Source organism: Spea bombifrons, chromosome 2, assembly GCF_027358695.1.
Source record: "Spea bombifrons isolate aSpeBom1 chromosome 2, aSpeBom1.2.pri, whole genome shotgun sequence".
Lineage (NCBI taxonomy): Eukaryota > Metazoa > Chordata > Amphibia > Anura > Pelobatidae > Spea > Spea bombifrons.
In genome coordinates, this window is record NC_071088.1 from 64,981,168 (window position 1) to 65,125,346 (window position 144,179).

General features: G+C 38.6%; 2 protein-coding genes across 5 annotated transcripts in view; both read right to left on the bottom strand.

Moving 5' to 3' along the window:
- Positions 1 to 1,466: 1,466 nt before the first annotated feature.
- USP32 (ubiquitin specific peptidase 32) lies at positions 1,467 to 111,948 on the bottom strand. Of its 4 annotated transcripts, none has more exons than XM_053454571.1 (34): positions 111,478 to 111,948; positions 58,484 to 58,614; positions 49,775 to 49,880; positions 48,361 to 48,479; positions 44,443 to 44,602; positions 36,955 to 37,086; positions 36,556 to 36,663; positions 35,031 to 35,146; positions 34,479 to 34,541; positions 33,887 to 33,970; positions 30,914 to 30,975; positions 30,719 to 30,821; positions 27,374 to 27,560; positions 26,158 to 26,330; positions 25,317 to 25,457; positions 24,145 to 24,262; positions 20,433 to 20,587; positions 18,516 to 18,597; positions 18,120 to 18,194; positions 17,565 to 17,703; positions 17,137 to 17,242; positions 16,466 to 16,639; positions 15,508 to 15,682; positions 12,348 to 12,499; positions 11,951 to 12,062; positions 10,893 to 11,104; positions 7,661 to 7,845; positions 7,096 to 7,182; positions 6,299 to 6,419; positions 5,757 to 5,948; positions 4,651 to 4,942; positions 3,679 to 4,097; positions 3,341 to 3,433; positions 1,467 to 2,323 (listed from the first exon to the last, which is right to left on the bottom strand). In XM_053454571.1, exons 1-34 carry the CDS (start codon positions 111,533 to 111,535, stop codon positions 2,150 to 2,152), a joined length of 4,806 nt encoding a protein of 1,601 aa, XP_053310546.1. In that variant the 5' UTR covers positions 111,536 to 111,948; the 3' UTR covers positions 1,467 to 2,149. The 4 variants fall into 4 exon arrangements, with proteins under 4 accessions (XP_053310546.1, XP_053310545.1, XP_053310544.1 ...); XM_053454570.1 differs by having other exon boundaries at positions 18,108 to 18,194; XM_053454569.1 differs by having other exon boundaries at positions 24,103 to 24,262.
- A 26,705-nt stretch (positions 111,949 to 138,653) lies between these two features.
- Positions 138,654 to 144,179, bottom strand: part of APPBP2 (amyloid beta precursor protein binding protein 2) — a 20,088-nt gene continuing 14,562 nt past the window's right edge. Inside the window, exons 8-13 of the mRNA XM_053454574.1 lie at positions 143,990 to 144,095; positions 143,609 to 143,733; positions 141,135 to 141,220; positions 140,653 to 140,843; positions 139,645 to 139,810; positions 138,654 to 139,194 (exon numbers count right to left, since the gene is read on the bottom strand). Coding sequence (XP_053310549.1) covers positions 138,941 to 139,194; positions 139,645 to 139,810; positions 140,653 to 140,843; positions 141,135 to 141,220; positions 143,609 to 143,733; positions 143,990 to 144,095 — 928 coding nt within the window. The 3' untranslated portion in view covers positions 138,654 to 138,940. The remainder of the gene's footprint in view (positions 139,195 to 139,644; positions 139,811 to 140,652; positions 140,844 to 141,134; positions 141,221 to 143,608; positions 143,734 to 143,989; positions 144,096 to 144,179) is intronic.

Consider the following 144,179-nt stretch of genomic DNA (forward strand, 5'->3'; position numbering starts at 1 on the left):
ATATAGGTATTACTTAGTTACTAATTGTGCTTATCACGTTACCATCATTCAAATACACAGACATAACCCCTCAAGCGATCTGATTCATATATATCAGACGAGAGAGACATAGATGATCAGTGAATTAGTACCATAAACAATTAAGACAGATGTTGGCTGCAAATCACCTGGATTCAGAAAAGGAAGCACAGCCTTTCACCCAATGGGAGATCCACGCAATGATATACCAACCCCATTTAAAACGTGTATTTTATCGTTCGACAATGATGCTCAATTAAATTTAAGAGAACAGGTCCTGTCGGAAAAAATGCAATTTGATCACCAACAAGGCAAATGAACCACAGTGTATGGACAGCGTTTTCTGTATAGTGGTATATATATAAAAAAAAATAAAAAAAAAATAAAAATGGAATCCCCAACTTGTATGGTGGCATTTTTTTTAAAGATATGCAATAAAACTGTGGTAAACATAGATAAGATTAACAAATTTACTTTATGAACAATTCCTGAGGAAATAATTGGAAATATACCACTAAAAGTACCATGAGTATACAGAATGCCTTGCCAAGGGGCTGAGATGGCCAATGGTGACTCCTATGGCAGTAAAAACTTAAGGGTTCTTTAGCATTTTCTAAGCACTGGGGCATGAAAGAAACTGAAGAGCCTGGACAGTTATTGAGAATCTCTCCTATAGATAAAATAGCTGGAACCATTGTAATCTGAGATCACATAACGGATAAAAACATCATTATTGGCCTTAATTTTGTAACACAACTTAAAGGCGGAGCCGATAATGATATTTCTAATAAGAACACTGTGGTTTCATTTGCCGTTTTAAATATATAAGTACAAATACCAACAACAAAAAAAAAACAATGGACATGCACAATGATGATAAATGAATTGTCCATCTTTAAATACGCATGCTCCTTTTTGCAGAAACCTTATCAACATGTTTACGCTGGCAGAAACAAAAGAAGTTAGTTCTCTGTGCCATCGAATCTCTTCTATTCCTGAATGTCTGAGGCTGATGTGTTTGAGATGTTAAAAAGAAACTCATTGCTTATTTGTGCTTGGAATAAGAAATCAATATGCTCAGTACTAAAGGTGACACCTACCTTTAACGTCTATAGGAAGAGAACCCTGACTTAGGCTTTTTAAATGACCTGATCTGCCTTCTCACCTACCCCAGGCCCAGCACTCACGGCTGAATATATTTTAATCTGCTTAGCCCCCTCGGTTTCAGCAGTTCTTAGCAACTGAAAATCCATGTACATTTAGGATGACCCCTAATGTTCTGTTAAAGGTGGTGTACTAGCAACGTCATTCCTAGGAATTCTATAATAAGGTAAAGGTTTGCTTTATTTCTTTTATCTCAGGGAATGCCCATTTGTTATGTGATCCCAAAGCAGGCGCCGATGGGCCGTTGCCATAAAAACATGAAAACCATCTTAAAAGTTTCTATGTTTTTGTTTTTTTAATGAATGGGTTGAAGATGCAAGCAACCAACAAATAAACCCATGTTATTAAAGTGCTTTGTCTATGCCACTGACGTCCCAGCCTACTAGAAAAGGGTAGTACGTCGTCGTATGTAAAGGAGAGGGGCTTGAACATCAACTATGATATCTTTAATAAAACACTATGATTTTGCGGTAGGAAATATTAGGTTGGGCTTTAATATTTTAATAAGAAATAATATTGCATATACAAGCTTCACTGCCTTTGCAAGATATGGTTTTGGAGAACGCTAATGATCTTTCCTGGTAATATAAATTATAATAAATATAATTCAGCCCCAAATGCTGTTTACTGTTGGATTTCTTCGATTACAGCTCTTTGTTAGAGCGTTATGAAGAATCTAGTGTTGTATTTCTGATGTAAACAACCGCTGATTGCTTGGGAGGGAAAAACTACGAAAAACGTATTTAAAATAAATTAAAATATATATTAAAAGATTATTTAAATATCTTGATCTTTCGTCATGTTAGTGAAGAAGTCTACATGCATGGGGGACCTCTCCACAAATATAGCTAGATCAATTACTATCGGTTTCAACATTTCGTTGTCTCTTCTTTCCGACGCGTTTCGGTTTCAATCCAGCTTTTCCACCTTTGCCATGCATTCTCACTGCACTGGAAGCACAAACATTTTACTGCAGTACACAATATTTCTTATAGTCCGATTCAAAGTCTTCATCCATACTGGTAGTATCTGCCATTTTCTTCCCATCTATCTTTGGCAGAAATTGTGCATAGTCCACTCCTTGCTGCTCATAAAAAAGGATGTAGGCAGAATCTGTGTCGATTTCATCAGGGTGCAGCTCCTAATGGGAAGAAAACACGCAAAGATCTGAATGTAAATGGGTTGAAGACTTAGAAAATTGTTTCTGCTTAGTGCTTGATAAAATTTAAAATCATAAATATAAAAAGCATAAAAAATGTTTCTGCTTCCTACTTTGGTTGCTGATAAAATCGTTACACGAATGGAACATAGGCGCTAATATTTCTCCCATAACTCTATAACTGGTGCTGCACCATACTGGGAAACTGGAAGTTACCATAGGAATAAGGAACACTGTTATAAAGCACAAACCTCTATAATTACATATGGGAAAAGAAATATTCAATATATATATTAATTGGTATTCAGAATACAAGACATGTTTTTGAGTGCATTATTTTCCTCAAAAAAGTAGATATTTAACACACATTTCATAAAATAAGATTTACTATACAGGACTACCTAGTCTGGCTAGAATAAGGAGCCATGAAATAAAAAAAACAAACAAAAAAAAAACACTTTAGAATTCCCTTTAGAAAAGGGAAAATTGTTTCATCTCTACACATGAAAAGTTTGATTACAAAAACTGTTACAGACCTACCTTGAAGACAAAAATAACTATAATTCTATTTATTAATGTCTACATTACTAATTTAAAGTAAAAAAAAAAACTAGCCACGTTCTCAAATAAAAAAAATAATGATTTTAATACCAGTTGTTTCCCCATTTAATCCTAGCAGTGTATTATGTTCCTGATCTAACTGCGTTGTTTAACCTGTAGTACAGGTTGAACATCTGAGTACGTAATACAGCTTTGTGACCGATAAAATCAAGCTTCCTTATGCTACGGAGAGTCTGTATAATAGAGAAATCCTCAAATTGGTGGAAAATCAAACACAAATATCCCTCAACTTAATGCAAAGGGTGGAAAACTCCAAGCCAAGCCTTGGCAAAATTGTCCCTGTTGACCCCAAGACCCCGTGGTGAGTTGGATTCCCACAATGTACAGGTGGCATTAGAATTTTTCTAACAATTTTTCTCATAAGATATCACTGCTTACCTTACAACTGCTGTCATTGTAGCAGTACCATTTGTTATTAGGATTTTTGGCATAAGTGACATAATGACCTCCACCCAGAATTCCCGAATGGCACTAGGAAGAGAAAAAACAAATGTCAAATGTATGTGTGCAAACCTAACAAGATGGCACAATGGCTAGACCAATGCATAGGGGGATTTACTATTCAACCATTTGCTATCAAAGCAGCCTGAATTATAATCACAGCTTGGATGTGGGGATAGTGGAAAAACAAGAATTCTTGAAACCAGATGTGCAGCCCATTGGTAAGCCATCGCACTACGCACTATGCCATTAACTCCTAAAAGAACGTTGCTTACCGAAATTGCATAAAGATTGTAAATAGGGCGACAGCAGATGTCATCTCTTTGGTCATCAACACTGTCCTCATCTTCACCAGTATGGTTTTCTAGCTGCCCATTACTACATGTGTTCTTCTCAAAATTCAGTCCATTGGTTAAGACCACATCAGAATCCTGAATGTTGAGTAATTCTGATTGACTTCCACCCAAAAGGTGTCCTTTGTTTGAGTCCACCTGATCAGAACTGTCTCTAGCTTCTTCAGCTCCATTATCTTTGCTTTGATCTAGATTTTCTTTGCTGCTCGAAAGTTTTTTCCCCCCAAGCTGAGGCAGCCGTAGCCGTCCTTTACCTCTTCCTAATGTTCTGGGACTGTGGTTTGGACTGTTATTCTTACTTGAACAGTTTGTCATTGCTTTTCTTCCTTGTAACGGAGATGCTAAAATAACAAACAATGTCATGTGAGTGATAATTTGCTAAATATTTATCAGGAGAACATAATTAAACAAAAGCCATTTAATAAAAATAAATCAAAAGATCACCAAGCTGTGAAACATTTGACCATTGAAGCTCAAATTATTCTAGTTGTTAGGATAATAGTTAAAGCTTTCTATCCTGCATTTGTCCAGATGTCTCAACTGCAATAGCACAATAACATTAAATGTTGATGGCAAAGGCCAGGCATAGAAATGGATGCCAGATAAAGAATTGGTGGGCAAACATCCAATTAAACAGCTCAAAGTTAAATATTAAAGCCCGTATATTGAGCAACATTAACATAAATGTCCCCCTTTAAGAGAACACAAATCTTCTCAGTTGGGGCTATCAATAATGCAAGAGCTATGTTTGTGTTGGACATTTACGTCAACCAAACTATTGATCCCAAGTATGGAATTATTGCAAATCAACAACAGTGTCAGACAACAGGATGATATGTAAGCTACCATGCCGAGTCTGATATTGATTTGTAGTTGTAGTTTACATAAACTGACCTTTATTAATATTTCCAGTGGAAGAACTGAGGATTGGTTGAGATTTGCTGACTGAATCGCCATCTCCAGAAGAGCAGACGTTTGTAGGCTCTGCTTTCTTCAGCTCGACCTGGGTCGCCCGTGGCTCACCCTGGTCTTCAGAGTAGAACTTTATTTGCTTCTTCATATTTTGAAGTGGCCCTCGAGGCACCAAAAACGCACTTGGATCAAATTTTTCCCTGGGAAACTTGACTATTTTTTGAGACTTTATCCAGCGACCATTTACAAACTGAAATCGTTTCAAGTGGATAATCTAATGAAGAAAAAGGGATAGCGGAAACGTTATATCTTTATTTAAAAACACAATTCATATTTATTCTTAAATGGCATTGCCCTGTTAAAAATACTGCTGATAAACGTAATTACATATGTCAGTCATATTATTATAATAGCAAATTGCTACCAGCTGGCCACATCCTTACTGCTGTGCAGGCATATGATGTAATATCGCAGCGCTCCATATTTTAAGGACGCGTGGCATCGGGTGGCAATGAACTATGGAGGCTGATTCAACACAGAACAGTGCTGCATAACGATAATGTGCTGGTTGGGTGGATAAGTGATCTCCATTTTAACCAGCCATGGGAACAATGGCGCTACAGGGAGCCTGATCATCCAAAAAAGCAGATTTTATGATATATTTTAATATTAACTTTTATTTATATAGCGCCAAAAGTTTACCCAGCGCTTAATACAATACATATATTCAAGGGGTATGACAAGACTAGAAATGACAGACCAAGACAAACCAATACATTAGGTGGAGAGAGATATATTTTAATTTACATGGAAACGATTTCTTAGTTTGCATCCAGTTGACTTTTTTTATTCAACTGATTTGTGAGTGATCCAAGACTACAATCAGAAAGCAAAGCACCCCCAGAATGCTAGAAATAACATGCAGTGATTTACAAATGATTTGGGATGAACATATTTTCCACTGATAACAGATAGTGTTATGGGCTGTATGACCCCTTCATACACATTATACAAATATTGTATTATAATAGGATCACCAATCCAAGAAATAAAAAAAAACACATTAAAAAAACAAATAAGATAAATACCAGAATTGGCGGTAATCTCCAAAGATCAAGCTTTTTGGTGGCTAAACAATGAGTTTTACACTTGGAACAGTAATACATTTCATCTTCTCCCAGTTCCTCCTCACTAGTGAAGGCCCGCAGACAACTATCAAGGTTAATAGGCTCTGCTTGTGCTCGACGGCTTTGTTCGACACTTTCATGTTCCTCTACAATCTGCCCAGGGGAAACACACGGTGATTTTAAGGTTATGTGGGTTATGTCTATTGGGAAAGACAAAACACCTGGACTCTGTACATCAAACCCATTGTATCCTTCAACTAACACATGAAAAAGGTCATTTTGGTCCTTATAAAGGTTACTTTACAAAATGAAGATTTGTATTTAGGTCAGCATGTGATATTCCACATATTTTCAATAATCTTTTTGATTAGAAAGACTTGGCTCTTCAACAGTAACGGGCACGATGTTTTAATTCTATAACTATAAACATACTCTATTAGTAACAGTAGGTAGAACAGTCTTTTTAACACAATCTCAATCCTTATAATTACGTGTTTCCTTACCCTTTCTTGTGACGTCTGGTAACGGAGATGCAGGGCTGTGGGATCCCAATCCACAGCAATGTATGCATTACCGATATACGCACGGTCTACTGTGCAATCAATTTTGCATCCCCTGCAGAATCTAAATAAAAAACCAATGGAAAGAGCAACATCTAAGAATGGCTAAATACTGGAACTTATTCTGTGTTCAGTCTTAGACATCAAAACAGGTAGAAGAGTCCTATGGCACGGGAAAATCAATTTCTACTGTGCAGGCTAAGAAAGAAATCTACAAGCCGAGATGAATCAGAGGAATTGGACTGGTAAACAGTTTGAGCCCAGACCGCTCTTATGGTAAAGATGCCCCCAGCATTAAATCATGTAACTAAACTTTTTGAGATAGTTTGTTTCTGAATGCAGGGGAAATGCCACAAATATGATATTCTAAACATGTAGAACAGATTTATTTACAGTGCAGTTTACAAAGGAGTTTTTGCCTGAGTGTATATATATCTATATATATCTATATCTATATATTTATATGAAAAAAAATTTAAAAAATTAAAGCAAAAAAAGAAGCAGAGCATACTTAGTTGTCATTGTCTTTTTTGAATCAAGTGGAGCTTGGTAATACCCCGACTATATCACAAAACATTCTAAACGGTATATTATTTTGACAGATGCAGCTGGGATAATTTGACATGATCATAAAAATTGGACCCAAATTGTTGCAAGATATAGCAACAGAACTCTGCAATTCAGAGAATCCTGTCCGATAATCAAAGGATCTATGGAAATCAGCTACTCCCAATATTTACCTGTACCATGGGCAAGAGGCACAAGAATTACCGTCTTTCTGGACCACTCTCAAGGTGAAGGGATATTGGTATCCCATACTGTCATCACTGGAAATAAGACAAAAGGGAGTAAATAATTAAATCCTAAAACCCTAAAATATATTTATCACAGTATTGCTCAACTATCATGAATTTTCAGTAAAATTATATATTATAGATCAGTGACCTTTCGTTCCTGGTGACTCACTGTGTCTGCCAAAAGTACCATTTTACTGCTGCACCTTCTTCTTCACCTGGGGTGATTCTCTATTTTTTTCTTCCTGTGGGACTGCGGTAAGGACACTACGGAAGGTCATATTTTCTACGTGCTGTGCTTAGCTTTTGCCGATTGCTGCACATAGAAAGTATGAACCACTCGCCTTTTTGTGGGATTTGCCAAAGGAAGCCTTCTCCTTTCCGTAGTGTTGCCAACAATCCCCAAAAAGAAGAAAGACTAACAATAAAATTGTCCAAGTGAAGAAGAGCACCAGAGTGTTGAAGCAGTGACACACCTGGAAGGAAAGGTGTATGTATATAGATAACTTACCAGTCTTGTGCATGGTTACTGGCCTCTTGTGGAGGAAGAGGACTTGCCAATCTGGATACCTGAATCCATACAGCGTCATACAAGTCTTTTTTTCTGGTGTGGACAGTGCAAGGTACAATCAAAGGCATCCCAAAAAGGCTTGGTCGATTCTTTTGGGAGGACAAGAAATACAGCTCCGTCCTCATCTATCAGAGGGAGGGAAATGCACAAACTGTAGCTGAGTAAACCAATTTCAAATACAAATATTTGCTATACTATATAAGCGGCAACTCTTAGCACTGAATTTTGCATGATCCATAAAAATGTTTTTGTGCAGGAATCCTTTTTCCTGTGGAGTAAAAATTATACCGGATGCGATGGCATTAAATGCTAAATGCAAACTTTTAAGACACCGATAAGTCTGTAGTGTCATGAAGGAAAGATATTCTCTACCAAGAGATATTCTGAAGGCCGCAAATATAAAATCCTGACTCTCAACAGATGTTTTTTTTGCATTTTAATTCTCTGGTGAATGTCCATGTGGGATTCCCCTTTAGTATGCAATAGTAATGTAGAGAGTCCATTGTCTCATTGCTTCCCTATGTTATGTTATGTTCCTGATCACTATTGTCTGCAGGCTTATACCTAAATAAGGGACCCCAGTGTCCTAAAAGCGTGCATTTATTATATTTTACATCCAATTTTCTGACTTCATCATTACAAATATACCCTGACTCTGGTCCTTTGTCTTATTTCCCAGCCTTCAACTCCTCACTTAGCCAAAACTGCTTAACATCTAAATCCCAAAAGGTTTTGATTAAAACAAGCAAAAAACTGATGAAGAACTTCAAGAAGCAAGAGAACTTACACATGCCCCAGATAAACCAGAAGCTATCCAGAAGATCAGACAAGGTCAAAGCGAAGGTAATGTTTACACACTCGTATAACAGGTAGACTGTAAGCTCATTTGAGCAGGGCCCTCCTCACCTGTTGTCTCTGTTAGTCAATTTGTTATGTTACATACTACTTGTTATGCCCTGTCTACCCATTGTACAGCGCTATGGAATTTGATGGCGCTATATAAAACAAAAAATAAGATCTTTTTGTATGTTCTTTTTGTCTTGACAGAGAACATTCACAGCCAAGTCCCAAGCTATGAACGATTGTAACAATAACAGCCTTATGTCTTGAGTGACCGCACTGGTATTTTTTGCCAACAGGCTCACAGTGTTAGCAGCGTAAACACATCCCAGCTGGCCACTTTGTGCTAGGGTATTGAGCCATTTCATGGTTGATAAGACACCTGAAGTGAGTCTGACCATTGATAGCATAAGATACACGTGGAATATCTTTTGCAACAGAGCAGACTCTCCATTGACCCACCGAACCCACAGAAAATCGCAAAATACCACCTCAATAAAATGTACTTATTACATAATACAGTCTCATAATATGTGAACGTACTGCACTCATTGGCTTATGCCTAATCACATTCATTGCAGGTTTCAAAAGATGGGTCTCTTGTCTCCGTTGCCTGCAGCCCTTTAAAACCTATAGCTCCATAAATAGAATCTACTGTCAGTACTCTACTTTTCACCTAATGCATCTATATGGAACTACGGTCTTTTAAGCCTGAATCCATTTAGCAGGTAAAAGGATATTTCAAATTTAGTACTGTACTAAAAAGTATGCGAGGACGGAAATGTCAAGCCTATGTGTGCTCTTAATGCCAAGCGTGTTATATTGCCCAGAGGGTGGATGTAGCATGCAGACAGCTGTCAGCTAGAACGAGCACTAATCATGACTTCACATTTGCAGATGCACTGACACCTTATCTTTATGTCTTACAAATAACAGTCTTTCAAATAAGTCTCCATTTGTGACAGAGTATGAAAAGGGCTTTTATCAGTATGTCAAGTACATAAAAAAAAAAACTATTGAAATGTGCCTGGATAGAGAAATGTTCACGAGTGCAACATTGGTACTTAAGACACGTTATTATTAACTGCCCAAATAGACAAACCACCAAAGTATTAAAGGTATATTCGCTAAAAGAAATTTTCTATTCCAGTTATCTGATAAGCTTCTGAGAGGATGCAGATTTTTTTTTTAGGAATAAATGTCAATAAGAAATTGTCACCTAACAGTGATTGACAATTGATTTCCATTTTTCAAAATAATGAGTAGACAAGTACCACGCATTACTCGCTACTACATAACCTTATAACTGGATGACGGTATTCACAGTTTTCTGTGTATGTCTGCAACACTCTAGACATGTTCTGTAAGCAAAGGCAACTATGCCAATTAAATTAAATTCAAATTGCGATGTTCAATTGTATGGGCAATTTCGTGTGTGTACTCCCCTTGTACATAAGCCATATGACTGATTATATTAAGGGGAAGTAGATGAGGCTCACTAATGTTCACTACGTGAACAGTCTGTGATATATTTGTGATATACCATGGTCTGCTTCACTAGTACATTAAGCAAGTAGATGATAGCATTTAATGATTCACATAAAAACTGTTCAGAAGCTTTTTCGGTTTCCATGACAACATCCTACCAGTGCTAGATTGTGTGTCACAAAAAAAAACAGGAGCTGAGCAAAATTTGACTAAGAAGGTCAAATTGCAGTCCTCCACAGCCAGAACCAAGCCAAGAATGTATACTTATTGTGGACATTGCCTTAGGCCTGACCCATGGTCGCTGCAAAGCGGGAGGATATGACATTATATCCTTGCACTCTGTGTCTTAAGAAGCACAGTCTATGTAAGGGCCATACAATCTCAGCACAGTATTTAACAATGTAAATGGGCTGATTGGGCAGAACAGAGATCTCCCTTGTACCCGGGCCATACAGCAAATTGGTGGACTTGAGCTGCCCCTGGCTTTGCGGTAGAGGGACTGCCACCCTAGGGTTAGGCTAGTATATTTTCCTGGTTCAATAGTACTAGGACGGCATGGAGTGCAAGGAGCTGAGCAGTTGGAACAGCACCATAGAGACTAACTATCCTTTTCAGCAGTACAGAGACCCTAATGCAATTCCATCGCAAGTCTTCTGACCAATCCACTTGACTAGGCAGAGGTAAAAATAAGCAAGGATATTAGGAAAGACTAAGCTCCCAAGAAGGCCTGTTTTGTGAAACCAAATGCATTTTGCCCGGAACTTGAACTAAATTGTTAGTTCTTTGGTGAGTTTCTAACAGACTAAATGTCACCTTAACGTTCCAAAAGAAACATGTTTCTTACCATTTTTCTATGGATTGCAATGATATAGCCTATAAATGGACCATCTGGATGAACAGAAGCATGACCATTAAGCATTCCATTCCCTGGACTCTTCTCTGTTCCACATGGCACTACAGTATTTGGCATCCCATTGGGGATTATTGTTGGTCGACTCAGTCCTCCATTTGAGATGACACTGTGTGGTCCATTTGATGATGGCACTGTGTTGGAATCTGAAAATTGAACAACAAGCTCAAAGTAATCTACTTAGAACTGCTTCTCTATTAATATGGATTATGGTTTAAACCTCTTTGGCTGCGTGTTTCATAGACTCAGCAGAGCTAATTAAAAAGCATACAGCAGATGGACCCACATCAACCAGTCTGCAAATACAAGCACAAAATTAACATTATATGACTCGCTAAAATAGATTCAGTCCGGTTCAGCGACCCCTATAATACTTTCTAGCCATCCTGAAATGTCACAGAGTAGATAATCTGGGAAATTCAACCAATAATATTTAACAGGTTAACAACAGAAAACATACAGTATTTGCAATAATGCAACAATTAAATAATCAGAAAATACACAATGGTAATAAAGCACCCATAAACTAGCTCTGTTATGTTAAAATGAAACATTCAGTACAGCCTACAGACTGCGTTCATGGAAATCTATCATATGGCAATGTTTAATATCAGCCCTATAGACAACTAGCTACCCATGCATGAAGTCCAATGATTTGCATCAGCCATAAGGGCTCTACCACACAAACGTCCACTGATCTGATGCTGATCTGGTAGGGGTGCGACCACCAGGTTCTGTAGTATTCAAGCCAAAGGCATGGTTCAACTAAAACACTACTATAAACAATGTAACACCAAAAGGGTATAAAGTGTGGCATGGATAAATATGTTTAATTTTTTTTTTTTATTCTTTCTACAAAAAGAGGTCACAAATGCCCATTGATGGCATGATTATGTTCATTTTAGTAATTAAAGAGGAAGGAGCAAACAATTAACTCATGTAATGGCTGTTCAAAAAGCTTATAAAGGAGACACACGAAGAACATGTTTTACCTGTCTGCGTGGGGCTTGTTGCTGATGTGGGTGATCCAGGAATGGGTATCTCAAACGCACAGAGAAAGCCGCTTACGGATAGCCGTACTTTTTGGTTATCTTGGGGAAAGTTCTATAAACAAACAAGAATAGTTTTAATGAAGTCACAACACATATAGCAATGGTAACACTGACACAGAGCTCTGTTCAATAGGAAGAACTAAAAACTAGAATAGAAGTTACGTCACCAAGGTACAGCAATGAAAAACATAAAATAAAGCAAACTTCCTTTTGCAAGGTTTTATTTTTAACAAGCATATAGAATTTCTTTTTTATTTATTACAGCATATTTATTGTAGTTACATGTGTAAAGGTTTACTTAAACAAGCTACACCATTTCAAGTCAAATAGAATTTACCTTTATGTTAGATCCATGCACTTCAGCCAGAAGGATCTGTTCAGGTTTCAAACCGCAGAGGTCACTTAGCTGTTTCTTTAGTCCTGTGTATTTTTCATCCATGTTTAGCCTCAGCCCGTATCGTACAGGTGTTGTACCATCTAATTTAATCACTAAAAAAAGAAAAAAGGCACATTATTCCACTGACTACTTTCAAATGTTAAAATGATTATTGGGGAATGGTTGTGTAACATAAAAACAAAAGTATTTAACTATACTATGAGAGGCACCAGCTGGTTTTTATGGATTCTGTCTTTCCTGTTCTACTTAGTGACCCTAGAAGAAAGTTTCAGAGAGTTGACCTTTTCCTGTGTAAGAAAAATAGCATTTATCACTAAACCATTGCCCAGCTAACCTCTACCACTTCTGAGAGACTGCTCCATCTATATTGACACTTTAATACTACTTTAATTGACACTTTAATAATGAACCTGAACTGAAACAGAAATACACCCATGTTCTAAGTGGTCACTGGGTTCTATGACAGCTGGATTGAAAGCTATTGGGTTAGAATGATAATAGTAAGGTGCAGTTGTAAAAGGAAGATCTAAAATACTGTCACTTAATAAACATATGAAAAAAAATATAAAGCAGTTTTATCAATCATTTGTTACTAAATCTCACCATGTGACACGACAGTGAGAAAAAGTATTGTGTTGTGGATATGATGTGTTTTCTATTTTCACTAGCACCTCTCAACAGGTTAAGAAACATGGCAAGCAGCATCAGGAATCCATTAGCACACATGCCGTAATATCATATTCGTCTGCAAACTCTTGAGCAACAAGTACATGTACTTGCAGAAATGTTTAATATATGTGTAAAATGATGAATTAGAAGCGCTCAATGGATCATTATAATGTTGCAAACAGTTTAGGATCTTTTAAGAAACTTCTTCTGTTTCAATGTCAACACATGCGTTCAATCTATTAGTGGCCTTTCTTATGTGTCAAAAAAGGTTCAATTAAAAACATTCACAGAGAAAATATAAATAAAGCAAAAATTAAATTAAGCATTTTGGGAATTCAACCGTATTAAGAAGGTTGTTTCTAATGCAATATGTAATTATAAAACTGTTATTTTCAACAAAACAGATGTAATACCATATTTAAATACAACGTACAACTGTAAATAATATGCATATGGGGTCCATTCCAGGACCCAAATGAAAGCCTATTTTGCATATGGTTTGTTTTCTACAAGAAGCGTACTGAATGCATATTAAAATATGAATTCCTAATTACCGTATTTGCTCGATTATAAGACGACCCCCCCAAAATCTGAATATTAACTTAGGAAAAAAAGAAAAAGCCTGAATATAAGACGACCCCAAAGGAAAAAAGTTTTACCAGTAAATGTTAATTCATGTAAACTATTTTTTTTAATAAAAGCTATGATTGAGAAAAATATTTTTTTTGTTTTATTTCTTGTATTTTCCAACCTGTCCCCCAGTTACGCACATCTGCCCCCAGGCTTGCCACTCCAATATGGCACTGTGGCCCATGATATGCCTTTTAACTCTCTATATGCCACTGTGCCCCATGGTATGCCTTTTGACCCCCTATGTGCCACTCTGCCTCCAGAAATGCCTTATACCCCTATATCCCATTCTGGCATTTAGGGGGTTAAAATGCATATTATGGGGCAGAGTGGCATATAGGGAGGTATAAGGCATTTCAGGAGGCAGAGTGGCATTAAGGGAGTTAAAAGGCATTGTATAGAGCACTCTGCCTCCAGAAATGCCTTATACCCCTATATGCCACTCTGGCATTTAGGGCGTTAAAAGGCATATTATGGGGCAGAGTGGCATATAGGGAGGTATAAGGCATTTCAGGAGGCAGAGTGCTCTATTAAATGCTCCCTTAACGTCACTCCAGAAATGCCCTATGCCCCCATTTAACACACACACCCTATACCCCCATTTAACTAACACACACACTCCCCCCCCCTCTCTCTCACCGGTGCTTCCAGCCGGGGCAGCGGGTTGACGTTGCCTTCCACTGCAGCCGGAAGGAGGTGTGGCTAGCAGCGGGGGTTTGTATGCGTCCGTCGCGTATACTTTCCCCGGCTGTCAAAGATCAGAGTGTGCGGAACTCTGATCTCTGACAGTCGGGGAAGGTCTACGCGACGGACGCAGACAACCCCCGCTGCTAGCCACACCTCCTTCCGGCTGCAGCGGACGTTTTCTACGCGGATTACTGCCCCGGCAATACAGCAGGAAGCAACGGTAAGTGTGTGTATGATGGAGGGTGGTGAGACAGGAGGATCCAGGTCCCCTGCAGCGGTGCGGGGGATCTGGATCTTAGTCTCCTAATCAGACCTCTATTTGAGGTCTGATTAGAAGACGGCCCCGATTAGAAGACGAAGGGTATTTTTCAGAGCATTTGCTCTGAAAAAAACCTCGTCTTATAATCGAGCAAATACGGTATATATATATATATATATATATACACATATGTGTGTGTGTGTGTTCCATTTTCCAAAAGTATGACACAAAACTACCTATGGTAACCAACAAAATAACACTCCACTGCTTTAAAAAAAATAGTATTTTTAGTATTGCTGTTATGTGACTCCTACTTGGAGCTCTGTGATGGCATGTGCTGAAAAAATATTTGAAAAGGTCAGAAGCTAAACTTTATAGTTTAATAGTATAGCGGGACAGTGAAAATTAACATGAAAATTGACAAGATACAATCCGACAGTAAGATGAATGCATGTTAATGCATACCTTTACAAAACGAGACCCTTGGCCTTGTGAGCTTAAAATATACTAGTACAGTAATGACTCACTTACGATTCATGTTGGTTTTCTTTAATTACTATGGTTCATTTACCTGGCAAAGAGGCCGTTTTGATTTTCTATGCAGTTTTTGGAAGTAGAACAGTTTGTGATAATAAATGAACAATAAATGATCCGTAAACTAAGGGCTCATAATATATATATATATATATATATATATATATATATATATATATATATATATATATATATATTATATTATATTATATTATATATATAATACATAATATCTTATTTATCATAATTCATGATATATGCCAAACACTGAATTAATCAACTTAAAATTAAAAACAAAACAAAATATTTTCAAATACCTACCTGTGATTTCTAAATGCATGTAGCTGTCCATGGGGAGAGGCAGGGACAGGAAGTTGAAAGGATCAAACCGAACGCTTACATGGCCACAAGTTTTACATTTCACTTGGGATCTTAGTTGTCCATGAAACAAATCCACAACAATCGACTTGTTTCTTCTCAAATGGTTATCCCATGCCTATAACAGATAAATAAGAGCACATCACATTTTGTTTTTGATGCAATACATATAGAGTGCTAATCATTAAATACGATTATAACCTACTGTTTTCAAAATACGCCACAACATAATTATGGACAGTGGAGCACTCTTAGAACTAAATGTCTGTTCTTATCCGCTTGATCATTTTTGTTCTGGGAAATGATTACTTCAGTCATGCCGTTACAGTAAAAAAAAAAATATTAGCAAGCTCCAGATACACTCTGTCTCCAAGGCTGTTACGCAGGAGATGGGTTCATTAATGCCTATTCTACCAATTCAATAGGAATATGGTGTCCTAGTGTTTGTAGCAGAATAATTTGGCTATCTACAAGTCACATTAAAGGTCAACCTACAAATACCGAATAAAGGTGTTTACAGCTATAGAAGCATAGGCTCCTGCCTTCCTGTTTGCTCTGGTTAAAGAGGATTTAGTGGGCAATGATGTCCCTCCAAGCAATGAAAACTCTCTCTACAGGTGGACATCTAGGGGGTTGCTAAAGCCAATCCAAAATAAAAGATTAAGCACTTAATGGATTAAACAGTACTTATTTTCTACAATTCTGAAAGTAAATCAAGATTTGGCCCTATATTATATGTTACACTCCACAATACATAACACTGAATATATATTGATTTAATGACATTGATATTTGGTGAATGCAGCAGGTTTACATGTTTTAACCATGATTTTCTGTACAAATCTATTTGGACGGGAATACACTAATCTGCTTGGCGTACTATATAAGACCGACTGCCTACCTCAGCTGCAACTTCCCAGTCTGGTCGACCATCACTGTCTTTGAGCTCAACATATGGTTTCTCGTGAACTCTGTTCAAGTCTTCATGAAGACCATCAAGAAGAAATGCCAGCAACTCTTGAGAATCCTGCTGCTGGAAGCCATTAAACCTGGGAGCATATTTTGCTATTGTCCACTGCAAAGAAAATACAGGAAAATAAACACAACTATCCCTAACCATACATGACAAAAACTTTTTATTGACTCTAAAGCAACGTTTTTCCCAAGCTTCAATGTCACAAAAAAGGATACTTCTTGAAGTGAGCTAAGTTACCTCTTTCTACCTAGAAAACCCCCAAAACATGATTCTGTTTTTTTATCAAATGTTTACAGATTAATGAATGTGTGTATATCATCTATATACATGGAATATGAATATATTTAATAATACTATAATTCAATCTGACAGAAAATTAGTCACATCTTGTTTAAAACTAAAATAAAGGTCTCTAGATACCACCTTACACGGTAGGTTGGTATCTACAGCAGCATCCTTAGAAGAGATGCCATATAGGGAATGCTACACTACACATTCTTAGTCTTTATAGTTTTCATGTTTAACATGTACAGTACATTTACATATATAGGGACGAAAAAGTTTATTTAACGTACATCTGAACCTAAACCTCTTACCCTTAATTTAAGGGGTGCCACATTCTTCTGAGTTCCACTCCAAAGCTCTTGGACCAAATCACCATAGCACTTTGCCATGTGCCCTTTCATTCCTATAGGATTTGTTCTAAATCATCAGAGAAATAAAGCACTTGAAGACGGTTGGCAATAACAAGCTATTTTTCTGTATTAACTACCAGGTGAGTATTTCGTAGATACTCATTTCTAAGATTTATTTTTGAAATATTAGCAGTTGGATGATCAGATCCACGAAGTGAGTAAACCGATATAAATCAGCCGCTACTAAATTCTCACTCTTCATGAGATTTTGATAATTCAGTTACGGTAAAAGGCTACACAATTATGGATCATAAAAAAAATGCAGTTTAACATTTTGTGTACTAATTACCGGTACTAATTTACAATGTGGCCCTTTTTAGATTAATCACCTGTTCAGTTCATACAGATGCCTTCCTGAGATGAAATACTTTGTAAGTGGTTGAGTGTTACTGACACACTGGATACTTGAGTTCATGAAGCAAGTGTTCCCCAAATTACTGAGTCCAGTGGCACCTTTTTCAGTGGGAACTGGAAAACATAAACCATTATAGAGTCTTAATTCCAATGAATATCAATAAGGGTACTGCGTGTGATGTATGGACCTGCCTTATATTCCATGATAAAATGGTACACTAAGGTGCATTGTTAGATGGATCATATCCAGTGAGTGGATGCAAATGCATCTGTTAATGCCTATATGCGTTTCACTAATAGTGATAATGGATTTGACAAATTTTAAGGGTCAGTTATGCTTTATTATATTTTTTTGACAAAACTGCCTTCGAGGAGATGCTTGGAAAGTTACGTAACTATAATTCTAAAGAACTCCGCAAAGAGCTCTTTGAGTGTTTTAAGAAACTACTTTTAAATATGATATGACGATCTTAAAGTGTGCAATTCTTTTCAAAGTAAAAAAAAAAAAATGGACTTACCTAAAAACTTACCTTTATGCCTATCTATTTTACTGCTGTTTGCAATAAATGACATCTCTTCTGGCCAGCTCATATCTTTGTTACGGACTGTTAAAAAAGTGTATATTGTAATTATTTTATCAGAATACACGGTGACAATATCCATCAATACAGAACATTGTGTTTTGGTATCACCTACACTGGTATAAACAGATTCACTTGCTCAAAACCAAATCATTGATGTGGAAAAATAACCTACAGAGGTGTTACATGGATTTATTATAATATTGGTGAGAAGCGAGAAAAAAAAACATTAAGTGTGTTCATTGTGGGCAAAATCAAATCTATCACTGGGACACTCTTTTTTTTTTTTTTTGAAAAAGAAAAGAAAGAAGAAAAATATGTATACATAATAACTCCTTCACATACCTTCTATTACCAAGTGCTGATCATCTTGAATTTTAAGATATTCTAATTTATGGTCTTCATCGTCAAGAAGCGTGAGATAATTCTATTAAAGGGAAAACAATAGTCAACCCAATATTTTCTGGAACTAATCGCAGGTCAAACCCATGCGCACCCTGCATTCTTACGCAAAGAAGCATTACCGTGCAATTACAGGGATGCTCCAGCCATCATATGCACATGATAGCTGTGTCCCCTTTAAATTATCATTTTCTCCTCCTTGAAAATGCATGGAGGGATTCAGCGGAATTCCCACCTATGCATGTGCTAGCAGGGCACGTGTTTGTGACAATAATTCATCAAGATAAAATAATGCTTTTGGTATTAACATACACAAAGAAAAAAATCTTAGAATTTCAAATGAAGAATTGTTATTATAATGTTATAATCTCAATGTTTGAGCATGCGAAGAAAAGACACAGGCAGATCTGTCATTTTATTATTTCCTTAAAAGAACTAATTAAACAAAAACAACACAGAAGCAATTCAAATGTTTTTCCAATCATGCTGTAAGGAACCTTAATTGCCTAATTATCTCAATAGCACATGTAACAAATCCTGAAAAACCAGGTGTGGGAAAATCTACCAACACTCTAGCAGACACTCCGAGCTGATACACTTCAGGAGTGCCTGTTGTCCCCATTGTTCAATACCAAATGCTAGGCACTTATATTACAACTTTCTGACATCTGATTACATGTTTCAGAGCTGGGCACACTCAAACTACAATGCCCAGCTGCTAAAATCCTATTCCTGGTGGGTCCATATTGGTGGAGTCTGATAATGGCAGATACTGTATCTCAAGCTAAGCTACGATGCTTACACCTGAAGACTGTCATTGGTTGCTGCTCTTTGCTTCAGCTCTGTTTCCTTTATAAGGTGTGCCCCACCCGTTATGTTTGTCGCAGCCTGCAGTCTACAGGTATGTCTCTCTGATATGTGTTTAGATTTCATGTTTAGTATGTTCAGTACCTCTGTAGGCAGGGTTTAGTGCTAGGACCCACCGTATATTGGAGTACTTTGGCGTAGTGGTGGGCTAAGCATACTATGGCCATATGATGTGACGGAATCTCCAATTATTATCACATAGTCCTAGGCTAGTCCTGTATTTATGTATGCCTTGTCTGTTATGCTCCTTACTCTGCCCCCCTTGCTTGCTATGTTTCCTCTGTACTCTGCTTAGCTTCCCTACTCCCAGCCTGCAGCATCCTGCACATGATTCTAGTACTATGTCTCATGTCTGCTCCAGGGTGCCTGCAGGGTATCTCCAAGTTCTGCTCTGTTCTGGACAACATTCGCTGCTATGTCAGGGCGCTGGTATGTGGCTGCACAACCCTAGGTGCTCAATACCCAGGTGAGTGCAGTCGCCCTGCACAACTCCGGCAATGCTCAATAGCTCCTGAACTCCATCTTTCGGCACTCTGGGTCATCACAGTCGTCTGTATGGACCCAGTTCCTGACAGTGTAGCTGAGTTGGATTTATCTCCCTTTCTCCTTCCCTGTCCTTACAAAGGCTGCCAGAATCAGCTTCCACCAAAGAGGTATAATACCTCTAGCAAATGGAGGAGGATTACTTTATTGGGAAGAACAATACTGCAGATCCTGAGAATAGGAAGTTAAGATAGCAGGACCAATTTTAAAGACTGGACTGGTCTTCTAATACATATATAATGCTTGGTCTGTAAACATAATTATAACAGAGGTCTACTTAATGTTTACTGAGTTGTCAAGTGAAGTATTTGGGAAAAGTGACAGATTTGCCTTAAGTGTCCTCGGCATTACTGTCACTTGAATGTACATAACTAATGTACATGAATTTACTTAATGCCTTTGTGCTTTCTTACATAGCCCAGCCTCCTGGACATCATGCATCTTATTTACCTCACTATTGTACAACCACAACCGCATATCTTCTTCCTTTATACGCAACCTCTGGGAAAGATACTCATGGATTTCCTTTATTGTCTGCATGCGGCCGAAGCAACCGGTATAAGCCAGCACCCGTTTCAGCGGGGCATTTGGGGAGGGAACATTTCCTGTTAAGTAATGGATTAGAGAAATAAGAAATGACAAAAATAATCAATATTTATCAATATCAATTAATTTACGGTAAATAATGCTAAAGTTAAAGGACCATTTCATCCCTATTTCCATGTAAAGTGCACACAAAAGTTGCTGTATGCAAACTGGTGTAATCATTATTAAATCCGTTAGAAAAGTAGTCTCTACTGAAAGCCATAAGTACTTCCGTTTGCATACCTAAGTATGCTTCCTGTACAGGTTCAGTAGCACACTCATTAAAGTTAATTTGAGTGGAGCTTCCTATAAACTCAATGGGAGTGGTGGCAGCCAATTGCATGTGTGCTAGCTGAAGTGCAATGTTCAGCAAGGATCCATGTGATTGGCTGCTTATACTCACATGAATAGCACAGTGTTTCCTTGTTGCGCTTTCTGGTTTCAGTAGAGGCCGTTAGAACAGAAGGAAAATGAGATAGAAGAGCCAAACTAAAATAACTAATGAAGGCAAGCACCAATTTCTATGCAGTAACACGTATTGGGAGTCCATGATCCTTGAGAGTAATAGTTCTCCTCACAAGGTCATATGTTGCCCCATGACATTCCTAAATTATGTTGGGTGTATGAGTTGTTTTCTGCCAACAGAATAATACCTTCCTTATAAAGGAAATAACATCCCTTTTATGTAAATATGTTAAAAGAATGTTAGCATTTATTATATCCATCCATGAAGAAAATAGGAGCACTCGCAGGACTTCATATTGTGATGTTCATGGATATCTAATTGTGATGGAGGATCAGCACCGGAGCAAGTAAATGTATGGATTAGAGTGTGCCTTCCATTCTTGGACAATGGATGTCTCAAACCGGTTAATAATTGGCACAAAAAAAAAATCAGATCAACATCTATGTTCAATGTAAAAAATGGATGTTGGGGGGTTATGTGTACAAAATCAGATATAAAATTCTAAACAATGAGTTATCGTCCTGGAAACAATTAAGAATGTTCCCGATTTGGCGCTCTGCCACAGAAAAGCTGATGTATTACTTCAATGATTTAGAAACATCACCCCTGAGCATCTGCTCTAGACTAGCAATGAAATGCTGAGTGAAAGATTTTTTTTTCCACAACCATAATACACTGTAATCTGAAGCTAAATCACACGATGCATTGGCTTGCAAGAAGACGATGGGCTAAGAAATAGTGATATCCCAAAAGAGCATCAATCTTTATATATAGTGAGAGGCTACCGAGGAGATTATGGTTTCATTCACAAGTCACTTCGATTGCTGCTAGGTACACAGAAAGCATTACAATCCTACGCTTTACGGGTCCCGGTGGACAGTAAAGAGTTAAAGATTTTACAAGCTTTCAGAGCCAAAGCTAAGCTGATTAATCACTGGTAGCAGGGTTTTTTCTCTGCTGCCAGCAGCTGTCTCCTCTTATTGACAAGAAAGGAAATTAAGGACAAACACAACTCCTAAAAAAAAAAGGAAAAATAATGCCGCCATAAAAATGATGGTTCATTTGGTTTTCAAATTAGCGGTATAGAGAATCACACTTGTTTTCAAGTAGAACCATATTTAATGCCTGCAATGAATATAAATGTAATGGATTTACCGCCATGGCTCTATGGCCACTATAGGGTGACCGCCATGTTTTTCAGGACACACACATATAATTAGTACATGTTGCTGACCAGCCCAGATAAAGTGCTGCCCTGTAGTTGACCGATTGGTTCCATAAGTCTATACATCCCACATACTACAGGGCAGCATTTCATCGGGGCTGGTCAGCAATATGTAAAAATTACGTGTGTCCCGGAAAACATGGCCGACATGGTCACCCTAGGCCACAAGCTTCTGTAAAAGGGTTGGTTACTATGGCCACGCCTTCCGTACTCTGGATTACAAGCTTCACTGCTTACATTTCTGGTCTCTGTATGAGCCATGACTATTTTTAATGTGTAAGTGCAATATGTATATCCCCACTGCATTTCGCTCATTGAGGCTAACCTAGCAGCACTTAAACGGTATAAGAAAAAGAAGAGCTAAGCACGGTTTTTAATAGCACTGTCCCTGTAAGATTGTATGTTACACTTTAAGAATCATTACAGCCCGATAACAAAACTAATACATCTATTGTGGATATATATATATATATATATATATATATATATATATTCACATATATTGATTTTTAGTGTTGGTTTGTAAGTGAATTAAGACCCCTCTTTGCTCCGGCATTTATGTGCCCCCCTAGATTACCAGGCAAGCCCTCACTCTAGACCACGACCTAGATGGCATAGCTAACAAATCCAGCCTAACCAATTTAATTACAGAATATATGCCACCTCTGCCCAGAAGTAAATCTCAGGTCTAGACCCTGCATAATGTTTGAGATTGAAAAGTGATGTTGTTACCATAGCAACCAAACCAGAACCACTTTTATACATAATGCCCAACTCACACTGGTAAATGAAACCTACCAATGTGGTGGTTGCCTGGCATTCTTTCTAGGAAATGAGAATACATTCTAAAGTTACATTGTTATGCAAACAACAGACCGCTTATATATCATATACAAACATGCATTACTGTTACTCCAAATTAATGATTAAATTACAATTAAAAGCACAAGCCACCTTGAGTAGCAAAGCAACAGTGTTACCTTAGTTGTATCACACACTGTAACCAAATCACCCCTTCAAAACAAAAAGCAAATTTTCAGCAATTACAGGTAAGAGGATTAGTTGTAAGATTACAGCAAGAAAGCATATACCATCAAAATAGATTAATGATTGATTTAACATTAATTAGTGCACAGCAGAAAAAAAAGTGGGACAAATCCTCAAGCTCCCAATTCTTTTGATTGCATGATATCTACCAAAAAAGATGATTTGAGGCCAGCAGGTATACTACTATAAGTTTGCTAGGAATATACCTATAAAAATAATGAGTTGAAAGAAGCAAAACCCATGGCCTGCACAAGAACTGCGTTTTATAGGAATCAATACAAAAGGCACAGAGTGCACTTTCCATGCAATAACGTCGGCCATATAATGGGATGTGGTTAAATCATGTTTTATGACACGAGTTCGTAAAGAGGCCATCTTGGGCCTTGTAATACTTTTTAACTAGGTACTATTCCATTCCAACAGCCATCATAATAACTCGTCCAGTCGGGAAAAAATTCTGCTAACAGAACATTTAAATCATAGTAATGGCCATTGCTTATTGCGTTTGGGCCGTTCTAAATAATTTATAGATCAGAAGGGGAAAAAAAAAAAAAACACAGGACGTATTTTGTCCGCACAGGACCGTAGTCCGCAAGAAGAAATATTTAATTTCAATATGTAAATTGTCGGCATGCTGGAATTTGGAAAGCGTTAATTGAATCGTTTATTCTGTTCAGCCCCTCCCCCGAAGATTCTTGTGCATGACCTTAGATAAAAGCCCCCATTGTTTTTCTGAAATGCAATTGAAGAGCTGCAGATTTTTTTCTGTCCGGATTCTTGCTGCATTCTTACGTTACCTCTGGGTAAATGCTGAGGAAACATTCTGAGGCTCATCATACCCATATTCACCCAGATGTTAGACTGCTGTTGGCGAGTCACGGGCTGCTGCCGCAAGAAAAGCAAATAGCGCGGGAAAAGCTCCAATTCTGGAAGATCTGTTTTGCTGTTTTTAATTACCTAAAAAAAAAAAATCAAGACAATAAAAATAATCAGTTATGTTTTGACCTCATTAATGCACATATTCCCTAAAATATAATAACTAATATTCTATTATAGCTATTTAATACATAATTAAACTGTAATGCACAATTAAAGTGTTACAAAACTAATGACCGATCTAGAGTGTACTAGCCAAAAATTGATGAGTAGTGACCTCACAACTGGCATTCCTATATCAGTTTCTCTTTGAGTAGAATCCAAATGAGGCAAAGCACAAAGTAATCTGATTGGCTGCACAAATTTCCAATGATTTGTAGGTTGTCTAAACTGTCACATAAGTTAGACTAAAACAAGCTGTTCTGCAATGCAAAATATTACTTTTCCATTTAAGAGAGTTACACAGGTCATCAGTGACAAAAAACCCTGACATTTCTGTATCTATATCTATAGACCTACAGCGCTTATTTTACTTAAGTATTATAACAGGGCTTATCCACCAAAGAGAGAGTTGGCAGAAGACTTAGCAGGAGGGCCATCTCTCTTGCACAAGCCCCGATCTGATCCTGCACACCGATTGACTGAACTATACATTATAATGGGTCATCTCTGACCTTCTTTCAGAAGAAGCTCCGTGGGCCTAGCCCTTTATCATGAAGTCAGGGAGGTTCAATGTCCAACTCCCGCTTTAGCAAATGCGCCCTAATGTAGTTATTTTATACATTAATACAGACTTAGTCATGCTTTGGGAGCTTCATGTAGAGAGTGCAGCACAAGAGTAAGCAAAACTAGTAAACTGAGCTCACAGGGTGAGACTCATGTGAATAATGAGGCTAAGGAACTGATGTAGAATTCATATAGACATTATATTGTCAGGGAGCTGAATTGTTCAGTTCTACATGACTTAGTGAATACTCCACTTTGTGTGTCTAGTTCACAACTATAAAGCCACCTTACATCTTGCTGCTGGCCCAGGCAATGGATGGCTTCTGTCAAGTCATTTTAACATATCTGCACAGTTATTCACACTTGGATCTATGATATAACCGCTAGTAAGAAAAGTCATGTCACTTACGGGTCGAGGTAAAGACAGATTAGCCCCATACCAGTGGTAAAGGGCTCTCCATACTGGCTCTGGTGCTATTTCATAATCTTTGCCACGGACGAGAGCGGGACTTTGTTTTAGACGCCCCCCTTCCAATGTCAAGGAAGGAACCTACAAACAAATACATGGAGGTACACAAAAATATAAGATATGATATTAACTCATCGATACAAAGGTGTTTATTTACTAAAGTGACAATTGGCATGGGAGTCTGCATGGGAGTCTACAGGAGAGCTGCAACTCCCTGCCTGCTATGTGGTCTAAGGTCTCCTGCCACTGGTGGTAAGTATATCATGTGTCTCCTGCATGGCAACTAGTGTGGGGTGTGACAGTCAAATGCATATGGTGGATTGTGTAGAATCCCCCCATTGTGTAATAAAATACAGCATTAGAAACATAATCCCTAACATAAAATAATGCACAGGCCCTTCCCAGAAATAAAGTGTGCCTCAATTACTATTTTTAGAGAATGTTTAATCATGTATCACAAAAGGATGTCAATTAGGAAAGGGTTCTTACACGTATATGTCTTGTTTTTATGTTAAATGGCAGATAAAACTGTTAAAATTTGCTTATCTGTCATTAGATAGACAAAACATGAAATGTGCTCCAAGTGGAACATCATCTTTCAACCCTATTTTAATACAACACATTATGCTACCATACCTACGTAAGCCTATTTAAATAAAAAATATACATTTAAAACCGAGTTTCATAATTTTTTATATATTTTTTTTTTTATCCAAAAGGGCAGTGACAACAGAAAAGCACTGTCAATGTAAAGTAATGTCCCAGCAGGTGCATGGCTTACCTTTACAGTTTCTTGTATAACTAGCGGCTGATTGTCAATAGCTCCAGGTTTCTGAGGATTAAGCAGAAACGAGCTCCCATTGGCACCGAGCATACACTGGTTATTGTTATCTGAAGAGTTATGCTGACGTGCAAAGCACAGGTCTGCACCTGTCGCGGTTGAATAAAGAAAGTCTAGAAAATAAGGAGAACATGCTTTTATTAATTAAGGACATCTTCATCAATGTATTATCAGTTTGACTTTTCCAAGTAGCTACTTTGACTGCAACTTTTTAAAACACCCTTGCCTTTCATCCCTGAGAAAGCAATACGAACTAGCCCAGCACAATGTACAGGACAACCAAAACAAATGGAAGGTCCAGACACTCAACCTGTTTCTCCTATAATAGGTGGTGACATACCCAATATTACCAAGTGACATAAATCAATTACTTAAAATTGATATCACCTAAAACTTGCATATATGCCCACCATTAAGACTTTTTTCTCTCTTTCTGATCTTGCGCTCTTTTTTCCTCACTATTTTCCTTCTTCTTTGATTCTTCACTTCTCACACACACACACACAACCACCATCTGGCAGCACCTCTCCTCCCTGCACTCAAAATAATGTGGTAGCCACTTCCCCTGCAAACATTATTATCCAGGAGCCCTACTCCATACATACAACACGATCTGGGAGTCCTTCCTTTTGGCACATAATACCATCCAGCAGCCCTCTCTATGACCTACACACAACATGGGCTGACAGCCCCACCCTACCATTGCACACAAAGAAATCTGGCAGCCTCTCTCTTTCCACATTACTTTAAGCCCCTCTCAGTGTGATCAACAACTCCCATGACGAAGGAATAATCTTTACATCTGTGTTACAATAAAAATATTTTTTTTCTTTGAAAGAAAAAGTTTTTTCAGGCCCTTTTTTACACACCGACATTGCTATACAAGGTGATTCCAATATTGCAGACAAGCCAGTGGAATCCTACCTGTGCTCAAGGGCAAATCTATAATGCACTATTCGTCTGTGAGTAAATGGATGAAGGCTTTAGGGACCCAGCCACTTACTCATGAAACAAAAATCTATAGCCATCTTATTTGATTTTCGACCATCTTTTTCTACTGCGTTCTGTAATGGAAAATACATTCCTTTCCCCATGGGCTTCACCTCAGATTAAACAAAGCATAAGAGCTCTGCTTGAAAACAGCCCTTGTTCTTACTGCTGGTAGTTGACTCTGAAGCTTCCGATGCAGAAGATATGTTATCTGAAGATCTGTCTTCTATAGTAGTATGCATGCCACCTCCTGTCCTGTCATCTTCCCTTTGATCCAATGAAGATGCTCCCAGAGAGTTTCGACTACCGTTTAACAATGGGCAAGGCTCAATGACAACGGGTTTAGATGATTCCTAAAAAAAAAATAAAAAAAGAAATGTAAATCAAAAAATGTAGGCAATGAGATGTTGTAACCTACACAAAAATACCGAAAATGGGTTCAGTGCATTATTTTTTTTGCTAGTCCGAAAAAATTCAAATTAAAGAGACCGTGTGTGAATCAATGACTTATTATTCAAAACACACTAAAGGCTCTCCTGAGTATTTTTCTGCTAGCATAACGGTAACAAATATTTCATTGCAATACCCAAGTGTCTCTCTACTGGTCAGTGCCTGCATAAGGTTTGTATTCCTGTTCGCAATTACGTAGATATGTTGTGTTTGCTGGTGTTTTCTAAATATGAATAACTAAGCACAGTAAGGACTCATTAAATCCAAACACATCCTTATAGGAAATTAAAATGGGAGATAGTGTGCACAGCTACAACTCACATCCAACACGGCCAGGTTAATCACAACCAATTTTTTCCACCACCAGCCACTGAAGCCACCAACGATAATGGAAATCTTTTCATAGCGTGGGTATATTTGTCCATTTGTACAGACTGGGGAACTACACTGTGATCAGTCAGCACAGTACACAAAGCATAATAACATATCATGCACTCTTTAGAATGCGGCAGACATATTTTGTTAAGGTTAATAATAAGACTGTGGTAAACTATACAATGGCTCATTGTTAATCACCCACGCTTGACTAGTGCAAGTATATGTAGGAAGGGACTACGTAGCATAGCCGTAAAGTGTGGTGATTATAGAAAGAAAGCTACCCAAAATCCCACATGACGAACAATGGCAGCCACCTGGTGTGTAGATACAGCTAGGTTCCTGTCAGTATTAACCTACGTTATCGTATACGGAAATATATTTTGTGCAAAGGGACTTCCCTTCAATCATGCTGAGTGCACTGTGACAGGGGCTATGCCATGCCGCCAAACGATATCCAAACTAATTCAGATTTCTTGCATACATCCTTTATTACAATATGCCCATCACAATCAATAAGGTCACTATGGAGTAACATTTAAAAGAGCAGTCTTTTTGGAGAAGCTGCTACTGTTCCAAACATGAGCTGGTTACTTTAAGGTTTAGTTTCATTTTAATGCTTAATGTCGCTTGTAATTAATGAATACCATCTCAGTCAGTCCCAGTAAGTTAGGACTGTCATTCAAAGCTCCGCCATCTCTGGCAGCCTCTTCAGTGCCTTAAAAGAAACTGGCCGTGAAATTGTCTCATCTGGGATCTATAGTTCAATTAAACATACCGCATGCACAGAATACTTTGCCTACATAATAAATTGGTTAAAAGTTGTCCCAGTTCCAGGGTACACATCATAGCTTATCTCAATACTCGCAGATGACAATTTCTTTTTAAAGAAAACAAACACAAATTGTACAAAATATCTCTGTAGGAAGCACATTAGCATTTCAAACAAGTATTGGCTAAGCTTTGTAACTGAAAGAGTAAGTAGGATAGCATTTTGCATCCAAGAATATCCTTCTACAATTAATTTATAATCATCCTAAAAAGGCCAGTATCACTTAAAAAAAAAACCCTTTTTATATGTATCAAATATTTATTAAGTGGTAAGGATAATGCATACCTGGAATTGACAAATTCTATACTATTCCCTGTTGTACATATAAACTAGTGTGTTGCAGTGGTTAAACATTAACAAAAATATATGAATACATCTGGTGAGCAGATTTCATGGCTTCTGTTAGGCTAAAGTGTATGCATAATTATATTGACATTTTCGATCATTATTTTGTTTTATATTTTCCAACCTTGGAACATTTTTTTGAACTACTTCTGGAATCCAATATTCAATCTCATTAAGTAACACAGACAAAGTTGTCCATGTTTCCATGTATGCAGGAGAGAACTCTTAAAATGGGCAGCCTGATCAGCTGCTTAATGTCCAATCTCTATGGGGCTCCATCAAAGGCTGAATGCAAGAGATAGATGGAAATGTAACAAATGTAATATAGTGTTGCATCACTATAATGCAGGATCAAAATAAATAGTCTTGTCTTCCCTGGGCGTTTTGGGTATAGTCGCTAATGTGGAAATCTGCAGGAAAGTTGACCATTTGAACTTCCCACCATTGTACGGTATATTGTAAACATCCAACCTCAGTGAGCTTCTCCTGCAAGAAACCAACGAGCTGACATTCAGAGAATCTACCCACTTTAACCTTGCGAGAAGTCTCGAGCTGGACCAGTATAATGTAGAGGATCTTTACTGATGTTATCCCTTTATCGTGCAGTGATATCAGGGAGAAGAGATTGTCACCTCTCCTGGCAAATGGCCATTGGTTAGTGACTATAACTTTTGTATAATCCATTCTGTGTGAATGGACATAAGCCCTACTAAATCTCTTTTTGCTTATGGCCTTTGGCACTTTGGGCTTCCCCAGCTAAAAATGACCTTTTTGTGGTTCTTAGGTTCTTCAAACAGGTTCCTTGTCTGAAATTTCATATTTTTATATTTTTGTTGACTGGAAGATTGACCAAAGGGGGGACTCAGATGTTTCTGTAGCATTTAAAGACTCAAGTGAAACAATGCCTTCAATAAAGCAATACACAAACACTTTTATTAAAGTAGAAAATAGATACAGCAAGGTATGAATGGCATCAGTCAACATAGTCAAAAGCTTGCCTCAAGAAAAAGGCCAGGACATAAAGCCTTTTAAAATAAAATTGATGTCTAATTGTCGGTGATGGCAACAGTACATATATCAAGAAAATGCATCGTGAGAGCCTAATTACGTTAATATATCACAACACATTTTGACTCATTCAACTGACAAGCCGTTCAACTTGGCTAATTATGCCACAATTAGGTTTTTGTTTTAATTGGAGAGCACTAGATGTTGCTCAATTCGTTAGTAACTGTATTGATGTCAACGTCACTGGGAAACAAAGCAGTAAATGTACAGACATGTCAGTGTTTTCAAATCACTCGTCAACGGTCGCTGAATTGCCAGAATACAAGAGTATTCCAGTTCCAGAAAAGGCGGGAAACAAGAGAGAAACACCTGACATTCACAAGCAAACTATGTTACTAGTAGATGAGGGATGGGAATACCTGAAATTCTCTGTTGACAGAAGGACATCATTCACTGATACATTAATTGCAACATTTCAAACAAGGATCTAGCTGTACTCACATATTTGACATAGTCTTTCCACTGCTGCCACCACTGCATGGAGATGAGGAACCAGTTGTGACCGAGCTGAAGGCCATGTCGACTTTCCCTTTCCAGCCATCCTCTGCAGGTTCAATAGCAATATTTAAATTCATGGAAAACGCTTAGTTGAAATGGATTTGCATTGGACACGGACATCAACGGGGATAATACTACCTGATGATCTGTCCTTCTTCCTCTGGCGTCGCAGGTCGTAAACCCAAGACGATGTGGCACACCTGAGAAATTAGCAGCATAATTTGATTACTAGTAATCGGTGACAGAAATATGAAAATATGAAACAACTGAATACAAGCTGAGGAAAATCAAAAACAGTGGAATTATTACTAGTTTTTTTTATTATTGTTTAATTTTATTATATGCAGAAAAGGTTAGATGTACTCAAGATGAAACATTTCTCAGGAGAACACAGGCATGTCATGCAGGTCTTTTATATTACTTATTGAAATCTGTACGGTGAAAACCCTCCCCAGCTCTTGAGACAATGAAACAAGAGGCCACAATCAGATTTCACTGCAACTTGCAGGGTGCGCTAAAATAAAATGTAATAAATTAAACTAACATTGGCCACTTCTACAAGAACCAATCTGCCATAGCACACCTAGATCCTCTAATTACCATTGTTTTAAGTGAATAGTTTGTAACTCCCAAGTTTTCTTTTTAGGACTCAAATGTCTCTATCCCACGCTCCTTTGCTAATTTCCATTTTTTCCAGGAGCACAAAACGTTTGTGAACATGAGTCCACTATAATAATCTATAACTCTAAAAAAGTATAAGCACCTTATAAAAAAAAAAAAACATCAATAGGTTCATAACATCATGTTAAAAAAGGGTCGGACAAATTTTCACGTTTAATAATGAGCATTTAGTGGCACTGCAGTATCAGTACTCAGTTTTCTTATTTTGTTGTCTGTATTTTCCTAGTGTCAGGTCAGGCCTGTTAGCGTGTATGTATGTGTGATAAATATATATATATATATATATATTTACACTCACTGGCCATTTTATTAGGTACACCTCGCTACTACCGGGTTAGACCGGTGGCCATACAAGGATGGACATGGTCAGCAACAATACTCAGGTAGGCTGCGGCGTTTTAACAATGCTCAATTGGTACTAAGGGATAGGAGTGGCACCCGGTGTGGTCTTCTTCTGCTGTAGCCCATCTCCTATGTGTTGTGCATTCAGAGATGGTATTCTGCATACTTTGGTTGTAATGAGTGGTTACTTGAGTTACTGTTGCCTGTCATCTCAAACGAGTCTGACCATTCTCCTCTGACCTCAACAAGGCATTTTTGTCCACACAACTGCCGATTGCTGGATATTTTCTCTTTGTCAGACCATTCTCTGTAAACCCTTGAGACGGTTGTTTATGAAATCCCAGTAGATCAGCAGTTTCTGAAATACTCAGACCAGCCTTTCTGGCACCAACAACCATGCCACGCTCCAAGTCACTTAAATCCCCTTTCTTCCCCATTCGGATGCTCAGTTTGAACTTCAGCAAGTTGTTTTGACCATGTCTTCATGCCTAAGTGCATTGAGCTGCTGCCATGTGATTGGCTGATTAGCTATTTGTGTTAACAAGCAATTGAACAGGTGTACCTAATAAAGTGGCGCGTGAGTGAGTGTGCGTGTGTGTATTTATATAGAGACACAAAAGAAATGCTGTGAAATAAGAAAAATGAGTACTGATATTGCAATACCACTAGATGCTAATTCTACTGTATATAAATGCTATCTATTGTTGGGCTAAACAATACATCCAATTGTGAATTATAAGATAAGGAGCGTTTGTACTATGGCGTGTGCTCTCCTTTTGTGCATTATTTTGCAAACTCCCACAAATGCGGTTTATTGCCCACTTAGTCACTGGCTGTACACTTCTAAACATATGCATTCTGTTGTTTGGTCTGGGATTCCATACTGATCCTTAGGTAGCTGGAATACTGTATCTTCCAATACACATTCATCAATAAGCAAGAAGACACACAGAGGCAGGTATGCTGACGTGTATGTTCGGTATTTGTTACAAGGAATTTGGAGGAAAAAGACCATCCTTCCATAATGACATGTGAAGGCTAAAAAGGGATGATTTTCGTCACTTGGCACTCTAAATATATATTTTTTTTCTAATTTTTCCCTGGTATCTGTTTGCTCCAGCTGACTCTGGGTAATAGCTCGTGAGTGATTGATTTGGGCTTCTACTGGACAGTTATCCAGACAAGAGAACATTTTCAACAAGACTTAATGAGCTGACCGAGTAATCAATGATGAAAACACAGCTGTTGTTGCATGCAGTGGCCTTTTACTCCTAGGACTTGGTATTAACTTGCATAACAAGAGAAGAATGATGAAGCCAGTAGTTCGCTAAATGCCATTCAAAATTCACCTAATTATAGATTTTGTTTAGCTTGCGTGCCCTTTTCCATTCTACTTTTCATTACTTCTTTTGATTTTTAGAGGCGGCAGTTTTTTTGGGGTGAAATGAGCCGAATCAAACTTGCGTTCAGCTGAATGAGCATCTTTTTACTTATTTGCTGCTTGTCCGCTTTCCTGGTGGCTGCTTCTGGACTGTGGTCAGGTTTTCTGCTAAGGAAACATTAAAAGCAGCCATTCACACACTCCCAGCGCCACTTCTTTTAGTGCCATGGTGAACGCATCCATGCCACTGACGCACGAATGTGATGCGGAGGGTAGTATTATTGAAAGAGGTGGACCAAGCAGGCCAATAAAAAAATCCCCAATAAAAACCAATTGTCACCTAAGAAGCAGACCGATGTGTCCTGAATAAAGTTTGCGCCAGAAGGGGTTTCATAGAGACCTTGAACTGGAAGCTCACAATACAAAATGTGCTGGTATAACTGACACTGTCAATATAATACAGGTCAAGACGAAAGAAGCTACTGTGTTAAGCCAAAAGACAAAACTTAAAGCCAAGTGAAAGAAAGAAAAAAATATATATATATGAGGCCTCAAGATAAACACATATTAGAATAAAGGCACAGAAATGCTACTTCCTTCTTTTTTGTGAATATAAAAGACTTTATTTTGTAGTTGTTCACCTCTATGCTTGAAGCAATACTTGTATTACAATGGATGTAAGCATCTTTCAAGTAGAAACACTTTACCTGAAAAAGCAGGTTCAAGAACTCATTGGCAAGAGCACTTTTGACGCTCCATATCTGGTAGTCCTCCAGCGTAAGCTGTCCGGCCTATGACACACAAGGTAGATATCAGCATTGACTTTAATGTATTACAGGATCTCAGGATTATTATTATTTTGTATTCATTAAGCACCCCCGTGAGCTTACAATCTAAGGGAGAAGAATGGGTAATTGAAAGAAAAGGGTTGAAAAGAGGGAGTAGTAGGCTAAGGATAAACTTTTCAAATCACAGAGCTGCCATATGCTAAATACACACATAAGATGCCTAGTTACTCATAATAATTGTTCATTAACATTAAAGGCTGTAGCCCACCAATGTTGTTTCTATTGCTAGTATTGCCATCTTAAACGGTTTTAATAACAGAATATTTTGTATTATCTTTTTGTTCATTACACATCATTAAATATCACTATATGTTCTTTCCGCACAATTAATTCATCAAAGCAATAGAGAACTCTCTGGGATTGACAGATCTGTACAACGGCAGTGCTTCATGCTCACGCGTTTAACACACACCACACACATAAAATGATCTTTACTTCTCTGCCTCCTTACCTTTGTTGTATCATGGGATTTCAAAATATTATCTACGATATCGCAAAGATTCATCTGCAATTCCTGTCAAAAGAAAACAAAGAGCTTTCAGCTTTAGTTGGAAATGTTCAAAGAGAGAACGGTTGTGCCTTTTAGGAAAGTCAAAATATTACACGACTGAACACAATGGCTGCAAATTAAGGAAGTTTATTGAAAAGAAAATGAAACAAAATGTTCTTCAATGCTAAACATCATTACTGTAAACAACACCGCATTTAATGCTATTTACGATTCCTCTTTGGAGTTTCCAAAACTGTTACAACATTTTGGTCACCACACCTGGTAAATCAGTATATAGAAACACTCAGCTTATTAAATGTAAGATGGGATTTCCATCTCCAGTCATTCAACAATCTACTTATTAAAGCTGCAGTACATTATTGGATATTTACCAGTAGGACCTTGAAGCAAATCTTAAAAATGCACTTAAATATGCTTTGAAGAATGTTCCTAGCAAAAGCGAACGTTTGATTCATATCTCAGACAGAAGTCTGTAGAAGATATAGGCCTTACTGGTATGGCATCGGTGCGGTTGTCCTTCCAGACCTCCAGAAGTGCAAGAACCATGTCTTCCAACTCAATCCGTGACAAAACACCATCCCGATCTATGTCAAATACCTTGAAACAAACTGATGACATGTATAAAATGATTATTAACATAAAGAGGGAGAATAAGAAAATACAGAAAGATTTCTCCCAGCTGCATAGTACCAGTGATATCATACATAAAGAGTTTATCATTCAGATTGAAACACACCTTGTGTCGTACTTTCCCAAAAAAAAGTTATATGAAGAACAATCACCATGGAAACCAAGAGATAGTCCAGCCAATTGCCCATCATTGATCATGTCCCCTAAACTGCTCCTTATAAGTATGATATAAATATGTTTAGTCTGCTTGAACAATTGTCGTAAAAGTAAAGGGACATGAAAATTGTTGATAAAGAACAAAAGCACCATGTATTTCCCCAGTATCATGAAAGAAAAGGCCATTAAGTTATGAAAGGAGAAATATGCCATTAGAAAAAAAGAAAACTATGAAATGCATGCATTTTTCAAAAACATTCAAACAAAATTGTATCGGCTAAAGAAAGCAACAGTGCTTAAATACCAAAAGACATTGATTATCAGAGTACGGAATGTTTTCTGAGATGTTCCTCCATTAGAAAAGAACAAATGTACACTTGAGTGAGTGGCATGGATTGTTGTATGCGGTAGAAAACCTTACGGACTATAAATGGCAGCATGTCTGGTTTAATGGGTCACCGCAGACATCCTGCGCCTACAAAATAACAAGTGCAGCTGAACACACAAGACTAAGACCATCAACTAACTACAAGTCTGTACACTTCACCTGCACGAGTGGTGTTCCAGGCAGCTGTTAGGTAGTTTCAGTCGTAAGGCATGGATGTCTGGGGTAAAAGTGCTTTATTTAATAACTTAAGTATTTATATTTGATTTGGGGAACATATGAAGGAAGCTGTCCACTACCACTACCTCCTTCCTGGAGCTTAGTACTTTAGGAAGGAGACCAGTGGCCCTCAGTACCTATGCATTGCCAAACACTGCCAAACACAAAAGACAAGAGGAGAGAGAGAAAGGAGAAACTAAGGGGTTTCCAAGAGAGCTAAAGTGTTCAGATAGCCATGAATGATGCATTGCTAAATCTATAGTGAATAGACAGAGATATAAGTACCAATATGATAATGTGGGCAATGCAGAACTGGGGAGATGATGAAGTAGGCATGGCATGTGTCACTAGAGACATAGAAATATTAGATGTGTAACTTTTTCTGATTTGTTTGTCCCATCTTTAAAGTAAATATTATTGCCCCCAAACATACTACTAGCACATATTTCACATGTTACCCCCACCCCTGGTAAGTCAATCATTTTTACTGATCTGATTTGTCCAACAATTAGTCCTTGATTATTTTGTAGTTTGGTAAACCGATTATGAACAAACCATTTACAAGCCAGTCAAATATCTTTATCTAAACGATATGTGGCTCAAATATGAGGAAAAATGCATAGTTACATTTCTGTCTCTCAGCCAAAGGTCCCCTACAACATGCAGACAGCCCACACGAAATTTCTTTGAAGTCTATATGATTGTCACGGTTTTCGTCAAAGGCATTAAATAACCCTGAAATACAAAGATTAAAACAGACATTATTTCGCAATCTTCCACCCACTTGCCGAGTTTCCCAATCACCTTGTGAAATTGACATTTCTTTCGGCAGGTTTAGAGACAATTTCATTTGAAGGTTAAAAATGTCAGTGTTTATAATTACGGATGACCCTTGACCCTTTTTTTCTTAATACATTGAGTAATTTATTTTAAACACCAGTATTACATTCAGTGTCTCCCTTTAAACTACATCTCAGGGCTTGAAACTGATCACTAATGACTGTATTTTTGTCTTATATTAGATACCTTCACTCAAAGACTGATGGATAGGGGGTGAAATCAAAGGGACAAATGTTTCCAAATCAAATCGTCCTGTCCGAGACTGTGCCTTCAAGAGCCAGTACCGTTTCTCAAGATCAATGATGTCAGATTCCTCCACTGCAAAAGAACAAAAAACAGATTTTTTTTTTTTTACTTTTAGAATGTTTTTATTATTTTTGAAAATGTCTATGTTACTTAAAATTAGTCTCAAGGCTTGGCACTGGGGGAAAGAATGCAGATGAAAGCTCATAAGGCATCCCCCACAAAAAACATCAACATGTAAAGTATGTTATTTAAAAAAGAACTGTGCCACAACTAATAAAATATACCTACCATATTTCTGAAACACGTTTTACAAACCAATTGATTTTTGTTTTTCCACAAAATTGAAATTATGTTTTCTGTTTTACATACAATGTTGTGATCCTGGTGAACTTTTTTTTGTATTTTTATATTAAAATACATATAAACAATACAAATAAAAATAAATATTACCATCAGCATTCTTACCATTTAAATACTAATTAACCATGCAATGCACAGGGCCACACATTCTAAAATTGTAGGAAACTATTTTAAATATTTGCATATTGATATATTATAAATAGATTCAACACATCAAACGTGGATTTTCACAGACATATAGTTAATCAAATTCACTGATCTTAGCATTTTACCATCCAGAACAGAAAGAGATGTTTATTCCACTACTTTTACCATTACTATTCAATAAGAGCGGTCTTTACTCAAAAAAACCATATCATGCAATTCTGTTACAAAGTTTATTCACAATTATTGTTATAAAATGTATTTAGTTTCCAATGCATTGTCAAGGCCAAGCTAGGCTCGGTCTAGTTCCCCAAGAAACCAAATGCCGAAAGAAGAAAAAAAGAAAACAAAGGAAGGGGTGAGATAGAGAGAGTGTGAGAGAGAGTGAATGATAGTGAGCGTGTGAGAGTGAATGAGAGAGTGGATAAATGAGAGTGTGAAAGAGTAAGAGAGACTCAGTGAGAGAGAGCGCTATAGTGGTAGCTCCCGTAGTCTTTCCAAAGAACAGTCTTCTTTGATAATATGAGACAGAAAAGCTAATAAGTGCAGTACATCGAGTGGCTAATATCACTTCATTTTCACATAAGAAAGTGATTCTGGTGCAAAGTTTGGAAACTGGTCTCGTCATCATAGCAGCCAATGGAATGGGTCTGCTGGCAGGACCATTTTTGCAAGTCAATTAAGACATCTACTCTGTTCACTTCAGACATAATTTTCAAACAATCGATTACAGACATAATTCTTTCAGCTTTAACCCACACAGTCTCCAAATGTGCTCCAGCTTCCACTGGGATATGGTCAAGCATAAACAGAATAATCCACTTGGGAAACAAGCGTAAACCAGGAGCTGTATTTTTATATTTGGATACTAAGTATCTCTAAATCATGTTTCGTGTTACAATGCTATATATATATATATATATATATATATATCTCAGAATGCCAAAAAGACAGACTTTGCAGGACCAAAGTAAACAGGTTAATACAGGTATATACAGTCTCTTGGCAGGTTTACCTTGCGTAGAGGAGTCTCTCCTACTCAGAACAAGCTTGTTTAAAAACTAACCATATGGAGTACATAAATCAGCAACAGCCTCAATGTAACTGTCAAGCGGCAGAAGCGTCTCAGTGCATAAACAAAACAGGCAACAGATTTATTGAATATCATCTCAAAGGCTAATAAACTTGTAAAGTCCCTAAAAACTCACAGTTTAGTGAATAAACTCCTGTTAGTTGAACTGTATTAAAATACCCACTTTTGCATTCCTAAACTAACTCCTTAAAAATTGTAACCTAGATTTTTTTCCCAAATTGAATAATATCTGATGAGCCCTGGTTAAATTATACAAATAAAAAGCATGAATATTGAACTCTCTGGCTATGGTGATGTTAGTTAACTTTAGTGCTATTGGATCCGAAGGAACATTCCATTGGTTTCTATGCAATAAGCCAATTTTCAAATTTGCAACAGAATCACTTTTTTTTTTATACATAATCTTACTTTATTTAATGGTCAAAGAAATATATTCATCTTAAATCATTAAATATTCCAAAATATTTCTAAATAATTTTGCACTAATAAAAGATTGTTTAATATTGTTTAACGAAGAAAAAAAAAATGTAATTGGCTTTCTTTAAACAAAAACAAGAAAAGTAAAAAGTGAATGAGTTTGCGATGCTTTGAAATATATGAATGCTAGCTAAATGACTACCCATTAATTGACAGGTATTTAAGTAGCCTCTCTGCAACAATAGATGCAATTGTCAATGTTCTAAATTGCTGTGTTAGCTGCTTATTGGCCCATGAAATGAAAAGAGTAAAGAATAAAGATTTAGCCTTAGTAAACGCAGATAAAATTCTCTATTAACAAAATGAAGATCAAGACACACACCATTCCCTTGAATGATTTTCAGTGTTAATTTGCTGGAAGAATAAAAAAAAAATCTATGTAAGTCACTGCGGCTTTTGGCTGCATTTTACAAGCAAAGCCCTTGTGTAATCTGCAAAGAACTATACATTGTAAGAAAATGCATATGCAAAATTCTCCTATGGGTCTAGTAAAGCAGGGTAGCCTTCTAGCTGTTGGGGAACTACAGCTCATATAGTATATTGACCATATAGAAAGGAACACTCCAGCCATCATATGCACTTTAATGCACATGAATGCTGCGTGGCCAGTGTGTTTGTAATGACCATTTTGCAAATGCATGAGATTTCGTTTTGGAAGACCGTGTATTAAAGTACTAGCAGATTACCTCAATATACATTCTTCTATAGTGATGGTGTCAGGGACATTATATTATCCCTTTAACGAAACTTTTTTTTCTTTTTAATTTAAATGATTACAATCAGCTCAACACAAAGGAGAAGAAGGTATACGCCACGTGTTGCAGAATAAAAAAAGCAATGTATCCAACACCAAAAGGGTAAAAAAATAAAAAAAATAAAAAACTTGTTTCAGTGTGAGCTATGTAACGAATTTAAGGGCAATATTCAATGCAACAAATTGGCTGGTGGGGATTTTTAGAATCCCAATGACTATGGTAAATCTTGGTTAATGGTATTTAACATCAAGATACAATTTATCTTCACACTTGAGATGGGTTTCTGAAAATGGGCACACCAAGCCAGCCTACGGAAATCAATAAATGCCGATTTCATAACATTGGAATTTTAAAACTGTTTCAGCTTTCATTTGAAAGGAAAGTAAGAGAACATTTTTACCAATCCGATGAGATACCAGCTAAGTATTTCATTAGGTATAAATCTATGAAGAGTTGTTTACAATGCATATGAGAGTACTTAAAAAGTACTGGAGCGTCTCTTAACCGACTCGAGAACCATATGGAGCTTAGAAGGCTGCCACAGTGAACTCTAACACAGCAAAGTTTAAGTCTTCTTCAGTGTTGGCTGTCATTCACCTTCAGCTGCAGAGGGTCACGAGAAGGCCACGTGAGAGCTGCTTTGAAGGTCTATACCGCAACACCAATTGCATTGGGCTGGTCAGGGGAGAGAGACAGCGCCCGTAAATTGGGACTAGGGAGGTATGCTGTACCAGACGGTCTAGCTTCAAGCTGTCCACCTGACATGGATTTGGTTTCTTTTGTGATTCATTAAAATTCTCTAATATGCAAATTGTAACATTATTTGCACGTTGGGGAACATTTCCAAACTTACTATTGGTACAGTCAAATTATAGCTTATAAAATTATTGTTAGCTTTACAATCCAGACATATGGGATATAAAAAAAAAAGATCCTTGGTATAAACAATTCTTGTAGTGCTAGTCATAATCCATAGCAAAAAAAATATTCATGAGAAGACTTCCTGTTGGTCTGCAGAATAATTAAACTTCCAAATATGCCAACTGAAGTTGAATAATTAACACAACGGCTGGGTATTAGGCTACATGAATCGAACCAAGATGCTATGTAATGCCAGCAATTTAAAGAAAGGGTTGGAATCTCGTAAGCTCTATGGAGCAAAGAGGATTAGCCTTTTATGAATACCAACCAAAATGTTCTATTTTTTGTTATATTAATGAATGTTTGGTACAACTGGAGCAGAATAGAGCCAGAAACAGAAAATAAGGAATATAAATGCTTGCTAGAAGTAATGCTACAGGGATTATGGAAGTGGAAACTGAATAAGAAGGAAAACACTTACTGGGAAGAGGAAGTAGGAAGACTTTTGGAAATATAAAACTTGACTATATCTAGTCTGCCTAGGCCAAGATACAGCCCTGTGTACAAATCTCAATACCACAAAAGCAACATATTATCTTAAGTACGGCTTAATAATTTGAGGGCCCAAGAAATTGCTTTTAGACTATAGGGCAGCGACGGCGAACAATTTTGGGTCCGAGTGCCCAACTCTCTGCATAAAAAGACCTCAAAGTGCCAACCCCTGGTATAGTGCAGTGCTCTTTTCACCTTTAGAAAAAAAGAACACACAAACATATACACACACACACACACTTTGAAATATATGAATGCTAGCTAAATGACTCCCCATCTCTCCTCTTTCTCACTATCCCTCCTTCTCTCTTCTCATATCTCACCTATATCTTTATCTCTCCATTTTTCTTACTATCTTCCTTTTCTCCCCATCTTTTACCTATCTTAACTCCTGTGATGGAGCATTGTTTCAGTGCTCCATCACGGTGCGTGAGGCTTCAGTGCCGAGTGCCGGCATATGACATCATATCCTGGGGCTTTGCATCAAAAGCCGGCATGCTTTGCGAGGGAGCAGTGAAACAGGCCTATATCAACTGACGTCGCGCTCTCTTTATTTTGGGCTGATTTAAAAAAAAACAACAAAAAAAAAACCTGTTGTGCCATAGGTTCGCCATCACTGCTTTTCAGTGTGACCACAAAACAAGGAAAAAGGTGATCATTCATGTGAACAGAAGAGTACAAGAAAAAACATTGCTTGTGCAAAATGAACCATCAGGATGCAGGGAAAGTCCAGTGAGTGAGTAATCAAATTAAGGCAATGACATTTGTAAAAGCCCACAACTTCCTTGTTTTCTGACAAATTTCCCTTTGGTAACAAAAACAAAAAAACCCATTAACCAATATACCTCATTTTGCTTATCCCATCAGATTTGCAACCAGCAAAATTTATCCTATTTCCATCTAAAAGAATATTAAATAATAGTATTGATAATTTTGCAAATGTAGCTTAATTTTCCATCTGAAGTGTTAATATGGCAAACTAATAGTGTACAACATGAAAGCAACACCCCAAACTGTTACGGGAATTCTACTCTATTTTACAGAGCTAATCTAGTTAAGCTAACAAAAATACCAATAACACAAACCGAAGAAACAAAGAATTACACTTAAATGCATGCACTTATTACATATACATTTCTTTATAATGCCTTTCTTTTAACTTTTTACTTTAAGCAGATGCATCTCAGTCCTATATAAGCAATTTCTATGTACATACTATTTCATATCTTTATGGCTGCATTAATCCATGCAGTAGTGGCAATATTTACAAGGCCTAGGGCTGCCAACTACACGACGACAAATTGTGGGTATTTGGAAAAATCAAGCCGAGCAGATTTTATTTTTGGTTTAAACTTTTGATACGTTTTGTGGCCACTAATTGTGCCGTTGCGGTTTCTGGAGGTCCTAGTCTCTGCGGTATGGCATCAATGGGCAATAATAAGCCTAGTGGTACTTACTGGAGATGCCAAAACCTGCAGTAGGAAACCAACTTTCCTGAGGTGTGCTATTTGTGAAGACACAAGCACACATTGTTGGCAACCAGGCCATTCATAGTGATTGGATAATACAGGTGAACATGAAGAGTCACGAGAGTCAGGAAAGAGAAACCAATACCTGGAAGAGGCCATTTCTGGACCATTTAAAGAACACTATACTTCAGAATAAAAACCAATGTAAAGGTCGATAATAAAAAAGACTTTCAACCTTATCAACACTTGATATTCTCAAACACATAGGAGTATGAGTGTGTGCATATATATATATATATTTACACACAAACACACGCACATGTACGCACAGTATATATATTTACCTATAAATACATAGGTAAAAAGCTGACAAACCCAAAGCTGAAAATCCTTTAAGTACAAATCATTTATCCTCCTAACTGTAATAATATTTACAAAAAAAACCCTAAAACCATATAATATGGCAAACATACTCCTAATCACATGCTATACACAAAGAGCCTTTCAGAATGTTTGGGTTGATGTCAGTATCAATGCCATCAAAATAAAACAATTTTCAAACATATCCCTTTTAAGTCCTCTTTTCTTTAGGACTCAAACATTTACTCTGCAGATTGATAAACTGGTTCACCTACCTATAGGAACGATTCTCGTTGGTTCACAACAGTAGAGACATACCATATTTCACACATTTTATTACACTGTTGTAATGGGTACGTGCCATGATTGGATCTACAACCAAATGATCCTAAAAGTAGTGCATTCCGGCAAATTCCAATGCATCTGCTGTCACCAAAACAGACCCAAGCATTCTCTTGTCACTTTCACGCTAAGAAGACGGAGTGCTGAAGCATGCATCGTCAAAGAGTATTACAGATCTGCTTAAAGTGACGTAGAGGCACAGAGAACATAAGAAGATAATATGGTGGGGATAGATGCAGACTAAGCCACACTAGAAGGTTTACTGATTAGCTGATTGACTTCCAAAATAATTCCACCCCCTTACTACTTGTATAGACACCAGACAGCAACACGAAGCTTACAGAATATAAATACCTTACAAGTAACCAAAATTATATATTCTAGACACAAAAGGTTTGACTCATGTTTGACTAAAATCATTTCCTATGGATTTACATTATGCCGAGTGACGCCACAAACAATATTTATATGACGTGTAACGATCTGGAATAGATTTTGCCACCAGCTGTACTGCCCTTGATTTTTAATCAGCCCAAGAAATGCATTCCTTAAAGAGATGCTATCAGAATACCAAACTACAGCAAGATTGAAAAATGTTATTCCATAGTTCATCCACGTAAACAAAAAATAAAAAAAAAAGGTTTCTCAACAACCTCCAAAAATAAAAATAAAGCCCATGTCAATTTCTTGCACAGATTATTATAAATCAAAACTAATCAATGAGAAATAAAAAAATACATAACAAATCAGCCATATATATATATATATATATATATATATATATACTATACTATATATATATATATATATATATATATAGCAATTCATGTTTTTGTTAATATATATATATATATATATATATATATATTAACAAAAACATGAATTGCTATATATTATATAGTTATATATAGTATAGTATATATATATATATATATATATATATATAGTTAAACAATTAAATTATTGCATTTAAATAAGAACGTATATCATAATTCTTGGTTATCAAAATACTTACAGTGTGTGACACCGGCCAGAGTTTGATAGAACGTGGGTGTATCGCTGTCATCAGTTAGTGTAACGAAGACTCCTCCAGAAAGCAACCAACGAGAAAACGTGAAAGCATCTTTATTTTGGAGTAGCCAATTTCGAAATTTCTCATAATTCACCTTCTCACCCTAAAAAGAAGAATTGATTTGATTAATCAAAAATAATTATTAGAAAATATTAAACACCAAAGGTGACCCCTTCTATACAAAGTTGAGTCCACAACATCCTTGCGGTTTTGACAATGTCAATATGTTACACTGGAAATATAATGTGATTATAAAAGCACGGTTTTCATTTTAAAAATAACACATTAAAGCATTTATTTTTGTGTCTTTGTAATTTTTTATTTTAATTTCACATTTACCATAAATTTACACCATGCTTCTCCTGCTTTACCGCCCAACAGTTGGTACTGCCATAGAGGGACACTTCGATGTCAGGGGTTTGGTTACGGATGTGACCTGGAGGAAGGGTTTGGTTACGGATGTGACCAGGAGGAAGGGGTTTGGTTACGGATGTGGCCAGGAGGAAGGGGTTTGGTTACGGATGTGGCCAGGAGGAAGGGGTTTGGTTACGGATGTGGCCAGGAGGAAGGGGTTTGGTTACGGATGTGGCCAGGAGGAAGGGGTTTGGTTACGGATGTGGCCAGGAGGAAGGGGTTTGGTTACGGATGTGGCCAGGAGGAAGGGGTTTGGTTACGGATGTGGCCAGGAGGAAGGGGTTAGGTTACAGATGTGGCCAGGAGGAAGGGCTTTGGTTACGGATGTGACCAGGAGGAAGGGCTTTGGTTACGGATGTGGCCAGGAGGAAGGGGTTTGGTTACGGATGTAGCCAGGAGGAAGGGGTTTGGTTACGGATGTGACCAGGAGGAAGGGCTTTGGTTACGGATGTGGCCAGGAGGAAGGGGTTTGGTTACGGATGTGGCCAGGAGGAAGGCGTTTAGCAAGACCATTTATTCAACTTGCACAATTTAATATCTGAACAGATTTTCTGTTTGTAATCATATTTTGGCAAGTTCCAGGACTTTAGAAACTATGATAAACTCGTGTCCACCAAATATTCTGTCCCCCTTTTCTTACAGCTAAGAAGGATTTAGGTCCAAAAGAGGAACTATGCACCAAAAGTGGTACTTGGGTGTACAGACCAGCTGATGAGCTTTATTGATGCTGCCTGCTGATAAAACAGGACACATCATATAAGACATCTAATCTTACCAATCCGTCAGTAAGAAACTCTACCTTCTATATCATAGTGGTGGAGGAGCTCTTGTAGAATGTATCACCAATAGGGTTACTGTTTGTCCTGCTGTCTTAACTGTCTTCTCCAAAGAAAGCCATTTAGTTACACCAAAAAAGCAATATTTGGTAGATTTATATATGGTATATTGAACATATACTGTGTCATTTAATTAATAACAGAACAATGGACTATAACACATACTGTATTTGTATTTGTTATATTACGGTTGCATACATTTCTATTACTCCAACACAGAATGTAAATATTGAGATGTAAACTGAATATGAACTTTTTGCCTAAAGAAGCCATTTGTGAAAGGTTTTTTTTCCCCCCCATTTGAGCCAACATTATTATGCTACAGTTAGATATAAAATGTCTTAATAAGCATTATTTGTCAGGCAGGTTTTAGAAGTTGTTAAAATAAAATATTTCAAGTTCTATGGCCAACCTTTAATAAAACACATATGAAAGCACTTAAACAGTGAATTGTATTCACATTATATTGCTAAAATACAGCAGCTCTGGTTGATATTCAGGAATGATTTGCCTATGCCATGACATCCCCCAACAGAAACAGCTTTTTAGTTTAGGGAGATGCTTTTTAATTTATTATGTTCCTAATGTGTAGCTAAACACTCTGCCCTAATTTTGTCTATACATAACATTTTTCATCGTATACAGATGGAAAAGGATAAGCGGTATATTGTGGATGAGGAGGGAACTGTCCAGATCATGAACACAAATGAGGGAAGCGTGGTCCAACATGGCTGATCCTACAATTACATCGCCAAGAATGCATGCTTCAATTTGCAATGAATCCACTGAAAATTAAAACAATTTTGGGAAATAGACTGTTCTTTTAAATTACTCCAGCATTATAGCTTGTATTATTTTTGCAAATGAGTAGAATAATGCTCCTTGCATTCCCTACGCATCTATACCTTCCTTCCCGACACCTCCTTGTCTTTCAGGAGCCTTTGTTCGACCAAACGTTGTTTTCCAGTTCTAGAACTGGCTTGCGTGAGAATGTCAGGAGCTCTCTAAAAATCTCTCTGCGCACAAGCACAGAAAGCACTCCTGTTGATTTCAAAGTTACTGCTTTATAATTTGAGAAAAGAAAAAAAAATCAAAAAATGGTTGAAAAGGCCCCTAAATATAGATATTTGAAAAAAATGGGATAGAACGGTACTTCCATTATCAAGCAAATAAAAAGAGGTTCGTATACATATTACAGTACATTGTGAATTCAGTTCTTAACTCTCTAATAGTCTCTAGTTATTTTACTAATATTCTATACCCATGTATCTTTCTGATGAATAGGTTTCCTAGAGATAAGTGAAAATAGCAGTCACCATGGCACTCAATGGTCCATTATTTCTTTTTGCGTGCCTTTATAAATAGCAATACCTCCGAGACACTTCTTTTCAGCATAAAAAAGGGGGGAAAGCGAAAATATAAAAAGATACAGCAAATAACACATGCATTCTTGCCTTAACATAGATTCTTTGGTTAAAGCTTAGTTTAATAAAAGCTTTTACATTTCTCAAACTGAAAACAAGGTGTTACAGGCTTTAAAGTGCCAGTAAACTTTTAAAATAACTTGGGCTTTTTTGGCCACTTCCTAAATGTGCATGTGTATAGGGGGTGTCGTAAAACCCCATGGAAACGTTAAACAAGCTAGCGAGTACCTTGAATGTGCATGCGGAGATGTGATTAGCCAAATGTATCTCCTGCAAGGCAAAAAAGCTGGGGGGCTGGAAATCATCCAAAATGCATTGAAATGCTTTTAATGTATAGGAACGCTGGAGTGCCTGTTTAACTCACTATAATAAACTGGAAAAAAATGGCAATTACGGAAAAAAAAACATTTACAGCGAACCATTTATTTAAAACAATCTAATTGGGGATTTTGTTAAAAAGAAAATATTCATCACAAATTGTTTTATTACAGATTTATAAGATATAATTCGTGATAATCTGAAGCTCTCCTTCTAGGGGGATGGCTTCACGCGGTGCTAGCCCCAGTGAGCCATTAATGGCACGGGCTGGATATGAAAAATAGGCAGAACATGGCCACACCAGGAGACTCTAGGTCAAACTAGGTCAGTTTCCAGGAAAGATAGTCGCCAGAGAATTCTATCCCTTTTAAGACCGTATTATCATAAACATTTCTGTACACATTTTTTTTTTTACATAATTTTGACTTAAATTCCTTGTTTGTGAACAATTAAATAAGCAATTAAAAATGTGTATCACCATAATTGTATTGCTTGTAATTGGTTGCTGAGCATTTGTAAAGCACAAAATCTATTATCATTTACGATAATAAAATATAGAAATATAACCAAGCTGAAGTTACTAACAAAACACCGATGTTTGCATATGATATTTTGGGTAATATTCAACACTATCATGGAGAATATATTAAAAAGCAGACAGGCTTTTAACATACAGTAAGAACATTTAGCGACAGCAAGGCTAACATTTTAGCCCCATCAAATTGAAAAGTATTACGTATGGAATTTATTTTTTGTTGAATTATGATGTCAATTTTTCATGTTTAGTGAATCAATACTGACACGGGTGGACTTATTCCCAACATAGTCCTATAGTAAAACAAGTGTACTGTCAAATTTTAGAAACCTACCTCAGCAAAACATTTTTTAAGAGAAAGTGGAACTTCCCCGTCCACCACGCTAAGCATGCTCTCCATCTCCTCTCGTACAACACAGCTGCCGGACTCATTTGAAAAGAGGCTAAAAATATCTGAAAAGGAAGATAAAAAAAAAAAAACTAAGCCAAAGACAAATTGCTCAGCCACCAAATACACTCATAAAGAAAAAAAAAATGCCTGCCACCATACAGCAGATCATGAGTATAAAATCCAATAGAGACGTAAACAAGATTATAAACATTTTTATCAAGAACATGTATCTTTTTTTGTTTTGCTTTTTTTAAAAACAAAAAAAAGTTTATAAAAAACTTTCCATTGTATACTTATTTATCACTTCTCTCTTCTCTTAGCAAATATATAAACATTCATCAATATTAAACACTCCACATAACCATAAATAATATAAAAAATGAATTAGGACAGGTCTTAGGACTGCTTAACAACAGTACTTTGTTAGACGGTGCGTCTCTTTTTTTAAACCTACTCCCTTCATTCTGATCTATTAATCTTTTTTTAGAGTCACAGGTTTATATGGTTCCCATTTTCTCTAGGAGATGAACAAAAATTGCGTCTTAAGATGTTTTTTCTTCTGCATATACATTTTTCTTAGTTTCTGGTCTATTAGTGTAGTGCAAATTCAATCTGTTGTACTGCAGACAAACCTCACTTAATGATCTTAATATGATCTATTCGGATATGGATACCTCACTCTGTACATTATATTAGCGGCCAGCCCAATGAACCCTAATCAAATTTATTTTCGGACTTTTACATTGTGTGGAACTGTGTCTTCTGTCATTGTGTCTGCTGTCCATGTTCCCCTAATCCTTGCCTACGAAAAATACTCTGAAGCTAACATTGCCTCTACAACTGGCTAGCCCCATGCAACACACGCAAAAAACAAAAATAAAACACAAAGGGTATATTAAAAATACAATTAGTTTAGAACAATAGGCAAAAGAGCATTAAGCCAATGGTTTGCATTATGTATATTATCATATATAAGCCCCATTAAGCGAGGAACTGCCCAAAGGAAAGTCTCATCTATAGACAAATCACTTCAGGAGAAACTACAGACCCAAACTTTATTTTCTGTATAAATATATATATGCCTTTTAAATTGGCTCTTCTTAACTGGTTGGAGCAACCTCCTGGTTAATCACCATTTGTAACAAAATAGTTTGGTTGATTTTTTTTTTTTTATTAACTTTATCTTTGCTCAAGCATCGCAATGTAATTTGAAATCCCTTTTACAAAACCAGATGTGATTATCTATGGTTCTAAAACAAGTGTTAAATAAGCAGAACTACAACTATAACACTATGACAGGTTAATGCTTGGCAAAAACATCAGAAAATAATAATAGTGGAATTAATAATGTACTTACATTTAGCCTTCTCTTCATCTCGACCTCTTGTTAAAAGAACAAGTCCCACTATTAAATTGTTAAAATGCAGACCTTTAGATGTTCCACCAAATGAGCAGTAGATGACCTGTGGGAGGATAAAAAGGACTGGTGACTCATTAGGCAGGAATTGTACAATTATTAAAATGCCAATACCTGTAAATCACAGAAATTTGATGTTAAGCTATGAAAAAACAATGTTAAACAGAAGATCCAATTGTGAGCATTGGCACCTTTTCCCCCTCTCACCTCAATACCTCCTTACCTGATCCCCATTGCCTACCTTTGTTGGCTCAGGAGAGGGGTTTCCTGATGGGAGGTAAATGATAGTTACCCATTCATAGTGAAAATTACATGACCATGACAGTAGTAGCCAACAGTCCAGAATGTACCTGCTCAACAGTAGAACTTTAGTTTACAATAGCTGGGGTGGGTAAAGATTACAATTCCCATATTGTTGGTAAAACTAGAACCTTACAGGCTCACAAGCCATAAAAAAAACCTTACATAAACATAGGTGTAACCAAATTTATTGTTATTATTCAAATAGGAAACCCTTTTCAGGAAGTGGCTAGAGGTGGGGGGGGTGCAGGTGAGAATAGAAAGAACCGTAGGCAGGACCACTGCCCATCTTACTTAATATGCCACCTCGTAGTGCTCAGCATTACAAGTTGGCCATGTGGGAGCTGCAATGGTGGTCTATTCTGTTATCGCTTATATATCCTATATGCATGTATAGCTCCCTGGGTTGGTCAGGGATGACAAGTGGATCTCCGCAACCATCTTTTATCTGAACATATTAATCCAACAGAATTATTCCAATTATCTTGAACAACAGAAAACACATAGCTACCATATACTGGTAAATATTCACATACAGTATCTCACAAAAGTGAGTACACCCCTCACATTTTTGTAAATATTTGATTATATCTTTTCATGTGACAACACTGAAGAAATGACACTCGGGGACAATCCTAAACAGCTGCCTTGGTTGCCTATATGGCATGGCCACTCTGCGCCCCAAGGAGTAAACGTATTGTGTTTCCTTTTGTGTTTACAAGGAAGGACTGCTTCTGAGACCCAAATCCTTCTGTGCCTCTTTTTAAGGAACTCAAAACATTTGGCACATGTATGCAAAAACCGACTGTTCCAAAGGCATACGATATATTCCCATTATTCCCATAGTATACTTCCTGGCTCAGCTACAGAGAATTCCTGAATACTTGCAACCTACTTTATGATAAACACTAGCTAGAGCAAACTTCCCTTCCGGAAATCTGAAAAAGATTAACAGTGGTAATGGATTTCCTGGCAAGTTTTAATTTCTTTTATCAGGAACTAATGATATAATAGAGCACTGCCCCGGAGACACTGAAAATATTTATAGATTATTAGCTGTATGTTAGTATTACCTGCTTGTCTCGTCTGCCACTGACATGAATACAGTCAATGCAACTACGACTTCTTAAAGGGCCAGTGTTACGAGAGCACGCCTCTAGTGGAGTATGTTGTCATTCGCTTTGTTAAGGATCAAAGATTGATTAACGATCAAAGATAGGCACAGGATGTATATAAGGAACGTGATTGTGAACACTGTTAAAATAAGTTACATCTGCTAATACTTTATTACACATATTCATTTCTTCCTATCAGGTTGCCTTTTGTAATCTGAAAAATTTATTTGGAACCAGCGATTTCTGCTGGCCAGTGGGCAAAACGTACATTGATTACATGTTAGAATGCAGTACTGAGATGTAAAATTCTCTTATGTAGGAGATGAATTTTTCCAGAATTTTCATGTCGGTACATCCCTGATACATATAACCTTTAAGTTACAGCTCCTTGACCCAGTGAGAAATTGTGAGGCACAGTTGGAATTTGCGTCAATGTCTGGTTTCTGCCTTTTTTATTTATTTATTTTTTTGGATTAACGCTGAGGTTGCACTTGGTGGACTTGTGTCTTTTATCAACTTAATTTACTATGTTACTTTGTGGAAGGAGAGGTTTGTCTTTTGGAGATCAGAGGTTTAACCTCTAGTGTCTTACTCATGTACAAACGCCCCAAGTCCTCTACTAAGCGATCACAATAAACAACCACTTGGATCACTTTTCTATAGTGTAGTGGGGAAGCTGCTTAGCTGATGGGCAGGCTTCTCCTACCTGCAAATGTGTTATACGGATGCCTTGCTCATAATATTTAAAACAAGGTTCAGTTTAGGTAGAAGAGAAGCTGTTGGTTGGTCTGTGACCAATTGGTAGCTTCTCTGAGAAAAGAAAAAAAAATCTGATCACTACTCTGGTCCATACATGAAATCTTGAAAACCTGGCATGTTGCCAAGTGATCTAATCAGCTGGCTGTTATGCAGGTAAAATGAACCCTGATCCCTATAAACCATAAAACACCAACTGGACCACTAAAAGCAAAGGGAAATATAAAATTTTACCTATAATAGTTAACACAGGCCCAGTAGCATTATTAGGTGGCATGTTTCATGTTGTGACAAGCATTGTACACATATTTTTAAAGATTTTAAATGTAAACTTTATATAACTTTAATAACACCAAATTCAATGGCAAGTTGTCAGCTGTGAATCTGTCACCGTGACATCATATGACAACATAATGCATGAAGCTGATGAGTGTTCCGAGTGCTACAGCAGACAATCCCACATTGTTGGCACAGCCATGCAGAGCAATGCCCACTGAGATATCGTTTCTGTTTATGCTGATTGTGAGCGCATCTGTGATCTATGCCAGGCCAGTGAACGAGGGCAAGGGCATCGAAAACATTTCCCTTGAAGACGATGCTGTCTTGCCCCAGGGCCATAGATATCAGACTCTCGAGGAAGGAATATCCTCCACATTGCAGTATTTTCTGATTGCACTGGGAGCATTTATAGTATGCATGTTCATATTGTGGCAATACAGGATAAACCTGATCAATGAATACATTGATTTGTCGCAGAGAACGCCAGATTTGGAAACTGGTGAGGACATTTAACACCTGCTGTTCTGTTGTCATTCACCAAATTATCCGGAGCCGTTACCATCATACAAGTGTCAGCACAATGATACACGTGAACTTTCATCTTCTATCGGTGCTCCGGCACTGAAGTATTTATCTGTATATCATTGTTATAAGCCTGTGCTTTATGGAAGTGGAAAACATCTGAGAAGTGATTAAATTAAGATGCTATAAATCATACAGGAGTCAGATTCTTAAAGGTCACTGCAATCATTGGGCTTTGTTTTGTTGCTGTCTGTGAAAAATAGTATTAAAAGGGACAGTCTAGTGTCCCATACAACCCTATACTTTTATATTACATTCAGGAGAAGTTACAGCCCACCCTTGTAGGGTTGCTGTTTCCATGCCACTTATGGCTACTATATGCAGCCAATCAATTGCAGGAGAGCCAATGCAGGGTGGGGTGTGCAGGGTCAAAATGGCTGCCGTTTCCCTTTGAAGATTAGGAAAACCTTTTCTTTTCCTGAAGCTTTTTTTTTGTCCCTCAAACAAATGAACCGTGTGATCTTTCACAAGGCAAATAAGTGAATCCCAAAGGCCCTTAGCTGGGTGCCAATTACAACCAATGAACCATAAATAATTGTGTGTACATCTATACTGTATGAACAAAAGTATGTCTACTAATTATTGAATTTAGGGGTTTCAGTCACATTCATTGGGAACAGGTATATAAATTAAAGCACATACCATGTCCATAGACACACATTGGCAGTATAATAGGCTACAATGAAGAGTATATTGAGTGCCACAGAATGCCACCTTTGCCACAAGTTACTTCATGAAATGCCAGCCCTGAGCCACTGTAAGTGCAATTATTGTGAAGTTGAAGCATGTAGGTATAAACAGCTCAGCCACAAGCTTCTTTCGTCCTGCTGCCTGAGCTGACATGGCAATAAGATCCACATTCAGTATTTACTGGAGGATCATGGGAAATACTAGTCAAAATTAAATAATACTTTATCTCTAATGTATTAAAGCTACCAAATCGGGTTGTATGGAGCAGGTACATCTCATCAAGTAGTATATTTTAGGCTACAGCAAGAATGATTTAATCTTGGCTCCCCTCTGTTTTTGCATTATAGCTCCGAGACACAACCGCACATGCACTGCAGGAATCTCCATACAGCGGCAGCTAACCATACACATCAAAAGAACGTCTGACCCAAAGCGGACCCGGAAAGATAAATTTGAATTTGTACACGTAAAACTTGTACAAGCCTGCTGCGTGATTCTTTTACTGATAGACCATTACAATTAATATTGAAAATTAATTGTGCGTTATATACTGTCTCATACAGCCGAGTGATCATAGGAAAGGATATGCAACTGAGCATTAAATCTTGGCATCTGCACAAATAATATGTTATATTTTAACCTAACCGCAGAGCTAATTAGTTCTCATTCATCCAACCTGTGTTTTTTTTTTTCTTTGGATCAAAATGAAAGATCTAAAGCTTTTGAAGACCTCAAAGGTCTGGTCCTCATTCCATCCAAAGAAAGAGAGCTCAGATTTTTTTGATTTTGGCCAAATAAAAAAGGTACTAACTAAATAATCAAGTTTCTTTTGGCCTAATATATATATATATATATATATATATTCAATTTCCTTATGTGAATCTGCAACACTTCAAAATCTCACATGATGTAAGATTTTTTGTTTTCAACCTCATTTTGCTCATGATAGCTTTCACGTATGAGCTGTTAATATGCAAAATACACAAAGCTTACTTTTGTAACATGAGGCACGTGACGGAAGGAAGACTAAAAGAGAAAATTGCATTAGCAGCAGATATACTGACGGTTACAGGTACGGTCAAATGATTCCAGTAATTCTAGACGTTTGGTGAGATCAGCTTCTTACTCTTGATACAATTAATCTCAACTTGTTATTGGCACCGGAGCAGCAGAAATAACCCAGGTCTTGAGTTACATGTCTGACATGGACAATTATTGGGTTTTATGATACATTTCTTCTTATTGTATCAACTTGCAAATGCAGATAAAATTAGCAATGTATTTCAATACTTTTTTATTGCCGCACATAAACACATGCTTGATATTCTCATAATTATTTTACAATCTACAGGGCTATTAAAACTTGAAATCAAATTTCGCTTATTTCCCCAGTAGGATTTATGGAAGGAAAATAAGTACGATTTATTATACCATAAAATCCTACACTTGTAAGTCCTGTTAATTGTAATTTTATTTTTTTTTGTGTTAAAATCGACTACAATCGTATGCTAAAACATTCACACTGATTTTACCCAAGTACGGAGATTCACGTGGATTATTTATTACTAAATCAATTTATTTCTCCCAGTGCCAGTTCTTTGTAAAACAAACAAAAAAAGGATCTATGCGCACTCCCATATTCTTAAAACTAAGCTGCTTTTAATAAATATAGTTCAACTATTTTGTATGCAAAAAGTTAAATACCAAACCAACCATAGTTTGGTTCTAAAACCACCAAAATCCCACTGATCTTCTAGCTTATCAAACCCCAATACAAAGCGAAGTGCCCAGCGTTCAAAAGGGAAGATCAGTAAATTGCATCACTGAAGAATGAAGTCATGATTAGACCGAGATACGCAGGATAATGTGAAATGCGCTCTCATGGCTTTTCCCACAATCTTTAAATTGGCAGGAGAAAGAGACAGAGGCCAGCTTTGGGTGGAGGTGTGAGTAGTGGTGAGGAGGGGGACAGGAAAAGAAACTAAGGCTGACCTGGACTACAGGCCCCCACCAGCCCGGCAATGAGACTCTTTTCTTTATCAAACTAACGCACAAACTATTCTCAAATAAACAACAATATCCAATCTTGAACATATGCATCTCAATTAAAAACTGATTGCATTACACGGATTAAAAGGCAAGCATACAGAGAAGTTCTGGTCCTTTTGTAGTTGAGCACCACTGGTCTAGCCGTAAAGATTTTTTGCTGCTCGTACTACTTTGGAGTATAACGGAAGGAATGTTTTGAAAACAGAGAATAGAGAACTGAGAAGACAACAGACATTATGAGCCTATTGATTTTAGTGGATAGTCCTTTTCTTTTACAATGTGTGTCCAAAGTCTATTGACTGTGTGCTTACTAATTAGTTTCTTGCATACTTATTATATAGTATAACTATACATTGCCCTTTGAGATAAAGTTGAGGTACAGTATTTATTTTTCCATGAATTCACTGCAGTCATTGACCACCTGTAGCACATCACAACCATTTAATAACCAGGCGCTAGCAGTCATCAGTGTTGACAAATGGATTTATAATTTACTAATTTATTTTGTGTGATGTGGTATTTCTAGCTGCCGGATTATCCATTTGAGTTCTGAACTTTGGCATTAAATTACAAACTAAACAGCTCAGGACTAGGAATGATTTCACAGAAGTACAACATCCTGCATGGACTACTCCCAGCGAAACCCTCGTCTGTGCTGTAAAGTCAGACACTGGGTTGCCATTTTGGCAGTTTTTATACAACATGCATATTAGAATACTGTACATACCTGGGAACTTTTTGGGTTTCTAACCATTTCTCCGGGGCTCCAGGTGAAGGGGAAAACACACACCACTGCCGATGACTTGTGAGGAGGGCTGAACTGGACACATACATACACAGACCCACTCTAACACCTTAAACATACTTGTACATCCAGCCTAACACACACTGTATTACACACATTAAGGGGCTGAGGGGATATCAGTGACTTTTCTGGGGTGGGGTTAGCCATTTCTAAAAAAAATTCCCATGTATGTGTGTATATATTTTGCATGTTTCTGTAGTAGATGGCAATAAAAATGCTAATGGTAACTGATGATGAATTGAGTAGGTTTTAGAGGCACTGCATTGATAAATCTAAATTATCTTTGTATCTGACCAATGAGATGCAAAGCGCAGTTTACAGAGCATGTTTAGTTTTTAACTTCTCATACTGTATCTATGTTCCTTCAGAGAGTACATGTATGTTAACAGCAATTCAAACTATAGGCATAATGAATAAGACATCAGATCTCCTGTAGGTCATTTATATATATAAAAAAAAATAATAATAATAAAAATGAGTATATTACTTATAAGTTTAGGGGCACATTTCCAATCATTACATACAACAAAGAATGCGCATTAAAGTACTTTAATAGGCATTCTAAAATGTATGTAGGGAGAAACATACTTACCCGCAGACACAGGAGTTAATCAGTGGAAGGAAAGTGCTTCCATGAAAATCAATAGGAGCGATTTCTGGATTCTGGGGTCTTGTTATGCCCTTTACCAGTCAGTAAGGATGTCAAATGTCAGGAGATATGTTCAGCTAAACTTTTTCCCAGGCGGCAGAACAAGTTTTCATTTATCGGGTATACAAATGTATCCTTTAACTTTTATAATGCTTTCATGTTTGTGATGTCACAACTGCTTAATACAGCATTTTCAGATTACGCCCTAAAGATCTGACAGCAAAATAACAGCCAAATACATATTTTCTACTATTGCTTTTCTTGACAAAAAATAATACTATATGTTATTTCATATATTCTATTTTTCAAAATACTAAAACAAGTGGACAACAGATATTAAAAGATTGTAGCATCATGAACTGCGCTACCTCCCTTTTCAACTACGACTTCACAGAGAACGTGTAAGATGAAAGTATTCAATTAAAATAATGGATCATTAAAGGAGAAGATTAACACTGCTCAATAGGGATGGTAGCCAAGAAAAAGGAAGAATAAAACTAGCAACTTGTAAAAAAAAAAGGTTGCGGCAATGGAAGCCATGCTGATAAATTGTAGCTATCATGACACTTACCATAAATATACACACTAAAACTACCCGGCTTGCATTGTTTTTTGGGGGATTGTTTTGTGTGTACTTGCATTGAAATTTTGTTTTAAGTTTCAGGGTAGCTGATAAAGATATTTATGCTGCCTAAAGATATCTCCCTTCTCTTCACCTCAATGCTATAAAATAAATAAAGCAGCTCCAACCAGTAAGCAACTATCAGCAACTAGGAAAAAAATAAATGAATAGGTAGTAATAATCATGTGGATACTGAGCGTTCCATTAAGTGGGGTTATAAGTTCCCACCCCAGGGCAAGCCAAGAACAAAGACCAGTAATACAGAGGCCTGATAAATTTAAGTAAACAGGCCCCCCAAAAAGAATATAATAATAGGTACACATACATGATGTCTTCTACATAGCCATGCCAAGCATTAGCATAATTAATAATTTGAGATATTTCACATAACCGACTGCTGTAACCAAATATAAATCGTACATAAAAAAAAGAATATGGAAAATGCAAAGAATTCCACTAAGTCTTCTCACAGCCTAACTCTTTTAAGAGTCTGACGTCGGTACCATACTGAAGATTGTTGTTGTTCAACTGGCATTCATATAAACATTATAGCACATAAACATTATTTAATGAAAGCAATCTAATATCATAGTCACAGTGATAGCCACAACATTTTCTAAAATAATAAATAATTCAGTACATTCAGTATTGCTATAATATTAGACACTGAGAAGCTCTTCCATCATTATCATTACATAAACACCATTTTTTTAATTTTATTTTTTTAACAATGCAGTCATAATAAGGATACCACAACTAACTTATGTCAATTACTAGCTGGAAAGCAAAAAATACTTCTTACCTCTGCAACTTTTGGAGGGACTCCATCACCTAGTACTTCTCTGATGAAACACTGCTGATTCATGTAATATGAAGGCCCACCACATGTTCTCTTGAAGGCATCTTTGAGTCGTTTGAGCTCCACATCGGTAACTAAATTTAAAGTAAAGAAATAAAGGTTACTAATGAAAATCTTTAAAGTTTTTTCCTTAAAAAATAATAACTGTAAATAAGTCTCAGGACAAAAGAATACTGCCTGTAGGTAATGCCAGCACAAGACACCCGTTACATATCGTTCTTTAGGAAAACTGCTCATCCACAGATTATTAACATATAACACCAGAGCTAAAGCCCAGGATTGTACTTACAGCTATTTTATAGGAGGAAGAGGCTCACCCATAGAGGTCAATATAAACAGAGCAAAAGAGCCAACTCTAATGACCTAGAACACGTTGCAACTCTTGGGATTTGTGAAGCCTTCAATGACATCTGATAAAGCTCCTAAGATCTTAGATGCTTACGAGACTTTACATTTTACTGTATGGACATTTTGCTATGAGTTGCCATCTATTAGCCACATGTTACTAAGGTCACACAGCAGCACAAACCACAACAACCCTTTTCCTGGACCATCCAAACACTACGGAATCTCAAGATTTATTCACCGTCTGTGTTCACTGTGTAATATCTGACTTTTCTAGATGCCATGTTTCTGTACCAATAACAATTCATTCAGTACAAACCAATGCATTACATTTGTGACCAGGCAATTGTATGAACTGCGAGAATCTGCCCACAGTACGTAAACACAATACAGTACTTATATTGGTTCGAGTATGACAAAAATGTACAACACAGTGTGAACATAAAATGAAGCAGTGTTCGCATCTTCACTAGAACAATAAACATTGCACTGAAACATTACTGTTCTACATTTGTGTTGAGGTTAGGAGCTGGAGAGACAAATCTGGGAGCCAGCTTCATTTTTGTAGAAGCCAGAAAGAGGTCCGCTCATAAAAAGCAATGTAACATCACACAAACATTTAGGAGCCAACTCTAAAACTAGAAGCTTTGGCTTCCTCACTCCAGGGGTTTGTCAAGTTCTGCAGTAATGATATTGAATGAGGTGGGCTAGACTAAGCACATGGGGTAAACAATTAGGAGAAGGCAATATATCATTTTGTTAACATGATGAATTAAGTGCAGATTGTAAACGCGTTTGAGTCAATCCCTCATCGTTATACTATGTCCACCCGTTGTAAAGCACTATGGAATATGATGACGCTATATAAAATTAATAATAAAACAACGTCCCTACAAGAGTCAATGGATTGACTAATTGATTAATTCCATTAGCTTAATAAAAACAAAATTCAATTAGTGACTATTTTCTTGCCAAGCAGCAAGATTCAAATGTAAGGTCATGTTTTATTTTTTTTCAGTAGTTCTGTAGTTTTATAATTATAACAGCATGATGCATAGAGTTGGGAGAACCGAAGTTATTCTCTTACATAAAGCCAAATGTTTTTACACCAGTGATCAGTATCAACCATCATTGACCTGTGGTGGGCACTGGTGACCTACTACAAAGTTGCCATCACTATTTGAAAGCGGTACACACCGGCTTTCAGATGAGGGATATGACAAAGCCCAGGGAGAGTGCTAACGAACTAACGAGGGGCAGTCAGATCTCTCGCTTTTTTGCCTGAATCCTACATTTTATGGTTCCATACTCTAAGTCAACGTAATGTAATAAAATAACCGATAGATATTAAAAACCCCACCCAATGTGTACAGCATTCACTGAATCTCTAGAATTATTCCTCCCTTACTGTTAGGCCTCTAATTGTTGTTGACTGGTTCATGCAACCTTTGTAAGGGCGGGTGAGGAAAAAGGAGAGAACCTCAAGTCATTAAATCAATCAGAAAATGCTTGTTCTGCCACAAGCTACAACTAATCAAAATAGGTAAACACACAAGGGACAAACACACATTTTCATATTAGAAACTGTAAGTAAAACCTAAGAATATTAGGTGCTCTTTAGACATAGAACAGAAAGTTTCTAGGGCTTTTTTGCCTTTCTTCTAAACGAGGTTTCATTTTCTTGTTATACGTCTTATGTATCACATAATTATGATATAATATACACAAAATGTGTATAATCTGTATGACATCTGTGTGTTGTTATCTGTTCCAAATGTGCCATCCCATTCCAAATAACCACAGTTATCGAATGGATAATAAATATGAACGTGCATTATATTTATAACGAATGTTGTGTTGCTGCCTGTAAGAATGACATCAGCAAAACACCGGCAAGACAGATGTAACAAATCATCAATTAGAAATCACGAGGGTCATAAAGAGACGTTAATTTATTCACAGTCAGCTCAATAAAGCCATGCACAATCAAGTCTATAAATAAAACTGCTATTTCATGGTGCAGCATCCTCAGGCATTACAAATTACTTTTACAGACAGATCAGGTTCAAGAAACAGGAGAAATGTGAGCAAATAAAGTCTTATTGGTGGTCTGTATTTATTTTTCCAGCCAAAGTCTTTGTATTTTCGATTCAATTTCTAATTCTTCTATGAAGTGAAACTGGTTTACGGTGGTTAAAGTATCAGGTGCTTACAACATAGGAATAGACTGCTGGACTCCAGGTGGGGTGAAACTGGGATTACAATAGTAATAATAAAAAAAAAAGATAAAAAAAAAAGTTGAGACATTCCCACAGTGTAGGATTGTGCAATTTATCCTGTAAACACAGAGACATAAATGTCCTTTCAAAAGAATGACAGATTGGAAGACTGCCCTCTTCCTCTGTACCAGTATGTCTTAAGCAGATGCTGACGAATTTGGTTTGGCTCTAGGAGCTAGTTTTCCTCTCAATCATATAGTTTCAGTACCTCTATACCTTCGCTCTTCTAAGATGATGCTCCACCATCACATGTTCCCTTAATATAAATATGTATTAGCATACCTTAGAACTCTCCAGGTTTGACCTGGAGATTGCCGGGTGAAGCTCCGGTTCTCCAGGTCAAGACCCGAACCCTCCGGGTTCGCAGGAGCAGGGTCTTGACACGCCTTGCTCCACGCCCATTTTCCCTTTAAATTGGGGTGTTTCCCGCTGCCGTCTGCAGGAAAGCCCCAACGCCAGCGGGAATGCCCCCAACGCCAGCGGGACCTCCCACTGATGACAGTGGGCAATCCTGGGCGCGTCCAGCAAGGGAAGGATCCGGGTAGCCGGAGCCCAGAAGTTCCCTGGTATGTGTATTAGGGAAAGTTAAAAATGAATCAATTTAATAAAGAATTCATAAATAAAATATTAAGCTATTTCATAAACTGATAAATCAATACATTAAACTATACATACACTGATACTATACTACATTACAAACACACTGACCAGAACTATATATATATACACACATATATACATATACATACACACACTAACACTACAACACACACAAACACATACATACACTAACCCCCTCTCACTCTTACCGTCTCATACCTCTCAGGGCCATGTAACGTGGGCACCTGGGTGCCATGCGCCTGCGGCACTTGCCTCAGCTCCCCTACAGACAAGCAGGGGACCCCAGCCAGGCCTGACCCACCATTACAAGACATAGCCCCCATGAGCCTGAGGGTTTGTCAAGCCCTGTCTTAAATGGGCACTACAGCCATTCGATGCACTTTAATGTTCCCTCCAATTTCTTATTTAGCCTGTTCCCCAGATGCATGGGGTTCTGCGGAATCCCCTTATATGTATTTGCCCCTTTCACCATCCCCAGCTAAATGCTTGCTCACCCCATCAGCACGATGAAGAATGCAAGATGAACAATAACGGATCAGCAGCTTCTCCTAAAACATACTGAATTTTAAAAATCCGATCTTCTGTAAGCCGGGACTAGTACTTGGAACCAGTGTAGCTGCCAGTTGTCATGGCGATGTGTAAAAAAATAAATAAAGGTCCTTGCATGCTGACAGCTAGTTAGGATAGCTTTTCAGCATGGCAGGAACATTCATCATATTCCTCCTGTCATGCACAGACAGAACATTGTCATAGGCACCCCTCCACCAAAATGTAAATTAAGACACAACGTTATACCCATATGTTTGTAAATGAGCTCTTTTGGACCTCAATGACTCCCCTAGCCCTCAGTCATAAACATAAGGGTCAACAGAGTTATAACCCGCTAACCCAAGGTTCAAAAAGAGTGACAATTAGAGAAATATGTATTTTATGTCTACACTCCGTATTAATATGGCCTGCTATTTTTGTGTCTGGCCTATACCTATAGTTTTCACAACTCCACACATTTCACGTTTTCGTACATTTATTTTGCTAGTCAACTAAGGCATCTACTCTGTTCACATCAGAAGTAACAATCGATTACAGACAGAATTCCTTCAGTTTTAATTCACTATATCAGAATCCCAGCGTGAAAGGTTTAAATACACTTTGTTAGTATTTGGTGGCATTGATTTTTAATTGCTTATCTTGAGTCCAACGCTTGGGGTAGCCAGCTGCCGAGATGGGAATTTTTGCCCACTCCTCCTGGCAGAACTGGTAAATTTTCCGCCTCGACTATATGTTGTCACCTACATTGGGCTTAAGTGATAGATACATTTATTATTAAGGATGTATAGAGTTGGCATAGAAAAAGCAATGTTTTAAAAAATGTATGAACCAAGGCACAGTATGCCTTAAACTAGGCATCTAAAAATACCTTAACCTTGAAAATAATAAAAAAAATAAAAATAATAATAATCAAAACACATAACATTTTGTAAGGATTGAAGAGAGAGAGGAGTCCAGTATGCAGGTAGAATACGCCAGGTGAAAAATCCACAGGTACTGAAAATAGCAGTGTCTGTATACAAAGCCGGGGTCAGGTTCACAGGAGATCAGGAGAGCCGTTAAGTAGACCAGGGTCGGTACACAGGAGATCAGGAGAGCCGTTAAGTAGACCAGGGTCGGTACACAGGAGATCAGGAGAGCCGTTAAGTAGATCAGGGTCGGTACACAGGAGATCAGGAGAGCCGTTAAGTAGACCAGGGTCGGGATAATAGAAAGCAGACACGTCAAAGGAATAGCCAGGATCATACACGGGAATCATCAAAAAGAAGCTAGCAACGCAATACACGGCACAATAACTGAGCACTGAGCTTTGCTCAGTGCTGGGTTTTAAACTTCCCGCTCTGGGCATACTCCGCCCCCGAGCGTGACGTCATTGAGGCGCGTTCCCCGGCGTCTCCACTCGGGGACGCCTAAAGCTTGTTGGAGGCGCGCGCGCGCGCCTCTAGAGACAGACACACCGGCTGCCGAGAAGGGAAGAGAAGCGTCGCGGGATCCAATACCCGCGGCTAACGGGTATTCGGGTGAGTGGCTACGTTGGGGTCCGGGACCCGGACCCTGACAGTTCCCCCTCCTAAGGAGAGACCTCCGGCCTCTCTCTGGACCTGGTCGTTCTGGATGGCGACGATGAAACAAAGAAAGTAGATCTGGGGCGTGTACAGTGTGAACAGGTTCCCAGGAATCCTCATCTGGGGCATATCCCTTCCATCGGATTAAATATTGTAGTTTGTTACGGTGATACCTGGAATCCAAAATCTCCTCCACCTCATATTCAGTGGCGTCATTGACTAGTACAGGAGGAGGTGGAGTAGGGTGTCGTCCTGGAAACGGATTGGACCTCCAAGGTTTGATCAGGGAGACATGAAATACCGGATGAACGGACATAGATTCAGGTAATTTTAACTTCACCGCTGAAGAGGAGACAAGACGTAGAATGGTAAAAGGCCCGATATACCGGGGACCCAACTTCTTCGTAGGACATGTGAGTTTGAGGTTCCTTGTGGAGAGCCAGACTTTGTCACCCGGATGGTACAATGGAGCAGTACTACGATGGCGATCTGCGAAATGCTTGTAGCGATACTGTGCCTTGGTCAGGGTGTCGTGCAAGAGCAGATAATTCGTGGTAAGCTTATGTACATGTTCAGAAACGGAAGGAACCTGGCTAGATATAGGTCCTCCGGGTAGCATGGAAGGATGATATCCAAAGCTGGCAAAAAACGGTGACATGTTGATGGATCGATGTATATGATTATTGTATGCAAATTCAGCCAGGGGCAAATACTGGGACCAGTCGTCCTGCAGGTAAGTAGTGTAACACCGAAGATACTGTTCAAGTGTCTGGTTAGTTCGTTCGGTCTGGCCATTAGTTTGGGGGTGAAAGGCCGAGGACAGGAAACGTTGGATGTGAAGTTGCTCACAGAATGCCTTCCAAAAATGAGAAGTAAATTGTGAACCGCGATCTGACACAATGTCATCAGGTAATCCATGCAGGCGAAAAATCTCTTTAATGAACAGGGTAGCTGTCTCCGTGGCTGAAGGAAGGTGTTCGTATGGAATGAAATGAGCCATTTTTGTAAAACGGTCCACTACCACCAGTAATGTAGTCAGACGTTTGGACGGAGGGAGATCAGTGATAAAGTCCATAGATATGTTAGTCCATGGCTTTAGGGGTACTGGAAGGGGTTGCAGAAGACCTGCGGGTCGTATGGCTAGCTCTTTAGCGCGAGCGCATGTAGGGCAGGAAGAAACAAATGCTTTTACATCCTCTCTTAATGTTGGCCACCAGAAGGTACGTTGAATGAGATCCTGAGTCTGTGTGATTCCTCCATGTCCCGCTATAGGTGTGTCGTGAAAGGCTTGCATGATCTGAAGACGAACCTCCTTTGGAACATAGATGAGGTCTTGATGGTAGTAGAGACCTTGACGATGTTGTAATCCTGGGATATTAACAGGGTGATTTCTTGCAGAGAAATGTCGGACTGAGTCCCAAATTGTGCGTGTGACTGCAATAAAATGTGTGGGGGATAACACTGTGTCAGAATCCGGAGGATGAGGAACTGGAGCTTCATACATACGGGAAAGGGAATCAGCTTTAGTGTTTTGAGACCCAGGACGGTAAGTAATATGGAGTTGGAAACGAGTGAAAAACAAGGACCACCTTGCCAATCGAGGTTGAAGGCGTCTAGCGGAGCGCAGGTATTCCAAATTCTTATGATCAGAGAATACCGTGACGGGGTACAGTGCACCCTCCAGGAGATGGCGCCATTCCTCCAGGGCTAGTTTGATGGCTAATAACTCCCGTTCTCCTACACAATAATTTCGTTCGGCTGGAGAGAGAGACCTGGAGAAATAAGCGACTGGGTGCAGTTGTCCGTCTGCTTCTTGTCGTTGGGATAATATGGCACCAACAGCAGTGTCGGAGGCGTCCACCTCCAGAGTATAAGGGCATTGAGGGTCTGGCATCTGGAGGATAGGCGCTGAAATAAATTTACTTTTAAGACCGTCGAACGCTTTCTGTGCGGCATCTGTCCATAGGAATCTTGCATTCTTGGAGGTGAGGGCAGTGATGGGTTGAACCACTTTAGAGAAGCCTCGGATAAACTTCCGGTAGTAGTTGGCAAACCCGACAAATCTTTGAACCCCCTTCCGATCGATAGGAGGCGGCCAATGCAAAATAGCTTGAACCTTCTTAGGATCCATTTGGATATTGGTGGGTGAAAGGATGTAGCCCAAAAATTCAATTGTTTGGACCTCGAACGTGCATTTCTCAAACTTAGCGTATAATCCGTTTTGTCTCAGCCTTGTAAGTACTTGAAATACGTGTCTCCGGTGGGTCTCTAGGGATGGGGAAAAAACTAAAATGTCATCTAAATATACTATCACAAATTGATCCAGGATGTCATGAAAAATATCATTGATGAAATGTTGGAATGTAGCAGGAGCGTTACACAATCCAAATGGCATCACAAGGTATTCGAAGTGTCCATAACGACATCTGAAAGCAGTTTTCCATTCATCCCCCTTGCGGATTCTCACCAAATTGTAGGCCCCCCGTAAGTCTATTTTGGTGAATATTGTGGCTCCTCTCACGTGCTCAAGTAGTTCTGGGATGAGGGGTAGAGGGTATCTATTTTTCACTGTGATATTATTTAGCTCTCGGTAGTCAATACAAGGCCGAAGTCCTCCATCTTTTTTGTGGACGAAGAATATTCCTGCTCCTGCAGGGGAAGTAGAAGGTCGAATAAATCCTTTGGTTAGATTGTCATCAATGTATTCTTTTAACACCTTGAGCTCGGGTTCCGACAAGGGATATATACGACCAAACGGAATGGCTGCTCCCGGGTAAATCTCTATGGGACAATCGTAGGGTCGCGACGGAGGAAGTTTATCTGCCCCTTTTTTTTCAAAAACATCCTGGAAGCATTTATAAGGCAGTGGTATCTCTTGCGGAGAAGAAGAAGGGTGCGTGAGACATACTGCTGTGTTCCTCAAACAAGTTTTATTACAGTGAGTAGATGAAAAACGAAAAACCCCTGACTCCCAATCAATCAAGGGGTTGTGGGTTCTTAGCCATGGAAGACCAAGAATAACAGGTGATATGGGTGAAGGGACAACATCAAAACAAATAGTCTCAAAATGTCTCTCTCCAATTCGAAGTAGCAAGGTAATGGTCTCCCGAACAATAGGACCGGTCTTCAGTGGGCTGCCATCGACCAGTTGAATGGAGATGGGATGTTTCTTTTGGCGAGTCGGTATGGAGAGTGACTGTACAACTTTGTAATCCATAAAGTTGCCACTAGCTCCGGAATCCACCATCGCCGGAAGGTTCACGGACCTCTTATTCCACTGAAGAGATACAGGGAGAGAGAGATGAGACGAGCAGCTAGATAGTTTCGTAGTAGTGACATGCATGAAAGTGGTAGGTTTCTTACCCTTGGAGGAACGAGCACGAGATCTGCAATCCTTGTATACGTGGCCTGCTCTACCACAATAAAGACAAAGTCCCAACGATCTACGTCGCTCAATCTCGGCAGGAGGCAAAGGTCCTCGGACAATGCCTATCTGCATAGGCTCTTCTGGAGGGAGTGGAGGACCTGCTGTAGAGGTCTGAGCCGGAGGCCAGGTGGTGGTAGAAGATCCACGCTCCAGCCTTCTCTCTCTGAGACGGCGATCGATCATGGTGACGAGTTTAATGAAATCCTCCAATCCAGGAGGAATAGAGGTACGAGCAAGTTCGTCCTTGACCATCTCAGATAGACCCCAACGGAATTGATCGTGCAGAGCCGGTTCATTCCACGTGGACTCAAGGGCTAGACGTCTAAACTCTGTAATATAGTCCTCTACAGGTCTTCTTCCTTGCTTGAGGGCCCTTAATGTAGTAGTTGCTGAGGTTATCCTGTATGGATCATCATAAAGGGTATCAAGAGCCTGCCGGAAGGAAGCCCAGGAGTCGAGAAGTGGACTGCTGCTATGGAGAAGATGGTGAGCCCATAACTGAGGCTCATCGGACAAAAGAGAGATTACCGTATGAATCTTCACATAGTCCGTGGTATATGTTCTTGGCTTTAAATTGAATAGAATCTGGCATGACGTAATGAAGGGACGATATTTATTTCGGTCCCCTGAGAATCTTTCCGGAAGGGGAACCTGAGGTTCGAGGGCCGAGGCTCCCTCCAGGGTAGGTGCCTGGGGAGCCATGGCTGGTTCGGCGGGAGCATTAAGCTGTGCTTGGAGCGTATGCACCTGCTGATGTAATTGGTTATGACTTGCCTGGAGTTCTTGAAACGACTGATTCATAGTAGCCAATTGTTGGGACAGAGTAGAGATGGCATCAGGAAAACCTGCGGGCTCCATAGTAGGCTCAGTTATTATGTAAGGATTGAAGAGAGAGAGGAGTCCAGTATGCAGGTAGAATACGCCAGGTGAAAAATCCACAGGTACTGAAAATAGCAGTGTCTGTATACAAAGCCGGGGTCAGGTTCACAGGAGATCAGGAGAGCCGTTAAGTAGACCAGGGTCGGTACACAGGAGATCAGGAGAGCCGTTAAGTAGACCAGGGTCGGTACACAGGAGATCAGGAGAGCCGTTAAGTAGATCAGGGTCGGTACACAGGAGATCAGGAGAGCCGTTAAGTAGACCAGGGTCGGGATAATAGAAAGCAGACACGTCAAAGGAATAGCCAGGATCATACACGGGAATCATCAAAAAGAAGCTAGCAACGCAATACACGGCACAATAACTGAGCACTGAGCTTTGCTCAGTGCTGGGTTTTAAACTTCCCGCTCTGGGCATACTCCGCCCCCGAGCGTGACGTCATTGAGGCGCGTTCCCCGGCGTCTCCACTCGGGGACGCCTAAAGCTTGTTGGAGGCGCGCGCGCGCGCCTCTAGAGACAGACACACCGGCTGCCGAGAAGGGAAGAGAAGCGTCGCGGGATCCAATACCCGCGGCTAACGGGTATTCGGGTGAGTGGCTACGTTGGGGTCCGGGACCCGGACCCTGACACATTTATACCAACAAAATTGGTTTTATTTTTTATTTTGAGTTACATCATTTGACGCCGTTGCTCCAGCCATTCTCAACAACTAGTGCCAGTGTGGTCCTCTACCATGCTAGATAGATGGGGCCATCCAGCTGTAATTGATGGAGCAGCATTTTTGTTTGTTTGTTTGTTTTTTTTTAACCAAAACCATATGTTTGCTCCAAGAAAACAGAGCAACTCTTTAAGAAAGTGGATTAAAACACTGTATTACATTACACAAACCTACTAAACGGTGATATCCATTGCATTCAGTTTAGAAATATTTTTTTTTTTTTTTATTCTAAGCAATTTATAAATTGGGTCACGTTGTTAAAGCATAGTTTAAAGGTACTGCCCAAGATTCCACAGGGGATTTCTGCAGCGAGTTTAGCTGGACAAGTTCCAGATAAGACATTAGCAGCTCCAAGAAATCCTTTACAAGTTTAATTATTGCCCTTCTACTGGCACTTCTACGGCAGCATATAATCAGGATAACATCGGGGTCTTGTCTGAGAAAAGTTTAAAAATGACATACAGTACTTTGCAAAAGTTTTAGGAAGGTGTGAAAAGATGCTGTAAAGTAAGAATGCTTTCAAAAAATAGACTAGTTAAATAGCATTTTGTTAAATGATAAAAATATACTAAGTGAGTAAACAAAAAAAAATCTAAACCAAATTAATGTTTGGTGTGACAACCCTTTGTCTTGAACACAGCACCTTTGGGAAATTGTGCTTATGTCCTTCCTGGGAGGCTACTGGGGTTGAAGCCCCAAGTCTCAACTTCATAGCCCTGTAAAAAGACTCTGGGGCTAAAGCATACGTTACCCCAGAGTCTCCATTTGGGCCTATGGGCCAGCTAGGAAGATCATAGATCTCCCTGTAACTGGCACCAAACAAATGCCAGAGTATAACGCCATAACCAGGTGGTTCATCCAGGTTGCAGGGACAGAGCATAGTCATGTAATGCGAAGTCATGCGACCCCACGTGTGAAGCGAGGCTGCTTGCACAGTAAGAAAATCTACAGTTGTGGAGGAAAGGAGGAGAAGTATATGTATATAAGTGTTTGTGAGCATGCATGTATGTATGTATGTATATATGTGTGAGCAGGGATAAGTAAGGGGGTGAGCATTAGGGCTGCAACATCTAATCGATAAAATAGATAATAGATAATGAAAATCGTTGCCAACGAATTGCATCAATTAGTTGAATGGATTTTATCGAATATAAGATGATATTTTTTCCCCAGAGCAAATGCTCTGAAAAATACCCCTCGTCTTATAATCCAACCTCAAATAGAGGTCGGAAAATAACACTTAAGATCCAGATCTCCCGCAGCGCTTCAGGGGACCCAGATCCTCGTCTCAGACAGCCAGTGGGCCTCTGTGCGATGCGGCCAGACATCATCTGACATCCGATGTAGTACCAGCCAGCAGCAGCGGACGTTCGCCAGCTACCAGAGAGGTGAATCAGCCTCTCTGGCAGCCGTAGACAACCTCCGCTACTGCTGGCACTTCCTCTGGGGCCTTCTATGATGGAGCACCAGCGTCGCATGACCTTCTGGTGCTCAGTCATAGAAGCTCCAGCCAAACAGCCGGCAGCAGAGGTTTATCTACGTGCATCGAGCAGACTTTTACTGGCTGCCTCTACTAGACACCAAGGAGTCTGGAGCATGGGGGTATGTCTGGGGGAAATGCAGAGTGGCATATCCTGGGGTGTAAGGCCTATTTGGGGGTGGGCAGAGTGGCATATCGGGGGTTGTAAGGCATATCGAGGGGGGCAGAGAGGCATAAAGGAGGTTATAAGGCATTTCAGGGGTATAAGGCATATTTGGGGGGCAGAGTGACATATCTGGGGTATAAGGCATATCAGAGGGAACTATGACATATAGGGGGGTATAAGGCTTATTAGGGGGCACAGTGGCATATCTGGGGTATAAGGCATATAGGGGATATAGGGCATATCTGGGGAGGGCAGAATGGCATACCTGGGGGGTATAAGGCATATCCAGGTAGTGTTGCAAGCCTGGGCTCAAATGTGCATAGCTGGGAGGGGCAGGTTGGGAAATAAACACAAGAATGTTTTTCTCAGTTTTTTTTATTCTGCCGTTTGTTTTTGCCATCCAGTTTGTTCATTAAATTATTTTAAATAAATGAAAAAAGTAAAAAAAATGTATCCTATTTATCGAAAAAATAATCAGCCAACTAATGGATTATGAAAATAATCGTTAGTTGCAGACCTAGTGAGCATAGATGTACATGTGAGAGGTAAAGAGCAACTGGGGAGCTGAGATAAAGATAACTAGAAGTGATAATGAGAAAGGGGAGTATCAAGAGAAGACCTAAGACTCTAAGAGGAGACCACTGTGGGTGCAATCTGGGTGCAGTGTAAGTCCTGTGGATGCAGGCTGGGCAAACCCTGTAGGTGCAAATCTTGTGGGTGCAATCCGGATGCTGGAGCAAGTGCTTATGTACATATTATATATCGTAGTTAAATTGGATGTCTAAAGCAGATAGACCTGGTTGCATATATGTGCAGTGTGTGCAGTGACCATTCCCAAAGCAGATCCACTTATCAAATCTGCTGTAGGTTCAAGCCCCAGATCATTTGGAGACCAAGCAACATCCGTGGTCCTTCCCCTCCTGACTAGGCAGTCAGGGCAGTTCCATTGCTGATCGGTTCAGTAATAAACATAGAAGCATCCCATCAGTACTAGTCTTATAGTTCACAAAAGAGAAGTGCTTAGAAGATTAGGGCATGAGGAGGAAATATATAAAAAAATATTACATTAATTAAAAAACTTAAATGCAGCATTTTTCATATCTTAAAATTGCAGTGAACCTTGTAAATAATTACCAATGATTGTGCAATAAATCAGACTACTTTAAATAGCTACTTCAACCTTAATTTGTTCCTTACTGCAACAAAAAACATTATTTTCTAATTTATAACCTGCATAATATCCAAGACACACCTTCCTGGTGTTGAGCAAACATTACAGAACTGTCTAAAGTCAATAGATTGAACGGTCTAAAGTTAATAGATTATTCATACAAAATGGTTGATAATAACGAAATAAATCCCTACCTCTGGGAACATACGCTTAATATCCCAAGGGCTGAGCTTCCATTATAAACTTTAATGTTATTAATAATGCAGCACAAATACCAAGGCACTCCGTGGAGTAGATGAATCCACCACCCCACCGGAAAAAAAAAAACCATCAAAAGCAGTTATGAATACGTTCTTGCCATAGTTCTCATGATTTGCATTATTACTTCCCTGTCAACTTATCCCTGCACTAATATTAAATTGCCAATGACTGTTTGTTGTTGGTTTGTTAAGGCAGCCTTTGGAATGGTAGAGTGAGGAAAAGTACACGAGATAACATCAAGACAAGAAATTGATTAGATAATGTTGGCTCTGCACTGATTACAAGATAAAAAAAAATAATATTCAAGCTAGTTTTTATAAAAATATGTACCAATTCTTAACACTGCGGCAGTCCCAGGATTATGACTCCTTTCTGAAAGTTCTGGGGGCCCTGTGGTGAATCACATTGCTGCTAGCAATGTGATTTCTTACGAAGCCCTAAAACCGTAGCGTATCTATACGGGAGGGGGCGAGCAGAGAGGACCCCTCCCCTGGGCCAAGGCAGCTGAAGATTGTGATCTCCTCAACGGGCGCCCACTGAGCAGGGCTGGTTAGGGAGATCACAATCCCCCTCTAACCGGCCCAACATTAGGGAGTGCGCGGTCTGTCACTTCAGAGCTCGGCTTCCATGCTCCCTAATCACTATGCACCAGCAATTGATGCTGAGTGATACGTCATGTCCCGGTGCTTTGCATCAATAGCTGGCAAATAGTGATTAGGGAGCATCAAAGCAGAGGTCTGAAATGACGGTGTGGCAGGGTAGGTATTTGTGTGTTTGTAAGCTGGTGTGTGTGTGTGTGTGTGTGTATATATATGTGTAAAGGCAGGGGTGTGTGAGGGCAGTGTATATGTACACATGTGTGTGTGTGTGTCTGTGTATGGACAGGCTTGTGTAAGGGCAGTGTATGTGTATATGGGTAGGTGTGTGTAAGGGCAGTGTATGTGTATGTGGCTAAAGGAGCCAGCTATAGCTCTGCTCACAACAACCAGGCGGCGCGAGAGCCTGTCACTCCGTCTCTGCACGTATTTGTAAACTATAAAGAAAAGCTTTCAAGAGTTTTCCCCCTCTTTCTCAGGTCTAAAGCAACTCTCGAGAAAGAGAGGAAATCTTTCAAAAGCTTGTCTTTTAAGTATTATGTTAATCCAATAAAAAGGTATCATTGCATACTGCAATACTCTGGTATTTTGGCATCTTATTTATATATATATTTTTTTTTTCAGTGGCATGCTTTAGTGGAGGAACTTAATTAATGCCCCCCAAGTTTTGACTGTGGTACCTTATGTGCCCCCCTATATGTTGTTCCTAGAGTCGCTACTGCGCTTAAGCACAGGTAAATCAAATTAAAAAAAAAAAACACTCATTTTGCATTGGGAGCATTAAAAAAGGAATTTATTAGCATGCAAATCAAGTGCCTTTCTATATTTCTAGAATGAGAACTGTCTGTTGCTGTACAAGGAATTTTAAATTCATAAGTTACTTATTTATAATTAAAACTACAAAAAGGAGACGCACACAACTAGAAAGAACAAGAAGGTGGAGGAGTCAATGAGTAAAAATGTAAAAACTGCCAGAAGTATAGAAAAATAAACGAGGAAGAATAGTTATGTAACCATATCAAAGTACAGAATAAACAAGATTGCAAATTCTAAAGTTCAAACTGTACAAGACACAGCGTTCAAAGGAGATCTAGGAATATTAAAATGTATGTAATGTGTACACTTTTACATGAACACATTAAATATGAACTAAATGAGTAAGACCCAGTTATGTTTGTGAAACGGAGTATGTATCCTGCTGCCAGAGTTTTTGGTCAGTAACGTCTTTAGCCTCTCATAAATAAAAGGAATTGTAACCGCCTGTCCAGCATTTAGGGGACGTGATATTTACACTGTGCTGGCACACACAGTGCTCACTTGTGACACTTGGTAGAATGTTGCGTAGCATGTCAGATATTGTCAGATTATATCATCCTTATATGCAAAAGAGGTTCAAAAAATCAAAGATTACTGCAAACACTGTCCTCATGATTACCCAAATCTAAACACAGAGGACTTGGACTTTGCCCTTATATATTAGTCATCTGACAACCTAGCAGTTCACAGCAAGTCTGTGGACATAGTCGTGCCAATTTGCAAAGTAGATTTTAGAAGTGTCATTCTTCGTTTCTTACAAAATCAGGGTTCTTTTGGATTTATTTTTTTTTGGCTAATATACAGGGACTGGACAAACCAGGAGCCAGGTTTCGGACATCACATAGCGGTTCTGCACTTAGGTACCCACATTGTGTGTTAAAACTCTCACACCTTCTTCATTTTCCTCACACTCATACGGTGCTAGTACACGTGCATTATCACCTTGACATCTTCACTCTGGCCAGTTTTCTTAGAAATTTGTAATATCTCCCAATCTGAGCATAAGAGTGGGTATTTAAAGATATTTAAAGCACAACAGCCTACATGTTAAGTGAATATATGAGTTTTATGGTCTAGGCTTGCTTTCAACCACCTACCTTACAGTCACGCTAACATTGGAGTGTTAATGGGCCATGTTAAAGGGATACTGTGGCCATCATATCTACCTTAATGCATATGATAGCTGAGAAATCCCTTTAAATTTCTGTGCATCCCCCTTGCAAATGCATGAGGGGTTTCTGCATAATCCCCCCACATGCATGTCCCCCAGCTATTTTCCATTCAGAAAACATCCCCATGCAAGTGATATGCTTACCACCAGTCAGCTGCAGCACTGGCTTGGTTCTGTTTGAAGGCAGTGCTTTCCTGCCAGTGACTGACTGGTTCAAGCAGCCAATCAGTGGAGAGAATTGTTGGACTACAGAAGAATCTGGTGGCTGTAGCTTCGATTTGTTTTCTTTCTTTTGACGAATGCGTAATATCACTTTAAGGGAATAAAATTCGAACTAAGCGGAATCATGCACCAGGTAAAAAAAAAATAAAAAATAAGTTCTTTCCATAGCTTATATATATATATATATATATATATATATATATATATATATATATATATATACACACATATATTATATATATATACACACAGACACACACACACACACACACACACACACACACACATCATTCATGCATAGCCAATTGTCCAGATTTTAGCAACCATGGCTCGCTGGTCAGCTGTCCTAATGGCAAAATGTGGCACGATCATGTAGTCACACCTGGGAACTTTCTAAATTAACTGTCACTGAAATTCTGTAAATACTAGCCCATTAATGGAGCCCCTTGCCTGCAGACTGTACATAGTGACTTATCAAATGTGTTAAACAAATGACTAATACCTGTCCTCGCGGAAACCTTGACTAATCATTATTAAATGATACCTTTAATTAAATAACATGGGTTCAAATAGGCAGATCAATCATGTCATACTTGGAACAAAAACACTAATTAGGACTCTCTGATTTCATGAGGTCAATTAAGAGTGAGTCAACTCTGGACTGTGTGACTTTTTCCACTTCACCCTGACATTGGAGCAAAAACCCTGAGACTCCAGCTCAAACTCTGATCCAGTTCCCAGGTTTGCATGTAGTGTGGGTGGAATTTGACCCGATGTTGCAGCTCAGGCCCCCACTCAATGATTGCCACATTCTGTCCTGACACCACCAGACAGGATGTTGGAAACCATTGTATTGCTTTTATACATTTTCAGTACAAACCCCCTTTAAGAGGTTCTACCATAAAAAAAAAAAAAAAAAAAAAAAAAAAAAAAAAAAAGTTTCCCTCAATTGTTTAAACATGTCAAAAATCCAATGTAGGAAAACATATACTGCTGGAAAGATGCAATGTGCCACAAAGCCATCATATATCAACCTTACTACCAAGGTTTCACACGCATTAGAAGACCAGGCATAGCCGGTCTTAACTTAGTATCTGTTTAGACATTTTATCGTCTTCATTAGCATTAAAAGCATCTGGTTGCAAATTATTCTGCAGGTCAATTAAAAGTGTTATTGTACCGCAGTGTGAGCCTTTGTAGACATTAAGACTTTAGAGGGGGGGAGGAAAGCCTCTGAAATCAAGAGCCATTTACAGTTCTGGCTAACATAGCTTATAAAATCAGGAGCACTAAAGCGAATAACTAAGTCCACAAAATGAAGACGTTGATGATGGCTTTGTGATATTCGTACCTGGGGACATTGTAAGCGAGCACACCCAGAGAGCTATCATAATGTTAAGCAAGTCAGAGCTCAAGACGATGATGGAATTCCCTATAGTAACTCATAGCTGATTAGTCGAATACATGCGGTTGCCTGCTTTCATTGCCCGGTGTCCTCGAAAACCAGTTTAGGCCTCTGGCACGTTAAGACAGATAAGGAAAGAGAAACCTTGGGTACTTGGAGGCAATTCCTAGTCGTTTGTTGAACCCCATGTGCATGCACATGCATAAACACGTGTGTGCTGTTATTTCTGTAAACTGTTGACACTGCTGATTTTGGAGACTATTCAAAATCTCACTCTCTACGTAATGTGATCACAATGAAGAATGGGTTCACTGAAGCTATACTAGCTACATTTAGCGACTCCAGTTAATATTCATCTGCTCTGCTTCACAGTGTCATTTTTAGGCTTGTCGGCAGCATATCAATAATAGAAAATGTAATTCTGTTGATATCCATAATAACTTTAATAGCACAATTATCTAGTGAAGCTACAGCCAACATAAAGACACAATAGCTCTGCGTTGTGCTTTAATGACAGTGACCAGGCCATTACCATCTAACTGTACAACGATAAAAATTAGATTCAGGCTCAGCTCCTCTATTTTACTCTATATTGATGGGTCGTCAAAGCAAATCAGATTACAGCACAATTATTAGAGCTTTCTGTTTACAAAGATTTGCAGAAAAACGCACAAAGAAGATTCATTTATTTATTGATATTAACACAATAACACAGAAAAAAAATACCTCACACTGAAATTCACACGTGCCAAAATGCATCCTATGATGAGTGGCAGTTTCCACAAAAAAAAAGAAAAATTAGTAATTTATGTAATCATATACATAGTGTTTTTAGATAAATGGTTAAAGTCCATAAATATTACATAGATTGCCGTGTGTCCAAATTTTTTGTAGAATGTAGGAGTCATGCAGTACTTTTCAGTAGTAGGTCAGGAATTGAACCTTCTGCGCTGGTAACTAGAAGCTTCAGGGATATGAGATAAGAGCATTTCTGGCCAAAGTACCAATGAAATGTGTCAGCCAGCCTTGGGACAATCCCAGGCTTGTTTATCTGGTTCCCTTTTCATGCCACATATGAGAGCTATGGGGAGTAATGCGCTTGATTTAAATCATACATGGGGCATGGCTAAAAGCCCCCACTACCCGGATGCTAGTTATTACCTCAACTCGGCATCAATGTATATAATCCCCACAGAATGTAACAAAAGGATCACCAAGGAGATCTAGAAACTTCCAACCTTGGTCTAACACAGCCAAGCGGTCTAGAAATACAGTGGACCCAAAACATATATGACAAACAAGAAGTTTGATACATTCCACTAGGACCAGCACTACACCCACCCCAGGGGTGAGTGGGGCATGGGGCCATTCCAAAATTCTTCAAGAAGAACCTCACTTGCAGAGACAGGAGCACGGTAGGGTTAAGTAACGCAATATTGCGTGACCCATCGTAAATGCAAGAAAAAAGGCTCTGGGTAAGGTGAGGGAGTTAGGGACTGAGTATGTATGTACCTAACCTATGTATGTTATAGTGAGTGCGTACATGTGTGTGTGTGTTCGGATAGGCGTGTATGTGTGTTAACATTGGTGTGTACGTTTGCGTGTGTGTAAACGTGTGTCAGTAGGCATGATAGTTAGCAGGGAGTACAAGGAGCTGTTTTTTTCTCCTTGCTGTAAGACTTCAGAAATCTTACTAGGTCTGCAAACTTTCTCACATGCAAAACAGCCTTATATCTATGCAACACATACTTAAATTCCTCCTTGTGTTAACCTCTGCTACTTCTCCTGAAAGGCTAGTCCATGGATTCATCATCTACTCAGTAAATAAATACATTTATATCTAGGATTTTCAGAGCTGGATAATGTAAAAAAAAAAAAAAAAAAAAAAAAAAAAACAGCACAAATTCAAGACTACGCATGTAAAATTGCTAATGCAAGTCCCACTGGAGAAAGTAAATGTTATCAGACCACAATTATCCACAGGGTTATCATGGAGAGGAGTTTTAAAGCATTCTTAAAGCTGTAAACATGTGTGCTTAGTCGAATTGTATATGCACATGTTGTCTAGCAAGTCATGATTAGTGATTTAACAGGGGCCAATTTGAGATATTGATCTCTAAGCTGTTTCAATTTACAACACTGCAGGAGGTGGAAAGAATTAGAAAAACAGGTCAACATCTTTCAGGATGTTCAAAAGCTTTTGAGATTATTATGATTGCAAAACCGTAGAAAACATGTTACATTAATACAAACAAAAACAAAGCGGAGTGGCTCCTTCAAAAATATTTCTGGGTAGTGTGTGTGTGCGTGTAACCCAAGTCAGCGTGGGAATTGCAATTCACACTGGGCAGGACAAATATTTGAGCCCGTCCTTCTGTATGCAACGTTAAATTTTGTACGTTGCAAGCGAGGGCATGTGATTTGAAAACACTTGGCTGGATCTGTGGGGTGGTGGGAGTAGTCTGTTAGTATGGTGTCCACATACTGAATCCAGTCACTTGGAGATGCCAGCGCACAGGAGTGATGATCTACTGTTATCAGAAAGTTGTATTCTTTTTTCCACTGGGTTTGAGCAGTGGATTATGGCTGGTGGGGTATAGGTGGGACCTATACTCCCAAGGCTTATATTATTTCTCCCCACATACTGCAAGAGAAGTGTTGACCAGTTGGTTATTAAAGCATTCTAGGGAACCCCATTTATTTTCAATAAGAGAGCTCTCCTATCACTGATTGGCTGCTTCAAACCATGGAGAAGTAGGGGAACCATAACTTCTCCCTAAGGTATTTTAATTTTAGGTTTTATACATTATACAAAGTCCTTTAATATGTGTTTTTCTTAGGTGATGTTGTCAGGGGAATTGGTATTTTTTAATGAATGTTTTTCCAATAAAAACAATCAACTCACAGTTGATTGAGGAAATGTAAATATGATGAATTTTTAGTTTAGTAGTATTAGATAAATAGAAAGGGGTAGTTTTGGAAGTAAGGTAGTGAAATGTAAAAATTAATTTATCACTAATAGAAGACCAAGCAAAAGCAAGTTTCACTGGAAAGTAATACAGATATGTTTCCTTCTCCTCAGCTTTGTATTCTAAAGGCATATTGTTTTACTATGCATGTTCTCAGTAACAATAATTCTGATAAAGGCCACTAAAGAACAATCAATATAACCGGACAGAGAATGTCCTACCTAACTTTAGTACAGAAATACAACAAGATAACAGGGTAAGTATAAAGGTTTAGTTCTCCAACCAGGCACAATATCTGCCTGCTTTAGTGGTTTGACAAACTGCATTAAGCATAACAATTTTAGCATACAAGACACAGCGACGGGTACATTGAAAGAGCCTCTGGTTTGTGCGTGCTCCTAAATTAATATAAGCTATGCAGAGCCATTTGGATGGTCATACTGTATATGGGCCACATGACAAGTCAAACAAATACTTATTTTATAAACAATATGACAAACCCCAAACTCTATAGGAATTATATATATAAAAGATGATTATGCACAAGGAAAAAGTAGTGTTTTTACCACATGAACCAGAGAGGTCCAATCAGTAGAAACAGTTATTGGCTGCAATAAGACCACTTTTGCACTTGAAACTAATTGTATAAAGTCCAGATAATTATTACATCTTATACAACCTACTATGCCTCCCAATTCCATTAGGCGTGCTGGCATCTTCTCATCGTCTCCTATACAACCTGTCCACCCCATTAAATTTATGGATTAGGTCAGATCAACCAGGATGGCTGTGCAGGACCAGAGTCAGCCTGGTCAACATTCATAACACAGATGCATCAATTGGTAGTTATTTTAGAACTAGGACTGCATATATGCAAATGACAATGAAGGCCATGGGAAAACAATGCAATACAACCGGTGGCCCTGCCTGCTTGCCTGCTTTGAGAGCCATTAAGAACTAGGAAATATACTAGCAAGATTTATAGGTAAAACAGCATTTCTTTACCTAAAACAGGCACAGGTGTCACTTATAGTTATTCCTCCTTTTTGTTGAATCTTAAAGGCTTAAAAGGTGGCAATAAATTAAGGACAGTAAGGAAGATATCCATTCCCCTGCAACACACACCCTTCAAAGAACCAGCTAGAGAATAAAATTGCTGAGGTGCATGAAAACAATGAGGAACAATCAGACAATGAATTTCCAATCCCCACCCTACATACACACTGCATCTTATACTTATACATCCAGATGGAAGTCACTTACAATCAATCACACAGACCTTATTGCCAGGTGCAAATCACTGGCCATCATGTCATGTAAGAGTCAAATAGCAATTCTAGCCAAAACAGTCCTCCTACCCTCTTCTCTACCACTGGCTGCCTCGTTCACCACTACTACCTTCTCCTGTAGGTCTCCTCTTCTAGAGTAATGGTTCCCAAAGCAGGCCTCATGGGACACCAACTGTCCTGATTTTATGAATCTGCCTACAGGACCAGGCTGTAGTAATTACCAAATCCTGCCCCGTTAGTGTGTCTTGAAGACAGAGCTGGGAAACAATGCTCTAGAGCAGTGGTCCCCAGAGTCTTCAAAGCACACCGACAGGACAGGGTATCTTCTGAATAGCTAGGTTAGTGCCTAGTTTTTTTGTACAGGAAATCGCTGCTCTAGAGCAGCACATACTGTCTGTATATGCGAGTTTCTCACACCACATGCACTAATCTTAGTAAATCTCCTTGTAACTCTCTATAAAATGTATGTATTTTTGACGTCAAAACGTCAAAAATAATACCGATGAGCAAATCATCAAGCAATACATTGATGCAGCACTTCTCACTGATTATTTCTCACTAATGCCTAACAGAACTAAGAAAAAAAGTTCTGCACTTTTAAGAATGCTGTAAGATTGGACAGTAACTTACAAGTGCTTTTTACATTTTTTTCCCCCATTTAATTAGCAAATATTTATCCATTCTTTCCAATATAAAGGCACATTACCAATCATTATTTAATAAGCGTTCGGAGCGTAAGACTCACACTGTGTTTCTAATGTATTTTAAGTAGGATTTACAGACATTTATATACCACACTTCTTATGAATACAGATACATAAAGTCTCACAGCAGTTGCTGGTTGAGAGCCAGGATATTTTTTTTTGTACAATTTATGTCGACTTATGTTGCCGATTTAAAATAACAAATCAAGTTTTCAAAGGGAATTGAACACTCGTGTAGCCTAATTACTAAAATGTGCAAATTCTTGATAAGAATGAAAATAGGTCCCCATGAAATCACATAAGCACCTGGATGGAACTTGATTAGTGGAGTTTGGTTAACCCTCTGAGTGCCCATGGTCAGGACACATTTTCCCCGTGGGAAGCTTGCCCGTTCTATGTAGTTTTTCTACAGTTGCATACTTTTATATTTTTTTTTTTACACCAGAGAAAGCTGTTTATAAGGTTGTCATTTCACTTAGGGAACCTATTTATTCTATTTAGGAAAAGTTACGCTATTGACAGATACCTAGGGAAATGATGCATCAAACCCCACGATATATTGTCCGGAAGTGCAAACTGGACTTCACAAATTGAAAATTCCTCCTAACTGGGAATGAATGCATCAGAAAACTGAATTAACGATTCCTCCGAATCGATTTCCTTTCTGTATCTACTTGACAATGTCCCTTATAGAAGATAGAAGATTGATAAGATAATAAATCGATTATCAAAATAGCTGTCAACGATTTTCATTATGGATTCATTGGTCTGGGTAGAAGTCGCACTATTGTTTTAAAGCTTGACTTTAGACTTCTACCCTCCAGTCTGATCTGGTCCTCAGTTCCCATCATTAACTCCCCAGGTCCCCTCATTAACCCCTTCCTACCCTCAGGTCTGCAAATAAAATAAACTCCCTGTCTTCCCTCTCAGACTCCAGTCTGATCCAGTCTCCTGTTTCTCCCACATCCCATTATTAATAGCCCTCCCACCCTACAGTCTGCAAAATACATAAACTCCCTCCCGCCCTTCAGTCTGATCTGGTGGCCAGTCTCTCTCTCAAGCCATCTTGTCCCCTCATTAACCCCCTCGCACCCTCCAGTAAGCAAAATAAATAAACTCCCTCTCACCCTTGTTTGATCTGGTCCCCAGTTCCCATCATTAACTTCCCGGGTCCCCATTAAATTATTTTAAATAAGCCAAAAAAATGGCATATTTTTTAATTCAATAATATTAAAAAAAAAAAAAAAATAAAAAAAAAAAAAAAAAAAAATCGGCCAACTAATCGATTATGAAATTAACCATTAGTTGCAGCCCTAGCTTAGTGACAGAAGACAGACGCTTGTAGTTAATGCAAAATATTCACAGAGAGGTCTTGTTACTAGCAATGACCTACAAAAGGTTTCACAGGTAAGGTACGACTTTCCACAACAAGGTAAACATTTCTGGTGGAATAAGCCAAATGATCTAGGGTAAATCATTCAGAGCGTGGCATGTGCAGCTCAATGCTTACATATGTAAAACAACACACTTGTATGTTTATCCATACTAGGCGTACTTTGCTGTGCTGTGGCATATTCTGGCCAAAGCAGAAGGTCCAGGGGTGAAGGCAGCTTTGCTGCCACCAAACCTAGGGCAGATTGCCCTGTTGGGCCCAGTCTCCATAGCATGCTGTTCCCAAACATAAAACACCCTTAATAACTAAATATCCCAGGAGGCTTAGATTGTAAGGTCACAAGAACAAGACCCCCTTGTACCAGAATGTTATAATCTGTATTTGGACACGCTATACAATGCTCTATAAATAAAGGTGATATGGTATAATGGAGTAATTATTTCTAGGGACTAGGTGGGCAATGTATCCAAACAATGATAGCAAGGTTTTGTGATATAGAAAAATATATAAACATAAGTCAATATGCACACACCAACACCAAACAGCAAAAAATACATAGAAACCCCAAATGGTTACAATAATTAACAGAGGATTCTCCAGATGTAGGTTATACTGCTAGTCTCTCGGCTGGAGTGATTTTACACTAAAACGAATCAAATATACAAAAAGCAATAGAGTGCTAAAATAGATGATGTCTCTAGTGTTCAGACTATTCAATTTACATTTTCAGACTGAAATGCATTTCACAAACATGGATAAAATGGACGTTCAACTAAAAAAAAAAAAAAATGCATCTGCGCACGTTAGAAAAATCAATGACTTCTTCAATAGGGTTGATTTAATTAGAAATGAAAACTAAATTATTATAATAGTACATCTAAAAACTTTACAGTCTTAATCGCAAAGAAATAACTTTAAGTAAGGGTAAACCTTGAGCACTGTAATACTGCAAGCATATGTGTACATAACATTAGCATTGTGTATTGCTCAGCATTATGCTAAGTATTGTTCTAGAAACTCATCCAACCCAGTTACCTTTTCAAGGTAAAAGACATCATTAACCTGCATTATACAGAAGAGAGACAATGGTGACTACATTGGTCATTTTTTTCCATGGTATATTATTTTCATGTTCCCAACAAGAAGAAAAAAAAGAATGGTGTTGCCACACTACCACGTTTTTTTGTATGAATTCATCTTACAAATATGTATATTAAAACGTGTGTGTACTTGGGCCAGAGTCTGCAGGAGGACCAGGGTGGTCAGTGCAAGGGAGGTAGTAGGTCTACTCACTCTTCAGCTCAACTAAAGAATGAAGCACTAGCTCCCTGGCTCAATTAAGAATTCTCAAAACCAAAGATCCCAGGTAAGACTAGGAATTTATATGTTTTTTTTTTCTGTTGCCCTAATGTCGTCTCTGTGCTAAGCAATGCTTAGTTACCTACAAACTCAGATGTGGAAAGACTGTGCCTAATGGGGACTGTACTAACAGAAAAATAAACATTTGGTAGTAGTTTCCCTTTATGTAACTTGCTTAAACAGTCAATTTGTCTCTACGGTACTTTCTAGGAAAAAGCAACAAAGGACTCCAGTGACCTTCCCATGCCAGAAGGACAAAGATGAAAAGTTATATGGAGGTATGCTTAAGCTACCTTGGCAAATAAAAGGTGCACATGTAAGTGAACTGTGGATGAACAGAGTAATTTGCTATTTTATAGTAAATGTAAATTACACACAGTTTTTAGCCCTATAATTTGTAATTACAAAACTACTTTTGGAAAGCAATAGCTGTGTTGTTTATTGGCATTGATTTCTTAGCAAAGTATTTAAGCCCAGCCAAGCAAGAAGAATTTACTAGCCAGTCAAGAAATGGTAATGACTCCAAAACACCTTTTATACGGTCATTGATGGAATATCAGTAAAGAGATACACTATGTGGAAACACAGCTTTACACAATCTGTATGAAATCTCACTGATCAAGTTATGGAAATCCGGAGCTTTCACCATCTATGGATGATTTTGCATAAGGATATATTTCCACCCCCTACAGTTTACAACAGAAAGCTTTTTGTATCAATGTAATAATCACATCTGTAGGCCATGGATTTAGTTAAGAACCCCTTGAATGCTTCTTACAGTTAATAGACATGCAAGATGAAAGCCAAGTTGAAATAAAAAGAATCAATGATGGTTGGGTCTGAAAACCAACGCTTGGATGATGGAAGCATACAAATGAGCGGAATTCTACTGAACACTTTAGAGGTAAAGCTTTTTTTTCAGGAGCTAATAGCCACTCCCTCTGTTATGTGATAGTACTTATTAGACTTGTGCATTCAGATTTATATGAATTTTAATTTAAAATTTGCCAATTTTGTTAATGCTCAAAAATGGGGAGAACACTCAATGAAACAAACACATGAACGGCATTACACCAATCTGGGAAAAGCGTGTGCATCGTGGCTCCGCTCTGTTGCGGAAGTACCGTATTTGCTCGATTATAAGACGACCCTGATTATAAGACGACCCCCCAAAATCTGAATATTAATTTATGAAAAAAAGAAAAAGCCTGAATATAAGACCACCCTATAGGAAAAAAGCTTTACCAGTAAATGTTAATTCATGTAAACTATGTGAACAATTGTTTGTTAATAAAAGCTATGATTGAGAAAAATATTTTGTTTTTGTTTTTATTTCCTTTTTTTTAACCTGCCCCCTCCCAGTTATGCACAGCTGCCCCCAGGCTTGCCACTCTGCCCCAGAAATGCCTTATACCGCTTGAGCGGATGTTGTCTACGTGAATTGCGTAGAGCTCTACACGCTGCCCGGACTAAGCACCGGGGACTCAGAAGCACCGGTAAGTTGGGGGGGCATAACACAGGAGGATCCAGGTCCCCTGCATCGCTGAGGGGGATCTGGATCTTAGTCTCATAGTCAGACCTATTTGAGGTCTGATTATAAGATGACCCCGATTATAAGACGAGGGGTATTTTTCAGAGCATTTGCTCTGGAAAAAACCTTGTCTTATAATCGGGCAAATACGGTACTACACCAAGCCAGAATAATGCAGACGGATCTGCGGAGAAAGGGAAGCAGTTTCTGTGCATCTCATCTTCTGGTCTTGGAGTACTTCTGCAAAAGTATGGTTTGCCCTACAGGGGCCTCTCCCCCATTCTTCCAATTGGGGGATAGAGTATGCATGAAGGGTCCGGCCTTTTTGCATAAGCCCTGCCTGGATAACGCATCGGCTAAAGGGGAGAAGAAAGTATACAGAAGTGAAGAACAAAAAGAGGGAAGACAAGTATCGGAGCTGCAGAAAAAGGAGACAGGGACGCCGAAGCAAATGGCGGAGAAGGTAGGGAGACATTAAGAGACAGCTTGAGAGATTGTGAGAGAGTATGAAAGAGCGTAAGAGAGCGAGAGAGCGTGACAAAGAATTTCGTTTCTGAATGGAAAAATAATTTAGCAAAATTAGTTGTCCATTTGCTTAAGTCTAGTACTTAACCCTGCAAGCTGTATTTGCTTTCCAAATAACAGCAAGTGAAATAAATGGAATTGATAAGTACAAGATATCACAATACAACGCAAAGCCACAAAGCATGGTCAGGAAATACCTGTATTTGAGTAAGTGTAACTTAAAAAAAAAAAAGCCTGCTTGACAATGCCTTGCCAGGTTCTCCTACATGGCCACACAACTACTTCTTCCATAATGGTTCCCATGCTGTAGATCAATGAACACACAAGAGTTACATGCCCATGCCATGTTACGAGAAAACCAGCTAGGCTTGAGCACTACATATTTTAAGATGAGTGGCACAAGGAATCCAAAAAAAAAATGTAATGTTGTAGGATGGTTTACAATAATGTAGACAGGATTGACTAGACATACACTATTTTTGCAGGTATTACACTATAAGCCCTGTGAGGGAATGAAGGAGAGACAGTGTTAATCTTTTATCCCTTTGCTCTGGGGTGACATTTAGCAGGTTGTGCTTGGATGAAAAAGATGCCTTATTGCACATTAGATTGATTTTTGGACATTATTATTACTGAGGGTTTTCCTCAGTAATAGTGATTTTCTCACTAATACTACCACTCTTATTTGGAGATAGATCATGTGTGTATCTATATATTCCTAATTTGTTCCCTTTACTTATTTATCACATTTATAATTAATGAAGTTGACATTTCATGATTCACCCAACACAATTCATTGAATGTGCATACGCATAGAAAGAATTTAAAATTCAGATTGATATGGGTGATCTATATTAATGTTCTAATGAAATATCTATGTGATTACCTTAAATTTCAATTTAATATAGCATCACATATATATATCTGCTGATTTTATTGCCATTTTCAGTTAATCTTTATTTTTTCTATTTTCAGCGCACTCCCTTTTCGATTCTTCTCCTTCGTCTGGGGTTGTTGCACCATTTCCCTAGCGTGCAGTCTAAATACTATATTTTGTATTGTATAAGAAGTCAAGGTTGCACAACATTTTTGAAAATGTATCAGTATTTAATATTTTTTCTAAGCAGATCGCCAAGATTAAGACTCATAAGTGGAATAATTGCATAAGATATCAATAAGATATACATGCAGATTGACTTGAAAGAACCCTGGAAATCATTATTGAAGTTGTATAAATGTAAGCAACATTAAGTAAATCTACTGTAGTCACAAAACGTACATATCTCCGGTACGTAAGCATTTCAAGCAATACAGAGTGCTAAGAACTGTAGGATAAAGGGATTAGTAGTAAATAAATGGAAGGTGTTATCAAAAATCTTCAAAAGCCTAGGATATAATCAGCTGCTGGTATTATTTAAATAACAATTTCAATCATAAATAAAAAAAATCTAAAGTTTGTACTTTGTTCCAATGTGTAGTTGGTTTGATTTAAAAAAAATGGTGTTACCTTATGAATGCTAACATTTGTGTCAAGAAGTGGCACCAGTAGCATTACAATTATTTTGCCTTTTCTGAACAATCCCTCATCACCAACTCATACACAGACAGCAGGAGAGATAGGGAGGAATAATTATCCAAGTTAATATGGCCGTTTCCATACTTTACACATAAAATAAAGTCTTGATTAGAGCTGAAACAACGAATCGATAAAATCGATAATAATCGATAACGGAAATCGTTGTCGACGATTTCCGTTATCGATTAATCGAGTGATCGATTCGTCGTTGGAGCACTAGGCTCCTTTTACTTACCTCCGCCAGCGTTCCCCGCTTCTGCTCCACGCTCTGCAGTCTCCGCCTTCTTCAAGCTACGTGACGACGGATGTGACGCGCGTCTACTATCAAGTTTGAAGTTGGAAGTGGAACAAGTTCGTAGCGGAGGTAAGTACTCTTTATGTCTATTGTCTGTGCGAATGTTTATGTGCGAGACTGGGTGCGCGGCAGAGTGTGTGTGTGTGTGTGTGTGTGTGTGTGTGTGTGTGGCAGAGTGTGTGTGTGTGTGTGGGTGCGCGGCAGAGTGAGTGGGGGGGTGCGCTGCACAGTGGGGGGGGGGTGCGCTGCACAGTGGGGGGGGGTGCGCTGCACAGTGGGGGGGGGTGCGCTGCACAGGTGGGGGGTGCGCTGCACAGTGGGGGGGGTGCGCTGCACAGTCGGGGGGTCCGCGGCACAGGGGGTGGGGGGGCAGGGGATGCAGGGCAGGATGTGAGTGCAGGGCAGAGTGGGGGTGGGGGGGCAGGCCAGGAGACTGGATGCAGGGCAGAGTGGGGGTGGGGGGGCAGGCCAGGAGACTGGATGCAGGGCAGAGTGGGGGTGGGAGGGCAGAGTGGGGGTGGGAGGGCAGGGGGGCAGAGTGGGGGTGGGAGGGCAGGGTGGCAGACTGGGTGCAGAGCAGAGTGGGGGTTGGGATGCAGGGCAGGGTGTGAGACTGGGTGCAGAGCAGAGTGGGGGTTGGGATGCAGGGCAGGGTGTGAGACTGGGTGCAGAGTAGAGTGGGGGTGGGGGACTGGGTGCAGAGTAGAGTGGGGGTGGGGGGGCAGGGCAGGGTGGGAGATTGGGTGCAGAGCAGAGTGGGGGTGGGGGGGCAGGTCAGGGTGTGAGACTGGGTGCAGAGCAGAGTGGGGGTGGGGGGGCAGGGCAGGGTGTGAGACTGGGTGCAGAGCAGAGTGGGGGTGGGGGGGCAGGGCAGGGTGTGAGACTGGGTGCAGAGCAGAGTGGGGATGCAGGGCAGGCTGTGAGACTGGGTGCAGAGCAGAGTGGGGATGCAGGGCAGGCTGTGAGACTGGGTGCAGGGCAGAGTGGGGGTGGGGATGCAGGGCAGGGTGTGAGACTGGGTGCAGGGCAGAGTGGGGGTGGGGATGCAGGGCAGGGTGTGAGACTGGGTGCAGAGCAGAGTGGGGATGCAGGGCAGGCTGTGAGACTGGGTGCAGGGCAGAGTGGGGGTGGGGATGCAGGGCAGGGCAGGGTGTGAGACTGGGTGCAGGGCAGAGTGGGGGTGGGGATGCAGGGCAGGGTGTGAGACTGGGTGCAGAGCAGAGTGGGGGTGGGGATGCAGGGCAGGGTGTGAGACTGGGTGCAGGGCAGAGTGGGGGTGGGGATGCAGGGCAGAGTGGGGGTGGGGGCACAGTGCAAAGGGGTGGGGGCACAATGCAAACTTGTGCGCTGGGTGCAAACTTGTGCGCTGGGTGCAAAGCGCAAACTTATGCTGGGTGCAAACGTGTGCTCATAACAAAATAAGAATGTTAATGTAAATTTTAAGTTGTTTTTTAACATCTAGTTCATAAAATTATTTTAAATAAACGAAAAATTTGCATATTGTTTTTTTTATCCGATTAATCGAAAAAATAATCGGCCAACTAATCGATTATTAAAATAATCGTTAGTTGCAGCCCTAGTCTTGATACATATATATATTGCTTAATATTGAAACTTTAAACCTATTACGTAATTGTATCCAGTGTACTACAAAATATATTTGGGAAAAGTGACTTCTCGTACACTGTCAATAAGGATGTGGTTGATTCTGTAACAAGGTCAAGCTTTTTCTTGATGGTGACAGTGACAAAAATGGGCTTTAGCAACCTACAATTAGGTAAGCCAGTTTGCAGTACCCAAATACACTGTTACACTGGCCTTGTGTAACTGACAATGGTAACTTTAAACTACCACTAACCGGTCACAGCTTGTAAAGCTTCTCCAATACCAAACTAAATCGAGTCACACAATGGCTCAGTCTGGATGAGCAGGGTGTAGCCAGATTACTAACAATGTAATCACGATAAGTGGTGGTTTAGGATTGATGGATGATCCCCAGGGTAAGCGATGCTATCAGGTAAAAAAAAGTTATGCACCAAGAATCAGCTAAAACAATCACCAGTGAAAGTTTTTGCAACACATACAATTACCATTAATGTATGCGAGAGCTTGTTTTATGAATCGTAGTCACTGTATTTGTAACACCTTGCACCAGAGCCCACCAACTTCCTTAGGGTGGTGGAATTTACCAGAAGACCTACTGTCAATTGAGGCAAAATGCATGGGTGGAAATAAGACTAGGCACTCTAAGCTTGCCAGTGTTGGAGACACACACGATGCCATTATGTACGCGGCTGCGTACCCTGAAGATAATGCAGAGTTACCCCAGAGACCCCACTGACATGAGGGAGCCCCCATGGTGGCCGGGGACAACGGCAAAGAACATGAGGGTTCCATCAGCGGACCTGACACAGTGTCTCCTTAACATAGAAAGCAGTTCCCTCTATACCTAACATAAATAAAGTAGATATTCTTTAGTTATCTATTGGAGAGTCTTCAGAGTACATTCCAGCTGAAGCACCACAAGTTAAGAAAGGCAACTGTAAATGTAAAAATGCCACAGTCACAGAAAACACTTCCTGAAACTTTTGTTCTTTTGCACAAGAAATGTTGCTTGACCAGGTCCTTGTTGACATTGCTTTTTATCATCACACAGAAATGATTAAGACTGGCACCACTCTTATCACAAATACATTTATATTCTAAGGATTCTTTTGCCAGGTTTTAAGAATTGAAAAACTTCCAAAGTAACTCCCTAGGTGTGCCTTTCTGGTTTGCGCAGCTCAGTGCGGCACTTTCATAGGTGCAGTACACACACATATTATATTATATTATATTATATATATATATATATATATATATATATATATATATATATATATATATGTGTTTCTTGTAGGTAGTAATTAGAAATCCGTTCTGTAGACTGACACTCACAAGACTTTGCAAACAATTTGAAAACTATAAGCGGTCCATTCCAGTTTTCTATTGTTACTGCATATCTGACCAGTGAGTTTAATCGTTTCAGCTGCAGATTATGAAAGGTCACCTTACCCACACCTATGGAAAAGAAAAAACCTTCATCTTAACTTATGGTATGTTCATATATATTTTTTATTTTATTATTATTTATTTCTTTTTTAATTTGTTTAGTTACATTTTCTTCCCCCCAATCAATCAGTAAAAAAGAAATAAAAAATGTTCCTTATGTTCTAGCATAGTATTCCCAGTATTCTCGTTTTGACAAAAGTCACTGTATGTTATCTCTGCGCCTTTGCCTTACTAGGTTCTTGATATATCATTGTGTGCTGCAAACACTGTTTAAATCTTTGAAACAATACTCAGTTCCTTTTATCATTTATTTTTGGCAAAAGGCTTTTAGATTTTTTTTTATATAAAAAACGCTCACAACATATGCTACAATATGATTAAACCTAGGGCAACATCTACGGTTACATCTAATAAATGAACTTTCTTAGCACATTAAAAAAAAAAGGAATGATCACCTGGAGGAACGGAGGATGTTGTATAGTACTAAGTAGAGCGTTTCATTATTTAACAAGCACATGTATAACCTCACAACAAGCAAGGTGGTTATATAGCATCTGTAAAGAATTATCACATTTGGAGTTCAAATTAAATATATAGAGTTAAAACTGTTCTACCAGTGTTTAGGATAGTTGTGTTCAGTAGTGAAATCACATATTCATACATACAGCGGATATAAAAAGTCTACACACCCCTGTTAAAATGCCAGGTTCTTGTGATGTTAAAGAATGAGATAAAGATAAATCATGTCTGAACCTTTTCCACCTTTAATGTGACCTATAACGTGAACAATTCAATTGCAAAACAAACTGAAATCTTTGAGGGGGGAAAAAACTCACAATAACCTGGTTTGCATAAATGTGCACACCCTTAAACTAATACTTTGTTGAAGCACCTTTCTGATTTTATTACAGCAATCAGACTTTTTGGGTAGGAGTCTATGAGAATGGCACATGTTGACATCTTTGCAAAAGCGCTTCAAATCGGTGAGATTGCGAGGTCACATTAAAGGAAGGAAAAGTTCTGACATGATTTATCTTTGTCTCATTCTTTAACATCACAAGAACCTGGCATTTTAACAGGGGTGTGTAGACTTTTTATATCCACTAGTATAGTACCAAGAGCCTGAAAAGCTTGATATCTTTCTGCTGGGGTCCTACGTGATTAGCCCTCCCAATTAAGTTAAGTAGCTAATTGTTGTTCATTGATTCAGGTAGCTTTTTAAAGGTGGTGGAATTAAATTTAAGGACATGAAGTTGGCTAGATAATCCTTGGTCTACCACTGAGTCTCAAAAAACAAAAGCTGTAACATATTCTAAAAGCGGTGACAGCAACAATTCGTCTTGAAGGAGGATGCAAGGCAACATTTACTTAAGTTTTCTTAATAACCTTACACATATCTGTGCAACAGGAAGGCAAATACTATGCACTAATATATCTCTAACTTTACTTTCAAATGCAAAAAAAAACACAGTTCAAAATATTAAACATTGAAAATTATAAACATTTCCAGGAAAAATTTACACGCATACAGGTAACACACACACTTAATGGTGTGGAAAAATACCAAAAAAACAGAAAATTTTATTTTTTATTTTTTTTAAGGTGGTGAATAAAGGCTAACTAGAGGTATTTCCCAGGCATTTCCCCCACTAGCGAGGACAAATGTTTTAGCCACTCATATCTTGTAAAAGGTTACATTTTTATCTGGGTCGTTGATTTCAAACACAATAGCTTCTAATGCTCATCTACAAAAACAAAGTCGCATATCAGATAATGGTGACGCCAACGTTAGCGATCTGGGGGGGAAAAACTGTTACAGGTCAAAAGAATTTCTTTAAAAAGTCAAAACAACCAGATAAACGGAACAAAAGCGTAAAAACTTGCAAAGGCTGGTTTAAAATCAAGCGTGCTGTGCTCAGATGCAGGGTAGACATGTCCCAGACCAGACAGCCAGTACAGCAACTGGTTAAACTGGGCTAGACAGGTAGCCAGGGCTCTTAGAGCTTTTTGAAATGTTATATTGGTCCGTATAGGTGTATCTTATCTTTCTGGCTCCTAAAAAGTATTGATCAGGCTGTTATAATTGTCTGTCTGACTTCTAACATATACACAAACGTACATTATGCGGATCATATAGTCAACCTTATTCCAGGACTGTGCATTACATTATATTGTATATAAAGCGACAGCAGAATGCTTTTACGAAGGGGACAGTGAACATACTTAACAAAGACAGTTTAAAACTGATAAAAACATTAACACACATGAAAACATACTCGTACAGAAGGACAAGAGAGCCCTGCTCTTGAGAGCTTACAGTCTATTGCGTCAGCCTGGGACTCCCCCATTTGTACCAATTTCTTATTTGGATCTTGTTTATTAACTCAAAACTTTTGTGTATATAAGCCTACAGGAAACAATCGTCGTTTACAAACTACATTGTAGGCATCTGTTGAACGCAGAGAGTTACGCCTGGGGAAGGAAGTATCGATTTAACTCACAGGATCACCCCTTCCTGCAGGAGAAGCCCACTGCGGATAGTCCGTAGTTTCGTCATAAAGTACAGTGACACTTCACAGTTAGGTCCCCGTCGCTGGGGTTTGTTTACAAGACCTGTAATACTTATTGTACTTATGTGTACTTATTCCGTTAAGTTTCTCTCTCTTTTCCATGCATAATTTGCTTCCAACAAGCAACCATTTGAAATCATTTTGAAGTCTACCAGGAATCTACATATATTTCTTTATTTTGTAAATTCCCCTAATTGCCTGAAGTTGTGTAAAGTATTGGCACGACTGTTCCTTTAAACAGGAAAAACAATTAGCACAGACATATGCCCAAACTCTCCAATTATATGCAAAGATAAAAAATGCATTGTTATTTATAGCCCTTAAACACATCACCTTATAACCAACTGCACTTTTTTTTTTTTACCAGATCTTGAGCGGATTATATTACGTCCTAGCATTCTGGATCATCAGCAAAAAAATAAATAAATAAATAAATAAATAAATCATTTTATGCTGTCTTCAAGGTCTTTTGTTCTGTCAATATTTAATCCAAATTCAGCAGGCCTATGTGCTATAATCAGTGGTAGGCAAAGTGTCCGTAGCCCAGACAGCAAAGGCTTGTGGAAGTCATCGTTGCTTACGGGGCATTTAGCCAAGTGTCCTTCACACAGAATGTTGTTGCCTTCCCCTGGCTAGAATTCATGAATTAAACCCTTTCGAGTGACTGTATCAAATCCAGATTATTCATAGTACACAATGCCTGACTGGTCTACCGATTTCTCCTGCATGCAATTAAAATACGTTGACTTATTCACGTTACAACAGCACGTCATTTTTAAGAACAGTATGAGAAATAAAGCAAAAATACTTTAATAAATAAAATGTTTCATCACGTGAACACAATATAGATCAGGGGTGTCCAACCTGCGGCCCTCCAGCTGCTGCAGGACTTCATCTCCCATCTCAACATATTGTACTCAAGTCCACCAGATTCAGTCTGTCTAAAATATTTCCAATCACACTGGTCTAGATGAGTTGGGAACAACAGTTCTAGTTTTGGCATAATACAATATTTCCAGGCAGCTGTTCTAGCTCTGTTATCTTAGATCGATCCCTAACTCATCATTCTCCCTCACCCAGTAGGACACTGACTGAAAAAAGTCTATAGAGAAACAGACCTCATTAGCATTGCCATAAAGAATCCGCTCAGTGAGGTGTTGTAAGTCACCCAAAATATAACACGACTGACAACAATGGCAGCCTCTAGGTCTGCAGGTGAAGAAACAAACGGGAAGAGTTTTTGTCAGTCCTAACCGACATTACTGTACACAGCACTGTTTTCAGGCTCAGGGAGAATTTTTTTTATCTCCTCGTTTAAGCACATATTTTTCCCAAAGGGCGGTTAAATCCTCCATGGCTCCGTGCGCCGTCAAAATAAACCCTGGATCAACAACTTAAATCACAATCCGAAAAAGCCTCTTGTGAATAAAAACCCAGCTTCTGCAGTACCTGCAGTCACCACCGTAAAACGTCTCTCAGCGCAGTTTAGGCCACTGGAGGCCAGTGAATCTCGCCACTTTTCAACATTTTTTAAATCAAGTCGTTTACACTACAGTTTGAGAAGCAGAAATTGAGGATGGGAACCCTTGCTATATCATAAGGACATAATAAAAAAATTTTTTTTTTTTAGTTTTTTTACCATTTGACAATTTAGTGCTTCACCAACAATGAATGCATATTAAAGCACTTAGTAAGTATACGTGGTAGTGGCTAATAGAGCAAGTGAATTTAAACATTGGATAGACATAAAGCTATCCTGAATCTAACACGAGACCAAGGACTGATTAAGGTTGGAGTCTTTACATCAGAAAAATAGGCAGACTAGACGAGCCAAATGGTTCTTCTCTGACATCACAATCTATTTCTCTACCTAAAACTACAAAGGATAGATTAAAAGAAACACCTTGGTAAAATGTCCACATTTTCAGCTAGTTTTTTATTGGTTTGAAGAAGTCAATTACTTAAAACAAAGCACCTCCATTACAATTAATGGCCATCACTCTCAAAAACATTTCCTAACAATGACACGTAGCTGGGGAACCAGTAAAGAGATCAGATGCACAGAAGTTATCCTGATCAATCCCCATATGCATTTGTACAAAAAAAAATAATTGCATTATGATATAGTTCATATAATGAATGCTGTATGCCTTAAAGGATGCTTTCGGCGGCTTCCACACTTGATACGCTGGACTAACCGGTAATTGTGTTTTTAATTAAACACGCCTCAAATGGGTTAGAGTTTATGTATTCATCTTATCTGTACTATTTTGTTGAAACCATCCACATCATATATTTACTAAACATCTTCCATTTGTCTTCATCACATTGTACTGCAGCTTTTTTTTTTCACTTGTAAATTAAAGTGTCGGGTATAAACAGAGAATCTGGTTTCTCAAAGAAAAGTTATGCTCTGCTGAAGAAAAAAATGTAAACGGCTTCATTATTTCCATTTAAAAAATAACTCAAAATAAACATTCCGATACTGTCCCTTTAAGGTGTGCTTACATCATCAAACATCTGTTAAACGATATACCGTATTTGCTCGATTATAAGACGAGGTTTTTTTCAGAGCAAATGCTCTGAAAAATACCCCTCGTCTTATAATCGGGGTCGTCTTCTAATCAGACCTCAAATAGAGGTCTGATTAGGAGACTAAGATCCAGATCCCCCGCACCGCTGCAGGGGACCTGGATCCTCCTGTCGTCGCCCCCCCCACACTTACCGGTGCTTCCGGAGGTGAAGTTGGCAGCGGGGGTTTGTATGCGTCCGTCGCAAATACCTTCCCCGACTGTCAGAGATCAGAGTTCAAGAGTTCCTGATCTCTGAGAGCCGGGGAAGGTATTTGCGACGGACGCATACAAACCCCCGCTGCCAACTCCACCTCCTTCCGGCTGCCGCGGAATGAGATGTCAACCCGCTGCCCCGGCAATACAGCAGGAAATTGGAAGCACCGGTAAGTAAGTAAGTAAGTAAGTAAGTAAGTAAGTAAGTGTGTGTGTGTGTGTGTGTGTGTGTGTGTGTGTGTGTGTGTGTGTGTGTGTGTGTGTGTGTGTGTGTGTGTGTGTGTGTGTGTGTGTGTGTGTGTGTGTGTGTGTGTGTGTGTGTGTGTGTGTGTGTGTGTGTAGGGCATTTCTGGAATGCCTTACACCCCTATATGCCACTCTGGCACTTAGGGGGTTAAAAGGCATATTATGGGGCAGAGTGGCATATAGGGAGGTATAAGGCATTTCAGGAGGCAGAGTGGCGTTAAGGGGGCATTTAATAGTGCACTCTGCCTCCTGAAATGCCTTATACCTCCCTATATGCCACTCTGCCCCATAATATGCCTTTTAACCCCCTAAATGCCAGAGTGGCATATAGGGGTATAAGGCATTTCTGGAGGCAGAGTGCTCTATATAATGCCTTTTAACTCCCTTAATGCCACTCTGCCTCATGGAATGCCTTATACCTCCCTATATGCCACTCTGCCCCATAATATGCATTTTAACCCCCTAAATGCCAGAATGGGATATAGGGGTAAAAGGCATTTCTGGAGGCAGAGTGGCACATAGGGGGTCAAAAGGCATACCATGGGGCACAGTGGCATATAGAGGGTTAAAAGGCATATCATGGGCCACAGTGCCATATTGGTGTGGCAAGCCTGGGGGCAGATGTGCGTAACTGGGGGACAGGTTGGAAAATACAAGAAATAAAAACAAAAAAATATATTTTTCTCAATCATAGCTTTTATTAAAAAAAATAGTTTACATGAATTAACATTTACTGGTAAAACTTTTTTCCTTTAGGGTCGTCTTATATTCAGGCTTTTTCTTTTTTTCCTAAGTTAATATTCAGATTTTGGGGGGTCGTCTTATAATCAGGGTCGTCTTATAATCGAGCAAATACGGTAATTTGTTACAGATGTGCATTCTTGTAACACTCTTTAGTCCTGGTTCTACCTCAAATTCTGATTTTATCACATGGTACCTATTCTTAATTACATTTGCGAACCCCTTGCAAATCTGACAAGTTAGTTGTGAAGCCAATAAGTTATGAAAAAATATATGTTATGATACGTATATAGACATATTCTACGTAAACCGCACTGCCATTAAATCGGAATTTACCTTCACATAAAATGCTCACATTTACGAGTTTTATTGGCAATTAGCCCTCCACTAGATAAGGAACAAAAACAGCTCATAAAATACAGCAAAACTGACAAGCGTGCCATTTATTGGATGCAGTTTTATGACCATTATGCTTTGTCATTCAAACAAAAAAGTCCGACTACAATATTCTTCGCAAGCAAATATTTTGCCGACATGTTTGTGGTTTAATAAATCTCAAACACCATCATCAAAATATGGAAATTTTAAGTTGTTAAACGGAATATCCTCTCCAAGGCCAGCAAAAATACACACACACAAACTGCAAAGATCTATAAAACAGTAAAAAAAAAATAAATAAAAAAAAAAAACTTTATACAATAAAATCAGGATCCAGGGGTGTCAAGCTCCAGCCTTCAAAGACTACAAAGAATCCTTGCCTTTAACACAAGTGATTTCATTTTTTCCAACAATTTTAATTGTCCTTGCTGTGATATCCAGAAAAGCTCGACTGGTGACAAATTGTATCCCTATGCGACCAGTGACTTACCAGGTACGTCATGAAATGATGTCCCAACTGGACCAATGAAATACCTGGTACATCATTAGTTAAAAATGGTCCCACGTCACTACAATCGCAAGGTCACTGCTCTTGCTGACCGCTCCGCGAGCATGGGGTCAGTCTACAGGAGTTCCCCTACACTTCCATGTATGTGATCGCTTCTGCAGCCAATCACATGCATTGATACAGTCAAGGACTGCTTTTTTTTCTCCTCTACTCTCTGCCTCTCTCCTTACTTTTTTCACTGTGTCTACTGCGTCTAGCTCACGTAGCTATAAAACTGAACAAAGGTGTTTTTTTCTTCTACAAGTCCCATTTTTCTAATTTTATTCATAAAAATGTTGAAAAATAACCTGGTCCTTAAGGGATTGCCTTAAAAAGGGAAAAAAGAACCTTACCTTCTCAATGGTTTGAAGCGAAATAAATAGGTTTAAAGTTTCACACATGCACCCATAATGTTCCTAGAGTCAGAGCTGGAGGCGAGTATATCACAGAGAGATGTTCAGCCAATACACATTTCTTGCATTTAGCTGGAGGATGCAAAAACAAAAAAAGGGGCAAATGCGCATGCAGGGGATTTTGTGGAAAATAAACAAAATAAAAAAAAACAAAATAGTACTTAAATTGTACATAGATTTATCCTGCCCTTAATGTGGGTGTCAGCTTCATGTAGGTCACTTAGTTGGCCAGGAGACTTGGAGTGGAGGAGATGACTAAGGACTAATTCTTGTTGAGGGATGCTAACAGAAGTTGTTTTAAGTTAAAGCCACAATGTCTAGTCAGCAAAAGCAACAAATGTAAGAATGAGCCACAAGACAGAACTATCAAGGAAAAGTGCCTCTCACATTTGTCAGAGTGTAAAGTTCTTACTTCTATTAGAGCTGTTTTGAAAGAGTTCTAAAGTTTTAATTTAATGTCTAACAATGCCCTTTGCCAAAACATTGTTTTGCTACTAAGCATTGTTACTTCCTTAAGAAAATCAACAGACTGCACACAGTTCTCAGTAATCTTTGTCTATCGTATACACGTGTTATTTAACCACCAACAGAGCACCCTGCGTTGCTACATTTTAGCTGCAACGAGTCTAATGAGTCATTTATATTTACTGCAAACACTCTGACAGACACATTCACAAAGGGGTACATTCCCCGAAACGTTTGTGGTCTTGTCACTTCTGCTCTCAATTTATTTCATTAAAACGAAGTGTCACTAAACACTTGATACTGTGCGCTTGGTTCATCTTTTTGAAGGGTTGAACAAGGAATAACAGTAATAATAAAAAATTAACTTATTTAAAAATAAAAAACGACTGATCTCTTTCCAAACCCACAAATTTTTTTTTTATAGAGTTCCTTCTAGACCAAGACATTTTAAGGAAGCATTACATAAGATTACAAACAGTGATTCAGAGCTAGTAGCAACAATCAAATGGAATTAGGAAAATGACTTCCTTATATTTATGACACAACCGGAATTGACAGACTAAAACAAACTGACACATTAGGTAAAGACGGTACTTCTGGCAGGATACCACCTCAAACAATTCTACCTTTTGGATTATTTTACGCTATGATGCAGGGCTCGACAAACCATGGGCACCAGGTCACCATGGCGACTAGAAACCACTCCACACACAGAGTTTTGCAGGACAAGGGAGTAAAAACTGGCCATAGCTGCCATTGTGAATCCAGCACCCTATGAATTCCTGCTAGGACGCAGTAAAGCGAGTGGTCTGAGGCGCCCTGCAGTAATGCACATTACGTATGGCGACTTGGCACCCGCTTTACTGCCCCCCCACAAGAACGCATAGGGTGCCGGATTCACAATGGCATAAGCTAGGCAGCGGCATAGCAGGCCTCAATGAGGTGACAGGAAGAGGGATGAGCAGCAGGGTGTGTGTGTGTGTGCATACTGCAATGTCAAAGTCATTGTGTATGTGTGTGTATGTATAGTGCTGGAGTCAGCCTGTGTGTGTGTACTGTGGCATCAAGAGTCAGTGTGTATGTCTCTGTGTGTATAAATGTATAGTGCCAGTTATGGTTACTGTATTGTAGCAAAAGACTCAGTGTGTATTTTCACATCGTGTTCGTGTGTGTATTTTTATATATGTATACCATTAGCTAGCGTGTGTTGTTGGATATAGTGTGTCTGTTACTGTATGTTGTTAAAGAGTGCAAGTGTATGTTAGTGTATGGTAAGGTTTGTCAAAACTTGAGTACCAGGTCATCATGCAGACTATAAATCACTCCCTGGCGCCCAAGAAGCTGCCCCCCGCCCTTGACTTCAGGGGGTGATGAGGTCTGTGCCGCAGATGTACGGCATCCAGGTGTCCGTGTTATGCAACTGTGTAGTGGTAGAGAGGCAGCAGCAGAAAGCTTGCCAGCTAATGAGAGAGTTAAAACAAGTCCGGGTCAATGCCCCAATAAATAATATTTATTAGCAAGAATATGGTTTCATATAAAACCTTTAAATAATTAAATCTATGGCAGGTACATATGCAAAATTCTGCCTTTTTGTGGTCGTTGACAAACACACATATACATATTTACATATGAGCTACATTAAAGAATAGGTTGATTAAAGTAATTACAAAAAGTAACCAACCATAACTTGAGTTAATATTATTTTGCACAAGTAGACCCCAGTTTACAGGCAAGCTTTGGGAGGACTGGGGTACAAATACCTGCTGCAGGATCATATCCATGGTAAATATACATATTCTCCCAAGAGGAAATTAATATGAAGTTTGCTAATATGGGTGTGATGTGAGTATCCAATACATTCATTATTTCTGGATTCTGTACAGTTTTAACACGGTTAGCGTACTGGTTTCATCCAACCATACACACGCTTCATGTGCAGTCACACCACCTTCCTCTGAGTCATGCTGCTGGTTGCTGCAGGGTTACATTAAGAGAGAGACAGTAAAAAAAGGGGAGCTGGAGAAAACAAAGAAAGGGGCAGGGAGAGGATGCAAATGCCACGGAGAGAATCATCAGGAAAGATAGCTGGAGTAATAGAATAGACATCATGGAGAAACGTGGATATTGTACATTGGATGGATGCAAACAGTAGAAAAGGGCAGACAGTACATATCATAGACTGATATGCATCTCTATGACTCCCTTTAGCCAAGTAAATAGAAAACTTAATATATATTAGTTTCCTCTGAATCTGCTCTTCTGTATTTTCCATGGGGAAAAAAACACTTAAAAGCTTAGTTTAGAGTTGTCATTTATAAATGCTCATTTTTGACACAATAATTCCACTGTTTCGATCTGCTTCTCGCAGGTGCAAAGAACAGATATGATGAGGCCATTAGCTTGGATGATAGAGCAGCTGAACAGTTCCAGAAAATCACCAAGGCCGTGCAAAAAAGAAAAAAGGGACATTTTATCACGTCAGAGCGACATAGCAGATCCAATGATTTTTTTTTCTTCATTTTATAAAGGCATTCCTAAAATGATTACACAGAGCATATTAGATGTTATGTTTTCTTAACCAAAATAGTTACATTGAAACTTACAATTTGTGTTAAATTACAATAAAATAAAATGTTCTACCCTGGTATAAGAGCTGTCATACATATGGGCAAGGTTTAAGATGTGTACAGTACACACTCAACAGTCCGTAAACTGGATTCAGACTTGCGAGCGTCTACTAGCAGAAGACACAATTTGGGATGGAACGGTGGGGGTTATGCATTGAAAATTCCAATTAACAAACAGAACACTTTTATATAAACCCATTACTGACAAACAAGTAAAAGGTTCTTGTTTACCATTATTTCATATTTACAACAGATGTCTACTTCCTAACAGGCAAGTATGATTATGGAACCATGTTCTTGGACTTGAAGTCTCTGTTCTTTCACATAGCATGGTTGATGAACAGAGTTAATTCACTAAAGAGAAAGCAGGAGAGCTGCAGTTTCATCCCACCTACAAACCGACAACCTTAGATTTTGTTTATCAAAACCGTAATAAAATTCAGTAAGTGTATGACGTGTTCGCTTATCTCACTCCAGTTACAATTCTTAGGTTGATTATTTGAATGCATTTTAGCATTTTTGTGCACCTGCAGATATTGTAATGGGACAGTATATATATCCGCTTTTAGATTTTTCAGCATGTCATGAAATAAAGTCAGCTATAATTACACACAACGCCTGTACAACATATTTTTATACGTGCGGTTGTAAAAATGTAAATTAGCAGATGTGTGCCTATGCATGTACAAACAAACATGATCTGTGCATACATTAATAAGTCATTAGTCTTATTTGCCCCAGTCCAATCAACAGAAGCAGACAAACAGCTTTCTACAGCTTACGTGGGATTTGCAAAGGGTGGATCTGGCATAGCTGTTACACGACAGAAACGCGAGGCTCAGCAGAGCTCTTTATTAAACAAGCACGTAGACAAATACAAGCACACCATTAATTCCAGCGGTGCCCCCGGGTAGAACACTGAACATTACCAACCCATACTATATACATATGATTGTAAACAAATAAATATGCATTTTACATGTATATGACATCATGAAACAATGCATATGTCGTAAAAGTGCATTTCCTATCCTGGCTACCAAGACAAATCTAGATTGAGGATGCATCACTGCACCTCCCAAGCAGCCCTCTTTTCTTAATCAGATATATAAAGGTCTACCAATCGGTCGCAGTCACATAAAGGGGTTTATTCACTAACGGAAGAGTTGGTAGGAGATTTGTGGTTTCAACTCCATCACTTTACCATTTATTATGAAGGTTCAACATCGGCAAGAAGGACTAGCTCAGTCCTTCTTGCCGATGTTGAACCTTCATAATAAATGGTGCATAGTTCAACGTGTGAGGAGACTTAGAAGAAATCTCTCTGATTTAACTATACATTGTATAGAGTCAATGAAGCTCTTCTTGCAACAGAAGCTTATTGGGAATGACTCTTCATAATGTATAGAGAAGTCAAGGAGCTGAAAGGCTCCACTTCAACTCTCTTGTCGATTCTCCCTTCATTGAATAGATCCAAAGTTTCATTAAAGCCCGTAAAACACTCTTTTGCCATATGAAATGCTAGGATATGAAAGGTAGTAGAAAAAGCAAGATGTTTGCAATGGAATTTTAAAACCCATGGCTACCTTGGTATTGGGATTTTTCCAGCTCTGGCTACATTAATGCATATGTTCAGGATCGCCTTATGGACCACTCCTGGTGTCAGTAATGAGTACTACACCAACATAACTTTTAGTAGTTCTAAATTATAATTGTGTTTACTTGAAATACTAAATCACACTATGATGTGACATAAGAATTACAAATCCCTAAAAATCCCTAATCCTAAAAAAGAAATGCCCATAAAGTAATAACAATATTGTCTATGTGTATAGCATTTGTTAAATATGCATTAATAAAATAATTCATAAAATCCTCCTTACTCTCAAGATTTTTTGATAATTTCTTCCTCAATCATTTGAAAAAGAAGTGTAATATTGCAGTGGGGTTTAAAAACCATTGAGCGACCACCTATGTTTTGGCATCATACCAATCTGGCCACTAAAGGAGCTCGTGTGATGCCATGATGCAGTCTATGGGCTCCTTATCAGGCAGGCAGCAGTGTTGGGTTTCTGCACATGGGCAGGTGAGAATCCATACCTATTCTGTGTGTGTATGTGCGTTATATATGTATAATGTATAACAGTAGTCATTACAAACAATAATATTAGTGATGAAGTTCCAAGTTCCATTGGTATTATCTTGTTATAAATCCACTTCAAATAAATAATCATTAATTGCAAAATTATAGATAAATGAGTAGCTAAGTGATAACAACGTATCAACTAGTAAGTGTCACAAAAGCTTACTTGTGATTAGGACGGCTATGAAAACAGACGCCTATAAACTTTTACTTGATCAGAAGTGTAAAAGGTGTCATTTTGAAAGCGGACTGATGCCAGCTGTTACTGCAACTAAATCTATAACTATTTCTTAGGCAGATATATATGTTTGCAGATATTTATATATTAGCACTATGGAAGAGGAGATCTGTACCTGTCAGAGGCAAACACGTAAATCACAACCAATTTGCCCATTATTTCACATCAATTGAGCATCGTTCATTTTTCTTCACTTTTTTTCAGCCTGATCAGCTATGTCATAATTGCTTTGATGATTCCATGTAAAAGCCAGTGATAAACTTTGCTTTCTCTAAAACAAAGGGATTCTCACAGCTATCAAAAGGGAAGCAATATCAAATTTCGTAACATTCACATAACCATTTCAACTTCCCTTTTCCAGCCGTTGCGTTATATAAAACCAATGTACATGACAGCATCATGGACACATTTCAAAATCTAAAGAACATTATTGGAAGTAATATAGCTTTTTTTTTTTTTATAATACAAGTCCTACACATTATATTGATTTAAACTCATCCTGCCAAAAGTAGAGGCGTTGCCTGACCCACTGGCAAAAAAAATCAGTCTGGTCAGTGAGATCATTGGGAGTGGATGGGTTTTTAGTAAACTAAACTACATTAGAACACGTAATGCTAGCCCAAGTTACCGCCGTAGTTGTCAAAGTGACTATTCTGCATGGATTCCTTTAGAATTCATTTAGGAATGGCTGTCTACATGGGAGACAGGGAGGGTAGCCGGTACAAGCTGATGTATTGTGGGAACATAAAGCAAAATAATGGCAGTGTCCTGTGTGGTATGAACGGAAAAAACAGCCAAGAACTATTTCATCAGCAAACAAACTAATCACTATAACATAGATTTTCCTTTTTTATTACATTTTTTTAGAAAACAGATGATTTAATGAGTGAAATCTGAGAACATCAATCTAAAATTATGATTCAGGGTATTAAGAGATATAGCCTTTGTATGTAAATACAAACATCCCCATGAAATCTCAGGCAGTACCATGGCTGGTGGCGAGCATTGTGCACACGTGGGCGGGTAAGCAGGAGGTGCGTTCAGCTGAACACAAGTCAAGGAGATGGGGGTGAGGAAACGCAGAGGCATTTCTGATGAATCGTTCCATACAGCTGTACTGGCTAAAAAAAATAAACCTAATTATAATAATTTAAAGGTCACGCTCGGCTATCACATGCATATAAATAGCTGGCGTATCCCTTTAAGAACAATACTACTTCAGCACCAACTATTAACTGGTTCAGCCACTCTGATCAATGTCATTTTCCCCACAAAGTTCGTTTCTTTTTGCGGACTTTTTGCGCATTTTCAGAGATTCCACGGCCTCTGCGTATTCTGAAACACCTTCTCCTGCAATGACTGCTTGACAAATGTCAGGAAAGATGCCAACATCTTAAAGGAAATTGCCAAATGCAAGCAACAGCCTCGAGCAAAGTAACAGTTTGACGCTTGCAGCCGGCAAATCAATGGAGCACCATTTCTAATACACATTTGCAGAGATAACCCTCCTAAAATGTTTTTTGCTGGGTTTTTTTCCTTTTCATTTTGCTAAACCTTGACATGTTCAAAGCAAATGTAAAATTGCGGTAGAGGAGTATTCTTGTACCCACTGGATACAAACAACTTCCAACACATGTTTTTTTACCCTTGTTATTTCTTCAGTAATCAACCGTCAGCACTTTACCCAGTACTGCTCTGCAAAACATGTTTAAAATGAAGCTTCTGGTGTGAAAAGACTGCTGGAATCCATAAGCCTAATGCCTTCACATGCCCATTGGTGGCTGTTCATATATAGAAGGTCTTGATTGCTAAATGTTTGCTCAGCAGGAATAATTTCTCGTAATCCAACGTCTATTTCATTTCAGAACACGGTCAGGATCATCTAACAGCAAGGCTAAAATCAGACACCCTTTAAAAGGAACCTCACATGACCTTCCCCCCCCCCCAGTTTTACTTATAGTTCTATACATGGGGTTGGGAAGTCAACAAAAAAGTTTCTAATAAAGGAGTAAGTTCTAGGGTACTTCCTTCCCGCAGAAAAAGCATAAGCGGGAAACACTAAGATTATACTACCAACTCTTGAAAATGAGATATAAAGCTATGGACCCTAAATGAGCACTTATTTTCATGTTTCAGTCCCATTTTCATGTTAAATGTATATAGGAGTCCATTTTGCTTGAGCTCCAGTTTTACTGCATCCAAATCAGTGTGGGCATTCTGTAGTCACTTATTTCTCCCCAGCTTCCTCTACGGAAAGCATAATGCATTAATATGTACACTTGTATATTGCTAAAACCAATGAGAGTTGCAGTAGCCAATCACATGAACACAATCTGAACGTTGATGTTTTGCTCCATGCGATTGGCTGCTGCTTCAACAGGTGTACTTATTTAACATGAGTCTCTTTCTTTTTTGTACACCCATACAATATATATTGTTTTTTTTCAAGGACGCAGATTTTTGTTATATGATTTTTTAAAATACAGTCGAACAATTAGGATAAATAATACATACGAAAATATTTTTGGGGAAAAAGCATTAAAACGTTTAACGATAACAGGCCTGCAATAGTATAAAAAACAGGACGAAAAGAGAATCTTGACATTTTTGTTTGTATTTTTAAATAAGAAACTTCAAACTTTATCCCTATATGCCTACCAGGAAAAGGACACTCCTTTAAATTAAAACTGAAGACTAAACTTAATAATAAAACAAGTTTTTAAAAATATATGTTATAAAGTCCACTTGTTTGAGGTTGTTTTGGAAGCAACTGCCAATATAGAGCCCTGACAGAGATGGGCAAGAGGGGAACAAAAAGCTACTGTCTTTCTTTATGCCTTTTTCTCCAGGAAACCCTACAACATCTCTGTGGCTTATATTTGGAGTCTGTTGGTGGAATCCTCCGTGGGAAATGTCTGCCGCAGAGTCTGGCAACACCTTGAGGCTGCGGGGTTAGGGAGCTGTTCAAAAAGGAGGTCTTGGATGACCTTCTGCTGGAACTGACAAACGGTATATTCCTTCCTTGTGACTACCTTTTTTTTTTTTTTTTTTTTTTTTTTTACAATCATGTATTAGATAAATGGCAATATCAAATGTTGGCATTGCGGTAAACGAAATATGTTTTCAAGCACTGGTCTGTGCAATGTGTTTATTATAATATGCTAAGCACCTTGGTTTAGTAACATTTTTCCCTCTAACACTTCACAATGGACTCATTGTATATCATGGACAACATTCACACATCCTTGCGGTCTGTGCCAACAACTCATGGTGCCAAGCCATCACAGAACCCCTGACTCTGCCTGGTCTGTACCAGCTTCTTTGGAAGGCCTTCATGTTGTTCCCATAAAGTCCCACAGGCCATGGTTGGAGAGATCCTAACCACTTGTACCCACAGAGTCAGAGCAGCCTGGGGGATCTAAATTTGAGTCTTTCTCCTCATTAACCTGAAAGGAGGTGTACATTGTCTCGCTTTCACATAGCTTGTACAGCTTGTAATGCCTATAAGCAGGTTTCGAAATTTCCCCCCCCCCACCAGGTCAGTGGGAAGCCAGGAATGGTGCTTACAATTAAATAAGTCAGGATGTTCTGCTAAATACTGACTGGCATAACGATTGGTTTGGTGCACTCCAACAAGCGGTCTGTTAGAAACAGCATATGTAACCAAGGCTACTTATAATAGGTGTTGTCGTAAAAGGGGCAAATTGGGTACCACTTATCAAGCTGTGGTGAATGACTTATTCATTGGAAGTGACACTACCAATGTATATATAGATATAGAAAAAATAAGGACATTTTGTAAGTGATCCCAAAGTCTAGAATGGCATTGTACATTCCACATCAGACATTATGAAGGGTCAACACTGTCCTTCTTAAAGGACAAACTAGTGGTTGGACAGCCTGGTTTCCATGGCCGACCCAGGTCCTCTACCATACTTTACACCGGGGGGGGGGGTCATAGCATTAAGGATGCATTCTTTAAGTGGTGGTCAGATATTCACTGATTTATGAATAATACAATCATAACGATGTTATAATGTATTATTTCACTTATTTATACTATGGTGCTCAATCTGCACAATATGGCTTTTTATTCACTGCTACCCGAACGCAACGTACTTAAGGTTTCAATATAAGGTCACGCACATGCTTTACAACATATGTAATACTCATAATGTACACAAGTATACAAATGCAGATCTTTCCACAATAGAAAGAAAAATGCTCAGCATACATCGGTTGTATTTTAATGTCTATTTATATATATAAAAGTATACATGCCTCTTTGCTGTTCTGTTTAGAAAGTGATCTTGAAAGCCAAGAAGCAAAGTTCATGCAGGTGATCTTGGCAGACCCACACTATTTATGGCCATTCCATTTAAGACTTATCCCTTTGATTAGATAATGCAGAGCAATCAAAGATTCCACGGCACTCAGATTAGCACTACAGTGTTTAAAGCCGCAGTAGCAGAAACTAAATAATGCATAAAGCACAAAGCACTAGCGCGATAACATCAGGCGGGCACTAATTCAGAATTGCCACTCCGAACCATAACAAATTACATAACCATAACATTTAAACCAATCTTTCATGATATTACAATTGACAGTTTTCACTAGCAAAAGCGCAAATTTGCTTTAAATTACAAAACAAAACAAATAAAACAAAAGTATGGTATTTTGGGATATCATGGGAATAACGACAGCTGGAAAGTTTAGCCATCGAACTGGATGTGTGTGTCGGCATGGCTGACTTGAAAACAAAAGAAAATGATCATGAACACTGTATTGCTTTCACTTAATCGCTACTTTCGTTTTTAATGTAAATTTCATAAACTGACAGAGAAATGTCTCCAGGTAAACCTTTATGTGGAGGTATGCGAGTTAGTTAATGTACAACCTATACAAACAAGATTTTCCCTTTGATCAATACACAAAATTAGTAACAAAACACAAACACCATGGATATGCACGTAAAAAAAAAACTATAGATTGTGTACTTTATAAAACTAATAATAGTAACCGGTTTACCCACTTAGTAAATTAGCAGTCTGGAGAATAATTACTGCTTGTTGAGTAACATTTATTAGCTACTCCGAGCAACTAAGTGTGCTATTCAAACTTAGCCAACTAAATGAGGTTCAGGAAAAGCCACCATGCTCACATAACACAAAAAATAAATAACTATTTTAAAAGAAATATCCAGATTCTCCAAACAAAACTCTGAAATAACACAGGTGATTTCCAATGTAAAAATAACTATTGTATCTGTGTATCGCCCAACTAGAAGATAAGAGCCATGAAGGACCAGGGGTCTTATGTCATTGAAGAATAAATCATTGTATACAGGTGTTTGCAGTAAGATTATGGAACAATTGCTGTCACAGATAAGCCTATTCTTATACCATCAATGGGGGGTTATTTATAAAGAGTTCAAAGTTTGAAAAGCAGTCTTATCACCATAGCAACCAATGGAATGTTGCCGACGGTTGGACAATGGGAATGGTTTTAAGTAAGTTTGATTACAACTCTGCACCAATATTTGCTCTAGAAAGTAAAACATTATAGTATAGGAATGCAATATTTCTAACATTCTATAGACTATATCTCCAATTATTCAATGTAATCAACAGTTTAGGGTTTTGCTCAACAGTTATACCAAAGCCTGTCTTAGCTAAATACAGGATACCATTGGTTATAAAGGATTAGCTATCACTTGATCCGGTGAGACATCAGATTACCATTATGGGGTCAGGAGGGACACAGAGGTTCTGTTTTAATCTGGGATGTCTACGCATAAAACAAATTAATGACTATGAGTTATTATCATCCTTACATAGACAATAGTTGTTATACAGTGTATGATATCGACATAACAATGCATGAGGTATCACAGGCCCAGCTCATAAGATTATAATTAAATACTGTAGTAAATCTGAATGGCTGAACATACTGCATTACAATAACCCTTAAAAAATGGGGAAAGCCACCGATCTCCCTTACGGTATCTAAAACGACTTCAAAAAGTCTTAGAAGACAGAGAGAGAAGGCACTCGTCCCTTAGAGAATGAGAAAGAGCGGGTGCTTTCTCAGCATAAACAAGCCAACGTTCAACGACACGTAGCCAAAAGTAAAATACAGAGACATTCGACGAGAGTAACGATCGTCACAGAATAGACGCTGCCATTCCCTGGCACTCCGTCCGTTCATCTGGTTCGACACGCTGTACTTTGGGGAAGTCGCAGATGGAGTTATGTGGGTTATGTAAATGCTTTCATGGTTCTATCCTTTTAACCTGTCAGCTGTCAACTGCCTAGCAAAATAACCGCGTTACAGCTACAGGTTTACCGGCGCTGCAGAGAAAGACACATTCAAAGTAAGTAGCGGGTTTTAAATGTCAGATTCAATGAGAAGTAGATATTAAACAGAGAGCATTGTTGTCATGCATTTAGATGTCACCGTGTCACATTTATTCCATAGGTTGCGTTATTACAGCAATGTTGCAGCTTTATAAAACATTTCTTCATACGTCTAATCATCAAAGCCGATGTGATCGGAACGAGATGCATTACTCATAACGGGAAGAAAGTTAATTAAGTCGTATCATCATCACCTCACCAAATTGCAAAACAAAAAAAAGCAATTCTTACAATCTACAGGGCCAGATCAACCCACAAACAAGCCGAAACAGAACAATGTAAGCGAAAGACACTAACAACAATGGAACAACAAACAGATTCAGATGGATGGGTCATTTATAGTATAAACAAGCCATGGTGCCGGGAGCCAGGGTGCACACTTATGCAATATACATCCCCGAAGTACACCTATAGCTTTAAGCGTTTGAAAACGCCGTTAGCAGCCACGACCACGGCTTTAACACAGAATGATGCAAAGGTTTGTACAGCGCCACGGAATATGATGGCGCTATATAAAACAATACATTTGAATAAAAGGTTTGGCGTATAAGGCATGCAGCAGGCAGTGCAGAGGTTAAAGGGACAGCCCCTGGAGCAGATTCCAGCACTCACTGACAGGAGGTGCCCCTAGCATCAGACACTTGAGAGTGCTTCAGTGCTGACCACTCCACTGCCCCGTGCCCTATCTGCCGGTGACCTTTAGATCGCACGAGCTGCCGTGTCACTCTATCCAGCCTCCGGGGCTGTCACCCGCCAGCACCCCTTACTGCCCCAGCTCGTCACGCTTAACGCCTGCATTCCCCCTGTGACACCTGCCTCAGCCCGCTCCTGATACCTCCCGTCACTCTCAAGAGCCCCCAACCCTATCAATCCATCCCCTCTGCCAAACCTCGGTCACTTCTTGCCACACGTCTCCTGTCACTCTCCCAAATCTGCTTCCATGAACCAACCGCCCCGGATACTTTCTCTCGCCACCCTCCATAGCTCGCCGATCTACTCACCCCTCTTTACGGCTTCGTCATACGTCAGAAATCCGATCCGTGACTCCTTGGCCCCCATAATAGGAAGAACAATAATAATGACAATATCAATACGAAGCACAGCAGAATTAAAAGCCTCTTCCTCTCATTCCATAGCTTGCTGCAGGTCTGTCATCCCTGGGCTCCCCCGCCCTGATGTGGGCAAGCGTGGCTGTTATTCCAGCGGATGACCGGGTTGTGTAGCTCCTGACACCGGGCTCCTCTCCTCCCACAGTACACTCATCACCTGCCTCTCATGCACCAAGCCTCTCCTACAGCCGTTGCTTCCTCCTAACGGCAGCCCCGCCCCCTCACCGAGTAGGTCACATGACATCCATCAGCGCCCGTCACCTGACTCCGCCCTCCGCCTCGCTGCTAGTCGGGTTTGTTTTTAATATGTCCTGGCTGGCGAGAATCCAGTTAATTCACGGTTGTGGCTACATGGATTAACAAATGTTCAGTGGTGTCATGTTCGGTTAGTATGTGTGAAAGGCCGTATGACGAGACCCCAAACCAAAAGAAGACATATTTGATAGGGGCAATGCGAACGCTGCTTGTGTGTGTACGGTGTCCTTCTAGTGTCAAAACTAGCTATGGTTTGAAACGCAGTCGAACGGATTGTTAACAGCAAAGTTTATAAGTCTACCCAGAGATGAAAGCCGGTAGGCAGCGACGGATTCTGGCCTAGACTTACAATTGCCTAGGAATATAAGTATGGGGGAGCAGCAGCACACCTGCATCAAACTGTAGGCACACAGCTCAGTGGGTGGATTACAATGAAGATTTCTGATTCTCCAACCTTCTTTTTACACTATAATGGACTAAGCTGGTTCCCAGGCTCCACACATTCTTAATATATGGAACACAGGGACATGATGTCATTCCTGTCCAAGTAAGGATGGCGGCTGACAAGTGGGCGGCTTGAGCCACTGGCCTAGAACAACGCATAAGATAAAAGCATGAGTACTGCTAAGTCAGTACAGGCAAGGAAGAGAGCTGACAGGGAGAGTATTGGGCATATAAGCACAGGGCAGAACTGCTGAGTTGAGTGACCAAGCCAGACACAACTGAGCCCTCTGTTGTTGACATGGTTTAGTATCAAGCAAACCTGAGGATCATCCTTGGATGATGACTACCGCATGTGGCCAAGAGACCCTCCTGGGAAGTTGTACATCTGTGCTCACTGTTGAGGAGCCTCTCCTGCTTACACTGGATCTGTTGCATGGATTTTCCTCCTGCAAAGGTTACTATAATTCCTGACATACCTTCCCCCAATATGTGACCTCAGGATGCTCTACAGAATCAGCCTATAAGGATACTGTTGAACGCATGTACCATACATGGGATATGAACATGTGATGTTGGCTCCAAAGATCTGTATTCAGGACCAAAGCCCTCCTAGAAGACACTCTATAAAATGTATCAGATTAGGAGGCCAAGTAATACGAGAAGGAAAGGGATCCAGAACCCAGAGTTTAAGCATGTACACATGGAAAACAGGATGTACCTTAGATTGAGACTAAAGAAGGAGACAAACTGCAAGCAAATCCACCAGGGAGTGGAGTCAATTTTGTCAAAGGGCATACTAGTCACACATTGGTTATTGAGTGTCGGACCATGTCTTCTACCTTATAGCTGGGTGCTAGACACTTCTTGTATTCTGCCTGATGTGTAAAGGAAAGAGTCACAGGACTTTTAATATGTAGAAAACATCTGAAACCACAGAGTTTGGGGCAATCAAGGATTGACAACAAGCGAGTCCCATATTAAAAAAAAAGCTGCTTCTTTTTTTGTAGATCATACAAGAGGAGGGCGTATAGACAGATTCTTCTTTGCAGGACCTTTAGCATTGGAAGATGAGCTAGTCAAAATGGTATCAACACCACTGACTTATTCTGCCCTAGGCCCACTAGTACTAATGGCGTTAGTCCATGAAACAGATCACTCTCTAGAGCCTTAAGCCCTCTAATATGCCATTGCTGTCATCTCTCCAACTGACCAATTTATTCTACCAAGCTAGCACAGCCTCTAAAGACTTTTAAAAGGAGCTGTGTCTTGGATCTGGCCTAGGGCAGTGCCCAAGTAAATCAAGACTTCTTACAAAACGAGTCAAAATTAAAAGATGGGATTATACTGCTTTAGCTAGTTGATTGCAATGGTCAAAGGGAAGAGCAGGCATCAGACTAGATTGAAGATCAAACTGTCCTTGCAGCTTTTAGGGTTGTGGAACATTGTGATACAGTAATACTGAACAAACATTCCTAGAAAAATGGACACCATGGGAAGAAAGAATGGCATAGGGATTTGGGTCCAGAAGAGATATGTCCCTTTAAAGAGGTAAACTTGGGAGGTATGAGAGGAGAAAGTGAATCAGAAGAAGGGATAAACATAAAAGGATGAATGACAATTAAAAGAATACAAATACATCATTAAAATGGTAAGATTAAAATTATAATCATCATAGGTCAGAGGGTGAAGAGAAATGAGTAATAAGGTAATAATGAAGTGAATGAAACTCTAAAGGAATAAGGTGAATATGAGCAGAAGGTGATTAAAAACATTATCTACGGTACAAAGGTGAGTTCACTTGTTGCCTGGGGTAGGGAATGGGTTAAGAGAATACTTGGGGATTAGGGTGATTAAACCCTTTGACTTAGTTCTCTGTAATCGTTTCAAGGCAAACAGGTTAAAGTACAAGCGCTCTAGCATTAACTTTCTCTAAGTCAAAAGCATATAGACTTCGTTACACGAACCATTCTCAGGTGCCCATAAACGATAGATCAATGAGATAGATATTGAATATCATTTTCTTTCAAGTAGCTGCTACCTTCAGAAAGATTGACTGTAAGTGGTCAGTGTGCCTCCAGAATGATTACTGCTGCACTCTCAATCATGTTGGGCACTATATATGACTTCCAGGCACTGCTCAATAGGAATACTATCCCAGTGTTACTGTACATATTGTTTTTCACAATGGAAGCCAACCTAGTGTCTTCTTGTCTATGTTTTAGTTTTCACTTATTTTGAGTAGTCCATTCTGTAGATGTTTGCTTATTGTATTTTGTTGGGAAGAAATCATTAGGTGTTACACCCCTATCCCAGAGTGCCAAAATATTTATCTGTATAAGCATCATAAGCAGGATAATGGACCATCCAACCAAAGTGTCATACAGAGACCATATTCATACATATACAGAGATGAAAGAGAAATGATGGAGACTGTTACTCATACAGTATATAATTGCAGTGCCAAAAGCACAATTATTCCTTTAAGATACAGCTATTTTGTTGTTTACCACAATACATAATTATGTTATGGGAGCTATCTGCACAAACATAAAATATCAGATGTATGGTGAATAAATGTCAGTACTTAGTACTATTCTTAAAATGAAAAGTGTGTTATACTGCTACAGTAATCATAGCAATAAAAGTAAAATGGGGCTACAATAATTAAATAAAAGGGGCATACAAATGATCCAGTAAGTATGGGAATGCTGGTCTCTGACTGTACTTCAAATGCCCTCATGTGGACATATTAGGAACTGGAGGTGTTAACATTCCGTTGGCTACTCATATTGTTCCAGTAGTGTGGTAGAAAATAAATGTCGGATTAAGTAAATCAAAAGATGGAAACATAAAATATGACGGTCGATGTGAACCATTTGTCAAATATAATCCGCCCATTATTTCCTGCTACAAATAGGATACCTTTACTGGCTTCACTGAAATAAATATTATAGGTTCATAGTTGCCAACATTTGAAAAAAAATAATCCAGGGACATTTTGCCACACGTCAATCATATTCCACACCCACTTTCCAAAAGCTCTGCCCAATCCGTATCATTAACGTAATGTAGCTCTGCCTAGTTACTATTGTGCAGATTATATCACCAACGCTATCATACATCCTTTGCATGCAGTAGATACATTGGCATCTATATGAGGCAGGGGAATTTTATCACCTTTGGGTGGGTTGGGTATCAGTGGTGATACTGTAAGTATAATAAGAACTTGTGCAGATGCGCTTCAATCAGAGAGCTGTGTCTAGACCACAGACATTAGTTCACAGGATAATTATTTTGGGGAGCAAATATTGCAAAATTAAATCTGAAAATAGAAATGGAAAGATATAGAAAAAGAATTGACAGAATTAATTAACGAGTAAATGGAAACCGTATGCACGTAAGCTATTAGCCCCTTCTCATGCCACCAATCTGTTATGTTGCATAGAATATCAGATTGAAGCTTCACTATGGCACTGCTTCAAATTCTTCCACGCACGAGACAGGGCTCTGTTATGAGCAGCAGCTTGCATAGACATGCATCATGTGACGTTGTGCAATGATGTCTATCACAGATACAGCAAGGTGTATCTGTGATAGACTTGCGCAAATGGACCAAAAATTATACCAACACATTTTTTATTTCATTTTTGGTCCATTTGTTTTTTAGGGCAACACACTTAGTTTTCTTGCCATCTTGGTTCAGATGAAATTGGGAGGGCTTTTTCCATTTGTAAAATAAATGTGTTGTCTCTCACCCTCGTCTCAAACTCTCTCATGATCTCTCACACAGGGGTGTAACAGTCACCACCAGATTCCAGATGTTATCATTGGCAAACATCATTAGTTCAACACAATTTTATATTTACTAAGCAGTAGGTAAGGATGCCACAAGCATAGTAGTATCTTATACAAAATAGTATTGTGCCATTGCAGTATATTGACTAAGTAGTCGAGTCTGGCCAGTTGATATAACACTTGCAAAGAAACCTATGTATTACCTAATATTCCAGTTACTTATAAATTCCATGAAAGTTTTTGTGCAGTTTTATGCAAGGGCAAACAAGATTTCATATTGCAAAAAAATCATTCCTGTAAATAGGGCCGGCACTACCTCTAGGCAAGGTAGGCTTCAGCCGAGAGCTCAGATTATTATTATTTATTGGTTTATATAGCGCCATCAAATTCCGTAGCGCTGTACAATGGGTAGACAGGACATAACAAGTAGCATGTAATATAACAAAATGACTTACAGAGACAACAGGTGAGGAAGGCGCTGCTCAAACAAGCTTACAATCTATAGGATCTATTAGACTGCCCACTGCTGGAGGAGAAGGATCAGCGAGAGAGCAAGGACTCTGCTTCCTAGAGCCCCTACCAGTAAAGTCACTCGCACCACACAAAGCATTGAGACAGAGGCCTTGAACTCCTGCCACAGGACTTTAGCAAGCTAAGCAATGGGAAGAAAGGGGGGAGATGGATAGTAAGAAAAAGGGAGAGATAATGAGGAGGAAAAAGAAAGGGGAGAAATAGAGAGAAGCAAGAATAATTAGTAAAGGGAGAGATGGGGAGAAAGGGGAGATATAGTTAGAAGGATGGATAATGAGAGAGAAGAGATGGGAAGAAAGGGGAGAGATAATGAGAAAGATGAATGATTAGGAAACGTTGCAGTGATAACAGGAAAGAGGAGAGATAATGAATAAGGGGAGAGATTGGCAGAAATGGGATAGATAATGAGAAGGAGGAGAGATGGGAACAAAAAGGGAGAGATAAAGAGAAAGAATTGTGATAGAGATAAGGAGGAGAGAAAAAAGAGAGAGAATCAGAAAAAGGAAAAAGTACATAATGAGACATATGAAGAAGTTAGAGAAATCATGAGAAAATGGACAGATAAAGAGACGAGATGAAGAGGAGGAGAGATAACGAGAAAGAGAAGGATCAAAGAGATTGGCAGAGATAAAGGGGGTAAAGAGAACAGGGAGAGATATTGAGATAGGGCAGAAATTATGAGAAAGGGAAGAAAGAATTGTGTTAGTGTTTCTAGGTTAGGACAAGTTTGTCTTAAGGCAAGCAAGTTTGTGGCTGCAAGGGCAAGTATATGCTGTGGATGCAGTCTAGATGTTGGATAATGTGGCTGCATACCTATGTGTGCAATATGGGTGCTGGGCAAGTCCCATGTGTGCAATATGGATGCTGAGCAAGTCCTATGTGTGCAACATGGGTGCCAATGTGGGTGCCTGGCAAGTTCTGTGAGTGCACTCTGGGTACTGGGCAAGTCCTATGTGTTCAACCTGGGTGCCGGGGTTGGCACATGATTTATTTGATCTATGCCTTCAATGCTGAGTTTGCTTGTGATTTTTTCAGTTAATGTATACTTGCAAGAATGGGTTTGTGTGTTATTAAGTTGCTGTATACCTGCAATGATATATTTCTATGTGTTACTTATTTACTCCATACTTGCAAATACAGGGTTTGTATATCTATACCTGCAACAATGTGTTTCCATGTGTTGTTTATTTACATGGGGGAGGAAAAGAGAAGTGTGGCACAGTGAGGGGGGCAAAGGAACCCTGAGAGTGATTATGATGGGGGGAGTAAGAATCCTCAAGAAGTGTAGAAAGAAGAAAGAATCCATAACTATTGAAGTTGTCCCATGAAGCAGGCACGTGGTATGATTCCTTCTAATAAGTAATGATGTTGCCACAGTGGAAAAGAAACAAGAAAATTCAAGTATTTACAGTTGTGTAAAAAATGAAATACAACCCGTTTGAATTCTATAGTTTTACGTATCAGGACATAATGACAATCATCTGTTCCTTAGCAGGTCTAAAAACACCATGTCATGATTTATTTAACAAAAATAAAGCCAAAATAGAGGAGCCATGTGTGAGAACTAAGTATACCTTCTATACCTAAGTATAGCTTCTAGAACCAGCTTTAGTAGCAATAACTTGAAGTAATCATTTTCTGTATGATTTTATATGTCTATTTTGCTTCAGTTCATTGAGGTTTGCGGGCATTTGTTAATGCACAGCTCTCTTAAGGTCCCACTGCTTGAAGAACCACCTTTAGCAGCAGTAACTTGGAGTTATCATTTCTGTATGACTTTTTAAGTCTCTCGCGTTGTTGTGGAGGAATTTTGGCACACTCTTTACAATATTGCTTCAGTTCATTGAGGTTTACAGACATTTGTTTATGCACAGCTCTCTTAAGGTAACGCCACAACATTTCAATCGGGTTGAGGTCTGGACTTTTTCAGCATTTCTGTTGTAGCTTGGGATCATTGTCCTGTTGCATAACCCAATTTCTACCAAGCTTTAGCTGTTGGACAGATGGCTTCACATTTTACTCTAAAATACTTTGGCATACAGAGGAGTTTATGGTTCGATTCAATGACTTCAAGGTTTCCAGGTCCTGTGGCTGCAAACCAAACCCAAATCATCACCTTCCACCATAGTGCTAGACAGTTGGTATGAGGTGTTTGTGTTAATATCCTGCAGCAAATTGGTTTTCGCCAAACATGGCGCTATGCATTATGGCCAAACATCTCTTTGGTCTCTTCTGTCCATAGCCAAGGTGCCATGTTCTTTTTAGAGAGAAGAGGATTTCTCCTGGCAACCCTTCCAAATAAACCATGCTTGCTCAGTCTTTTTCTAACTGTCATGAACTTTAACACTTAACATGCTAACTGAGGCCTGTAGAGTCTGAGATGTAACTCTTCTGTTTTTTTCTTACTATATTTATGACTGAAGCAAATACACCAGAGAAAAGATTAATTTAATTTATTGCAGATCCAGAAGAGTAACCTGTGACAGGCAGTCTTTAGGGAATGGTTTATAATTATAGTGGAAGATGCTTTTCTGGTCAGACAATCAGCCTACCTCCATCCTATCTTTTCTTCAAAGTCATAAATCAGATATTAAATGACATGCGTGGGAGAGGTGGAGAGGTATTATGAGGATTTTATATTTTGTCACTTAAAAGAACATTTGTTCTAATACACTGTTGAACTGACAGCTTTAGAGCCAGTATGAATGTTTTCCCAATATATATTAGACTTATGCATTCCAAATGTTTAACAAAATTTCCCAGTATTGTCAAATCATACAAATCTCAGAAAAAGAGGAGGGACCCCAAAGAAACAAACAAAAATGAAGTAAAGAGCTCAGAATTTTCATTTCAATTTCGTTGTTTTTTTTCACTTTAACTCAAAAGCTGGGCAAGGAGACAAGGACACAGAAACAGTCAGTAGAGAAGGTACGGAGACATTCTGAGAGAGCGTGAATAAGACAGTGAGAGTGTAAGCGAGTGTGAAAGAGCATGAGAGAGTGGATAATGGTGAGTGACAACAAAGTTCAGTTCGAATGTAAAAAGCCCTCTGAATTTTGTTCAAAAGGGGCAGAAAACAAAATTTGTTGTCCGAAAACGAATGGACCAGAAATTAAATAAAAAATGTGTTAGAATCTTTGCACACATCTAATATATACTTTCCAAGTGTTAAAAGTTTATTTTTATCATTTAACAAAATGCATAGTGAGTGATTAGAAGAACATTTCCTAATCAAATCTATATATTTAATATATTGATAAAAGTATGGAAGTGGGACTGAATCATTTATTTATGTATTTTTTCTTCCGTGTGCTCCTTTCTTTTCTAATTTATGTTTGTTGGCTATGGCATACACCTGGGTCCTGTTTCAATTTATTTTTATGAATAATTATGGACAAAGTTACTTTGAGGTGAGATGTTCACAACAGACATTTTTAAAGTTACTGGACACAATTTAAAGTTAAAATAATATTATTATTGAGGACAAGTCTTATGCCTAGTATAAGACAACCTGTAAATCTGATCACATAAATTCCCTCTATTATTTTCCCATACATTCTAAAGCAAATAGTAAAAGTAATGGAAGCTAAATAATTTTTGTATAAGCCCTCATCTCCATTAGTAAATGTATACAATAGATATGGTTTTACAGACTTCACATGCAACCCATCAAGGTCACATTATATGTACACTACACAGGGTAGGCACATAAAGGAAGGGGTTAAAATCCATAATCGCGGTACATACACAAACCCTAGGTAGAAAAATAACCTTTTTTTTTGCACTATATTGGTTGTCAGTACCATGCACCAATTGCTGCCTAAAGTTAGAAATTGGGGCTTCCGTATCAGTTTTTTACTGATCTCTGAAATTTCTTCAAAATGTATTTATTCTTTTGCCATGTTTTGGCATCATTACAACCCATTTTGATGCCATTACAACCCATTTTGGCACTCTTTGATGAGGAAAAGTTGGAAGGGACTGTGCGTAGGGGGGTACATATAAATGACTGTTAGGCAGAAGTAGCCAAATTATTTGGAGGATCGTCTTATTGATGATTATTGGTGTGGTTGATGGATCCAAAAACTTGTGTTTTCAAGTTTTTCCTTACTTTTTGCACTCTGGCCAATCAGCATTTACAAGGGTATCTACTGTTCCTTCCTTACTGTGAGGTGGTCAGTTCTTTTAATTTTTTTTTTTTAATATTGGGGGAAATTTCGTCCTTTGCCAAGGTGCTGCATCTGCCTGTTCCTGCCCAGGTCACATGCTTCATTACTGCTGCTGATCCTCTGTCTCCTTCCTTACTCTGGGATGGTCAATTATTGTTATTTATTTCTAATATTTTCTTGTACCATATGGTTGGATGTGTTTATCTGCCAGTGCCTGACCTGTGTCCTGCCCTGGTTCTACGGCTCAATCTCCTTCCTTACTCTGAGGGATCAATTCATCTTCATTTTTCTAATATGGGGCAGTTCAGTTTAGCGTCTGTATGTGCCTGTCTGCCAGTGCCTGCCCTGTGCCATGTCATGCCTCTGCTGCTGCAGCTCAGTCTCCTTTCTTACTCTGGGGAATCAGTTCTTGAGTTAATATTGGGAGAAATTTGGTCCTGTACAATCTGGATGTGTCCATCTGCCAGTACCTGCTCTGTGCCCTGCCTGTCCTTAGCTGCTCAGTCTCCTTCCTTACTCTTGGGAATCAATTCTTCCTTTTTCTAATTTTGAGGGAAATGATGGTCCTTAAAGAGGATAGATCTGGACATTAACACATTCCCTCTCAAGATGATAGCCACCAAATTTACTCTCACCTCCCCAATTTTTCTTTTGATGGTGATTAATTCTAATTTATTTGCTCTTCATCAGGGGCGGGGGGCAGGGGGGCAATTGCCCCCCAGGCTGCCCTGAATCTGGGCCGGTGGGCCGGTAGACGAACATTCAAGGCAGCCGCAAAGTTCAAAACTAAGGGGTGCCGGCACACCTCCAAAAACGATGCGCGCGGCAACTGTGGATGTGCGTCGGGACTTGATGTCAAATCCCGGACAACACTGAAGCCACACCCTCCGTCTTCCGCACTCTCTGCACTGGAAGGACGGGACACAGAAGAAGAAGAGGAAGAACGAAGAGGAGGAGGAAAAGTGGCAGTGACAGAGGAAAGGTAGGAAAATATTAGTAAGTGTGTGAGAGTGATGGGTGTTATGCTGTAGTTTATGATGAATGTTTGTGAATGAGGGTTTCAGATTGCATGGAAGTGTGGGGGGATAGCATGGCATAGGGAGGCTGTCTAGGCATGATAGGAGTGTGATTGCTGTTATCAATTGTTTTTTTTTGTCCAACTGTGTTGTGTTAACACTTTTATTAAAAGTAAATTACATACCAAAATTGGACAGAAAAATTCAATAACAGTATTAATATATATATGATTGCAAACAGCAATCACACTCCTATCATGTCAGCCAGCACATGCTAGAACCTGGGTATGATAGAATTGCGATTGCGCTTAATATATATATATGTTTATAAATTGATAACAATTTTGCTGTACCCCTGTCAATGTTTGACTAACCATAGACACTATGCAGTTTTAAAGTGTGTGTGTGGGGGGTACCACATACAGGATCTGCGACAGCTGACAAATACTCTAGGTACGCCCCTGCGTCATACGGCAGTCAGGCCCAATGGCCATGCCTCAGCTCTTCGTCCCACGTCTTAAAAGGGGTTGTATAAAGAGCTGAGGCACGGCGATTGGGCGGCGCGGTGCATGCACGCCGGCCGCTTTAATTTCATTAGGCGCCGGTGGAGTAACTGCCGCACGACGGCCGCTTTAAATGTCACTCGCAGACGCTTTGGTGGCGCAGTGGGCCACTTGACTAGACTTGCCCCTCCCAGGCCTTAGACTGAAAGCCCTCCCCTGGTCTTCATTCATGTCTGTAAATGTAAGTACTGGGGTATATTGGGAAATTGTTATTTTATTGTGTTCTTACTATTAGGCATCTTTACTTCCTCTCAAAGTCTCTTCCCTGCAATGCCACTAGTTATGTTAAATATCCCTGCTAATTCATTTGTAATATATTGTAAAAGTTTTTCACAGCAAGAAATACCGTATTTGCTCGATTATAAGACAAGGTTATATAACCATCGTCTTATATTCTAGATCGTTTCTAATCAGACCTCAAATAGCGGTCTGACTGCAAGACTAAGATCCAGATCCCCCGCAGTGCTTCTGGGGACCTGGATGCTCCTCTCCGGCAGCCGGTGGAGGTCTGTGCGATTCTGCCGGGACTTCTATGGCAGAGCGCCGGCGTCACATGACCTTCCGGTGCTCATTCATAGAAGCCCCTGCGGGAAGTGCAGGTAGCAGCAGCGGAGGTTGTCTGTGCGCATCACGCAGACCTTCACCGGCTGCCCCCACTAGACACCAAGGAATCTGCAGCACAAGGAAAAGTCTAGGGAAGCACTGGTAAGTCAGGGGAGGGTAAGAGTGGCATATAGGGGGTTAAAAAGAATATCAGGGAGACAAAGTGGCATATAGGGAGATAAAAGGAATACCTGGGAGGCAGAGTGGCATATAGGGGGTCAAGAGGCATATCTGGAAGGCAGAGTGGCGTATCAGAGAGGCAGAGTGGCATATAGGGGGTCAAGAGGCATATCTGGAAGGCAGAGTGGCGTATCAGAGAGGCAGAGTGGCATATAGGGGGGTATAAGGCATTTCTGGGGGGCAGAGTGGAATATAAGGGGATATAAGGCATATCTAGAGGGCAGATGTGCATAACTGGGGGCAGGTTGGCAAATAAAAGGAAATTTTAAAAATGCATTTTTCTCAATCATAGTTTTTATTAAAAAATAGTTTACATGTGAATTAATATTTACTAGTAAAACTTTTCTTAAAGGGTAGTCTTATATTCAGGCCTTTCTCTTAATTAATTTTCCTAAATTAATTTTCTAATTTTGGGGGGTCGTCTTATAATCGAGCTAATACGGTATATAAAACTGGTTCATTGTTCTTTATATTTTTGTAAATGTTTGTGCTAGGAATTATACAACAATAAACCAATCCCTTTTCCTAATACCTTAGTTACCAATGTGCTACAATCTTCTTAGTAAAATTTTAAAATGTATTCTTTATTTATTCTTATTGTTTTATTTGCGTTATAATATGATCAGCCAAAAGCTTATTAAAAAAATTCAATGAATGTGTGTGCAATTTGTTTTCCTTCAACATGATTGTCCTATATTTTATTCCATTAATATTTGTGCTTATTTATTACTGTGTATATACCGGTATATCAAGTGATTCTGTTAATATTATGTACATAATTCATCCCTTCAAATAAATAAATTGAAAGAAATGAATTGTTGAGGGATTATATAAATAATCCAAATGAAAAATAAAATTTGAATTGAATTCTTTACAAATGCTACATAGATGACTCTATTTGTAATTGGAAAGATAAGAGGAAACACTTAGCAAAAAGTGTTATTTAGGAGATAAATTAAATGGATCCTCAAATGTAAAGCAATGGTACCAAGGATCTTGAATTCAGATGGTTTTGTATGACTTTTGTTAGAAGCATGAAAACAAGCTTTATATGTCATTTTTATTGCACTTTTCATTATAATTTAATTTATTTCTGTAGTACATATCAATTCATCCATTTTAATTTATAAAAGAAAAAATACATGCATAATATAAACACAATCATGTGATATACAGTATATACACAGTAATAAATAAATAAGAATATTAACACAACATATAGAACAATGAAGGGAAATAAATGGCATTTATATCCATTTAAAAAAAATCTATTTCTTATGATGTTTCTGACCAACGATGCAGGGATTTAGCCTTGAGGGTTATAATCTGAAACAGAACAAACACAGATGAAATACGGAGAATTGATATTGAATAGTTTTATTAACGAAATTAAGAGTACTGCAAATTGGGAACTAAAGATGCATTGTTAGTAATAACATTAAAATGAAGAAGATATGAAGAAGATGAACCAATATTTAAATATTCCTTTGAAATATTAAGTATGCTGTAAAAAGGAATATATAATGTTGAATGTGAAGCAAACATGTGGTGTATTTGATATGATGTGTTATAAAATATATAAAACATATAAAATGTAAGTATTGCAAAAGGACAATGTAGACGTCTATTAGGTACTAGCCTAAATACCTGACATTACATGCTTTACACCTTTTCTTTCTATTTTTCTTTCTTCCTTTCTTGTCTCTCCTTCTCCTTTTCTCTCTATTTGTTTTTCTTCTTTCCCTCTACCCTCTTTTCTCTCCCTTCCTTGCTATTTCTCCTTCCTCTCTCTCTTTCTCTATGCCCTCTTTCTATGTTTCTGACTTTTTTCTATCTCGATGTTGTCCTTCTCTCTCTCAGTTTTCTTCCCTTTCTCCTTTTCCCTCCCATTCCTTCTTCATATTCTTTCTTTCTTTCTTTCTTTCTTTCTTTCTTTCTCTATTTCTCTCTTTCTTTTCTCCTTTTATCCCTTCCATTTTCTTTCTGTCACTCTATAAGTAGCAGTGAGCAGTAGAGGGACACGGTAGGCAGCAGAGGACATTTTATATATATGCTGTGCCATGAAGGGGAGCAAGAGAGAGAAATGGAAAAACCATACTTGAGAAAGGCAGGAGAGATGCAGAGAAATGAAAGAAAAGAAAGAGAGCTTGTGTTTTGAAAGTGTTTGAGTGAAGAAGAAGATTTGCAAGTGTGAGTATGTGTGTGTGTGTGTGAACAGAGGTGCATAAGGATGCCGCCTAGAAAATTAAGTGCTGCACAGTTTCTGATGCCGAAGATCATGTTACTCTGTGCTGTAGATGGTTCAAATTATTTTTTAAAAGAATACTACGCTAGTAGTTTTCAATAGAAACTGCGCCAATGTAGTGATAAGGGGCTGTGGAGTATACACGAAAGCTGGAGATGTTAAATATTTTTTGTCTAGGGAATTAGATATTATAACTATGTGGCAGTAGTTTTACAGAAATGTTATAAATTAGGGCTTCTAGTGTTCAGTGGCACCCATGGGTATTATATTTTAGACTACAATTTGGCATCAAGAAATAATTGTACAGAAATGTACATTACGACATAATCAGTTTTGTGCTAGTAGCTTAAAGCGTTGGTTTCTGTGCAAATCCCCTCTCTTTTTTTCCCTAAACATTATCTTTATTTCTGGGATATTAAGTCATAATTTTACTATTACTTGATTTTAGTATCTGAGATATCTTTACAATATTCCTAAACATTTAGTTTATACACGTTTACCCTTTTGTAGAGATTTTATTGGAGAATAAAATTATGCTGTATAGAATAGGGGTCTGAGGGGTGAACTGTGCCTAGTGTATAGTAAACTGACTTGTATTAGATCATATTGTCTAAAAAGATCTATAGTATACTTATTAGGAGAGCTTGTAGAAAAGTATTTTAAAATACAATAAATGCTGATGTAAAAAGAACACAGGTAATTTGCCAGTTAAATAGTAGTTTGGTGTAAAAAAGGAAAGAAAGTAAATTCCTTAAAGAAAGGTGAGTTTGTTATCAAGGACAGACTTTCAAAGCAGCCTGTGGAAAGGAGATTGTACCTATGAACGAGTTATGAACACAGGGCCTGTCTTTTACTTATCCTTTTATACAAAGGACCCTGACATCGTAATTATCTGCTATCACATGGAAATGTGTTACATGGTGCATGGGAGATAACATTTATGAAAGGCTGCAGCATAGTCTGGGAGATACTTCATGTATTAGCTTTGCGCCAGAACAAATGTGGTGCTCAGGAAACATCACTTTCCCATTAATTGCACAGGAAAGTGACATCTTACTCAGAACTGTACGCAGAATTTTGGAGCAAAAAATGAATAGCTGCCAATTCAGGACATTACCTTCAATTGTATTTATTTTTTAAACAAGAGCTTGATGTGAATGCATTGGTGTACGCTATAAGATATAATAATATGAAGCTAAGAATTGGGAAAATATATCAGAGCCCTGAAAAGATAAGAAAATTAATTAAATACCTAAAATATGAAGGGATTGTTGGCCAATCTTGAATCCCCGCTACCTAGGAGTTAGGGTGCATAGCTGCTGCAGTGTCCCCGCCCCGCTGACCATCCAGGGTATGGATGTTGGGTCCAGTAGGGAACATCCCTAAGTTAGCATTAACCACTGACACAGAGCTAACTTAAATTGTGTAATAACGCAAGGCTGTGCAAGAATATAGCAGTGGAATAAACGCAATGCAGTTAAACAATTGAGAATACCTTACATATAACCCACAAAAACTTCACCCATCCACAAGCAAATGCTGCAACCCACCATTAGTTGGTGCACATAGTTAGGCCCATGAAAGATGATAATAAGGGTTGCCACCCGGCCAGCATTTTTTGTGCAGTGGGGAGAATTACACATTTTCTGGGATGGTTGCCAAGATGTGTCAGGCAGGATTAAGCAAGCTGTGATTAACATTTTTTGGCAGCATTCCCAGAAGACAAAGTGGGTCTAATAAATGTAACGTATAATTATATGCAATCATTATATCCTGTAATTAATATGCAAATAACAATTTACGATTTCAGTTCGTATAAGAATTTACCTCTACAGACAACCAAGTGTCATATTATAATTTAGGGCAACTTTTATTGCAGGTACAGAGCACACTACACCCCCTCCCCTTTCTCCTGTTGTTTTTTTTTTCTCTACAGCAGGACACTATCAAACATCCTGACCCCTCCTCTCCTTACTCCCTTCTTCCACCTCTACTGTCAGCATGCTTTTCCAAAGAGAGATCAGAGGAGTCAAAAAAATGGCTGGAGAAAGTAAGCAAACAGGTGGGTCAGATACAAGGCAGGGGGGTGTTCAGGGGTTCTATACTGTGTCCTTGAATGGCAATAATAAAATGGTCACCCTAGCCCTCACTGGCACCAGTGTCGCTCGCCCCCCCGTAATGCCTCTATGATGCCCCCAAGCAGCTTGTCTGCTCCATATTTGCACCCAAACAGCTTGTCTGAGCCATCTTTGCCACCAAAAAAGATGAGTATGGCTAGTGGGGCTGAGTAGGGGGTCATCTGGGTAAAGAACCCCATAACTACAGATGGAGGCCCTGGGGAGCGGCAGGATATGCAAATGCAAATGGTGCGCCTTAACGTCAAAGGAGTGAAGCGTGAACTCAGTCTCCAACAGTTTGAGTGTCAGTGTCACAGACAGTCAGACAGTGCTCTAGTCTTCCAGGTAAACCTTCACTACTTATAACGTATTGCATTATGGCTCCACCCTTTGTGGTCCTACCCTTTTGTACCTGCGCCCTCACTGACCCTTGTTGACTTTATTTAGCAAGCCTCCATTTCATCACTAATGCTTTCATTAGATTCCCTCTTCATCTCATCATTTAGGTAGACTTCTCCTTGTCCCAACTGCTAAATATTAAGTAAAGGCAGATCACTTACCTGCCTGCTGTATGTAGCTTGCAACTCAAAAACCTCATAAAACACATACTTTATAAACTTTAACATGCAAGATTAGCATATGACCAGGTGACCCATCCCATGTTACGATCTGACAACCCAAGTACATTATTGTATAGGCTCAAAGTCAAGAAAATACCATACTGTAGCTCATTTAGATGTTGGATGTGAATGAGCAACCAGGTTCTATTTTTCCATATTTTTTCCCTTTGCACACCATTTACCCCGCATCACACTTTTGCAATATGCATACATTAAAAAGATGTCATATATTATTTTAAAATAATTGCCTTTTTAATAAAAATACCAGCTTGAACGAATGAATGTGTCACTGTTTAACTATAATAAAGCAATTGGAGGTTTTTGGCGTAAAATGCAGCAGCGTGTGTGTTTTGTCAGCTGTACAGTTCTATATTTGTACTGTATTATTCCTGGCTTTTGTTAGGATGAATGCCGCCAAATATACTGAAATGAATGAATGTTACAATGATCTCCCTGGGAATAAAACGATGCAACAAATGTATGCCCACAGTTACTGGTTAGACCAGCATGCGGAGTATTTTTAAAAAGACATCGGACTTGTATGGCAAATTAATTGTACAAATTTGGACAAGTTAAGAATACCTACATTCGGTGGCCTATACACCTCTCATAAAATTTCAAATGCATGAGGATGTCCAATTTTGTTTTAAGAGTCGTAACTAGGAGGCAGTGGTTTAAATTGGCGAATAATATGATTTTGTGACATGCTAATAACTATTTATGTAACTCAGTAAGTCTAATAAAAAGTCTCAGTAAAGCCCTGCATCCTACCCATGTTTCAAGTCTCACCACAAAAATATGGAAGGTTTGTTACTGATGTTATAAAAACATGTGGATGCTTAACACTATGATAGATTTCACCTGTTGTTAAGGTGCTGACTGTTCTTGTTCTGTCTGTTGTTCAGGCATCCTTTATAAGGGTTGGTGAGTACAAGGAAGGCAAAGAGAATGATCAGATAATGATTTTGTTTTGCACATAGGGACAAATATCTTCAAAACAATAACACTGACTAGCAACTAGTTATAGGGAGCGTTCATTCATTTTCACTTAATATTCGGTGCAATAAAAAAAATAATACCATGTGCAGGAGCACATTATTAAGATCATGATGTTTATTGTCACTAGTTGCTGCAATATTTTCATATGTGATTACTCCTTACCATGGTAACATGCACTTTACATCTCTATTTCTCTCTTTGTGGTTTGGTTCACTTTAGAGAGTGGGTGCACATGAGTTCTGCTCCAAAAATAAGCTGAAATTGTTGGTGATATATTTGCACCGGGAATTGGAGTGCGTTTGTTTCTTCATTTTTAAGTTGAATAATCGGCATCGGTATTTCAGGTAGTCAATAATACATAGCAAATGACCCCAATGGGATGTGAGCTTATTTTTGAGCTACTGCATAAACCTTTCTTTTCTGTAATAGACCTTCTTAGCATCCTTAACGTCCAGCAGAAAAAACACCATAAAGAGGTACTGTTTGCATTATGACTCATTGATTCTAAATGCACCTCTCTGTGGTATTTTTTTGCGGGGAATTTGCCCCTTCTCTATTTGATACTATTAGCTTTAGTGTAGAATCATAAATCTATGTATATTGTATTTATAATTTCAGAACAAGCTGAGTTGTCCTGCTGACCTCTGTTTGATTCTGCCAGCTCATATCTGTGTCACAATGCAGAGAGACAGCCACATTCTTATTTTATTTAATATATTGCTTAAGGCCAAATGTGCTAGTAGCTTTTTTTCAGCATAAACATAGCTTGCAGGAATTCTGAGAATGTAGTCTGGTTGTTTATTTTAAGGGCCTTTGGCATGTCAAAATAAATAACATTTAAACGTGTTCAAGTTTCAAACATACTATACATTATTAATCACTACATTGATATTTACTTAAATTATCATAACCCTTGGTGCAAGATGCAATATATTTGAATGTTTGGTACTTTTCAACAATCCCATAAGTACCAGGACAAGACTGGTGTGACCTTTTGGCCAAGGTATAAAGGAAAAAATAGAAACATATAATTTGGTAGCAAATAAGAATCATGTGATGTACTTCGTCTACATATTTCTATATACTTGCTGTAGGCACAGGGCCGCCATCAGGGAGTACCACCAGTACATACCTGAGAGAGCATAGAGGCCCAGTCTGCTTGGCTGCAGTAAAGTGCCTACCGGGGTCACGTTACGAGGATTACATGGCCTCACACTAGTAGAGACACTGGTGTAAAGAAGGCCCCCAGGCCTCAGGTACATGCTCCACCAACCATCCGAGAGCTACCTTAGGCCCAACACGCTGAGTCTGAGCACCGGAATATGACATCATTCCCTAGCACTCAGGCATAGCGTGTGAGGACCCTCTCTGTGAGCAGAATGGTTGGCACTGGCCTCCTGAGCCAACAAAGGTAGGTGTGTGTTGATATGTTAGTATGTGCATGTTAGAAAGGATGTTAGTCTGTAAGTATATTAGTATATGTGTCTACATATGTTACTGTGGGTGTGCAAGTATGTTACTATATGTGTGTGTGAATATGTAAGTTCATGTGTGTCTAGTTATGCCACTGAGTAGAGAGGCAGTGGTGGATATGTATGTGTACTGTGCTGTTGAGTTAGAGTCTGTATGTATATAAAGTGTTAGGGTTAGTGTGTGTGCATGTATATGAGTGTGGTGAATTGGTATATGGGGCTGTGCATGAGTTATGTGTGTGTGTTACTGTAAGGTATTAATCTTTGTAAGCATATGATGTTAGCATGTGTGTGTCTGTTACAGTATGGTGTTTTAGAGTGTCAGTGTATGAGGGTAGCATGAGTGTATGTGCGTTAGCATGTGTGTGTCAGCCTATGATGTTATTGTGAGTTTGTGTATCAGCGTATGGTGTTGGAGTCTCAGGGGTAAGACTAGTGTAGTAGTGTCGGGGGGGTGAGCAGGAGAAAGAATGTGTGTGTACATAAGTGTACGGTGATAGAGTGAGTGGATGTTAAAGCAAGTTGGCTATTGGTAAAATCCTAATTACCCCCCATATAACACTCCCCCCCCGACTTACTAGTGCTTCTGACTCCCTGGTGTCTGGTGGGGGCAGCGGGTGGAGGTCATCTGACACAGGTGCTCTGTCATTGAAGCCCTGGCAGAAGTGCCAGCAGTAGTGGGGGTTGTCTGCGTCCATCAAGTGGACTTTTGCCAGCTGCCAGAGAAGAGAATTCCCTGCAGCGCTGCAGGGAATTCTCCTCTCTGGCAGCTGGGGAAGGTATGCTCAATGCGCGTAGACAACCTCCGCTGCTGCCGGCGCTCGGTAATTGTTAAATTCAACAGCTGTGAGAAAGTCTTAACCCTTAAATCAAATAGACTACTGTACATCATTTTCAGTAAGAAACAAATAGCACGGTCCTAATCATTTTCACATACATTCAGTGCTAAATTTGAGTACCTGATCTAGACCAGATTCTTAAGAGTCTTCCTAATTCTATGCATCCTCTCTGCAGAGTGCTGGGATGTGACTTCACTCCAGGCAAGAGATACTATGGGGCACAGCCCTTCTTAGTGTACATAGGAGCTTAAGCCCACCAAAGAATTTATAGAAATCCATAGGGAATGCGATGTAGAGGCTGACACACCTCATACCTGCCGTCCTAAGCCAGAATACACTGATGTGTAAAGTGCTAATTCTCAAGGTGAGCGTGTGTGTGATTTTTTTTTAAAAATTTTTTTAAGTAAATGTGGCTTAAAAACATAATTCCTCATACTGCTGAATGCACAAACCCTTTCCAAAAATAGTTGTCAGTTTTTGTTCAGGGAATTAATTGTCAGGTGGCAACACAGCTACTGATGAGTTGTTGCCATTAAAGCTAAAAAGTTTCTATGTTGAAAGAAAGAAAAAAAAAAAAAGCGGACACGAATGTGTATTTTTCTGATTAAAAGTGAACTGTTCCTTTCTGGTTTCAGCGTGTGTGTGTCACAATGGTCATTGCTATTCAAGATACCTGCAATAGAAACAGGTGAAATGGGCAGCATCAACTGAAGCAACCAAGTGCATATTGGAGGTGGGCAAATTTTACACAGACCATCTAGTGGCTTAACTTCACAGAACGTTAATGGGTCTTGCATTATGTGGAATACTCTGCAGAACAAATTTCCGTAAGTTTCTGTCTCCCATAAGATTTGAAATATCTGGCGTTTTTAAGGAAGTGCATAGTGACATCTAGTGGCATCACTAGATAAAAAAAATGGGGTTTATTCAAAGGGAAAGCTAGCAGTAGTTTGTTGATGAACTTAGTTTCAGCTCCTTGTCTTCACTATACAGTGTGAAAGCCCAATGTCAGGGAGCTTCTGCTGGAAGGAAGAGCTTGGCTGCTCTGGTATAATGCATAGCCAAATGGATTCCCATCCAACAAAGAACCCTGAGGTTTTGGGGAAAATTCACATTAAAAGCAAGACAATTCCTAACTCAATGCCAAAGCACCAGTAGTGGCACTATATGAAAACGGAGGTCCCCAAGCAACAAACTGCAACATGGAGAATGGGCCATAATCACACAAAGTGTGCTGGTACATAGTTACACCAACATACTTAAACCTGTTTGTGGGGTTCAATACTTAAAATTATTGTGACATATTTTATCTATTACATATAAGAAAAAGCAAAAACTGACATGAAACATAATATTTAATTAACATATGCAACATAATGTACCACAACTATATTTGAAAAAAAAGAACCTAAAGCATAGTTAATTAGAAGAGTCCTATACCATTGGGGGAGCTATTTGCTCAACCAAATACAGCATATACTCGTATTGATAGAAATCTTTGTAATTGGAGATTAAGTGTAAATAACAGTCCAAGTGCTGAAAATATGTATACAACTGTAGTTTCCAGTAGGGAGTTCTCTCATTCAGACACCACACAGATCTGGAGTGACAAGCAAAACCTACACCCCAAGGGGGCAGAGTTTGGGAATTTCCAAAAGTCAAGATGAAGATTATTCCATCATGAGGGTAGTCATTTGTGTTACTGCTTTGAATTTGAATCACCTATAATAAAGGCGATGCTACTACAAATGAACCAATATTGCATTGAAAGATCAGCTGCGTAAGTCCACTCTACATATTCAATGACAGTATTTCATCAGGTGACAAGCTTTAATCTATGCTAGGAATTTTATCAAAATGTAGTGCAAATATATATATATACAATTTAGAATAATTATGGGTTGGGTAATACATATTCCACAATACTTTTCATAATTATAACAAAGCAGCATTAAGCAGGACAGGTTATAAAAAAAATCTACACAAACTAAAGGCTAAATTACACTCACATTTCCTAAAATTCAGGGAAACCCCCCCAAAAATTTCATTAAGGCCGGTTATGGTAGCAGAAACACTATATTTATTACGTCAATAAGGATTTTTTTTCTTAGCAATGCAATTACAGAATATCACAATGTTGGTTACAAACATTTTCAGTATGGTGTGACGATTACAAACGAGTGGGCACTGATAAATGCATAGAATGGTATGAAAAGTCTTTTACACAAACAGATCGTCGAGATATGTATAAACTGTGGCACAATCAGTAGAACTTTTTCCCATTAAAATTTAGCATATTTCCTTTATTCCGTTCCATTCAAAAAATCATTTTTGTAAAGAAAGAATACAAAAAATAGTAATTAAGCTGGTGTATATACCCACACAATGTAACATACATTGACCTTTTTTTAAGCACATCATATAATATCTGAAGTGTAATGAGGTTTATCATTATATATATATATATATATATATATATATATATATATATATATATATATATATATATAGTGTCAAGCGACAGTTTTTAACCAACACTGAACTTGTGCACCAACAAACCAAATGTCTAGATAATTATATATTGTTTATATATATTTTCTTCTTTTCTTCATTTTAAACTTTACAATAATAAAAAAATTTGCACTTGAACAAACTCACTAAGGCCACTCATGCATTAGATATTTATGTTATTCATGGGAACTTCCAAGTAACTTACAAATATGGAATCCCAAAAGAAGATTTAGGACTAATTTGCTAAACCTAATAAAAGGAGACAGGTTCATTGCGGAATCTGCGTTCTGTAGCAATCCAGATCATAACTGCCCCTACGTGAAGTAGCTCTACACATAGTTAAGAACTGCGCAAGGCCATTCATGCTACAGGTATTGGGAAAAAAGAAATTGCCCCGTAAAAAAAAAACAAAAAAAAAAATGCATTACCCACAAGTCCTCAGCACAATTGTGCCATGATGAAAGTAGGAACTTGCTTGTTTAAGAGGTAACTAAGCAACGTGTGCCCTACGTACGTGCTCCACACCGATTTACAATATCACAAACCTCCAGCATCAAAGACAGCACTGAACCAATACATAGCACGTGTTCCAAAAAAAAAAAATTAAGTACATTCCAAAAGGACAGCCACAATGATTGACAGCTCACGTGACTGCAAGCACAAGATGAACTAGAACACCAAACATTCAGTGTCACATTTAAGCAGCCAAATAGTTCCACATTAAAAATCACACAGCTGGTTCACTTAACTGAAATGTACTTCCCAATTGTACAGAAAAATAAAAAAATCGGGTATTCGTGGCAGTAGACACATAACCTACTGGTGTATTAGCATATAAGTCCCAACGATGTAAATATAAAAATGATCTAGGTCATTTATCTCTTTAAATTTCTATTGCAAATTAAACAGCTTTTCATTTCGCAAAAAGATGTTGTACTGCTCCTATATTAATACTGAATCTTTACTGTTGAAAAAACACAATTATTGCAATGCACGCCTGCGTAAACTGTCAGGAGCACAATGTCTTCTACGGCAGCCAAAAAAGGCAATCTACAATGGATTCTGAAAACTGACCTTCCCTTTACACATAAAAACAAAGTATAGTACTGATAAAGGAAAAAAAAATAAATGGCACTGCTTTAATGTTTGTTATAGAGTTTTACGTTTATACACACATATATACGTTTTAAAATGGTGTACATGTTTATATAAAGTTTAATTACAAGTAAACATTTTTGTAAACCCAAGTTCTAAAAGAACCTTTAAATTCTCAAGAAAATAAAATGTAGACATTTGTTGAAATGACACACACAGAAAGGGAAAAAAAAACCTTCAAAGATCAGTGGTGCAGCATAGCACTGGGAAAGCATGTGCATTTTGAATGGGGTTGGTGGAATGTAAAAATAAAGTTAAAACAAATACAAATTGGATTTTAGATCCAAAAATAGTGCAATGACTGCATTATTTTTACATTACAAACGTTAGGCACTATTGTTATTGATACCCTTGGTTTTGACAAATGATAATAAGGAGGTGGTTATATTATGCTAGGCTGAGGAATATGGAGGGAAAGGACACTGGAGCCCACTGATAACCAGGCATTAAGTTTGAAAACACTTAAACATTGATCTTGTGTAATACACGCAGCAATTTATAGTGGTATAAACTGCAAAAGTAGGTGCGTGAAGAAGCATTTATCTCCAACAAGTTCCAGAATCAGTATGGTAGCTGAGAAAATCAAGTCAGCAGACCCAGTTCCCCTGAAGGTACCATTTTGTTAACACTCAAAACGATTATGTAAATCTATAGGAAAGAAAATGTCAGCCTCTTACATATGCTGACCCAAGAACTGCAACATCTGATTATTAGTTTAACCCGGCATTCAAATAGGAAAAAACTTTTTAAACCTGATGAGTACATATTACAAGCTCCCTAGACTATAGACAAGAGACTAAAAGACCTTGTCGATAAATATTTTACAGTTGCCTATTGTTTCATATCAATAAGATTTGCTGTTATACGGCAATATACAGTTTGTAATTCAAACAGGCGGTGGGGCGTAATTGTTACAGCTACGTTCCCATTGCTTGAAATGGAGTACGAAATATAAAACCTAATACATTTAATTATCCTAAACAAAGAAAAAAATATGATGTTATGGCAAGGTTAACAAGTAACTCAAAGGTTATTGCGAGGTATACTATTAATGAGATGGCACACTAAATCTTATGTATAAATTGTAAAAAAAAAAAAACGTGTCCAATCTGCAATATTCAAATGGTTGCTATGGGGAAATATAATATTTGAATACTATAGTTGCTGGCTCAAAATTACAGGTGTACAGAAGAAAATAAGAAAATGGCAGGATGCCAGTCCGCCCAATTCTTTCATGACTCATAGGCTCAGATGTCTTAAACAAAAAGGTTTATTAGGTTTTACAATTGGCGTGTTTATTAATGGTATAATACTAAAACAGTACAAAAGTGTGTAATTAAATGTAGTTGGGTTCCAGGCACTCAATGCTTGTATGTCAGATTGTGACAGACAAAATGTATCTATTGATACTGAATTTTAACGAAATAGTAATGAAAACTAGCAATCTATCCTGGTATGTCTGTGTATATGTGTCATATAACATGGGTAAGTCTTTAGTTACTTCATTGTAGAGGATCATGCTCCTCCAAAAGTATAAATGCATGAGTTTTATTCAAAACTTGAAAACAAAAAGTAATTTTGAATTACAGTCATTGTAAAATTGGACTCTAGAGTAATAGGTCACAAATATCACTCTCAAAGTCATTTATCAATGGGAGAATCTAATGTAGTAGTTCTAACAGTAGTTCCATGTTTAAATAAAAATGTAAAATGAATGGAATATGATACTATATATATATATATATATAATCTAGTGCAAAAACAATCAGCTTTGATTGTTTGAAAATATAAAAACCCTAGCGTGCAAAGAACTGTGAGAGTACATGGATTAGTTTCGAAATGCACATGCACATTTAATGGACGAACAAATCTTTCATTTGACTTCTATTGGAGCCAATTCAATCATTATTGGCGTAAAATTCCTTTCTGATGCTTAATACGGAGGACAACTCAAAAAGCTACAATATATGAAAGAGAAGGGAGGAGAGCAATTGTCGATGTAATCGTGTTCCAAACATATGTAAAGATTTAGCAAACAAATTGAATTGCTGCAGTAACAAAAAAAAAAACCCTACCTGGGAATATTTTAGGACAATGAATTAAATGCGTATAAGTGATGCATAGTAAGTTACAAGTACATAAACAACCTTGTTGTTATAGATAGGTTGTATATAAATCCAAGGAATATCCCTTATTGATAGTCTTAATGTTATAAATATTTAGTCATGACTGAAGCGAAACATAAATAAGTTAACTTGATTCGCCCTAGACTCATATTTGGAATCCAGCTCCTTTTTAATTAAACAATTTTGGGCAATTTAGAAGCCTTGTCCTTTTTAATTTTTTTTAAATGAATTTTCTAATGGAAATTCAGTTTTAAATAATGACATTTAAGAGTAAACAACGGTTATGGATGAACTGGCTCTCACTTTTCTTATGTATTTAACATAAGTATAAAAATGATACACCAGTTTCTAATTAATACATAAAAATAACACAACCCCATTTAAAACAAACAGCTATCCACCTACACAAAATGAACATCTACCTTTCCCGCTCTACGTGCTACTTGCCACGCAAACTTTGGAGTCTAAACTGGCTGTAAGACTTTTCCTTTCTTGGGTCTGATCACAAATCTAACAAGATGCCATTGGATTTTTTATCCCTTTTTTTTTTTTTCACATGACATTGACAAGCGCAAATAGTAATTAAAAATCAAACCATAAGGGGGAAAAAAATCTGAAACCGGTTACATTTTGACTGTCAACTAGTGTGTAATTATTTGGAGCAGAATTATAATCATGCTTCCTAGCTCATTATCCGTGGAACCTTGTCCTTTAACAGACTGAAGAGTGAACACAATGATCTGTTCAATGACCATGAGAACTTTTCAAAGTTGCATAGGAACAGGTATTTCAAACAGACTGTATCAGCAGCGTGTTGATAAAATACTGATTTCCACAATTCCCAGTGCTGTCAAACCACTCTTCATATATTTCTTTGGGGAAATGAAAAGAAAAAAAAGAAGATCGTAACAATGAGTAATTTAATCAAGATACTTAAGATGCAGATTAGTACCAGATTTCAGCATCAAACGACTCTTGCGTTTTGCCTTCAAACCAATGTAGATACTGGTCAGGATTGTGGCCGGACATAGAGCTGTGCAATCATTATCTATTTATGGATTCAGTGGCAGCAGATACGCAGAAAGAAGTTATGACTTTACATACCGGATGTGCAAATTCTTACTAACCCAATGAAACCTAAAATATTTCAGTAAAGTGAAAGGACAAGCGAGTGTTTACATGCTGCAGTAAATAAAGCAGTTTACATAGCGAGGAGACATTTAGTTGCCTATGCTTTACTCACTGAGCACTAGGTAATGTTCTCCAAAACCTGGCAAAAAAAAAAGAAATGTACTACGACTGTGATAATAAGCGTGATATTCACTTCCTATTAACATCAAATAAATGGAGTGCACAAGTATACCAATGTGAAAACATCTGCTGCAAACGAAAAACCAGGGAAAATAAAACCGGATAACAAAACTCATATAAACTCTTATTAAACTGTTTTATTTGCAGCTTCCTGCAGGAGTTGCAAACAATTAAAACGATAGCTCTGTTTCCGGCTCCTTGAAATAGAAAATGCGGTGAACGAGCAACCCATGAACGGACCCTTCAAACAGCGGACTGGGTCTTATTTGGGTTATTTCCCCCACGGCTGGACCCGGGGTCCTAATTTCACCATTCTTCTTGGTTTTTACAATTTCACAGTAAGGATTTTTCCAGTCATGTAGGAAAATGCAATGAATAAAGCCGACCAGTTCTTTTTTCTCCTTTTAACATGCTTGTCCTTCTGTGGTCTGTGACATAAGGAAAGACTGCACAACTTCTTCTGTTGACAGAGGGCTGGTATTTACATCCTCCAGAGCGTCTGTAACGGAAAACTGACGATCCCGTAACCGATTCCAATTGGCCAGTATATTGTGGTATTCAAATACTTTCTCATAATTGCCAACGGAATTATACAGTTTAATGAGGCCCCTGTAATCATACTCTAGTCCACTGTATCCTTCACCAAATAGTTTCTTTCCTATAAAAAAACAACCAAAAAAAAAAAAGTTATATACATAGATGAATTATTCATTAGTCCGGCTTGGATTGTAAAGGGCATGAGATAGATAGATATATATATATATAGATATATATATATATACACACACACATATACACACACACACACATATATATATACATATATACATATACTGAATGGATGTATCATTTGTATTTAAACAGACAAAAAGCATTAAAAATGGAATCTTCACTTGAATCAACCTGTACTTTGAGTTTTTGGTTTTCAAACAGGGTGTCTAACAAGTTTTAAGGGGATATTGTGCACTGAGATACAACACTGGCACTGCTTGGAGGAAAAGAATCAGTTATTTCCCCTTGCTCAGGCATCACCTGACTCCTTAACGAAAGGTAGTAAGTAAACAAAAAACAAACAAAAAACACCCCAAGATAGAAAATATATATCTACCAATTGCTATTGATCGGAGATAAAGCTTCTCGGCATTTTCATATTGGTTCATGTCGTAGTTATACAGTGATGCTAAATGCCCCACTGACAATGCCACTTCATAATCTTCTTGTCCAAGAAGCTGTTCCTTGATCTGGATAGCCTTAATGTGCATTTCTTCTGCTTCCTAGAGGAATTTGGAAACACAAGTCAATTTTAAAACATTATAAGCACATCTCATTGTAATGCACAAGAAATGCTGGCCACTACTTTTCCACAGTTTCAATGAGTTGTTGGCTGTTAGAAGGTTCCACGCATACACATAGGCACCTTGTTAGAACCTCTAGATCTCTCCCGTAAGCCAGCACTAAAGCATGGATGTGTGCTTTGGTAATCAGGAGAAGTGGTTAGCAGAACACACCTTTTGTAAAGCCTAGGTACTGACAGGGAGTAAGTTATTACCAGGGTGACATCAAAACTACACAAGAAGTACATTTCATTGGTGCATTTGCTTTATTTAACTTTTTTGTCAATTTAAAGGCAATGTAGCAATGTTTGAATGCAGCATTGTTTTATTTGCAGATTAAAACTTCATCTCTTTGCAGTATGTTAGATGTCCAGATAAGTGGATATTTTCCCAAGTGGTATTAAAACAGAATAGCTCCACCAAGGACACTACAACAAAATAGTTTGGGAAACAGAATTTACAAGAAGAATGTGTTGCCACAAATCAAACAACTGAGTGAGGCCTGGGAGTCAGATTGACATGATCACCCATGGTGGCTAGGCTTCATGACAGCAAGGACATTTTAATGCACCAATTATCACATTCACAGAGTAAATAAAATTGCCATGTCTGACTTTTATAAATGTATAAATCATTCATACATGATGTGATAAAAAAAATTGATGTACAGCTACATAATCAATCGTTACTCAAATGTAGTTGCACTTCAAAGTGAAATTAGAAGACACATTTGTGACGTGATAGCTCCCCGGATTAAATAAAAGAAAAAAATGAAATCTCACCTTAAACTTTCGCATGGACTGATATAACCTGCCAAGGTTTCCGTAGTGTTTCGCTGTCTGTACATTAAACTCACCGAAGGCTTTCTTAGCAAGTTGCAGCGAGGACAGGTGGAGATCATGAGCTTCGAGGAGAAGTTTTTGCTCCGTCTCTTTATTGTGACAATCTATAGCAATCTCCTCCAGTATAAGTGCTAGGATACAAAGAATTGCATGTGTTTAATGAGAATGCTTTTAAAATGTTAACATTTTTAATTTCTAATAACAAAACCAGACTTTAAATTAGTGTATACAGCTGCAGGTCATGCTTTTTGAAATAGCTGCCTGTGGCTGACTTATAATATGTCTATGGTTATCCGTTTTAAAGAAGGAATTAACAAGAGCCAACCGATATCCCCCTTTCTTAAAAAAAACAAAAAAATATGGTAAAATTTGATATGACTAAAGAAAAAACCCTGAAAGGGCCTTCTAATATTTGATAGTACCTTTAACTCTCTTGGAGGAAGCCAACAAAAGGTGGTCTTCTGGGAGTATATGAGTAATGATTTCTATGGCACGTTCAGCATGAAACCTTACAAGAAACAAACACACAGAATTAAATATACTCATACACTTGGAGAAAACGCATAATGCTGTTAAAATATTTAATCAATATACTTGTTTACTAGTCAGCTAAGAAACATTGTGTTTTGAAGAAAACCAAATGTTAAATAGCCTACAATAGCTTTGTGTGCAATGTCCTTGGGACAGAGAGAGTAGGAGTTGCTTGGGAAGTGATGAGCTAGCAAATATTTGCTTGCTTTGACCTCCTTTCTAGCACACTGCAGAGCAACATTCTGCAGCGGAGTTTCTAAACTGCCTGCTTAGAGCCAACATTGTATACTTCTCAAGAGATCAACATGATACTATGCGAACAAAAGTAGCAGCAGCAATACTTTAGGAGCTGCAGCCATCTGACTTTTAAATTTGTGCAGAACCTTATGCATTAATGTAAACTCAAAACAAAGCAAAAATACCGTATTTGCTCGATTATAAGACGAGGTTTTTTCCAGAGCAAATGCTCTGAAAAATACCCCTCGTCTTATAATCGGGGTCGTCTTCTAATCAGACCCCAAAAAAATGGCTGGGGCCATGCTGCTTACCGGTCGCGAGCAGCGTCTCTTCCGTTAGAAGCAGGAGGACAGGAAGCTTGTAGCTTCCTCACAGAACTCTATCTCCCCCTCCCTCCTCTGGGGGCGGGGCCAGAGAAGTTGCTGGTACAGCCGGTCCCCAGCAGAAGTCTTCGAGTGAGAGATCTGCAGTTCAGGTAAGGGGGTGGGGGAGGGTTTTTGGGTAAGTATGTGTGATTAATGTGTGAAGTATGTGTGATTAATGGAATGAATGAGTATTTAAATGTTTGTGAATGTGTGTTTGTGTGTGATAGCATGGATGTGTAAGGGGGGTGGGGGTTGTAGCATGGCATAGGGAGGCTGTAATCCCACTACTATCATCCCCAGGTTCCAGCATGTACTGGCTGCCTTGGCTTGATAGGAGTGTGATTGCTGTTAGCAGCAATCACACTCCTATCAAGCCAAGGCAGCCAGTACATGCTGGGTTAAAAGGCATATCATGGGGCTGAGTGGCATATAGGGGGTTAAAATGCATTTCTGGACCTCCAGAAATGCATTTTAACCCCTTATATGCCACTCAGCCCCATGATATGCATATATACCTCCAGAAATGCATTTTAACCCCCTATATGCCACTCAGCCCCATGATATGCCTTTTAACCCCCTATATGCCAGAGTGGCATATAGGGGTATAAGGCATATCATGGGGCAGAGTGGCAAATAGGGGGGGTATAAAGCATTTCTGGGGGCAGAGTGGCATAACTGGGGGGGGCAGGTTGGCAAATAAAAGGAAATTTAAAAAATATATTTACATGAATTAATATTTACTGGTAAAACTTTTTTTCCTATAGGGTCGTCTTATATTTAGGCTTTTTGTTTTTTTCCTAAATTAATTTTGATTTTGGGGGGTCGTCTTATAATCGGGGTCGTCTTATAATCGAGCAAATACGGTATTAACCTCTTCGGTCCCCGGTTTTTTGGTTATTTAAGTCCTGGATTGATTTAATTAAAATTCCCCTTTTCTGTGTTTCATGTAGCCACACAAATCATACATTTCTGTTCAGTACAATTAAGGCTTTAATTTAAAACCATGGAAACATACAAAATTAAATGAATGTTTAAATGCGTGGGAAATTAAAAGAAATTTGACAATTTTCTTAGTTTCTTCTACCCCTGTCCAAAAATGACCCAATTTGCGTTCGGCAACATGCCTTGATTTCAGACATACTCCACACACATACATTTTTTTATTTTATAGAGGGCAACATCCATCCCTTACATAATACTTTTGGCTTTGGGGGTAGTGAACAGGGTGGGGGGGGGGTTATACATTTTGCATGTAGTGCTAGCGCAAAGGGATTTTGCCTTTTTTTAATGAAATGTTTTTGTTATCTGTGCAACACTGAGAGACATCCCTTCTGTATGCCAGCAATGTCAGAATAACTCACTATATATTATATAAATATTTATATTCTATTTTATATTTCTCACTCTCTTCCCTCAGGCCCCCCCGCACTGATTACACAACGATCACCATAGACTTGTATTGGGGATCACAATGCATGTGATCGGTCAGCATGGGGCCTATAGTGGACTAAAGGGGCTAAAAGAGAAAAGCCTATAAACATGTTCCTTAAACAGATCAACCATTGACAAGGATCCAAATAAATGCCAAACACAGGTTCAATATTTTAATAAAACCTTTTCCAACATAAGCTGAAAAAGACAGCCAGGTATATTTTGGTGTTCAGAATGCAAGATGAAAAGCGGTCCATTTTTAGAAAAGGCCAGGGCCATAAATCAGAAATTTTTTTTTACATAACACATTCAATACAAGCGTCACTACTCACAATGCATTGTCGAACTTTCCTGAACTGTACTGATGGACATAGGAAGAATATGCCAAGTCTTCATGAGCTGTTGCAACATGGATATTTTTACCTCCGAATACGGACTGTCTGATATCAAGAGCAGTCTAAATAAATAAACAGAACATAAAAACGTTAGGCGAGACCTTCATTTAAAAGAAAGACAGGTAAACACACGAGGCACTAACAAAGATATGTGGGAAAAACTAGATACATGCCATACAAGATTAAACAGAGGTGGTAACGGCATGTAAAAGGCCATGATCATACTAGGATCCCAAAATAAACTTTTTAGGAACAATTTTATTTTTAACTGAAAAAGCATTTTCGTTTCAATCAAAAATGCTTTCAAGGACAGATTACCTGATAAATTGCAACTGACTGGCATATGTTATCAACGTTGAGAAGGTAAAATCCATAATCTAGTAGTGTGTCAGAATACTTGGGATGCTTAGGGCCAAAATTTTCCCTGAGAACAGATACAGAAAATTAATGGGAACAGTAATGAGAACACAAAACATTTATTTAAAATACATACATCAAAACCCGCCTT

What these genes read in the sequence shown, in the direction of transcription:
- USP32 (XM_053454568.1), bottom strand. Translation starts at nt 111,535, where the DNA reads ATGGGGGCCAAGGAGTCACGGATCGGATTTCTGACGTATGACGAAGCC. An exon ending in AATCCCATGATACAACAAAG is followed by an intron (nt 33,971 to 34,478) that starts GTAAGGAGGCAG and finishes TGTGTGTCATAG; the next exon opens with GCCGGACAGCTTACGCTGGA. An exon ending in ATCTGTCTTTACCTCGACCC is followed by an intron (nt 24,263 to 25,316) that starts GTAAGTGACATG and finishes TTTTTTTTTTAG; the next exon opens with GTAATTAAAAACAGCAAAAC.